Source organism: Melozone crissalis, unplaced genomic scaffold, assembly GCF_028551555.1.
Source record: "Melozone crissalis strain CALT ecotype California unplaced genomic scaffold, PUWL_Pcris_2 ptg000004l_1, whole genome shotgun sequence".
Classification (NCBI taxonomy): domain Eukaryota; kingdom Metazoa; phylum Chordata; class Aves; order Passeriformes; family Passerellidae; genus Melozone; species Melozone crissalis.
Genome location: NW_026535782.1, coordinates 11,859,856 through 11,964,148, shown reverse-complemented (window position 1 = coordinate 11,964,148; position 104,293 = coordinate 11,859,856). Strand labels below are relative to the sequence as shown.

The 104,293-nt window shown below is 39.9% G+C and overlaps 3 protein-coding genes across 7 annotated transcripts; 1 reads left to right on the top strand and 2 right to left on the bottom strand.

Annotated features, from left to right (window-relative positions):
- Window positions 1-15,638: 15,638 nt before the first annotated feature.
- On the bottom strand, window positions 15,639-37,611 carry PANX2 (pannexin 2). 4 transcript variants are annotated; one of them, XM_054271794.1, is made up of 5 exons: window positions 37,173-37,611; window positions 36,493-36,783; window positions 19,310-20,761; window positions 18,270-18,343; window positions 17,344-17,430 (listed from the first exon to the last, which is right to left on the bottom strand). In XM_054271794.1, exons 2-4 carry the CDS (start codon window positions 36,716-36,718, stop codon window positions 18,312-18,314), a joined length of 1,710 nt encoding a protein of 569 aa, XP_054127769.1. In that variant the 5' UTR covers window positions 36,719-36,783; window positions 37,173-37,611; the 3' UTR covers window positions 17,344-17,430; window positions 18,270-18,311. The 4 variants fall into 4 exon arrangements, 3 of the variants coding, with proteins under 3 accessions (XP_054127748.1, XP_054127756.1, XP_054127769.1); XR_008482835.1 differs by having other exon boundaries at window positions 17,408-17,430; window positions 18,270-18,431; XM_054271773.1 differs by lacking the exon at window positions 18,270-18,343 and having other exon boundaries at window positions 15,639-17,430.
- A 16,955-nt stretch (window positions 37,612-54,566) lies between these two features.
- Window positions 54,567-85,393, bottom strand: MOV10L1 (Mov10 like RISC complex RNA helicase 1). Its single transcript, XM_054274492.1, has 29 exons — window positions 85,387-85,393; window positions 84,624-85,123; window positions 84,508-84,565; window positions 83,230-83,414; window positions 81,080-81,236; window positions 80,562-80,674; window positions 79,574-79,764; window positions 77,400-77,540; window positions 76,288-76,514; window positions 75,961-76,156; window positions 73,320-73,514; window positions 71,872-71,986; window positions 70,378-70,555; window positions 69,700-69,770; window positions 69,233-69,324; window positions 68,323-68,483; window positions 67,762-67,877; window positions 66,642-66,672; window positions 65,353-65,531; window positions 64,702-64,848; window positions 63,802-63,923; window positions 62,899-62,998; window positions 62,356-62,520; window positions 60,752-60,925; window positions 59,839-59,988; window positions 57,457-57,564; window positions 56,613-56,750; window positions 55,761-55,852; window positions 54,567-55,241 (listed from the first exon to the last, which is right to left on the bottom strand). The coding sequence occupies exons 1-29, from the start codon at window positions 85,391-85,393 to the stop codon at window positions 55,232-55,234; spliced, it is 4,119 nt and encodes a 1,372-aa protein (XP_054130467.1). The 3' UTR covers window positions 54,567-55,231.
- A 3,928-nt stretch (window positions 85,394-89,321) lies between these two features.
- MLC1 (modulator of VRAC current 1) lies at window positions 89,322-103,361 on the top strand. Of its 2 annotated transcripts, XM_054275942.1 has the most exons (12): window positions 89,322-89,413; window positions 90,091-90,274; window positions 92,364-92,453; window positions 94,452-94,505; window positions 94,655-94,756; window positions 96,397-96,498; window positions 97,390-97,461; window positions 97,931-98,047; window positions 98,769-98,825; window positions 99,944-100,066; window positions 101,470-101,637; window positions 102,792-103,361. In XM_054275942.1, exons 2-12 carry the CDS (start codon window positions 90,095-90,097, stop codon window positions 102,864-102,866), a joined length of 1,140 nt encoding a protein of 379 aa, XP_054131917.1. In that variant the 5' UTR covers window positions 89,322-89,413; window positions 90,091-90,094; the 3' UTR covers window positions 102,867-103,361. The 2 variants fall into 2 exon arrangements, with proteins under 2 accessions (XP_054131917.1, XP_054131926.1); XM_054275951.1 differs by lacking the exon at window positions 94,452-94,505 and having other exon boundaries at window positions 94,670-94,756.
- Window positions 103,362-104,293: the final 932 nt, after the last annotated feature.

Genomic DNA, 104,293 nt, shown 5'->3' with positions numbered 1-104,293 from the left:
CTTTCTAGAAAGCAGATATCATGTCAGGAGGTACCCTTAGGCACTCTGTACCCTCAGTACACTGCATGCTGGGACAGTGCTTTTTGGGAAATAGGAGTTTTACAGGCACAGCAGGAAGCTTTCCTTTCAGTGAAATCCTTTGTGCCAGTGCAGGTTGCAAGCAAATTCAGGGAGTAACAATGTTGAACATGTGGACTTCAACTGTTCTGGACTATAGAGAAGGTGCTGAGAATGCTAGAGGGAATGGTTTGGCTGTTCTGGGCCACAGATCTCCTTGGGGAGAGATGAAGAGATTACTGGAATTTAGAGTTGTTTTGATACTTTTTTCTGTTGATGACATGTATCCTGACACAGGACCTGAAAATTGGGGATGCTCCAAAACTGGGGATGCTCCAGATCAAAGCCACCATATTCCCAATTCCTTTAGTGTCTGACAGCGCCCTGCATTCACTGGGCATGAATAAATCTGAACTGTGGAATCCAGGCAGCACTTTTTTTGGTATAAAATAAGAGGCAGGAGAAGATAAATGCTTAAGCTGACTATTTAAAATTTGGATCAAATAGAGTAATTCAATAGGTAAATGAAACATCTCTCTGAAAACGCTGTTATAGAACACCCAAGAAAACATCAATATCAATGTCATGTAACTTAAGTTTATCTTACCAATGCCAGAAAACTTTTCATAATACCCTTATGTAAGGATTTCCTGGTCTATTGCTTGTATTTTAAACAAGCACCTGCAATTAAAACATGCGATTTCTAGCTTCAAAATCCTCTAATTTTACTTTTTTAATAAGTAGAGCACATAAAGTGCCTTACGTAAAGAACAGACAAGAAGGCAGTTGTTCACCTTGCTGCCAGGCATCTCATTTCCAGACAGATTATTTTAAGTGTTTTAGAAAGTTTGATGTAAGAAAATGTTTGCACTTCAACAGGGCAGGTATTAACACCATTTCTGGCAAAAAGGACTGTACTATACAGTTTCATGTTAAGTTTCTTTTTATTTCTCCTGCAAATCTCTGCTTTGTACCCTGGGCTAATAGCAAGACTTTGGCCCCAAATACCAAGCAGGTGTGGCAGGTTGGAGAAATCACTGCTTGCAATGCTGCTTGTCATTCAGATTAAAATGGTGCATGGACACATTTTCCTAGAGGGCCCTTCACATGTGATAAAAAGTCAGTGCTTGACATAATTGTATTAGACACTGGAAAGCTGACATGAATTTTTTTCTTGATGCAAACATCAGTCATCTGCATTTTTTGTGTTCAAAAAGTAATTCTTGTCTTCCTTTTTAGAGACTATCAGGCTGAGAAATTTTTAGTCTCTTAGTGGCTGCACAACCGTTCCTATTCATCACATGAGCAAGTTTGGGCTGGTAAATTCTGGTGCTGTTATATTGATTGTTGTTATATTGATTATTGATATCAATATAACTGATGTTGTTATATTGATTTTCTGAGAATGTATTAATGTCATTAAAAAGCCAGTAATGCATGTACAGCTGGAGAAACTCCAGGAAGCTTTTGACAATGCAATGGACATATCCAAAGGCTAGTGTCTATCAAGGTAGCAGGGGACAGATCAGGCAACTGGATTCCATGTCACATTGTGTGGGATTTCTGGAAAGCCCCTCCAAAGTCATCTATAACAGAGGCAGACTGCAACTCACTCATGTGGACCCTCACCCACTGCATCACCAAATCTAGATGGTTCCAGCTTTGGGTGGCAGCAGACTTGTATGGCACCAAAACCTCACAGTAAACAGTCTCAGACTACATACTGAGGGGGAGGCTCAGAAGATAACCTCTGTGACCACAGCTGTGGAAAGAGACAATTCCTCACAGGCTGTTTCCCCCTCACAGTGTCTCAGAGGACTCAAATTCTTGCCAAAACCTGGCAACAGACAGATCCTTGCAGATACCACAGTGCTGTTTTTGATGCACCCTATAAGCTGCCCTAATCACTATGTTACAGTTTTAGTTCCTTAAAGATTTTAAGATATAGCACATCTCTAGGATTATTTTTGTTTCCTTTTTTTGTATCTTGCTCTCTGATGTAAAACAAAACAAAATAAAACAGGCTGAAACCACCACCACTTTTCAGTTTCACTGGACTCAAGCTCTACTTGTAATTTTTAAATATTTTTAGTTCAGGTGTTTATTCCACCTACCAACAATTTCTTCAGTCTAGCTAGGATTTTCTGAGCAGATCTACCTTTGGGAAACCTGGGCTGTCCCGAGTGAATACCAAACATGCCCTTTAATTTCACAGGTCACTGATGTTCAGATGCAGCGTGACGTGATCCAGTGCCCATCTTTGCAGAGACTGACCTTGCCCATCAGAAAATGTACAAATAAAAGTGTTTAATCCTTGTTGCAGACAAGAGAGACAGGGCCCTGAGGGACAGACTGGCTCCAGCAGCAGTGTGGCTGCTGCACACTGTGGCTGCATTCTGCACATGGGCTGTGCTGCCAGCTGTGCTCCATTATCCTACCTGGAGCCACAGAATGCCAGCTGTGGAACTGCCCTCCCAGCACAATGGTATAAATTCTGCCTATGCAAAACCAGTATTTTCCAAAAAGGAGTTTAACTTTAGTTTCCACAAAGCCTGCCTAGAAAGAGTTGTTTCATTTCCCTGGGGACTTTTGAGATCCCTGGATATTTATGAATGTACTTGTTCAGATAATTTAGAGGATGTGACAGATGGTGTACAGAGATGTGGAAACTCCTGAGTAAGTGCTTGCTTGGGCTGATGTGGACAAACAAGGACCCACGGGGCTTCACAGAGATGGGCTTGGGCTTCCCAACAGCCCAACCCAAAACTGCAGGATCGTGCCTCAGTGGGTTGTTACCCTGCTCAGCAGTTTGGGGGTAGCTTACCCAGAGCCAGCCCCACTCTCTGTGTGGTGATGCTCAAATCCTTTACATAATCTCTGTCTCTTCCACAGATTGGCTCTTATCTCTCTGTTCTGCCTCATCTGCTCCCATCCTGTGATGAGAATTCTCTGCTGCCTTCTGTCCCTGAAGCAATCCCATGAGACTAAAAAAGAAGTGTTCTATTAGCCTTCAGTCCTGGGTAATTTTCACCAGGTGTAATTACAGCCTGACTTCTCTCCATTGCCCCTGAAATTTTGCTTTGAAATTGTCTGACACTGCTTCCTATTACAAAAGCCATTTTACTTCACTTGGGGTGACTGCACTTCAGAAATGAGTAAAGTGATTTCTAAATGCAGCCTGAAAATGCTTTCAGCTAAGGGTTACTCTGCGTTCTTTCTTTATTTTCTTCCAGAAAGAATTCAGTAAATTTGTCAGCCAACAAAAGAGATAGAAATTTAGGCTTTATATGTACACTTCAGAAAGGAGTCTGGCTCATGAAGAGAAAGGTGAAATTATTCCTTCTCCTTTGAAAGCTGACCTTTCCTCTGGCAAGGTACATCAAATTACTGATTTCATTGCAGTACTACTGGGAGCATTCTAATTCCATAAAATAAATTAGCATAAACACAAAGCACATGTGACAGGTATATGAGAAAATGTTCCAAGTTCTTTCTGTGCAATATTAATATGTTATTCATCAGAGCTGTGAGTGAAGTGAGGGATTAATGTTTTTAGCTACATATGATTTATGATAGTGAAAGAACAAACATTGCTGCTTACTGTTAGGAGGGCGTTCTTTCCAGACAACTTAGTAAAAAGAATTTCTACTCCCTGTCTATCATTGAGATTAATTCAGATCATATTACATAAGCTTTTTGGAAACATGTTTTCTCTATTTCTGTCACCTGCACTTGCGACAGTTTTAGCTTTGATGTTGCACTATAAAAATTTTAGTTTCTTCCAGAAACTGATTATAAAACTCTTGATAGAGAAGACTGTACAACACATGCAAAGATGTGTAGTTACCTTGGTTGATAACAAATGGTAAGAAAAAAAAGTATGAAAAAATCAGATAAAGGCCTGTGTCTGCAAGTTACATGCAAGACCAATGCTATGATTATTTCTCAATAAGAAATTACATAAAAGGTGATTTTAGCTTTAAATTGTTAAAAATTTGCTGATTCTTAAGTCTAGCTTCAGGCAAGGCTTGAACTTTCATTGTTGCCACTGGGTGAATGCATAATTCATGCAATATGCAGGATTAATTTCTCTTATATGTCATTTAGGAAATCTGTTATTAAACCTAGTTACCAGGATAAGGGCTGAGACTGTTACAAATACTTATCATTCTAAATCATTCCAAATGATAGAATGACACATAACGGCAACAAATTAAAACATTTCATTTCTTTGAATGATGCTAATAATGGATATGTGTGAATATTCACCAGAAAAACTGGACATTCACTGAGTGTCGTGGTTTGACCGGAAATGGGACATCTGGGATATGTTGTTTTGCTGTGATTACCAATGGGTAATTGGAATTTAAGATGGGCACTTAGTTTGACCAGTGGGACATTTGGATCCGCCTCTTGAGACTACGAACCCAAGGGGTTAAAAGCAGGGCTCTTGGCCTTCGGAGCTCACTTGGGATTTCCGGCGTGAAGAAGTCTCTCCTCCGGCCCAGTTGCTGGCTGGGCTGGGGGAGGGGAAAGCCACGTGGCCCATCTACGGTAGGCCCGGGTTCGGAGGAAGGGTGGCGGACCCTTGAGCGACCTGTTTATTCCCCCCCCCCCCCCCAGAGAATGCAGCCCGTGCTCGAACTGTATATCTTGAAACTTGATATCATGTGCCGGCAGGCAGCACGGCTGGGAGTAGAAAGGGGGGGGGGGGGCAGCGGGCAGTCCGGCCGCCTGGGAGAACTTTTAACCCTTTGGGGAATGAAGGCTTCGCAGAACATTGCCTTTCCTGGGAAAGGGACAGGAGTGGAAGATGAAGGAAGAAAATCAGGCCAGTAAGGAGGGTCTGGCAAAGGGAGAAGAGAGATGTTGAAGGAATGGAGGAAGATGGAGTGGCAGTTTTTGCTGGACTCTTTTTTGTTGTATTTCCATGGACTGTTTCCTGGTGAGGCAGAGGCTGTATTGCAGGGGGAAGCGGAGGCTCGGCGTCAAGAGAGTTTGGTTTTGAGACCCCTCGGCCCCAGGGGGTATAGAAGACATGGGGGGGGGGACAGAGGTCCCAGGGATGTGACTGTACTCTGCTTGGAACGAGACGAGGCATTCTTAAAAGGCCCTGAAGGCAGGCCCCTGCCCCATCCCATGCCTGGTGGTGAGAGCACCTCGGCATGGAAAGGAGATGTCACGAGATAGCAAGATACCGGGCGGATTGCTGATTGTGACAAGAAGTCCGTGGCACAAGGAAGGACTCCGTCTATCCCTTATGAGCTGAAGATTTGATTTTTTCCCAAAGGGTGGTGCCAGACCGAGTGTGGATAATTTTTGGGAAATGTAAATGTGTTTGGGAATTTGGTGGGAGGAGGATAAGGAAGTGTTTCTGTGTAGTTTTCATTCTCCTTGTTTTTTTCCCTGTGTGTGTGTAGTTTAGTAATTGTGTGTGTAGTTTAGTTAATAAACTTCTCTTTATGTTTAAGTTGGAGCCTGCTTTGCTTATTTCCTGGCCACATCTCACAGCAGATATCAGGTAAAAGGTATATTTATGGGGGCCTTGGCTTTGCCAGGCCTAAACCATAACACTGAGTCTATACAGAACTGGTTTAATGACATACAAAATGTCACCTTTTGAATTAATTTAATAGAAAGAATAGAAACTTAGAAATAGAAGGTTCCTTTTTGAACTTTTCATTTCCACATGAAATGATTGTGATCAATGCCAATGTTGAAGTTGAATGGAAAAATTTCCATGTATGTACCAAAGGCAGCTCCTGCCAACAAATTAAAAGTGTTTAGGTCAGTCTCCTGGTGAGAGGGGAGAGGAGCAGGAGCAGCTGGCAGGAGCTGTTCAGGAATGCTGGCTGTGTGCTGTGTGTGGCAATGCTGTTTCCTGCACACAGCGTTGGGCATTCAGCGCTGTCAGCTCCCAGCAGGGAACAAATGAGCCCTGGGCAGCAGCACCTTGCAGCTCAAGGTTCACACACAGGCTGGTCCTCTGCCTGTCTCTCGTGTAGTCTCACTGTGTCAGACTCACTGGCTAGAGAGAATCTTTCTTACTGCAAGATTCTTAATGAACAGGACAGTTTTAACAGTAAAGGAGTGCTGGTGCTGAGACAAAGGACTGCATCCCACTTCAGAACACTGAAGGAAAAGGGGAGAAAATCTGTCTGCTTCAAAGTTCTTACCCACTGACCCAAAATTCTTAAGTAGATTTTGATTGGATATTTTCTAGGAAGTGTAAGAACTGAGCTGAATTCCTCACTTCATAACACCATGGAAAGGCAGTGGAATTGCTGCAACTGGTGAATAAATCAGTGTACCCACCTGTACTCATATTGTCCACCTTGAAAGTGCCAGAGTTGGAGAACTGTGGGTTTTTTACTGTGGCCTCAGACAGCGCAGGAATGGTTCCTGCAGGTGAGACAGGTGTGGCATCCTGAAGCAGCCTGGCTGGAGCCTGCTGTCTTGTAAGCTGGCAGGCTTGTATGAGCCATTAGCTGAAGAAGAAACCTCAAGAATCAGGATAGAGAGTATAGCTATGCTCAGCCTGTATTGCTACCTTTGCATTAAAAAATGTGAAACCCCTCAGAGAAGGAGAGGTTATGCTTGCCCAAAGGAATTTCTTTGTGTATGGTGACTCAGTGGCAAGAGACATATTAATAATAAAGTCAGACAAGTTACAATCTTAATATCCCAACAAAAGACACTGGGGCTTCTATACCCAAATCCTGTTCCCCAAAGCAGCATCTGTTATCCACAGTGTTTATCACTGTGCTGAAAGCAGCATGGTAAAGAGGTGGGGCAGGAAGGTCAGTGAAAACTCATTTCACAGAGGAGAGCTGCACTGTGGCATTTGACCTTGACATTTAGCTTAGGTATGGCACATAGAACACCTTTATTTTACCTGTACAATCTTGGGTAAATATATAACTTGGTGCAGGCTGCTTGCTTGTACAAAATTGCAAAGCTGTTTTTGTTATATTGTCTCTGAGTTTTAATTTACTAATTTCATATATATATCCTCTGTCATCTCTATTTTCATCTTGTACATCCCCTTTCCTGTATATGTCAGGTATTTTCATCCCAACATTTTTGCAGGAGACAGAAAAAGCAATACTTCAGAAAATATTTTACAACTCTATTTATATTTTTTTTCCTCACATGTACTAAAGTAATGAGCTGACAGAACTCTCTGGCTAACCTTAATAACTAAATAATGAAAATAATTCAGAAAATAATATAATAATAATTTTATAATAATTACAAAAAAAAAAAGGTCCTGTGCCTGAATAAAGCAGTCCATATTAAATTCCCCCTGCATTTCTATGGCCTGTGATTGGTGTTTTGGTTATGCCTCTGAAGTAGAGGCTCCAGCTGGCCAAGTTTGCTGTGGTGGAGGACACTCAGCAGGAAGGTGGCCCTTCAGTCACAGCCCTTCTGAGGACAAGGGCCATCCTGACAGCCCAGCAGGACTCCTGCCAGCAGGAGCAGCTCCTCGTCCAGCCCGAGTGATAGCAAAATAAATGGCCCTGGCTAATATAGAGGAGGGTTGACTGCATTTCATTTGTAAAGCTTTTGCCTTTGAACTCTCTAATTAAAAGAAAAGTATTTAATATATTGACACAAGGGTAGATACATATTAACATTTCAGAAGGTGATTAAGGGAGCTATCAGGAAGAAGATATTTTAACAGAAACATTTGGAGGTAATGTGTCATTGGAATAACAGTTCTGCTAAATACTAGGCATTATTCTCCAGGAGTAAGACATAATTGGACCAGCACATACAAATTACCTAGTGCACATAGAAAGTTAGTTAGGTGATTGCTAACAGAAACAATGTTATCTTATTCATACATTTGCTGCTTTTATTAGCATTGAGCCGGAAGAAAATGGAAATGGTACCATAAAATCCTCAGTTTTTATTCAGGTGTACCAACTTCTATGCCATAAAGTGTGTATCAGACATCCATGCTAAACAGGTCTTGTCTGTGCTGCTTGGGAGCCAAATGCTTTGGGGCTTTATTTCTGCCATAAATCTGCAGAGGAAACATCATTAAAGCTAGCTGTTTGTGTAGTCATTTATTACTCTAACCTGATGGATTGCTCAGCACAATCATGGTTTATTTGGACACATTTGGTATCACTTATCACATGGTCTCTGGCTTCCTAAGCAGAAACAACAAATGAACACTTAAAATTTCAACATTACAATGAAGACATTAGTATTCCTGTCTCTAAGGAGTTTCCTAATGGAGTCAATTCCAGAGAATACAAGAAACTGGTGGGAGAGGCTAGAAAGTGGATTTGGGAGGTGACAGGTACTCTGGGGCAGGCAGTCTTGTATTTGTGTCCATCCTGTGATAAAGCAAAGCTTGCTCTTCAGTGAAAATAAGGGATTTATTTAACATTTAGCATGGAGCAAGAGTAACACACCACATAATTTTCACACAGAGGTAGTAAATAGACTGTAAATTTTAGTCTAATTTTACCTCACAGAAGCTGAATGTTAGCACATTCATTGGGCAAAGCTGGTAAACCCCACTCAGTTTGGCTCTCCAGAGCTGGTGAACAGGATTGGCACCTGCTGGCTCTCCTGTTTTCCTCCCTGCTGGAAGGGTTCTGCAGCCTCTCCTAAGGCAGCTGTGGGGATGAGCTGCAGCCAGGCAGATGCTTGGGTGAGGCAGAGCAAGGTGCTTCCTGTCACCATCTTATTTTCTGAAAAATCCCTTTGCCAGGATTTCTTCTCCTGGGAGGCTGAGAAGCCTCAGAGAAAAATGAAAACAATAATTATCTGATTGCTTCTCCTGTGTTTTGCTGCTTTGGAATGTGGTTGGAGATTGTTTATCCAACAGGTGGTTGTGTGATTGGTTTCATGTGAATTGTTTTTACATAATGACCAATCACAGCCAGCTGTGTTGGGACTCTGGAAGAAGTCATGAGGTTTTCATTAGTATCTTGTTAAACCTTCTGTCTGTATCCTTTCTCTATTCTTTAGTATAGTTTTAGTATAGCATTCTTTAATATAATACCATAAAATAATAAGTTAGCCTTCTAAGAACATGGAGTCAGGTTCATCAATTCCTTCTTTGTCCTAGCAAATACCACAGCTTCCCACAGGAGCTCTGTGACAGCAGCTCCCAGCACTGCTGCTGTCCAAACACTAGGGAGTAACATGTGCTAAATTAGCAAGTTATCTCATCAGAAGGCTTCTGCTTTGATTTTGCACATGAAATCTGTCACCAAGTATCTTGCAATTTACTATTAGCCCAAACATGAAGCATTTATAAAACCCTTAGAGATTTACAGATTTTAATTCACTACATAACTTATAAAACTTAATTATACTACTTAAACTTGAAGAAATTAGATACAATTTTATGGATTTGTTTCAATGCTTAGGATAAAAATCAAAAATTCAATTCCCATTTGTAGTGAAAATGACATCCCCATTTTAACATGCATTTGCCAAGGAAGCAGTACAACAGAATACCGTAAAGTTTTGATTATAATTGTTTAAAGTCCAGGGCCAGAATCTCCAAAGGAGACACTTGGTCTGCTAGGAAAAATGAGGAGCATGCCTGCAGGGGAAATTTCTATTGTCAGCCCACATTTCTTCTGTTGTTACCCAGAAATTCAGTGTAACATAAACCTGCATCTAGGTGGTAAAAGGAAAATATGAAAAGAAATAGCTCTAGCTTTAGGTCCAAGTGTCTCTTTCCAAGACTTTATTCTTGGATCTGCCCTAGATCCTCATCTTGCCATTACTTTAATATGAAACTCTGTTTAAACAAAGACTTATGGCAGGAGACCAGGCATCCCCAGCAGCTGAGTAGAAGCTGAGGATTTAGAGTAAATTAGGCCAAGCCAGCAACACTTATAAGTAAAGACAGACTTGCAGAGAAACACTTTGACTGCTGCTGGGGGACATCCTGACAAACCCATGGTGAAAAGAGTAAAAAGACTTTTGAAAAGATCTTAAACATAGAGGGAGAGTTACCTCTCTGTATATATACTGGCTGATGTTCTCTTTCCATGACAGGGAATTCCTTGATTTCACATGGTCCCATGGAGAGGTTTTGAGGGAGCTTGGTGCCAGGGGAATGCATGGGGACAGAGGCATTAGGCATGTTCAATGCCATTCCTTCTACAGCCACTGCCTGTCCAGCTGAAAGGCTTTATTCATTGTCCCAGCTCTCTCTGCTGCTCCTAATAGGAGAGATACTCCAGTACCTCCATCACCTTTGGGACCCTTCATGCCTTCTTCCCAAGCACTAAAATATTCTCTGTCATTGCTTTGGAGTAATTCTCATGATACTTAAGCTTCTCACAGGAGCTCCTTTGACTCTTCTGCCACTTCTTTTATCATGTGAAGCATCCTATGAGGAAACCTGGGATACCAGGTTTCTCAGACTCTTAGCTTTGTTATTCTGGACCATTTACTCTTTATAGCTAGTCTGAATCTAGATATATCCTCTTCTAGTTCAAACTCTCTTTTAAACCCTCTTCTAGTTTAAAACCATTATGCCTTGTCATATTGCTACAGACCCTATTAAAAAGTCTGTCTCCATCTTTCTTATAGTCCCCTTTAAGTATTGAAAGGCCACAATAAGATCTCCCTGGAGCCTTCCCTTCTCCTGACTATTAATTTATTCTGGACATCTAGTCACTCCTTTATATTGTCCAAGCCTTTCCAATAACAGGATAAATCAGTCAATGTGAACTCTGCAGGACTGTACATAGAGGACAAACAGTACAGAGTTTTCTTAGCCCCCATTGTGGCACATCCTTTTTCCAAGTTTGCATGGATGAACACATCCATCACTTTGCAAAAGAAGTTCCTGAACTGCTCTCAGAAACTCTTTTCCTCAGCAACAAAATGTACCCATCTGTCTCCTCCGCTGTGCGCCTCGGGGTCTGGGCACAGGCTTGTTATTCCAGAGCAGGAGCTGGTAAACTGCCATGGGGTTATTGCCATGCTGTCAAAGCTCTAAGAGCAAAAAAAAATGGTATAATCTTCTAAATGTGTAATTTTTCTTTACAGGCACCCATCTGCAGTGGGGTGGTTTTCTGTCTCATTTCATCCAAGATGTCAGATTTTGCTGGTGAATCATCATTCCTCTTTCAGGGATTTATTGTAGTCTTTGCTGTCCCTGGATGTGTTTGTGGAAATCTAGGCTGGTGACTGCTATGAGCCCTGTGATTATAAAGCAAAATGAGTTGAGCAAGAGTCAGTAAACTTCTTTGCTCTCGAGAGCAGCAGGAGGCCCAACAACTTCTTTCAGCTGAAGCTGGCACTGACACCAGGCAAATCCATTCTGTGAACAAACAACAAATCAGTGAAGCATCAGAAGACAGAAACATCCAAAACCACTGAGGACAGCAGGACTGAGGCCAGCATTTCCTTGACTCTGACCTGCAGAGCCCTGAGATCCTCAATGTTGTGGCAGTCATTCATAATTATTTTTGCTTATACAATGTTATAAACCAGTTAAAAATGCTAACATCTGGGGGAATATCAAAAGCTGAAGATTTGTTTCTTGTAAATAAAGAACACAGAATGTTTTGCTATTAGCTACTGTCTGTTTACAGACAGAGTGAAATATTCGTCATTAAAAGCCAGAAAATATTAGAAGATGTCTCAAAAATTATTGTTAAAAACTCCCAATATGCTCTGTGGCATGTATTTTAGCAGAATGATTTTAATGAGAAAAGATGTCGAGTCTTTACAATGAAACATTCCTTGATCAATATTCCACAATGATTCTGCCAGAATTAAAAAAATATTTTTTTTCTAGTAGGAGGAAAGTGCAGAGAGCTTTCCTGCAGAGCCAAAAACCATCCTGACCTGGTTTTGCTGGCAGGTACTGCTCTACCTGTGGCATATTGTCAGCTTTAGATTAGATAGTTTAGACACAGCTGGAGTAGCTTTGGGACAAAGTGTTTTACTTTCTTGTGCTTCAGTGTGTGTAACTGTAAGCCAGGGATAATAAGGATGAGCTCTTCTGGAGCTTCTTGAACCCTCTGACTGAAAGGTTAAAGATGGTTTTCATTGTTCCTATTAATACTCTTCTGTGATGGTGATATAAAGGCAAGAATCTTCCCCTATGCAGTGCTAGGTCAAGTGTGTTTGAGGCTGTCTTAAGTTCTCCTTCAGTCAGTGGCTTTAGCAGCCTGGGCTCGTGCTCTAGGCTTAGCTTTTCATCAGTGCTCGCTTTGATGTAAGCCTGAGAGGGCAGTGCCAAGCTTGCCTCAAGCTGGAGATGCCATTCCCTCGGTGCAGCCTCTCCTGCAGCCTGCCAGCTCCAGCCTTGCTGCACTTCACATGGAGATGATAACCTGGGCTGGGACAGTGACAGAGCTTCACTCTGCTTTGCTTCCTCCGGTCCAGTGCTGGCTTTGGGGGCTGGAGACACAAAGGATGTGCACAGTGACCGCCAGCTGTACTAACTGTGCCCCCAGCAGCACAGAGATAAATTCCACCCTGGGCTTTAGTGTCAGGAGTCACCGGAAGGACAATGCAGAGAACAGCTCCCACATCAGGGCCTGACTCGCTGACAGTATCAGCCCAGCAGCACCAGAGCATCCTCACCAGCAGGCTGAGCACTGGAAAATGCCAGTGCAGTCAGCAAGATGTAAGCAGATGGGCTGGCCTAACATGTGATAATGGGAAATGAAGGGAAAAGAAATTACTAAAATTAGCTTATTTACAAAGTGAAGTACAGAAGATGAACATTCCTATGCAAGATGCATATTTACATGTATATATAGAATTTGTAGGTGTGCAGTTGATATATATAAATGTTTATTTGTGTAGCTGTACATTTATTCAGTATAGCTAAATATTAGTAACATCAATACTAAAATCATTATTTCATTAGAAAAGTCCCCACAGAAGCACTTCTCTAGCTGCTGTGAGACAGAAATGGTTGATCTCCTGCTGGGTTTATGCTGCCTAATTATAGCTCAAAAGATGTTTCTGACACACTTGTCTCTCTTTTTGGTTGTCAAATGTACTCTGAGTAAGAGTACCCTGGAGAAAGGGGTTTCTGTGCTCTCAACATGCAGTCCTGTTTCCTGGGAAGTAAAAGGGAAAGCAGCCTTGAAGAATGTGAGTCATCAGATCTGTCAAGCTGAAACCACTAGGCAGAGGCAAGGCAGATGGAGATGTAAATGCAATCCAGGCTGAACACACATTTTAAAAATGCAGCATTTATCTCATCCTTCTCCTCTTTGGTCATTCAGTTTAAATAAGTCCCCTTTGGTGGTCAGGACACTAAAATTTTCCTTTCAGTTCAGCAGAGCAGTGTTTGCTATTTGCCTGCATCCATTGTTTACCCCTACATCAGGCAAGATGCACTTGCTGTCTGCTGCTTTGGTCAGTGACACACCAGGTGTGGGCCACCCCCTGCCCCCAGCAAGCAGGGCTGGGGTAACACTCTGAGCTGGGTGCCCAGCATCAGCAGCTTGTGAAAGGCATTGGTGCAAACCTGCTGGAACACAGCATGTAGAGGTGAGTAAAGTGGCTGTTCTCTGAGTTCAGCTTATCCCAGGGATGAGGGAAGGTATATGGTTTCCTTTCTTTCTTTAAATAGGTCAAGTCTGATATTGATTTCTACGAGTGCAGCAACAGCTGCTATATCAATAGGAACCAGCAGTGTCACAGAGAAGGACACTGTCCACACAGACTTGAGTCCTGCTCTTGAATGAAAATGCAACATGTGAACCTTTGTGGGCAACTCTTCCTAGGAAACACCACCCTCATCAAATGAGTAAGGGCACATGCCTGAGAATCTGGCCCTGCATTTTCTTCATAATGAAATTCTCTCCAGTTATTGAATTTTGCTGCTTTCAAAACACTTCACAAAGTGCAGATCCTTAGTTTTGAGAAAATCTGCTTTGGCTGACACGGGTACTTCCATATATTGGTATATATCACACCAGACCAGTACTGACCTATGTAGCTGTACCAAGTGGAGAGTCAATGGGCAGCCTCAGGGATTCCCCCACAATTTCCGCTGTGAAATTGTCAGCTGAGCTGCTGCAGCCAGCAAGAAATTCAGCGCACTGCCTACTGACAATTGAGAGCACAGTGGCATAAGGAAGTTACATCTCTTTAAAGCTGGCCTTAGGGTCCTATTCTTTCACCTTTCTTTTAGTAACCAGTCTTACGGCAAATTTCTGTTTTCTTTTTTTCTAATTCTTTATTGGTCTAACAAGTTCTGGACTATAATGGTTTTAAACAATCTAAAAAATTGCAGTGGGGCATTTGACTCATCTCCAGAAGCTAAGAGCCATTGCTTCCAGGTGAGTCTGAGTGACTGGCAGTAATCCACCAGGCCAGGCCCTGACCTTGCCTGCAATCCTGTCACAGGTGATGCTCCACTCCTGTACCTTGAGTGGCATGAGACCCAGGCTATGCAGGGGCAGATTTGTTATTTAAAGTCACTGCAGTGCCTTTGCCCAGGGCTGGAAGGACACAAGCCAGCAGGAGCATTGCAGTCCCATCTCCCAGCAGCCCAGGACCACGCTCCATGTCCCCCCTCAGCTCCGAGAGCTCAGGGTGTTCCAGCCAGCTCCTCCAGCTGTCCCCAGCCCTCTGCCCTGCTGGCAGCACCTGTGCCCTGCTGCCTTTATGGGATTGGGCTGTTCAGGCCAAAGAGGCCGTGCAGTGGGCACAACTGAAGTAATTAATGTAAGGGGAATGGTGGTTTTCCATTACGTAAATCACAGGCCCTGCATACTGCTTATCATAAAATGTAATGATGTGGGATGGACTGAACTTTGCTTGGATGGGCTGGTTGAGCTTGGCTGCTGTTTCCCTCATAACATGGGAATGATGTCTTCAACAAAGCATTTTTATGCCAGATAAGGTAAAAGGTTGTTAAGCCCATCCTGCAGAGATGAGGCAATGCTTTTCATCATACCAATTTCCTCTCCCCCAGAAAGGCTGACAGCATAAAACTCCCTCCCAGGGCAGGTGTTGGGCACTCATACAGGGGCCTGAAGCTATTCCTCCCTAAGGAGGCACAGCGGGCACAGTCAGGAACAGGACCAAAGAAGCAACCATGTCATTGTAAGGGGCCACAAGCCATCAAAAGACCCCCAAAGAAAACACCTCCCCCGGGGAAGTACTGGGGCATTCCCACATAAACCTGAATGCATATAGGCTGTCAAACTCTTTGTTGGGTGGGTGCTGGCCCCAACAGATCAAGACTGCCAGGATGACTCCAAGCATGGACATCAAAATTGCAACAATCAAGTCTTTTTGCAGATCCACGGGCAGTGACATCTTTCCTCCCCACTATCTACTCTTGTCCTTCCCATCTCTTTCTTTCTTCTCCTCATATACTTTCTTTGTCATATTTTTGTAATTGTATGGAGGAGAAACAAAATGGCTCCTTTCCAGTGCAACCAATTTGTTTTAAAATAAACTTGCCTCAAAAATGTACACTGGTAATTCAGTGTCATTTTACTCTAATCCACCCCAAGGGATCTATTGACGAGAACTTCAGTTTCTCTGCTTAAGGGGTTGGTTGTAACACTAAGCTAGGAAGTAGTACACATTAAAATATTCAGAATAATAGGCATTTATTTTCAGTACTATTTTCATTAAATATTGGTATAATATATCCATGTCTGAGGTAATAAATTAAAAATAAACTCAAGATTTCAGTCCCATATTTGTGCTGCATATTTTTTTCTACCATTATACATAATTTTGAAGCGAACACACACAGTCTGTAATTCTGAATGCAGCTAGGAATATTGTTTTACACAGTCACTTTTTGTTTCACTATAATTTTGCTGAGAATGGTTATTGCATGATACACTTTTATAGACGTTTTAGTTATACTAGAGTTTTCTATTAGATCACACATATCGTAATTATAGGAAGATGGGCATGAAGATGTGCTTTGAGCCAAGGATGGCAAATACTGAATCAGTGATAGCACATACTGCAGCATTATTGTCTGCTTTCACTAGAGCCCAGATCCAGCAAAGCCATTTCAGTGTGTGCTTAGTTTTAGACATGAGTCATTTCAGTGTCATCCATGGCCTTAATTTTTGCTGAATCAAGGACTAGCCAAATCTGTAGAACTGAATTAATAGACTTCTTTAACTGTGTGTTATTTGAAAACAGGTTTGCTGGTTTCATATTTTGTAAGATATTTTGTAATGACCCCTGTAAGGTTGTTCGTATCAGTGAAGCACCCATGAAAGTTTCTAACCTGGTTCATAAATACACTATGAAAAAATAAGCAGCTACAATGACTCTCTTCTACACATTTTGTTAAAAGTAACACCTGGTTTGAAAAGTTATTAAAGCAATTTTTTCCATGGTAAAATATATTTAAAAAAATAAACTCTTAATTTAATCATCTTCCATCAAACATATAAGCATGTTAAAGGGCGGGGCATAATTCAGGTATTTTCATTTATAAATGCAAGAGATTGAGTGTGTCAATCTTTTGCACTTAAATGCTGGTGGTAGTAAGGCCCTTTCAGCTAAGTCTTCATCAAGCCCAACATCAGTGAGCTAAATAAACAAACAAACACAAATTTTGCTTGCATATAACTTTTTCATAATCCTGAATTAAAAAAAAAAATCCTCCCTGCTTAGAAAAGAACTCTTATTTAACTGCTGCCATTAAAAAGTATACCTCACTTCCATGTTAAGTTTAATCAGTGATTCTGAATGCAAAGGATTTAAACACTCACTAAAATTGCTGTGGCATGCCATTAGACTCTTAACGTTCATAAATTGTGCTAATTCCCATTTCAATCAGGAAGCTATAGTTTAGAGTTAGAGCTAATGGTTTGTCTTAGTGTTAAAGGTCTATTTCCACCAGATTTCCTTTATTCTATTTTGCAAATGACTGCCAGTGCTTATGATGTGATCCTGAAAGACCGTTTGGTGTTATTACCAGAAGCGATAGTCCGTGAGAAAACTCTCCATGCTCATGCAGTGAGTTGCATTGCTGGGGGAGGGAGCGTGGCCAGCGCTCCTGGGCCTGCCCTCAGTACTCCACCGAGCTCACCATGGCCATGGGCTCGTCAAACGTCGCCAGCCGGATCTGCTTGGGCGTGGGGATGGAGAGCATCTCCCCGGGCTCCGCCGGAGAGTGAATGCCATTGTCCATCATGCTGGACACCTCCTCCTCGTGGTCCTCGTACAGCGTGTTGATGTGCAGCAAGGGGTGGGCTGGGTTGCAGCTCAGAGCAGGAGCGGGCTCTGGCTGGACCTGGTTCAGAGCCACGCTGGTGGCAGCAGCAGTGGTGGCTATGTGGTTGTGGTTGCACGTGACAAAAGCCGCAGCCGCGGGCACAGTTCTGCATGCCTCGGATGAGTACAGGATCTCTTTTGCAGGGTGAGGGGCGTCTACAAGAGAACAAAACACACAGATGAAGGACAGGTAGTCTCCCACCATTCCAGTCCATCAGCGAGGAGTGTCCTGAACCACTAAAAGGCATTGGCAGCCTCGCCACTGATTTCAGTGGGATAAGAAGAGGATCCCAAGCGGAATTTTCTTGGGACCCTTTGAGAAATCCAAACAGGACTGTTTCAATACAACAGGGTTGTAAGCTCAGGGAAACAGGACAAACAAGAAGTGGGGTTTCTAAATCTCACTCTTTTTTATGCATGCTCATGCTTCCTTATGTGAATGGTATTTTCGTAAAATGAAAGAAAAAAAAACCAACTGAAAAGTATATTTATTCCCCTCCTAGCCTGGTCAGTGTCTTTTAAACCGTATGATTTAATGTTTTGACAAATGCAATGACTATTGAAATCCACAGGATGCAATACAAAAGGCATTGATATTTTCAATGGGAAAAACCAGTGGTTACACATTGTAAGCCACTTGTCTTTAGAAAGAACTCAGCAATTTGTCATAAACTGAAGTCTCTTTCCAGAATTTATAAGTCTGTCTTACCTGATGGACTGCAATGTAGGTCTAACTCAAAAACAAAGTTGAAAATTTTTAATGTGAATAGGGAGTCACAGAGCCTCAAAACTCCAGTAATTATTTTTTGCCCTTAAAATATTCAAGCGCTAATTTAGATTAAGGTAATTGAACCAGAAAACCCCAGCAGTTTTGAGGAGTTGAAATCAGAGCAGGTGACTGGATAAAGAATGCTGTAGAATAGCTCACATGCACATTGGGGAGTTGGAGGACTCTAAGGAGCATAGGGATTTGGAAGTGACAGAAACTTTTATACCTCAAATCACTTCTTTGCTGGGCAGTGGGGTGACGGTAGAGGTCAGTCTGTCGAAGCCCAGAGGGAGGTCTTAGCTTGTAATGAGATGAGAGCCATTGCTTTAAGTACGTACAGATTTTTCTGTAACTTCAACTGCATTGTGCTTCTTTCTTATGTCAGTAGCTTACAAAAATAAACAAGAAGATATCTCTCTATCAGTTTATTTACTGATCTATCACTTTTCTTAATGTTCAAATGGCTTTCCTCATCATCCTAGCTCATAGCAATTACTGATATATTTGAAACACTCCCTTGAGTTAGGAAAGGGACAGGCTTTACAGGACCCACAGGGAACTGAGGCACAGAAAGAGCATCTCCTGTGAGGCCACATGGGAAGGAAATGGCAGAAATCCTGAATCCCTGACCAGCACCCACACTTCAGAACATCCATCCTCTGGTCCACATAGGACACAGGGCAATTTAAAGTGTGCGTGAAGAACAATGTCAACAAGCTGAGTTTTGATTTTTCTAGGTGACGAATATATGACAACCCCTGAGAGTTGGTAGTCTAAGAGATCTTTTTTCTACAGGCAGCTTTAACAGCCATTAATAATCTCCCACACACCACTAAAGGGTTGTTACTGCTCAGGGTACTGGTCATCTACCATGGCAGTTTCTGTATGACTTGAAAATAAGGCAGGTTTGAAACGTGCCAGGTGCTGGTGGAGCAGGAAGGGTGTCATGGAAGCCAAATGCTCCTCATTTCCTTGGCAGAGCATGCCCACATTTGTAGTTGTGAAAACCTGCTTACATTTGAAACGTTACCCACACCAACAGCCTGCAACCTGTTTTGTACAGCTCTACTTGTAATAATCCTTACCCTCCATACAGTTGTTTAAGAGAGAGAACCTCTATTTCTGAGACCTGCAAACCTTGAGATTACTAGCTATCCCCAAATCTAGCAAGGTAGGTCAAACAGTTTCAATAAACTCTGAGTTCCTTAAGATTGCTATGTAAATTATGGCCTGTGGAGGTGGTATGGGCATTATGGCATACTGTACCTTTGAGAGAGGAGGTAACATGCACTACAACATTCTCTTCCTGGTTTAAAAATCCACCCTCTTGGCTTTTTGACGTAGGCATCGAGGGCATGGCTTGAACCTCTGGCTTGGGTTTTTTGCTACTGAGTATATATGGATGAACATCCAAGGAAAAGTGCCGTGTGTGCTTTTTTTCACTGCTTGTGCTTGGGATGGCGTTTGGCTCGCTCTTGTGAGCGGATGATTGCTGTGAGGTCTTTGCAGCAGACTCCAACAGAGGAGCTATAAGGCTGTCTGTCGCTGTTTTTCTCCGCACGGGCTTGGGCTTATCGGGCTTGTGGTTCTCCACCTTCATGATGGCTAACTGCTCCTTGAATGGCTGGGGAAGGGGGTTGGTGGTCGGGATCCATTTCATCTTCTTCCTTGGCCTCTTAATGATGAGCTGTTCATTGGCATCAATGTCAGCTGGATCGACGCTTGGGTCTATGGTCTGGATCCCTGAATCCCGCATGGTTGGAGTGGCGTCGTGGTTGGACTGGGCCAGCGCCGCGAGCAGCTGCCGCACCACGTTGTCGTACATCAGATCGCTCTCATTTGTAATGAAATCCAGACGGTTCAATGACTTTATGTGGTCCCTATTTTCATTACAAAACATGGCCAAAATATTAATATCACAAAACTGGGACTTCTGCCACTGTTTCTTGGTTTTTATTCCGACTTTGTTCAGTTTATCAAATATGAAGTTAGACTTGCGGAATATGAAGAGGTGAATCAAGTTGATGAGGATTATCAAGTTCATGAAGCAAAGGAGAACGATATCCACACCAGCGATAATCCGCTGGAGCTGGACAGATGGCAGTTTACAGTTCACTCTGATGTGCAATTTGGAGCTGCTCGTTTTGTCTGGAGTCTCACCTAGTGCACACGTAAATTCATTTTGCTTCTGTGTAGCATAGTAGGTGGATAAGTATGTGATTGGTATGATGCTTAAAAAGATGATGAACAGATGTCTTGCAAGATAAAGCTTAGCTAAAAAGTTACTTCGTCCTCTTCTTTCCAGATATTTCTCAAACAAGTTCTGCTCGGGGCTTTTTTCCTTTTCTGCATTCTCAATGATTTCTCTTTTCTCTCTCTCGGTTATCCCTGGGCCTTTGGACTGAATCTGTTTCTCTATTTTTGGTGCCCGTCCTTCAGCTGCACGGTGGTAGCAGTTATCGATCTCCTGAAGCAAAAAATTAAGCTCCGAAGTCAGTCGAGTGGAGGCCAGAAATTCCCAGCCCAGAGCTGGAATGTACATTATCCCAGCAAAAGCCAGCAGTGCATAAGGTAGGAACTTATGCTCAAACAAGGAGGGCCAGTGGCTGGCATCAACTCCTGGCAAGGCATCTTTTAATTCTGTCCAACAATATCCTCTGGCATACAAGGCTTGATCGCGGGTGAAGTTGTGTGGTGTGTAACAGTATATTGGCTCCTCTGTATAACAGAGAGAAAAGTCACTGCTGTGCATTTAACCTACAAAAGGGGCTCTGGAAAATAAACATTTCAAATTATATCAATTTTATTTTACTGTATCTTCACGTGACCATTAAGCCCTCCACATCCATTAGCCAGCTTAGACTGCACACATCCTCACAAACCCTACGGCAAAATTATTTACCTGAAAGTTTTAAAATGACCCTGAGTTAGAAATGTCCAGCAAGAAATACATATTGTGGTTTAATGACTTCTCTGAAAACAATATCCTGAGCAACTGTGACGTGAACTCTGTAAAGCTAAAAGACTTGATATTCACTACAAAGCCAGTAGCTGAGGATGTTCCATGCAAATGCTGAAAATTATATGAAATTTAAGGTTCATCCCAGCTAAGAATTCTTCTATATAGAAATAAGTTAGATGTAGCTTAAGGCAATGTTTTTAATAATTATTAACAAAGTCAACTCATTTGATATGATAGAAAAAAAATGAAACTCGAGACATACAAAGATTTAGTCAACTGTATCCCTCTCAGCTAATATTCTTGAATAAAAATGTGACTGACCAGGACAGAATCTGGTGTGTTAACTATTCATTGGTATGAAAATTAAAGTCTACATTTGAAACTGTAGCTTTGGGGTTTTTACACAATGTGTAATTAAATGCAACTCGCCCTCAGACCGTATTACGGAAGAAACAGATACTGGGGATCAAGAAAGAAATCAGACAAAGTAATAGGAGAGAAAATATAGCAAGGATTAGTAAATTCACAATTTTTCTCTCAGGAAATACTTCAGTCATAGTCTGCTGGAGGGCAGAAAGGGTTTGTCAAAAGAAATTACACCACCTACTTGTCTATTTTAACAGTCCTTCTAAACATTTGTATTTTACCATCATCATCAGAATGATGATGAGATAAAGTTCCTGACCCAGTAGATAAATTATGTTCTTACATGATTTTTTCTAGCAATACATGAAAGAGAGAAAAAACTTGTGAAAGTTAAAGCAGCATTAGTTCCTCAAAGAACAACGACCATTATGAAGACATCCTATTCAAAGAGGAAGACCATGTTTTCATGTTTTGACAGGTAGAACAAAGAGAATATATTTTACAGTGTTCTGGTACACCTTTAAAAAACTTCCCAGAATGAGGCCCATAGGAAGAGGCACGCTCTCTTGACTTGAGAATTGCTCAAGAACACCAAGCCTGCTCTGGCTCTGAATGTACTCTACAATTCAGAATAAAAACACCTCTGGAAGAGCATGGTGGCACTGTTCTCGTAATAATAATAAAGAAAAAAAAATCATATTGATAACAATAAATAGAATATTAAAAATTAATAGACAGGCATCTCCCACTAATCTTTCTGGTTTAACAAATGACTCCTACTTGACCAGTTCCTTTTCACATGTGAGCACAGCAAAAGTTATCTCTTTGGTGTCGAGATACAAATCTCTTCTGTGACCTAGAGAGAATTAATACTACCAAATTAGAGTTGACAGAATAAATGCTGCTACTCAAGACAGCATGTAAAGTGAGCATGCCCAGCAAATACTTTAATATAGTTTTTGAAGACTATTTTAAAATGAGCTAACTTCAGTCTCAGAGGATGGATTAAAGCCCCTCCATTTAGACTATTTTTGTGTACTTACAGACATATGTAACATGAAAAATGCTCATTGACTCCCTTGGTTTCATAATTATGCAGCCTCCCAACCCTACCCATGAAGGGATGCATACAAAAAAATGCATCTCCTACTATCAAAGACTTATTGTAGAATTCCCCAGGAGACCAAACAGATTCCTGTGTAAAAATGTTCCCATGGGGTAAAAAAAGGCAAAGCAGAATGCTTTTTTAATTGGGTATCCCTAAGCCCAGTAGAACTTTCCAATTTGACACCAAGTTTTCTGTGGCAGACATGAGTACATTTCTCCCAGGTCTCAACCTCACAAATACTTGGGAAAACAGCAGCAATTATTCCTACAAATCAGCCACAAGCATTATTTTTTGATTCCTGCATAATATTTTACTACTATAAAATAACTTGATTAGTTCTTTCACTGGTGACCTTTGCCAAAACTGTATATATATACAACAACAATCCAATATATTTTTCCTTCAAAAATAAAAAAAAGAAAAAAATGAAAATGTCTTAACATTTTACATTTACATTGGACAGATCACTGATAGACTAACTGCACTCCATCCACTGCCACTGCTTTGGTGAAAAAAGCCTAAAGAGCTTCAGAATTCCAGTATGGACTGACCAGCTGCATTACAGGCTACAAAGTGAAGCTGTCCCAAACAGTAGGAAAAGCAAACGACACTTGAGAGGAATTTGTTCTCTTTTCCTCTGTTTAACTTGTTTTTATCTGACCTAATTGTCTGTGAGGTTGTAAAAGATCTCTAATTTATTCGGCCAGCTGAGCATGGTGTCCCACTCTTACTCAATGTTTTGTACCTTGTTGCTACTAGTCTAGTATTTTCTTTGCATATTTGCAAAGTTGGCATGATTTTCATTGTATAACATGTAAATCCTAAGACTTCAGACAAAAACAAATCTTCTGTAGAGCCAGTGGGACTTCTGTTAACTGATTGAAGTGAGAGCAGTGGGGTTCCAACACTATTTTATTCAAATGGTATTTTCTAATATAGAATCATAGAATCACAGACTGGTTTGGGCTGGAAGGGATCTTAAAGATCATTTAGTCCCAGCCATGGGCAGGGAGGACACCTTCCACTAGACCAGGCTTGCCTTGAACACTTCCAGGGATGGAGCTGCCAAAACCTCTCTTAGCATTATCTTTGAGCTATAATTACTGTCAGAGAATGTAATAAATTTTGGTAAAGTTATTCCACAGGGATATTTAGCTTAACCCTCTCATCACAGGACTTGACTCACAAAGCATTGCATCAAACCTAGAAGCTCATTCCCCTAGAAAATGGTCCAGACAACTGAGAAGAGAGGAATTCCCTTCCGAAGTGATTCAAAGCAAAATCATTTAACTGTTGCCTGGGCAAAGAACCTGTCTCTCTGCACCTGTCTCCTGCCAAGCAGGACCCACACCAGGTTTTGAGTTAGTTTTTGTGAACGTTCCTTCTTAGACAGTGGCACCATTTAGCCTGGCATTTAGCAAACACCCTGAAGGTGTTTGATCCAGGTACAGCAGGGTATGGGACTGTTTCTTCTCTACTGCAGCCTGTGTCCATCATTAATTAATGAAAAAGAAAACACCATGTCAGTAGCTGATTTTGTTATGAAAGGCAGTGATGTATAGCTGGATATTGACATGCAGATCTGATGAGGACAGCAGAGGAACACGTTGTTCTCACACATATAACTCACTTAGCTGGGAGACCTCTGCTTAACGCACTTGCAAGAAGACACAGCAGATTTTACAATGTTCTCCTGATAGGCAAGTAGCATTAAAAAAAGATTGCAATGGTGTTAAAATCACAGCTCTGGTGTTGGATCATGCAATATACAAAATACATTTTCTTTTAACTTTATATTCATAAATATAGAAAGTTTCTACTGATACTCTTCTTTCATGGTGAAAATTACACAGTTTGTGAAGGTCCTTTTTCATATAGCCATTCCAGCCACCATGAAACACAGCTTTTTCCAGAGATGCCACAGTTTAACTGTGTACAGCAATGAAGTAAAGTGTTGTAAAGAAAATTTTTAAAAGCTTTGGGAGCATTATTATGGCTGAGTGGATTGGTCATCCTCTCAATGTAGTCTAGTTTAAAGCCCATAAAAATAATCTGTCTCTCTGCTCCTTGAAAGATATATTCCTAGTAATTACTACATTGAAAAAAAAAAGGCTTTGATGATAATATGTGATGATTTTTTCATGCTAACTTAAGCCTAAACAGGCACACTAAGAAGCTTCATTTCCCTTTTTTCAATATGTCAGATGTTTTCAACAATTGTACATAAATACCTTTTATCCTGCTCACTATGCACCTAAGTAGTTTCTAGAAATCTGCAGAACTGTCCTCTAGGATAAGGTATGAGAGAGATCTGACTGCATTTTTCAGACATGCAATCAAGATGAAATAAACAACACAGAATTACTTAGTTGTGTAATACAACTGATTGTGTTATGCCACTTGAGAAATTAAAATCCCTTGGCAGGTAAGTTTTTTCACATGCTTCATTCTGCAACATCTCACCCCATCCCATCATATTCAGCATCTCTGAAAGGGAGAGAAGTGACTTGAGGGAGGTGCTGTGGCACAGAACTCTTATCTCTGGGGAATGAAAGTGCATGGCTGCAGAAGACACTCAGGGTAGGGAGAGGGATAATGGAAGGGGCTGTGCTCAAAAACACCTCTTTAGAAAGAATCCAGACAGTATGGAAAGGAGTGAAGTGTCAGAGTACTGAAGCTAGGAGCTGTCAAGTCTGCTGCTTTTAGAAAAGGCTTGGAGAAATGCCTGTGGGCTTCCTGCAGGCACACACTGCCACCCCTACTGCTCCCAACCCAAGGTCAGCCACCTCCTTTCAGTGGTCCCCCAACCTCCACATACTTTAATATACATTCAACTGTGCTCTTTGAGAAGCCCTGAATTAAACACTATTTCTTCAGGCTGCAAAATACACATTTGCAGTGCTTTTGTAGGCATTACAAAAAAAATATTAATAATAAACAGTATATGCTCCTACATAACAAGGCAAATGATTTTTTTATACCTAATGCATTCCCAGTGGAATAAAGTATATTTGTCAAAATATAAACCACGATAAAAAATTGCATATGCCTCCTGTGACCTCCAGCTTTTAGAATTCACTCTAGAAAAAGAAATCACTCTTCATTAATCTTCCCACTGAAATGCATTATTTAGCATTCCAACGCAATAACTGCGTAAAGCAAAAGAAACAGTAAAATTTTCCAACAGCAGACAGAAAAATGAAACAGTTTTGAGAAAATATAATACAAAAATATAAAAAGAAAATTCTTGCAAGGCAAGAATTCAAGTCAAGGCAGAGGTAAGTATGCTCTTGTGTGAAGATTTCTTCAAGGATCTAGTTAACATTCAGCGTGACTGCCAGTACCCCACCCAGGGCGTGGGCAGCAGAGCTGGTGATCAGGTGCTGTGAACAGGCTGCACCTCCAGCCTCTGGACAAGGGCCGGAACACTCGAGCTGGAGACCCCAGCCAACTATCAGGGAAGGATATTGATAACTACAGCTCCTGAGGTAAATACACCGCACACTCATGCTAGCCTAGTGCCTCCTAGCAACTGGCACTCTGCCCTCCTGGAGAGAGCTCCAAACCATCCCCATCCCTGTGCCCAACCTGCCTCTGCAGGTAAGCTGGCAATCCAGCCAGGATCTCTGAAGCACTCCTTGTGCAGTCCTCTCCTCTTGTCTCCAAGGAGAAATCCAACATTTAGGTAGAATCTCTGATTCTCCTTGACCATCACTTCCCAGCACCCACATTTCTAATAGACAAAACAAATTAGAAACTCCCTGAATTCAGCAATAAATGCCAATGTTTAACAAGGATATTCCTTATCATATTGCTCTGTGGCACATACATGGACGCTATCTGCATACATGCCTCATTCATCTTGAGTACTAAAAGGATTGCACAAGAAAGCAGGAGGCAAACTGTTTATTTTTAGAAACAGAAATACTTTATTTAGTACTTTTTCAGCATTTTTTAAATGGAAAAGAAGAAATGTCCTGGATCCTCTTCTCTCTGAAAAAAAATGAATAAAGAACATTTATGTTACTGAGGTTGAAAATGTAGTTTAAGAAAGTAAAATATTATCTAAACAGTATATCTGTCTTCCCTCACAGTCACACAGTCCACAAGGAATATGTAATTCTGCTTCAAATTATTTTAACAAATGCTAGCTAATACCCAAATTAACTGTCAGCAAAAGGAAAAACTCACTTATTTTAACTACTTTACTTCAACTACTTTATTTAAAGGATATTTAAAGGTTAGAAATTAGTACAAGGTAAGGATGGACCCCTGATATTAATTTTGTGTGTCATACAGTCCTATTGAACTCACTGAGTTTACTCATATGAATGAGAAAACATCCATCAAACTAAGCCTTAACTCAGCAAGCTAATTATTAAGAATTAGTAGTTTTACTGAAATAAAGAGACAATACCTTTACTTTTCTTAGGGAATATTCTTTCCAGTCTGAATAGAGGTTCCATGTCCATGACGTCTTCCTAAGGTACAAATTTCTCCATGATCAGCAAAGCCTTTTTTGCCCAATCTCTGAAACCACTTGTCCTGTTTAAGAAAAAAATCTTGAAAAGAAAGTCCCTAAAAAAACGAGACAGGAAACCACTGCTGCTATTGGGTTTTATTTGCCTATACTCTGTAAGGATTAGTCATAAAGAGTGAGCTGCAGATAAGCAATTTCAAAGATTGATTGGCAATGGCTCACCCACAAGGGTAACTGAAGTGCAAGGGTAGCAGCAGGTCTCCCTGTATTTCCAATTTGGGTCTTTTTGCCTTGCAGAACTGCTGCTTGAACTGCAAATATTTTGGATCTGTAGAATCAATGAATTAACAATGCACTTTCCTGGTGTATTTATAAATTCACAGAACCATATTCCCTATATGTAATAGACTCTGGCTCTTCTAAAAGCAGATGATGTGCTCACCCTTACAGGAAATCTGAGACTTAAAGCTTTGTACACCTGCCCAGGTTACTAAGGAAAACCAGACACCTACTCCTGCTTGTCTGGTGTATATTGGAAATAGCAGCTGTTTTGAGGAAGGTGCAGAAACACTTAAATGAAATCCCTCAGGCTGCTCCTACAGAGGAATGTGTCCTCAGTCATGAACTGCCCTCTACCATGTAGTGGCCATGCAGCGTGGTAAAGTCACTGAAAAGAGAGCTTATTTATAGTGGCTGACTACTGGTGCCAAGATTTAAGGGAAGGTTAGATCTGAATTTAAAGGAATGTATTAATCTAAATATAATTAACGAAATTCAGCCATGCAGTCAGTCCTACAAAAGAGATCTGAATAACGTTCACTTCTAAATTTAGGACTTGCATGAGGAGGTGAGTGGAATTTCAGTGATGTACAGATCTTCTGCATAGGAGAACTAGTAAGGTGTGAAAATAATATTTTAATGTTTTGCAGAGGTCAAAAATTGCCCTCTAGAGATGGAACCCCAATTACATGCACTCAGAGAGGATGATAATGTGGACTGCAGTAACACCTGAAGGAACTGCAAGAATAAATGCTGACATGAAATGAATCATGAAAATCCAGTGAAACTGATGAGACATGAACCATGGTGGCTTCTTAAATCAAGGGTCGAGTACAAAATACAATCACAGAAAGCAAGAGGAAACAGCATGTTCTTTCTATTGCATTATTATTATTATTTAATGACTAGAAATTAAAAAGATGGCTTGTATTAAGTACCTCTTGGCATAAACACAGCACCCGGAAAAATTCATATTGAAAAAGAAGAAAAGGACCAACAGTTAGCTCATTAGGTAATAACATTATGTTAATAACATAGTATTTAGAGGCCAGAGATGGCTGCTCTGCTGCTTTTGGAAAACTGGCTCCTCCATGTGTAGAGAAATTGGGTTTTGTGAAGCATCAGAACTGTCTTGATTCATCACAGAAGAGACAGAGCAATCCACCACCCGAGGCTCCCAAGGGCTCTGCCATTCCAGTGTGGAGGGCTCCTGACTCCCGAGGAAAACATCAATCTCACACAAGGTAAGGTACCTCAACCTCAAAATCTGAAATAATTACATCATCATAAAGCTAAAATTAAACTGAAACTCCAGAAATGGTCACTGAGCTGTCTGCTGCAAAAACCCCACCGCACATCTCAGCACCTGGCTGCAGCACTGCTCCATGAACTCTGCATGACAGGCTTGGCGCCACTGAAGAAAGGCAAACAAACCCCCAAAGCTTGCTAACTGTGCCTGCTATCACAGTGAACAGCTGCATCCATTCAAATGCAAGAGTGTAATACAAGCCTGAGATACAATCCCCAATGATGGAAATGTGTTTCCTGATTTCAATGTTTTTCTTAGAATAAATCCTGTATCATGTGGAAAAGAAGGAATCTACAAGAATTGTGCCGGTTTACTGTGAAATTATTCAGCTTTTGTAAACATATACATGTACTGAGGGTGTCCACTGCAGCTATTTTTAATACTGAGAGGACCCAAGGAATTCAGTGATGATGCAGATTCTTCCTGAAGACTTTCATAGATGTAAGAAACCACACAAGCTGAAATTTCCTCTACATCATGGATGCATGATTTCTATCTAGTTTACAGACAACAAAGAGCCTCAAATACTTCAGGGTAGCTTTGAAAAACAGTCTTGACCTTACTCTTTATTTATTCACAAGGCTTCCTTTTGTCAAAGGTGAATAAATTAGGTAGCTCTTAAACAGAAATATTTTTTGCCATCTGTTTAAATCTGCTGGTTAACTGAAAGCATGTAGTAAGCTAAAATCATCTGTATTTTGGACCTCTTCCCACATATGACACTTGAAAAAATGAAGGGGTTAATAATGCAAACAGGTCATTAAAAACATGATTAAAAAATGATAATGCATGTGTGTTGATGAGGTCTGAGAAATGGAATTTATGACAGAAAAAATATCTGCAGTCCCTAGGAACTGCAGTGGAGTGATGTATGGCTCATGCATTTCCTCAAGAATACCTTTCTATTCACCCTTCACCTGTGGAACTGCAAATCTTTAAACAATCAAAGCTCACAGAGTCCCAGCTAGGGTATCCTGTGCACAGCTCGAGTTTGTGTGTGTGTAAAGGGCCCTTATCCTTTGGGAAAAGTTCCATCAGCAATGCAAACAGCCAGCAGCCAAACTGCAGCCAGCCTGTGGGTGCTGGCATCATTGTATTCCTTTAAAAAACATGCGCTAAGAAAGCACTTAAGTGGTACTGCCTAAATCCTCTTTTCTCTGCTAATATCACCTCAGAACAATTTCTGCAGTGGTGTCATCACTTTGTCATACACTGAACAATCCAGCTCTGTACTCTTAGCACTAACAAAGTCACTTGGGAAAATGCCATCTTCACTTTCTTCAAGCGCAGTTGGAGAGAAAAAATGGAAAGTAAGATCAAAAGCCATCTATTAGGTAAGTCACCTAAATAAGCATATGTAATTATCCTGACTCAATTTGAAACAAATAGAAATAGAAAAGTGACCAGAAATACAAAATAAAACTCCATCTCACAATATAAAAATATGACATATACTATTTCAAACATATTGTAGGGTGAAAAGTGAAAAAGACACTGAACTCATGCATATACTGTATTACACAGTAATGCAAGCATTGCTTATGCAAATGATTACAAATCAGAAAATATAACATAAAATCTTGAACTGATACTTCAGCCATTAAACACTGTTTCCTTCCATTGTTTTCTATGAAAACTTTCCAGCAGAAGGATGGTAGAGGGCTGAACTACACCACTGCTAAGAGACACAGAAATACAGTATTTTTGAGCAACCTCCTTTGTATTTTGTAGGCAGTGTTTTAACAACCTACCATGAAAACCAACGCCAAAGCTTGGCTTTTGACTAAAGTAGAAAAATCAACTGGATGAATGCTTTGCTTTATTTTAATAAAATACCAGCATTTAACAGCTCGGGTGGGAAAAGCAAACATGACTGCAATATGGAAAGAATAATTCCCTGTGAACAGAAAGTGTGAGGCACTGTACAAGAGGGATATGACTTATCCGTACCATTACAACATCTGTTTGGAAACCAAAATACTTCAATATTGTGAAGATAACACAACAAACCCAGCAATGTAATGTCCTTTGGAACCCACCACTCTCCGGTCCCTTACAGAGAGAACTTCCCACAGACATTACTGATGGGGCTGCTTCTCAACCCAGCACAACACTGGAATGTTTAAACCACTCACTGAAAACATTAAGTGATACAAAAGAACTAAGCAGCACATCATAAGAGCCAAGAGTCTCTCAATCTACTGGATTACAGAACAGTGTCCTGGAGGTGCAGCAAACGCCAGGAGACACTCAACACCAAAGGCTGCTGCCACCTGCTGCTGTAGCACCATTGCCAGCCAGGGAGGAGGGGACACAGCACAGGCTGACCCAGCAGCATCCCACTCGTGGCTGCAGCTGGTGTGCACTGGGGCCACGGCAAAACCAGGGAGAGTGAAGGACAAAAAACACATGGAACATCAAACAGACCCACCTCAAACTGGCAGTCTAACACTCCACATCCTGTGCATTTTGGAAAGGAAGTGAAAATGGAAAGGCTGATGGACTGATCTTGTTTATCTATATCCATACTGACCATGCCTTGACAAGAGATACTGAAAAACTTAAAACCAGTTCTGAAAATCAACACAGACTACAGCTGGACTAAGACCATGTACCTTAAATCTTTACCCTCTAAAATGTAATTAAATTTGGTGTATTACCATTTCTTTCACTAAATATTAACCTAAGGCTGAATAAGGTTAACAAAGAAACACTTCCAATTAAAAGAATCCCAAAACCTTTATCATAGGAAAGGAAACAATCCAGGAGCTTCATTGAAGCTAAAATGGAAATACAAAAGTAACAAGCAACAAAATTTGCTTTGTTTTAATACCAGGCAGTACCAGTATGAATAGTCATCTATTCCTACACTGGGACAGTGCAGTACTATCAAATCTGAACTCTCTGTTCATACTGGTTGTATTTTACTTCTAGTTTGCACGGGAATAACTAACTGCTAGGAAATAAAAAGTTTGGTATGAGAAATCAAACCTCCAGAGAGTCAAATACAAATGGATCTCTGCAAAGCACTGCATACACATCTGCATGAGTGCTCCAGAAGATGGCTAAGACTATATAGGGTGTGATGGGGGTTATGCCATGTGTTCTTTAAAACACATTTGCTCTCATATTTAAATAAAAAAATAGTTATCTTTAAATCAGTAATTTTCAAACAAAAACAGAGCAAACCAAAGTTCCCTTGGGACCACCCACTGTATGCACTGTTACCTCAACAAGGACACTGCTATTGGAGAGATATCCTTTAGCCTATGCTGGCTCCTGTTACCCCCCTCACTCCAGGAAACCAGAAAACTCATAGTTAAAAACAGATTCCATCCACTAGGTGAGAGAAAAATGCCTCAAAAACTTGCTTTATTATCCTCAAGGTCATCATACATTGGCCTCTAAACAGAGGATATTCTAGTTTTATATGAAGTCCATTCATGGTTGAGTTTTAGAAAGGGAAATAATATTCATTCTTTTTTTGTGAGTGCTTATGTGGGCTTTCTTTGTATTGGGTAGCTGAATATCGCTCCTAGATGACTTTATGATGATCTTATACTCAGTAAAATGGAAAGATTTATAGATTCATAGATTTATTTTAATTAACTTTCTAGGGGTGTCCTTTCTGGAATCACACTGGTTTGCTTGAAAACCAAAGGAGATTAAGGAGACTCAGAAATGACACTGTAGGAGGTTAGCTACATGACTTTCTTTCCTCCTGTGAAAAGCTTTAGGAAGTGGGGGCCAGAGCAAGAATCATATCTTACTACAGCCATCAGAGTGAACTCTTGTCCCCACTGAAATCAATGGTCGAGCTCTTACTGCCTCCTTTGCAGCCTGAATTTAACTTTCAGGAGCATATCCATTGCAGTGTGTCTGCCCTTTGCCTTCCTCCTGCAGAGAGCTCAATTTCACCACAAATGCACCCCAAATACTTCACTACTAGATGGCAATCTAGTATGCAAACAAAACCTTGTCTCCCAATATATTTTAAATATGTTACAGATTCATTTATAGAGCCAAAGCCCACCAGGGATGACAACCCCTTTTTCCACCCTGAGCACACTGTAAGGACACCAAGCACCCAGGGCTGCACAACATGGTTTGGTTGAGAGCCCTCCCCTCTGTCCTCATGAGACTCCATGTGCAGGACTGGAACTCTCTGCACAGGAAACATCTGCCCCAGTGAGACCAGAGGGACCATGAAACTCATCAGAGGGATGGAGAACTTCTATGACAGGCTGAGAGAACTGGGGCTGTCCAGCCTGGAAAAGAGAAGGTTCCAGGAAGACCCTACTGAAGCCTTTCAGTACTGAAAGGAGGCCTTGAGAATGATGGGGACAGATTTTTAGCAAGGCCTGTTTCTCAGGACAATGGTTTTAAACTGGAAAAGGGTAGCTTTAGATTGAACACAAGGAAGAAATTCTTTACTGTGAGGGTGGTGAGGCACCAGAACAGATTGTCCAGAGAAGTTGTGGATCTCCCATCTCTTCAAGGAACTGTTCAAGGCCAGGCTGGACGGGGCTTTGAGTAGCCTGGTCTAATGGGAGGCATCCAGGTCCATGGCAGGGAGTTGGAATATATGATCTTTGAATATATGATCATAATAAGTACCTTATGACCCAAATAGTTCTATGACTTTATGATAGCAGAAAAGCACAGTATCTAATTTTAAGTCTTTTGTAACACATTAAGCTCAGATGAACTGTGATTTTTTCACAATATTGGCACAGTATTTGCTAAACAATTAGGTCTTGCCTTTTATGCTACCAAAACAGTAATTTGTCATTAAATTTCTCAAAAGAAATGTAAAGATCAGAACACTCCAAGTCAAGGGCAAGCAAATCACTTACATGAAGAGCACATGTGTTTACCTAAACAATGACTTTGCCCGTGGCACTATAACACCATAATTAACTAGGCAGCACAAGCAAAACAGAGTATACAATATATTATACTACAGGCATAATGATTTTTAAGGTTGTCAATTACAATCTTTTAAATAAACACCATGCTCTTTCTTCGTCCTCTGATGTAGGGCTGAACTTTGCTTTAATTCATGCTTCCTTGCAGCCTCTGTCCCCAACAGAGCTATTGCTGCCTGGGGACTCCCAGCTTTCCATGATGATGGGGACCCCAGGGCAGGACACCCATCCTGCCTCACCAATTCTCACCAGCCTTGACATTGCACAGACTGTACAGCTGGTCTTGACTTTCAGCTACACTTTGCACTCACACAAACTAGATAAGAGGCTCTGATCTCCTCTATCCACTGATCATGAGGGTTCTTCCAATCCTCAGCAAAAAAGTGTTGAGAAATCACTGCTTTTAGACAACTACCTTTTCATGTCTCCAGTGCACACTTGTTGTTCCAAAAACTTTACCAATATTGATTAAGTAAGATGGAATAGACCCAAGAAAAGGGGGTTGGTTTCAGTCTAGTGGCATGATGGTATCTTCACATAGCTTGCACTGGGTATCATAAACAAAATGAGAAATAATGGCAAGTATCAGATAAGCACACAAGGGCCCAAAGCAAAGTTTGGGAAGTTATTATGATATTCACAACCAAAAGGCAGTAGGTACCTTACTCAATTTCATCAGCAAAGGTTGTACTTGCATAGCTACTATTTAAATTGCAGAGAGAAGCAGCATCCAAAGCAAAAAAAGTTAGATTTTTTTCAAGATTGGTGACAGTGATTGGTGAAACAACACAAACTGTAGAATCAGTAGGAAGCATGAATCCAGCTGAACTATTGTTATTACCAGGGTCAGTATCTCTGGACATGCATGACTTAGCAAAGAAGTCTGAGTAAATATTGTTTCATTAAAAGAGCAACATTAAAATTAATGTAAGTTTTGCTCTTGAACTCTATGGAAGCAGAAATGAATTCATTAATCTGGAACTCTTTGACTTAAGCTTAAAAATTATCTATTTAGTATTATTAGATCCTTAGACCTTTTCTATTACATTCTCTTGCATAACATTTTCCTTTTCCCATATCATTTTTCTAACTGAGACCATCTGAACAAACATGACATCATATGAGAGAAGAATGTTATCCCATGTTTTCCCAGAGATGTAAAGGTGTTTTCTGTGTTATCTTATAAGTTTTGTCTTGGCAGGACACAGTAGGCTACTGCTTATTATCTATATATCTATCTAGATAGATAATTTGTCTATCTGACTGGGTCAAATCAGCACACGCAGCCCATAAGCAGACATAAGTGACATTGCCTTTAGTCCTTCTGAAAAATAAATCTGGAACACAGCTGTGAGCCTAGATAACAGTCTTCCACAGCACAAAATAAACTCAACAGCAGAAGTACAGGCAGATGTGAGCAAATTCAACAGGCCCTCTTTCTTCTGCATGTGTGCGGACTACAGTTTACACAGGGACATCCACTGTATAAATCTGAGTCTCAGACTGGACACTTCCCTACGATCTGCAGCCTCAGATGATTTCCTCACACGGAGCAAGCTGCTGCCGTCTGACCAAGCAGTGAGGCACCAAGGGGCTTCTGCCAGCAATCCTGCCCTATCTCAAGAACACACAGGAAGGGGGCAAGACCTTGCCTGCATCCAAGGCTGTCTTTAGGTGTACTCAAATCTGTGCATCTCAAACAGTATGAAAGCATATATGTAAGCATGCACTCCTGTCAGCTGCTGTAGGATTGCCTTTTTATTAGCTTAGTTCTCTGCAGAGGAAGCGATCACAAAAGTTTTGCATCCCACAGATGACCTTGAAACCTGTCTTTCAGTTGCTATGAAGAGCCAGTTTTCTTGTACCCTGTAAACATGGTTTCTCCAAGATACCTCCAGAAGAGCATCCAAAAGATAAGGTTCTTACTAACTGTGGCTGAAGATCTTGAGCTATAAAACTAATTTTTTAAAAAAATGAGGTAGATTAAAAAAGTTTTAACTATAATTAAGAAAAATCTCCAGACTCCACTTGTAAGCAGTTATACTGCTAGGTGATTTAATTCACCTCATAATGAAAACAAGTATTAAGGACTGGAAGTCAATCCCAAAGCAGCATGCAAAGCAAGAGCCTGATTCTGGTATGTTTAAACAGGTTGACTACAGCCAACTCTCACCTCACAAGCTACAGACTGCCAGATCTGCCAGGTCAGTCCTGCATATTAAAGCACTAATAATTTCCCATGGATTTTCAGTATGGAGCTTCAAGAGACATTAAAAGCAGTCATGCACTGGCACCTGCACTCATCAAGCCTACAATCCACACAGCAAAACAATGTTTACACATGTGCTAGTGGCCCAAAAGGTGCCATAACAGTTCACCGGATCCGTAATTTTCAAGGCTCACCAAAATGTGACCTTCTGAGGCTGGTGGTGATGGGCATTCAAACGAGGCTTTTTAAACTGTTACCAATCTATGCAAGATGACCCTCAGCAGAAGAGATACCAGTGATTTCTTTCCACTGTCACAATCCGGCAAAGCACACTGCATGGGGCTCCATATATAGTATCAGTCTCCATGAAAGCATCAGCCTCTCCCAGCTAGGCTGTGTTAACACTCACGCTGTAGAAGTAACGTCAGGACAATGCCTGACATCAGCCAGGGTCCACCTCAAGCATTATTAACCTGCTCTGTCACCCACGCCAGCTCTCACCTGCTGCTGGGCAGCACCGGCACCTCCCCACCCCTCGCCTGCCGGCCAGGGCAAGAGGCAGCAGCTGCCCCCGTTGGGGACCGGCCTGGACGGCGACAGCACCACCCTGCCCAGCGAGGCAACACCGCTGTCCTGCCCCCACGGCGAGGGGCAGCGACGCCTTCCGAGCACAGGTGGCTCTGGGGCAGCGGCACTGCCGCCCTGCAGCTGTCCCCACCGCCACGGCGAGGCTGGCTGACATCTCCCAGCACCAGGGTCTCGTTCAGCATGCACTGGCACACGACCCTGCCCGTCCTGCCGCCCTTACCGGCAAAGTTCTTGGTGAAGACGAGGGTGACGAGGAGGATGGGGATGAGGACGGTCCCGATGGTGACCACGCGGTCGAAGGGCAGCTCCAGCTTCAGCTGGAGCAGCAGAGCCGCCAGCGCGCCCGCCTTGTCATCCTGCTGCCCCGGCAGGATGAGCTCCTTCAGCTTCTCGCCCGCCAGCAGCGCCGTGGCCATGTCGGGGTGGTTATCGATGATGTGTTGCATAAGCGGCGGCGGCGGGCGGCCTCACGCCGCCGGGCTTCCCCGGGGACGGGCGGCGCCCGCCCGGCCTGCGGGGACAACACCGACAGCGGTGACGGCGGGGCCGCGGCCGGGCCGCGCTGCCGCAGCGGCCCCGTGCGCTCCCCCGGCCCCGCGGGCCCGGCGCGCAGCCCCCGCCGGCCCGGGCAGCGCGGGGCGGGCGGGGCGGCCGCGGCGGCCGCGACCCCGGCGGCAGCGGCAGCAGCGGCTGTGCGGCGCAAGGCAGCCCCGCTCCCCGCAGCCTGCGGAGCCAAATCACGAGAGGCGGGCGGCGACACGAGATGCCCGGTGACAGCTGTGCCATAAGCGCTGCCTCCGCTTCGCAACCCGTGCCGTACAACAGCGGCGCAGCAGCCATGCAAGCAGGCAGACCGGAGCCGCCTCCCCAAGTGCTGCAGACAAGGAAGGGGGCATTTACCTGGCAGCTTCGGTTCCCTCGGCTCCCGGGGGATGCTGAACAAAACCGACGGCCGTACAGAAGAGCGGAAGCCGAAAATAAACTTACACTGGACCTTCCTGCCGAAAAATGGTCCCTGCACCACGACAAGTAATGAAATCGCTCCGGGCTCGGAGCGGGAGGTGGCTGATGTGCTGATGCACGTTACAGCAGCGGGCGCCTGGCGCTCGCATGGAAATGCCCGCCTGCACCGAGCAGCGATAGCGTGCGGAGCAGTTCAAGAAGGGGCTCGCTCGCAGCCGTGGGGAGGAGGAGGAGGCAAGAGCAGCCCGAAATGAACTGCGGGAAGGCAGAGGTCCTTTAAGGCATCCCAGCGAACAGCTGGAGCCTGCGGAGCCGGGCGCGGCCGCAGCAGGGCGGCCGGGAGCGGCGCGGCCGCAGCAGCCGGTGCGGCACAGCCCATGCGGGCTCCGAGCGCAACACGTCGCGGCCGCCCCGGCGCCCGCGTCCCCGCAGGAGCCACCGCGCGGCCGCAGCACCGCGCATGCGCCGGGCGGCCCAGGAGCACGGCGGGCAGCGGCGGCCGCGGGAGGGTCCCGGGCACGGCCCGGGGGGACACGGGCGGCACCGGGAACGGTGATCCCGGCAGGACGGGGCGCGGGCTCCCTCCCTTCTCCTGCCCGGAGCCCGCACACGGCAGCTCAGGCCCGGGTACGCGGGAGCTCCCGCGGCTGAGGGATAGAGAGGGTAACGATGAGGGAAAGGGAAACCCTCACCCAAGCGGGCCCTGAAGGTCTTGATCTGCGGGCACGGCAGGGATTTAAGTGCTGCCAATAGAAAGCCCTTCCAGATGCTGTCCTTTAAAAGAAGGTTTCGGCCACACCTGCTAAAACAGCCTAGGAGCAGGGGGCAGCTTTCACCCACAGCCTCTGATGATGTCCAGACCTGTGTATTCACAGATGGCCACACCTTGCTGTCCTTCCCTGGAACAGGCTGAGAACGGAGCACGCATTCACACTCTGGGAATAAAGCTACACCACACAGCATCAAAGGAGGCCATATGTACTGCATCATAGCCTGCAGCCATGGTGTCAAAAGCTCCAGGTCACAGAGCCTGCTTCTTGTTTATGGATTTTATATTTAGCAGTACTTAGATAAAAACCAGAAATAAACTTAAATATTGCTGATATTTCTGTCAAAGATTTGCAGTTGTCATCTGCAACTCACATGAGCAAGGCAGGGATTTTTATCTTTGCGTTGACATTTTCATTTCCCTGGTCACTGTGAACAGTATGATGGTCCTGTTTATTATTCAAGTTTAAATATTGGGTGCAAGCTTTAAATAATACTTCTTGGCAGGGGTCCTTTGCTCCGGGCAGGGAGATAATGAACTAGGCAAGAGGGATGTCCTGATGGTGACTGAGCAAGGATCCCAGGCAGCAGACACAAAGCCGTTGGTGCCACATGCTCCTGAAGAGTACTGAAGGCAATAGAGCCTAAACCTGAACCTGTAACCATCACTCGTTTCATTTTTCCTGCATCTAATCCTCCATGGGCTCTGCCTCTGTTGGTTTTCTGTAAGGACATGCAGTATCTGCCTCACAGGCAGAAGGCAGGGAGGAGAGGTCCCATTTTCTCACCCCCTTGTGCAGGTACAGTGGTTACTTGTCATGTAGTACAGAGTCACCAGCTGTACCCTGGGCAGGGCAAGGTAGGAGGCAGAGCAGTGAGGATCCTGGTGTGGTGAACTTGGGAACAGTGTACAGCCTGGTTTGCTCCCACAGCTGAGGGAAAGTGGGGACAGTTTCTGGCTCAGGCTGCAAACCTCAATAATCCTAGCTATCTGTGATGAGAGATAGATGCATCAATTTCTCTTGCTCTAGCTGCATTTGGAGTAATTTGTATTTTATCAGCCTCTAATAAAGAGCTTTCCATTCCAACAAAAAAGAACCAAAATACCTTATGTACTTGTTACTGCTGCTGCCAGAGGGATGATGCTGAGCATGGCACTGACAGCCTGAGGCAGCACAGCTGCTGTGCAAAACTTTTGCTCAGACTTTCAACACTGTAATTGTCTCCCCATGATTTGTCTGCTGTTGACAATCTCGTCCTGCTCCTTGAGACTGCAAGCTGAAAGACCACTTTTCTAATTCTCACTATGTCATCTTCTTTTTGAATCCTCCTTCACCCATCCACTTACTTAATTCAAAACAATCAGCTCGCTTTTTGTTTTCAGAAACTGCCTGTGGTATTTCTCCTCTCTTCCCCTTCCTCAGCCCTTAGCATTCATCTGCTATCTAGATGCTGACTCTAGATGCTTGCTCATGTTTTTCCATGAAGAAATAATGCCAGCTCTAGTAACCATTTCTGAGGAACCTTGGTCTAAATATCTACAAACTTTACAAACTTAGGAGCAGCCATCTAGTCCCCTACATCTCCAAATGTGGCTGCAACTGGTCAGTTAAGGAAGTGTTAAAATGAGGTAGCCTGTGTTGATTCCTTTCCCTAACTGTTCCAGCTTCCAACAATGTTGAGGGAATTTCCTGAGCTTGTGATGGTTTGATAACCCCCAAAAGATCGCAGGGTATTTTTTCTGGTCTCCTGTTGGGATTGTGTAAATTTCTGGTATCCACAGCCTCTTTATTAAGGAATTCCAAAGGCTTACAACCTGTTGTATCCAACCTACCTTGTTCTGTTTGCTCCAAAGGTAATCTAATCATCAAATTAGGCAGGCCCCTATGGGAGCATATCTGAAACCCTGCCCATGTTTTCCGTGACGCATATACTTCTGTAGACATCTACTACATCTTCCCCTTAAATTATATCTAGTTCCACATTTAATATCCAGGGCATAGAAGACTAACCATAAATCAGACACTCTGCTTTTAACATAAATGTGACATCCACGAGTGATTAAAATTTCTCCTATGAAGCTTACTTCATTATAATGCCATTATTTGATTTAATCATATTGATTTTGTAATCCTGCTTTGCAAGATGATGTCTGTACAGCAAGCCAAAGAGAGAGGCAAGATGGAATGGTATGTCAGACCAGAACATGGGTAAAAAGAAACCTGTAGCAAGGCAGAGTGTGGGACATGGAAAATTACTGTCACAATTTACAGATAAACACCACAGTCAAGTTTCTCAGTAATAACATCCTGGCATGTATGCTGCTGGGTGATCTAGACAATAATCAGCCTGTGATAATATTCCTGTGCTGATAAATATTTCACAAGTTGCTGGTAGGGTCAGAAATTGATTTACAGATCAAAGTGGAAAGTCATGTGAAGGAATTCTAATTAGTTCTAACAAAAGATCAAAAAAGAAGTATTATTTTTTTAGTTTGAATAAATCACTTGTTATCACATAGAAAATACTGATTATTGAAGGTAAAGTGTGGGTCTTTTCTAAGTCTTGTTTTCTCCAGTTCTGAAGGCTCAGAAATTCAAAAGCAAATGAGAAAAACTGAGATTGATTTCAAATTCTGATAGGGACACTTGTAGCACCCAGAATTTACCTTCTAAGCAGAGGGATACTCCCTTTAGATGTGGCATGAGATTTCTCTATCCAAACACGAAGGTGCCTGAGTGAGATGTTGCAGAGCACTATTCCTGAACCATGTAGGAGGAGAACCAGCTAAATGTAACAGTGCAGTTCATGTGACCAAACGTAGATGTTCTCTTCCAAATGAGATGAATCATTTACACATTGTAGGTGTCCAGAGTTTACACATGAATCCCACTGACTGTCTCTTATATTGCAGCTTGTCTTAGCTTAGCCATTTCCCCAAGGGTGACTGTGTGCTGTCCTTGTCCTTAGAATTGCTGCCTTTTAATCTGAAGGCTTTAAAATTGGTCATGCTGCCATGAATCTTTCATGCAGTTCCTCACACCGAATTTATGGAAAGGATGCAGTTTCCCTGTTAACACTGTCAAGGAGCAGGACTAGGAAGCACTTGTGGGGCTTTTCTTACCTTCAGCCAGGGCTGTGGCTCAAATCCACGTGGTCTTTACCCCACCAGCCACCCTGGGAATCACATCTCTCCTCCTGGGGGTGGTGTGGCCCTGCACAGCCCAGCTACTCCCGTGCTGGCAGGGATGCTCTCCCCAGGGCAGGTCTGCAGTCAGTGCTGCCATGGCTGTGCAGGTGCTGTCTGTCTGTCTGTGTGAGCAGCAGGCACAGCTTTGGTGAGTGCAGCCTCTGCAGAATGCTCCCAGTGAGACAGGACTGTGTAGGGTTGGAAATGGCAGCTGGCAGATGGCAGGGAGCTGTGACTGGGTCTTAGCTCAGAGGTGATGGTTTTGGTGGTAAAGTGAAGTGAGATGCCAGGTGATAGTGAAAAGGAGCAACTGGCAATGCAGCCTGGCATTTTGGCAGTAGCAGGAGGTTCTGTGTTCCCTGGGAAGAAAAAGTGACTCTTAAGAAGAAGATGTGATATGGTTGCTGACATCAATGAAGTATTTTTTGCTGCAATGCACATCTCCTTGCTAGTGGGTCTCTTCTGGGGTTGTTTAGAGCAGAATAGACCATTTCAGATTCAGTGAACATCTAGTCTAACTACCTGACCAAAAGTTCTGCTGATCAAAAGTTAAAGCAGATTGTTAATTAACACCCCTAAAACTGACAGGCTGGGGGCATCCATCACCTCTCTGGGAAGCCTGTGCCAGTGTTTTCTCACCCTCTCAGTAAAGAAATGCTTCCCAATGTCCAGTCAAAACCTCCCCTGGGGCAGCTCTGAACCATTCCCATGGGACTTTATCACTGGATACCATGGAGAAGGGATCAGAGTCTCCTCCTCCACCTACCCTCCTCAGTAGCAATGAGGTCACCTTTCAGCCTTTTCTCCAAAGCAGACAGGCCTGAAGTACTCAACTGCTCCTCAAAGGACATTCCTTACATGCTTACTCTGAGCCAGAGACTCAAACATTGGGCTTCAAAACCAGCTAATGCCACCATGGGAACCTGGAGGGTACCTGAAGCTGCTCAAGGGCAAAGAGATTGTATAAGCACAAAATGGGTTATTCTGTTGCTCTGGTATGCAAGCTGTCTCTGCATAAATCTAGAAACTGCTTGGCTTAAATAGCTAGTAGGGAAGTCAAGGCTGAAGTAAGATAACATATTTCTGTTCAAAAAGCATATGGTATAGAGGAAATGTAACCAGCTTGAATGAGGGCCTAAAGGGAGTTTTGGGACTATCTAGATAGCATAGCAGTGTAAGCAATACCATATTGGATCAAAGGTGCCTGGATAACAGTGTTAGAAACACCAAATTTAGGTGTGGATATAGCAGAACTGGGACCACTAAGGAAAAAATAATCAGAAGCATGTCATTAAATAGGTCCTATTTGTCTGGGAGGACCCTAGGCAGAGAAAAAAAGGTGCAGGGTTGGTGACAAATTAGGTTCAGGAAAATAACCACTAGGAATTAATTAAAGAGGAAAAAATGCCCAGGAAATAATAATAATAAAAAAAAAAAAAACAAACAGGCACTAGGAATATTCCTGTGGAGAACAAAGAGGGATGAGATATTCTGGTTCTAGAAGTGTGAACACCTCCAGTGGTAAAGCTATTCTGTGACCCAGCTCCCCCAGGATGGCAGACAACACCCCTGAGACAACAACCTCCTGCACTCTCATCAGGTCTGTGTCCAAAAGACTTGTGTGCAAGGGTGGGGTGAGGAGGGAAAGGCTTGTGCCCAAAAGTAAGTAAGTGGAAAAGGGAAGGGAATTGTGGCATGATGGAGCTTGCAGAGCAGTTGTGAATTAGCTGTACTAGTAACAGGCCACAGAATTGTAACTCAGAATTGCTGTCTTGTAGTGATACAGTTGTGAGTCCTGCTCATATCAGACATTTCTTCATTAGCCAGTTAAGGTGCTCTCAGTCTCTTACAGGTGTGCACACTAATCAATAGACATTTTTAGTATTAGTTACATTATCAGGTCTCCAGTCTAAAGGAGCAGAGTCAGACACATAAGACACCACAATCATTATTTTAAAAGCTATTTTATATGCAAAAATCTAAAACCATTTCATTTTCCCCAGACTTTCTGATTATCCCCAACAATGAAGAAGATTAAATGGGCAGTACTTTCTGTCCTGTCATGTGGGGCTTTTTGAGCATTGGCTTAATGCTTTTTTCCCAGCGTCATTATAACTTTGATCATTGAACCAAGACAGTTTGCAGTGGTGCAAGCCCAAAGTTTTGAGTGGGCTCAATACTGCAGCTGAAGACACAGGGCTGAAACACTTCAGTAGCAGAGACTGCAGCTGCATACAGACTGCTCATGGCCAGAAATGTGCACAGTGTTAGAAAGGCTGGCATGGTAGTGCATGGGACCTGGAGATGGAATCACCAATGGGAGACTGAAGAGACATTCAGGCAGAGCCCACTGAAAGTACAGAAATTAAAAAATACCAAGGAAAAAAAACCCCAAGAAAACAGCATCTTAAAAATTTATTTGAATTTAATTTTGGCAATTTGTATTACATCAAAGGAGACTAAAGACACAATATATTGTGTATTTTTGCTGGTTTTAGCTCAGATAGAGTGAATTATCTTCACAGTAGCTAGTATGGTTCTCTGATTTGGATCTGTGCTGAAAACACTGGGAAATTTCAGCTCTTGCTGAGCAGTGCTTACACAGACAAGGCCTTATCCCCTTCTCACACTGCCCCACCAGTGAGGAGGCTGGGGGTGCACAAGGAGTTGGGAGGGGACACAGCTGGGGCAGCTGACCCAAACTGACCCAAAGGAGCTGACCACGAGGCATGATGCTCAGTGTCTAGAGCTGGGGGAAGGAGCAGGAAGGGGAGGTCACTCAGAGTGATGGAGTGTTTGTCTTCCCAAGGCACTGCTATATGTGATGAGGGCCTGCCCTCCTGGGGATGCCTGAACACCTGCCTGCCCACGGGAAGTGGTGAATTACTTCCTTGCTTTGCTTTCCTTGTGTGCATGGCTTTTGCTTTACCTTTTAAACTGTCTTTATCTCAACCCGTGAGTTTTCTCACTGTGACTGTTCCAACTGTCCCCCTCATCCCACTGGGGGAGTGAGTGAGTGGCTGTGGGGGGATTAGCTGCCACCTGGGGTTAAACCATGACAATATTGAATTAAGGGTGGTCTTTATACTTGTATCTTTCTGCTGACAGAAAAGAGCTTGTTTCTTGTTTTAGTCTGTTGCTTCAAAATTTTAAATTCTGACCAAAGAAAGCAAAGCACACACTGAACGCTTTGCTCTCAATACAGACTGCAATCAGCAACATTCTTTGAAATTCCACTCTGAAGCTTGCAAAGGGAAGGCTTCATTCTGCCAGACGGTGGTATTAAGTATCACATGGAAGGCAGTCATAATTCCAGTTCACTGTAGCAAGGAGTGTTTAAAGTTGAACTAAACTTGTAATGCAAATGAAGAAGGAAGCACAGATGAGATGATGATGGTTCTTTTTGTTAAGCCTTAAGTGAAGGGATAAGAGCCCTCATATCTGCTCTAAGTCCTGCTTGTTTGAGCATCACAAGCTAAAATACAGGAATGTAATTTGGAGCCAAGGAACTCATAAACTGCTGGGAGTCCTCATCTTGCTGTACTACACATAGGTCCCCTATAGCTTGTCCCCTCTCCCTGGTCCCATTAACCTTGCACTGTGCTGCACTCTGGTTCTGCTTCAGCAAGGCAGACAGAGAACATTGCTGTAGCCTATTTCATAGCATGATAAGGCATTTTATCGAGAACTACATATTCAAATTCTTCAGGCTGAAGAAAGCTCAGATTTTTCACTTCCAAGGATAAGTGAAAAATCCCTAGGATATCACACTGTCTCCTCTGCTACTGGATTTCAGAATTTTCAATGAAAAATAAAGGAAAATGCTAATGCAATTTTATAGTTGCTCAGAGCGTTCTGTTATGATCAATTATTACCCTGTTATTTCTGTTCTTTGACATTCAAATAAATGGTATATTAAGAGGAAGGAAGGTTTTAACTCTACATCTTGACATACAGAAGTATTACTGGAAGGATTTCTTCTCTTGCATGTTTATTAAGGAATTCTAGCGTGGTGGCTTCTGGAGGGAGCTCTCAGATCTGCACGAAGAGCTGTGCTGCCAGAAGGCTGAGCATCCTGCTGCTACCCTGTGTGGGCTTAGGAGGAGAGCTGTGGAACATTCTGCCGCAGAGGCAGAGAGAGAGGCTGTGTTCCAGGAAGGAGAGACAAGCAGGACTAACAGAAGAGAACTTAACACAGGTTTGTGGAGTCAGGAGAGTTTTCTTGTGGGTCTGTGATCCTGTTATGAGGATCTCATAGACAGGGTGATGAGTACACAGTCCCCTCTCCCTGCAGTGGGGATCTGAAGTCTCTGCCTCATTCTGGAGAGAGGCAGATGCTTTTCACTGCAAACATTCCTGTGCAGATGCTTAACAGGGAGGTAATCTGGCCTTTACATTTTTGCTACTGCAGTATGAAGGCAACTCTAGGGAGGACAGCTCAAGCAAATGAAGGGGAGAAACAAGTCTCATCCAGGTAGCCTCTAACTATCCCTGCATCACATAGTAAAGATGTAAAATGGAAAGGAAATGAGAAGGGATGAGAAAGTAAGTGAAGCTCCTCCATTTTTCATCCCTTTTTGTTCATTATTTTAACCCTCTTTGCATAAACTGATAAAATGCATATGAGTCATTACTTGTTTTTAACACTTAGCATTGTCCATTTAATTGTAAGGAATTAAGAAGGAGTGGCTGTGCCAACACATTATTATTAATGTACTTGAAAACAGTGAATAATCTACACAGCTCAATTATAGGGATCCCCATGTCCCAAAGAAGGCAATTGTAAAGATTTACACTTTAATTGATATCTTACTCTGTAAAGAAAAATAAAAGCCCTCAGCTACCTAAGTCCTTACAATTAATTAAGCACAAAATACTCCATAAAGATTAACAGTGCCCTCATCCCAGGAGTGCTCAAATAAAAAAATGCCAAAAGGCAGAAGAACATTAAAAAATCTGTAAGTTATCTGTAAACACGTCTAGTTTTGCAGTTACAGACTGTGACAAAGCCAAGTCATAGCTGTACGTACAATCTTAACATCCAGGTGATTTTCAAGCCAGTACCATTTTGCTTTTGTGTTCCACATGCACAGGCCAGCCCCACTCTGCATCTTCTGAGTATACTGGATTGCAAAGTAAAATAGCTGAGAGCTGTTTCAGTACTTGAATGGACTTTGTCAGTGATGTTCCATGGCCCTGAAAGGCTGGAGTACCTCCCTTGCAGCCACACCATCCTCCAGACTCTGTGGAGCCTTTACTGGCCATCCCATGTCAGCAAGGCAGCACCATCCCACCTACCAGGCTGTGTTTTGTTCCACTGTTCCCCAAGTGTTGATGGATGAGAATGCAGCATTTGCCTTGTTTGCCAGATTTATTGTATGCTCTGTGTTCAGTCTCCATACTCAGTGAATTCACATCATGATGAACTGTCCCTCTGATCCACTGTCCCAAGCCACAGCTGCCAGCAAACACAAGCAGTGTGCAGGCCCTGCAAAGCCACATGCCTTGGCAGCCCAACAAACTTCTGCCCTCGAGCCTGCTACAAAAAACCAGTCTCACAATGCACCACAGGGATGTGTGCCCCTGGGAGCAGTGTGCCCCCTGCTTTCCCATGGAGGAGGGTGGATTTGCTCCTTGCAACTCCCACAACACTGTCACAGGCACAGCAGGACCATGAGAGCTGCAGCCTGGAGCCTGTCAGGCATGACAGCAGGCATGGTGCCAAGGTAATGTACTTGTCTCAAGCTTGGCACGCACATGTGCAGATGTGTGGGTACTTGCCAACATCTACCTACCTCGTACGGTCAATTATTTCTTGTATATTGAATTGTGGGGTCAGGCAGCCTTTGTCACATCTTTTTGCAGATGCTGCCTGCACATGAATTCAGCCATTGGTCTACCCACAAGACATGTTCCATGATATTGGAAGGACTTAGTGTCCAGGAACTTCAGCTGGTGACATTCCTCATTTCATATCCCAGAAAAGGTAATGCAGAACCAAAATACAATCTTCAGTGGCTTCTGCTGCCTAATGTTTGCAAATGGGCACGTACAAATGGAGATTTCCTGGCATTAATTTCCAGATGTTGGCCTATTTTCTCACAGATGCCAAAATACAAATGTCCAACAAGATTGGACAAAAACTCCCAATAAAACCAGTGCTTTGACAAGTTTACAATACAGCAGTTTTGAGTAATAATACAGCAACAACAAGAAAGAGTTAAAATATTTGGTTTTACAATTCAACAACTCATAATCTTTTCCCCCTTGACTATTGCTTACACAAGAATATTTTGGCTTAGTTTCAGCTCAGAGATTAAGAAGTGACTGAAGTAAAGAACTGAGAAAGGAAAAATTCTTGCAGCATTTCTCAAAAAAATTAGAACTCAAATATATGAGAGAAAGAGTAAATTCTTAAAAGCAATAAGCAATATCAGAACTACTAAAAATCCAACTGTACATGGCCCTGAGCAACCAGACCCTGTTGGGACAGGCTCAGAACATGGGGGATGGACTAGGTGATCTCCAGAGGTCTCTTCCACACTAAACCTCTTCTATGCCTTTATGCTACACAGGTAGCATTTCATGTCTGTCTTACACCTGGAAAGATGCCCAAACCCAGAAAGAAAATATACTTTGGGGATGTAGTGTTTGTTAAGTGCCGTACAGTAGCTACAAATCATGTCACTCCATTCCTGGCTGCAAACATTGAGCTTTGTAAGGGACGTTCCTCCTAAGAGCTATTAGGGTGAGATTATATGCAACACATGTAATGAAGACCTGGACTCCCATCTATCAACCATAACAGGTTTTTCTTGTAATCCTATGAGTGAAGCCTTGGGCAAAACTTTTTAAATTCATGCAGTGTTTTGTTATATTTGGCAAACCTGCAGGTGCTGTTGGCTACCTCCTTGCTTCTATAACCCAGCACACTTTCTTAACTTTATTGCTCTACACAGCCAGCCACACTTACAGAAGTGGAAATACTCTCATTAGTAAAGCTACAGCACTGCACAAGTGTGTGTAAATGGTCTGCACTTGTGCATGGCTTAGCAAGTGGGCTCTTGCTGGATGCTCTGTAACCTAGGTGTAGTAATGTGGAGATCTCCAGGAGTATCCTGGGTGAACTACTTACCTCTGACTAGTAAATATCAGTGGTTGCATCATTTCTCACTATTCTGAATTTATATTATGAAATACTAATTTGGACACAAGCCCCAATTGCTACAGCATGCCTAAGGCTAGAAGCTGAAGTTATGGATCAAATCCATTTTGTCTGTCCAGACAGAGACAAGAGGTAAAGTTCCTTATACAAATTTGCAACAGATGAAACTCTGAGAGCGGACAGGGTAGACAGTGAGCAGGGATGGTAAAGTTGTCAGTCATGATGCAGAAAATAAAGTTACACTAAATTAGTAAATTAGCATTTTCTTTGGAAAGTAGCAAGAAGATCAAATCAATAGGGAGATACTTTATATCCCATCATTTTCTACTAGAGCTTATGCAAAAATAGTCACATGAAATCCCCCCAAAATAAAGGAAACAGTCTGCAAACTGTTTATTAAGGAGTTAATTAAAAAGTAATCTGAACTATTTTCAACTTAACTGCTTGAACCCTGAAGTTCTATTAAAAATGGAACACACCCCTCTCCCTCATTTTACCTGGGGAACTCTGGGCCATGTGGTCTGGCCTGAAGAGAACCTGCAGAGATCAGACTGTGTAAGTGTCACAGCTAATGCCAACCAAGCAGGCAATGGCAGACACCCCCTGGGATGAAGGCTGGGGAATGCAGTGCCTTCTTCCTAACCCTGCTAGTGTCAGGTCATGTCATGTTTTCTGCTGGCAAGAACTGAAAGCATTCCAGCTCTTCACCATGCTGGACAGCTTCTTGTAACTGATGCGTTTTGGTAGAAACCAGAGAGAAGAGCAGGATTCATACCAGGAACCCAGAAAGCCATATCTGAAGCCAACTGTATCCAATACACTTGGACAAAATGACAAATTTGGTTGATATACTCAGAAATAATTATTTGATGTACTAGATTCTTTTGAAGGATTTTCTAAGATATTAAATATGTATTTGTTAGTTTTTTGATACAGAAAATTACAGCATATGAATAACTTTCATGCTTGTTCACAAGCTGCTAGAAATATGACAATAACAGGAAAGATATTTGATGAAGAAAGGTTAGACACATATGTTATTAAATAAATTATATTATTAAATAAAGCTTCTGCTGGAGCAGAATTAAATTTGGATATAATGACATTTTCACATAAGAAAAATTAAAGTAAAAAGTAACAGTCAAGTCAAGCAGCACAGGTAATATCTGCAGAAAATATAACACTGCCCCTGGGCATTCAGCTGTTTGTGAGCTGTAGCTGTTCATCATGATTCTAAAGCCACAAAGGAAAATTAGTCTTTATGATATTAGATCCCAGTGTATTTTCTTATGTGAATGTAAGACAAATACACAATTTTGATTAGTAAAAGAAATAAAACCAGAAAATAGTGTTAAAGGAATGTCAACTAGTAAAACCTGCAAAAGCCTATTTTCTGAAGAAAGAAACAAGGTGCTGTATAAAACTTACTCTGTATCACACAGTGGAAAGCAGAAGTGACTACCAAAATCTGAAATACACAGCATGGAACTGCTGGCAGCAGGAGCTGGATCAGGCTCCATGGTTTCTTAAACACAACACTTCTGTGGCTCTGCAGAGGCTGTGCAGTAATTCCCTGCTCTGCCAGGGACAGGAAGGTATGTGCCTCCCCAGGCACTGCTGATGCACAAGACGTCAGTGAGGTGGAATAATTGCTGAGGTACCTGTCTCATTCTATCTGTGCTAATGGAACCACTGAGGTGTTAATGGATCAAGACACTGCTTACATGTACCACAAAATAGGCAGCAGCTGCTCAAAAATTCACACTGAAACTGTAATATCATGGTAAAAGGGGAGAAAGAGATTCAATGTGTACCTGACTGAAAGTCATCACTGAAAGGTTTTCAGCCCCATGCATGCAAATATACACTGATGTAGAGACAGTGCACTTTGTGAACATGAAAAAAAAAAAAATCATATTACCTCCTGGGCTTTTAATGGGATTTTTAGCTTTGCAGTCAGTGGAGAGTGGAGAATGTCCTTACACAGAGCCTGTATCTGCACTGCATAAAGCAGCTGCATTTCAAAGTAACAAAAATACTCAATAAGAAAGAAGTTAATTTTCTAGGGGCAAACAGTACACAGATATTTTTTAGAAGCTAATGTTTGGGATAACCTTTAAAGAGAATCTGGGATGGTTTCATTCCTCATGTTCTTAAACATTTTTGCATTTCCCAGTCTTTAACATGAGGTGAGTAAATTCACATCTGCACAGGCCTGGCTGTATGGAAATGGTGAGTTGATTCACACTTTTAACGTACATTAGTTGTCCATGTTTACATAAGGGCACTCAGGGTACTGCATTAACCTCCTCCTCACATGTTGTGGGACTTTCTGCATACATACCTACCTATTACACAAAAAGGAGGCAAGGAAAAAAAAAAAGTTGAAACTCTTAAACAGATCTACAGCCTCAAAAACTCTGTAAAGTCCACAAGGTGGACAAAAACAAAAATTTAAATTACATTCCTCTTTGGGCATGGAGTACTCAGCCCTGTCTAGGAAAACATCTGAATTTCAATGGCATTGCTGAGAAGAGTGAATTTACTTCTTTGTATCTAAGCCCTATCTTCAGACTGCATGAGGTAAGTTCCTGAAGAGTGGATTTATCATTCAGCAGAAGGCTTGCTGATACAAATTTTATCTGTATTTATTCAATACAGGTTTCTGCAACCTCAGGCTTATGAATTGCAAGGTCTGATGTGCTATGGGTTTCCAGCCACAAGCACAATGCAAAAACTCCCGGTATTAAAAAAAAAAAAAAAAAAAAAAAAAAAAGAAAAGAAATGGCAAATTCATTTTACAGTAAGAGCACAAAGAATTACTAAAATAGATATTTTTGGAACAGGTTGCTCCTGGATTGCAAACGTAATTTTATTTTGTAGGAAATAATGAGGAGTTTGATGCACTGGGGACAAACAGAAGTAAAGAGAGAGAATGCAATTTTAAAGCACTTTAGCACTTTACCACATTCAAGAGATATTTTAAAAATGTACCTACAGTGCTATGAGGTAAAAGTTGAATTTTCCACATGGTTCACTGGAAAATTTACTGTTAAAACTCTCTGAAACATCATTTATAGAAGGAACATGTTTGGAACATTAACATGCAGTTCTAACCACTGTCACCAGGCTTGCACTACTGTTTCTTCAGCTGTGGGAGGTGCAAGGCTGATGCTTATCAAGAGTTACTCCTTAGCAGCCTATGACTAAAGGCAGCACTCTGCTCTGGCCTGGATGTACAAAGAGTGACACAAACACTTGGGCATGGGAAACAGAGGGGAAACTATGCTGAACTGTTCCATTTCTCATGGTGAGGAAACAATGGTAACTTGTTTTAGGGTATCTCTACAATCAGGCAGCAGGACAACACAGATTGGCTTTTAAGTCCAGACCAAATCTTGTTAACTTCAATCCCAGGCAGATGTGCAGCTTAATCTGTGTAAAGATTACACAGTAATATAAAACATGGCATTAATCTGCTTGTAATGAATTTATTTTTATTTCTACTATTAATAAATTCAGTAAAAAATTAATTGAGCCTTTTTTTTTGTTACATGTTTCTTTCCATGTGTATCTGTTGTGAGTTCCTTTTTTTCTTTTAAAATCTGTTTTTGAAGTTTTCTCTTGCTAGACTCTTCTGTGGTGGTAGCAATGTCTCCATACACAAATGAGGTTCATGTACAGGACACTACCATAGAGGCCACACATGGTTGCAGGACACAATCATTTTTAAGACTTAAATTCTAGATATAATAAAGTAAAAAGGGATAATATTACTGTTACCATTTTCAGTTCAAACAGGACAGAATGTATCTGGAATGACCTATTCCCTGGCTAGCAGTACCTAGTGTAACACACTTAAAAACCCCCTTGATTGTATTATTCAGATGAAGAAATCTGACAGAAGACTGGTCAAAAAATTGTTTCTAAAAATGGGTGATGGCTTAAGTAAAATAAATGATCATCCTGAGAAAGTTAACTGCAGCTATTTTCTACTCTATTACCAGCAATTCCTTGGCTCTAAAGTTAAAAATCACCACATCTGATAAATGTCAAGTCTTCCAAGATGCAACTCCAGCACAACCTCAAGACTACAGAAATTTGGACAGAAGAAATTGCATCACCTGCCAGAAAAATGACAGTACAGCACATACTGAACTTGACTGGCTCTGACCATGCCAGCACCCGCCCTTTCTGCACAGGCTGTTGGACTGGTGGCAGAGATAGGGAACCTGTTAAAACAAGCATGCTATTTCAAGGATGGAAATACACATCTGGAGTGCTACAGGCACAGTTCTTTTCCACAGCAAGACCTGAACACTCTGCAGAGAGAGCTCTTCCCAAAACAGAATGCCGCAAGGTGAAAATGCCTTTTGGTCACTATTCTGTTCCACACAAAGGATGTCTTCATTTTAGGCAGTCTAAATAAATTGTTTATGTTGGATTTCTTCTTCTACCTCACTTAGGCCATCTGGGCAGTTTGCTCATTAATTTAAAGGAACCCAAAGGGGAGATTTTCACTACCCTTCTGCTCTCACTACCTCATCCTCTTCACTGCCCAGGGCACAGCTCTTAAAAACAGAACAGAAACCACCAAAGGCCCTTGACTTCCCAAAAGCTGTTTTCAGTAAAATGCCAAGAGCTGACAATATGCATATTTTCATGCTTCTGCCCTCCCTGCTCCCTGCTGCCAGGGCATTGTATGGGTTTGGCTCAGCTCTCTGTCCCAGCTGGCCTGGCCACCTGCTCTGTGCCGAGGGCAGGCATTCCAGTGCAGCAGGACCTGCACCTTGCTCCAGCTGGGCTCCTCTGCCAGGTCATGCTGCAGGCCCTGCCACCCTCCCTTGCCCCCGGGCCACTCTGCTGTCAAGGACCAATTAAAATAACAATTTTGCACCATTAGCACTTGTCCTTTGGAGCAGTTTTGTCTTTGTGTCAACAAGGTATGCTGTTGGTTAAAAAGTCTCACTCTGAGGCACAACACTGTGTCCCCTTTCCCCTTAGAGCAGCTTCACTGCTCTTTTGGCAGCTAAACACACACATATATTGTGACAGCCATCACTTTCCAAGCTGTCAGTGACTGGCATCATCTCTCTGGTACTCATTTATCAGATTAAACCCTTTTCTGATCCAGAGATGGGGCAAATGAGAGATGTTTTATAAAACTTTCATTCTATTTTTTTTAGTCTCATGTGAAGAGTGAGACAATACAGATTTCATTTCCCACAGTCATACAGGGACATGTTTTGTTGTTTGACAGACAGAGCCTCACAGAATTATTGGATAGCTTGAGTGGGAAGGGACCTTAAAGATCATCTAGTTCTATGCCCCCTTCTGTGGACAGGAACACCTTCCACTAGACCAGCTTGCTCAGAGCTCCATCCAGCCCGGCCTTGGACACTTCCAGGGATGGGGAAGTGCCATATTGTTAGGAATACATGGATCTCTTATGAAAACTCACACTTCCACTAAGCATCACTGCACTAAAAGGCACATTAATAGAGAGCTCTCTCTGTTCACAAAATAGCACCAAATACCCAACTTTTATTGAAGCAAAATCATCTTGGGGGCTCTAGCTTTACTGTGCTAATAAAGACATGCCCAAGCACACAGGGAATGTCTCATGGACCTCCCTTTGCATTATCACCTGTGTGGTTTTATGAAAGAACTGAGAAGCCACAAAGCACCACCCAGCTCCCTCAGCCACCAGCTACAAGAGCACCTTTAGCACCCATGTGCAGATTCAATACCACCACCTTTCCTTAAGAAGAGTGCAGGTAAATTACAGTAGCTGCACATTGTGCATTGCAAGGGAAAGAAGCACAGTTCATACCAGGAATGCAAGTGACATGAAAGGACTGTAAACAAGGCAAACAGAAGCTTCCCATCTTTTTCCCCTGCTTCCTTTGTTTCTCTGTAGCCTATACTCCTATCTAACACACTCCTGTTTGATACAGAAAGCCATCTTGCTGTACTGGCAATTTTTAAACACAGTGTCTAATTGTCGTGCTACTCCTGAAGTGCTGCCTGGCAAGACTTAACCACCAAGGAAAGGACAAGGAAGAGACAAAAATACTGTTTAATGGGAAAGCACAGTGCCAAATTAAGCCAAGAGCAGAAATACTGCTGATCTGTAGTTTTGTTTTAATTTTGCCAAAATAAACACAATACTTTATTCTATAGCACATTTACAGGAAGGCAAAACAGTTTTAATTTTCTTTTTTTCTTTAACCCACCCCTTAAGGCACTGCTCTGACATGCACCACAGCAGATGGCTAAACTGCAGTGGAAAGCAAGAACACCCTGTGTGATCTCAGCTGTATATACAAAGGCCTTAAAATCTGGAAGTAGGGTTTTGGCTTAAGGTACTCAGTATCAGTTGAGTGGAAATATTTAATGTATCATTCCAGTTCACATCAAACATATATTACTGTAATGCTCCCACAACAATGACACATATTTATGTTCTTGGGACAGTCCAGTTTTAGGTGGCACTACACAAGGCTGAGAAAACTGAGAAGCTGAAACAATTATGGAATATGGGAAAGCTGATGTAGGAGTCCTTCAATACTTTTCTCCTGAAGTCTGGAGGATTCAGGCATACTGTTCTTTGTAGAGGCACATTAATACACACTTTAAACGGAAAAGCTAATAAGGTGCCACTACTACTTTACACTATTAATTTCAATTTTTTCACTTCTTAAAAGAAAAAAAAAAATCTTGTTTGCAGAAACTTCTATCCATTTCAGAACATGTGCCTCTCCCTGAGAACAAAAAGTGCTTGATCTGCTCAGGACTAAATTTCTTATAAGTGCTTTTAGTTTCAAAACAGATGAATACCAAACTCTTGAATGCATCTTGAATACCAAAAAACTAGTCACACCTGCCAATTAAAGAGAGTAACATAAAAATCTTGCTTACTTTTCCCATAAACAACAGTTTTGATTAAAAAATATAGTATAATCTAGGATGATTATATATAATCATTGAACCCTATAATACCCATTGAACACTGTATTCATTACATGTTATCAGATGGAACATATTTAAAATTTCAAGCACTTTGTTTTTAACTACAGAGAAATCCCCTTAAATACTTCTGCTGTACCCTCCACCTTAATGATGATCAAATAAGCCATTATCATTTGGGGATACATAAAATACCAAAGTCAACAACAGCTTGTATTTAATAATTAATGCTCAGACTTTTTTATGGGATGGGAGAAAACAGGGTTACATTACACCATTATGTTTACATAATGTTTACTTAGGAATGCAAAATCCAATCCTACTATGGTAACCCAGGCTGTTGTACTGATCAATCTTCCAAATGACACCAGCTCTAAAAATACTGAAAACTGATCAATATCTGGCAAGGTTAAACTGAAGACCAGACACTTACTTGTGCAGGTGATCCAGCTCTGTGGGCAGGTCACAACCTATATAAACTTTGTTCATTAAACTGTATTCTAACAGTGCACAAAAACAGGGATCCTACAAGAGAAAATTAATATATAATTGTAATCATGGTGCTCTGTAAAGTGAATTTGCAAACAAATTAACATGGCACATGAATGTAAGAGATTTAATAGGATCTCTTCCAGAAACAGAACTCTACAAATGGTGCAAGTATGGTGCAATATGTGAGGAAGGTACCTACAGCTGCTCTCACTTACATAGTTACATGTTAGGTGTGGGGGAATTAAATTTTCATTCAGACCATTTCTGGAACACTGTTTCCCTTGTTGTTTGTCAGACATAAAATGAGATATTAAGACAAGCTGAACTTATTCCTGTGGAAGGACCATGCATGAGTCCAAAAGGAGTCCTCCTCCCTGGCACTTGTTGCATTAATTGGGAACAATCACTTCTGCCACCCTCCACTTAAAGTGATGCAACTACATTTTGTGAAGAACCTAACTGTGTGAGGTCATTCAGGACATGCTTAATGGACTTGCATGCTGCTGGAGAACTTGAGAGGAGGTCAGAGCCTCCAGGCTGGAGACAAAAAGGAGCTAGGAGTCTGTATGCACAGAGCAGGGTTTCCCTTGTACTTGGAAATCTACTGTGTGTGTGCCTGAACTGTCTGTTCGTACTGAACACACGGAGATCAGATATTCCCAAATGCAGACTGAGGACAATGTACAAGTTCCTAACATGTTCTGATGCTTCCTCACATCAGATTAACCACAAAATCATACAACTTCTGTGGCAAATAACATATGCAATTCAAAGATATAAACTCAAAACTTACTTTCACAAGAATGTGAGGATTTCCCACGACAATCAGCAAAGCTTTTGCTCGAGTAATTGCTACGTTAAATCTCTTTGGGTTACAGAGAAAGCCCAGAGAGTGTTTTTCATCATCAATTACCATTTTCTGAGATCGCACCTAAAATTAAGGATAGTTTTAGAAATAAAATGATGAGAATACAACATACCACAGTGTAACTTTAACATAATTTTTCCTTACTGCAAAAATCCACTCAGCTGAATGACGATTCACAATGTGTCTTTCAGTATGCCTTCTTCAGTAGCCTCATCAGTGTGCTTTGTCTTAGCATAGGAAAAACAGCCAAAGCAAGTAGTGTGCTAAAACTATTACTCATTATTTTTTTACCCATTTTTCATCCATACTTGAACCTATCTTTGAAAAAAGAAAATTTTCATTACCTAAATAATGAGGTCTTATAAATAAGAGTGTAGTACATACCTAGAAATACTTTAAGGGAGTTCTAATAGTGGACTGAAAAGCTATGGTATGATGATGATCATCATACCACTTGTGAAACTAAGTACAATACCACTGCCCTCAGGAAGGAAAAAAAAAAAGTGAGAAAATCCTGGACTCTTCCTCCAAGCTGCAAGTATGAAGTACTACTACCATAATTTAAACAGAAAGCAACAGATTTTTAACAATCCATATTTTAAAGAGAAGAGTAACTAAACAAGCATGCACTTAATAAGCTCTGCTACCAAATACTGTGATAGACTGACAAAAATATAGCTTCTAAATTTTTAAAGGCCTATATCAAAAATGAAACACAGAGAATTAGACACATAAAAATTCTCAATAGTACCACAGTAAATTTACGCACTGTTGATAAGATGATAACCATGTACTCCTGCCCTTGAAACTCTTCTACTGTGCCAACCTTTATGTCTTCCAAATCAATACTTCTGAGAAGAAATCTAATTTTTTCCACCTATCAAGAAAAAAAAATGTGGTTGAGGGAATTTAGTGTTACATTTGAATGAACTGCTTTAAAACCAAAACCATACCACATACACCAAGCTTTGCAATCATTCACTAATAAGATTTTCAAATAAAATAGTAACTTTTCTTACAAGAAAGTATCACAGCTAATACACAACTTAGGTAAAGCAGTACTCTCTACCATAAACTGAATAGAAGGCAAGATTTTTAGTAGTCCAGATTTTAAAGATAACTCAGATCCTTAAACCCTCTTTTTCCAGTGTGCATCATATCCAAAATGATGCATACGACAGATCCAAGGACAAGCAGCTTCCATTAGCCCTTCAAGAAGATGACCACAAAGATTCCACCTTTGCTTGCCAGGAGCATCATGCAGAGTGACAGGCAGAAGTGAGGTATGATCTTAAGTACCCACCAAAAGAGAGAGAGAACAAGGAGTCTCAGGCACTGGGATCCTGGTACATATGGGATTACTGCACTGCCATCTGCTAAAAGTTGTTCAGAGATTATAACTGAAGTACTCCAAAAGATTTAAGAAGAAATCCTGCCTGACTAAGCTGAAGATTGCAGTCAAAGACTACTTTCTAATCAGTGTTCCTGCAATACAAAATGACTTTTTTAATGTGGACATTACTATCATATGCCTTGTATTATAGGCAGATGAAGGACAAAGGCGCATTAAATAATATGAAATCATTGTTTATGGAGCGTAAGAAATTCACATCAACGGTATGAATACTTATGAATATTTGAAAAAACAAATAACTGTAAACACAGGCAGGTGCATGCACCTGACCAGCTGGATCAATAAAAGCAAAGCTTTAATTTGCAAGTGAGATTTCTTCACAAGGGCTTGGTCTTTTTCATACACCGCAGTGTTTTCCCCAAGCCACATGTGCAAGGTTATGAATACTGAGATGTGAAAACCAAGAAGAATTATGTGCACTGGCCAAAATCTCCTCTGGAAGTGAAAGGGGATTAAGTTTATTTTTAAAATGAAAGTAAATATCACATACTTAACACAACTGAATATAAATACTTTTAAAAATAAAACACAGCACTTGAAGTTCACGCTTAACATTCTCGAGAGGTTTAAATAGCATTACAAACTTCAAGTCTGACTATAGGACAGCTAAGAAGTCACAATAATTGTTTCCTCTGGTCTCCTCAAGACCACAACAAGGTGTCATGCCATCTACTTCATAATAATTCCCTTTTGATTCAGTCTTCAGTGCAGAGAGTGACAGAATCAGACTGCTGTTCCAGCTGTTGGATAATGAATTCTTAACTTGCACTCATTACTTCCAACAACTGAAAAATCTGCTTTTGTTTCCAAATTGGTCTCCTTAATTGCTTGATTTTTAAAACTGAAAAACTGCTTGATTTTTAAAACTGAAAACGCAGTAGAATGCCACTGTTGCTGTCATTATTTTAGACTTCAATGGCATCATTGCAATGATTGATAATACACTGTGTATCAGGATACACCACACTGGAATTTTAAGATTCGCCCCCCTGCTTTAAGAAACACAGGAGGGCGAATCTATATGGGATGAGATATAAATATATATAAATACATGGGATGAAATACAGTGCGGGAACTCAGCACATCACTCCTGATGTCCAGAGTTACCGAGACAACCCTCGGGGGGCTCGGAAATCCTGGAATGTTGCCAGAAGTGCTTGGTGGTTGGATTTTGACCCTGCACGGGATGTGCCACCTGTATGAGGACAAGAGGATCACTTGGGGATAAGTGGTGAAGGAATTAATTATTCACAGGGTGAAAATACAAGTTTTGGGATTTTGGTACAGGGGGGTTTTTAGGAGACAAGATGGAGGAATTAGGGCGTGCCTTGTCCTTCTTCTCTTCTTCTTGTCATCCATCTTTGGTGGTGATGCTGGCACTTTAAGATTGGTTCACATTAAATGTGCACTTGTTAATAAGGGTAAAAGGTATTGGAAGGTAAAGGTAAATATCTTATATGTAGTTTTTAGTATAAAAATAGACGATCGCCCAGTGGGAGGTCAGTGTGTCCATGGCTGTCTTGCTGGTCAGACCTCTGTCAGGCTGGGAGACAACTTTGTAGATAAGAAATAATACACAATATTGAAGACCGAAAAATCTGAAGAGTGCACTCGTCCTTTGGAGCGCGGGTTGTCCCAAGGCCATTCTATGCCTAACCAGGCAGAGACAACAGGCTGAGAACAGAGAATACAGCAACTCTGAGGCTCTGAAGACATCAGGCCTGTTGAACACTGTACCTGTTTCCGGTATGGTGCAATCACTCCAATGTCTGTCACTGGCACTGCAGAGTATTCACTTCTGGCCAGCTGGCAACAGTACGTCATTACTTGGACTGCCTCAGCTGGATTGAACCACGAAGGACTGCGACCTTCACGGGTTTCACTGCCCTGTGTTGGGGGAAAGGAAATGAGATGATGGAGATCAGGTGCAGAAATGACTATGTACTTATCAACACATTATTCTTATACCTCCTGAATGCAAAAAAAGTGATGGAATATTATATATAATTTCTCTCCCTCTCTATACACCTTTTCGAGAGAACAAGTATTACCTGACATTTTATATATATTTTTATACATTTATAAATATAAGCAATATAACAAAAGTATTTTAAGTATGCAACAAAGGAGTTATATCTCAACTCAGAATAACATGTTAATAAGCTGACATCTTGCTTTTTTCAAGGTGGAAGAGTTCTAAACCAAGCCTCTCTAAGCAGCAAATATTACCACTTCTTACTAACTTCTTGGAAGATTCAAGAATTTTTTTTTCTCAAGGTACTACTTTTTCCCCTGCCAAGTTAAGCTCTAATGATCCTTTAGTTTTAGAGGCTTGTAACCATCTGAATGTAGGAAACTCTCATCAAAAGCAATCTAGAGCAGCTGATGGTAACATCAGTCTGGTCATCTGCTATGAATTTAAACTTCTATGACAATGTCTCCACAGTGCACTTCAAGAGGCAGCTGTTCAAGTTCCTACTAAATATGTGACTTAAGTATTTGTTTTTAAAACCGGATGGTCAGGAAGTCACATTACCTGTGAAAGGCATATTAAGCTTTTTTCGTATCCTTTCTAGAATTTATTCTAAAGAAATCAGCAAGCTGCTAGCAAGCCTATACATTTAGTTCACTGTATGAACATTTCACATACCCTTATTCCATGAAAAATTAATGGAAATCCCTTCCTGGGCAATTTCTCCCAATTCAAGAAAGAAGTCACTACTGAGGTATCTGCACAAACTTCTAGCTCCTTATGATAAAACAATTTAGATGGCAAGGCAAGCAATGCAGAATGTGACCTGTAGTTCTTTGTGAGTTTAGTGATCTGCAAAGACAAAATCCAAAATCTGTAACTGAAACAGGTAATTTATTCATCAGACTTCTCAGAACACAGCTACTACCTTACCATCCACTAGTATTTAGCATTTCTAAGGCTGCCAAAGAACTGTATTCAAGGCAAAAACTGCAGTTGTGGTTTTCTGTAAGTAAGAAGTACACCAAAGCAGTTTTTTGAAGGACCATCTCCCTCCCTTCCAAAGGGGAAACAAAGAGATTTGAATGTACATGACAGACAAATGGGACATTCTCCAGTTTCTTGAAACATTTGATGTATAGACACATTCTCCTTTTTTAAGAGTCAGATTATTTCCATGGGATTTCAATGGATACAATGTCTTTTTTTGAAGAAGTCTTGACAGGCAAACAGGGAGCATTGGAACAGCTGACAGAAGCTGGCCTTAAAACATCTAAAAGGTATTTGTCTTTAAATGAAAAAATAATCTTAAGAAAGCATTCCAGAAAGTAATGACCAGCTCAAAAAACCCCAGTCCTGTGAAAGGGATAACATAGGACATTCCAGTCAAAACCTATCCTTAAAGCTCCACCATTTCCTGATCTCTCACTATGCCAATTCTCCTCAAGCACCACGTAAGGAACACAACAACCAGAGTTTGCCCTAACAGCTTTTAGGAGGAATTGTGAGAGGTTTTTCAGCAGGCCAAACCTGACCTAAAGCCTAGGTCCAAACACCCTCACTTTCACCCTTAAATCAGATTTCCTCCCTTCTCTACATCCATGGTCATTTAGTCATCTTTTGCTCTCAGTTTAGTCCTTTGAAGTATGTTATCATGAGAATAGGAAGGCACCTTAGGAAGCTTAACATCAGCCCTATATTTGGGATTCAGACAGTAATTAAAGCAGCTCAAACATCTGGAATTGTTTAAATGCTATGCTACCTCTGCCACTTAACATAGATTTTAGGTACTTGCCCATACAGAAATCTGGGGAAGCTAACCTTCAAATGAAGACATGATACAGAAATAAGAACAATTTCTCTTCTTTCCTTTGTGAAACATGATGTTTGCAAAATTAATCTTCAAAGAAGATACTCAGTTTGTCTTTTTATGTTAAAAGCAGAAATTGTACTTTTTCATCTGTGGAAAATGAAGTAATGGTAAACCTGGACTATGAATGTGAAAGAGAATTTTAAGCTATTATTTACAACTGTTATTTGTGCACCATATTTGACTTATGATACTTAAGAATAGAGGATCTCTGCAAAGAAAAGTTTTACATGATGGGAGAGTCAGCATCTTTACTATTCAGACTACATATGCAAACTAATCAAACTTTTCTACAGAATTCATGCTCAAGCTAGACTTATCATTAAGCATCAGGGAGCAAAATGGTGGCACGAAACCACAAGTTCTCCTTTTTTGATTGAGTTGAAAAAGACTGATGGAAGGCTTAACTCACCAACAAAGGATTGTATGCTCCACAGGCCCCAAAAGCATCCTCATCTCTGAGATACAGCTCTCTTGATGACAGTCTTTCTAGCAAGGACATACTTAATCCAAAAGACTGTGCAAGTTTAGATTTTATTACTGGCCCTAACTGCTTCGGATCTCCAACGAGAATTATCTGTATATGAAATTTAAAAACATCCATTTTAGATTAAAATAATTGTTACTGAAACTTCATTTTAAAATGACATACATGTTTCAGAATTCAAAGATCAATTCATATCAAGTATTCTGCTTTCCTTCAAACATTTGTTTGCAAAGAACAGAACACATCCTTTATTGTGGTATCTCCCACACAGACCCAGTCCTCCCAGCACAGATTTGCTCTAGAGGTAAAGAAACTTGCTTAAGTGTTGAGAATTGATATTATGCATGAATAATCTCTATTAAAAAACTCATTACCAGAAAATGGCTGCTTGCACTCTACATAATCCACAAAATATGAAAATAATAAACAAGCTTTTTCCCTTTCAGTAAATGATGTTAAGAGAATTACCTGTCCATCAGCTTCTGAAATCAACCCAATAGGAATGAGACTCTCGGGTTCACTTGCTTGACCTGCCTCATCCAGAATCACATGAGTGAAATGTCCAAGCCTATAATTAAGTAACATTAACCTGAAACAGGGCTGTTTTCAGGTTAGTTCATTCTGCCACCCTGTGGTTGACCTCAGAAATTGTGTTAACATCCTTGTCAAGTGTGCCAGGCAACCCAAAGACACAGAGCAAAGATGGGTATTTCCAGAAGGAAATACAGAAAAAACAATCCCCTAACTTTCATTTATCTTCTTTGATTTCACTTACATACTCTGATATACACAACCTTTAATTAAAGCATTGTAGCAACGTTAAGATAGTTAGAAAAGCTTCCCTTATTCTCAGTATTCCTAAGATATTGAATTAAAACAAGGCACTTGGTACAGCAAAAACAATCCCCAAGCTTTGTTTCTGCCAAACAACTTGAGATAGGAAAGCTTTAGACTGTCCTTTTCCAAAATTAAAATCCAAGTCAGAGACAACCTTGGTTAAAAGAACTGGATATGACAGTTGTTTACAGTTATTAAAGGGGACTTGATAAAAACCAAATACATGGTAATTTTTAGTGTGGCAATCATTTTGAGCCAAAGTGATTGTCAAGAGCAATGTAATTCCCACAGAGGGCAGAGGAGACATTATTGTTTCAAAAATCTTAAACATTTCTCAAGATAATTCTTAAATTTACCATGAGTAAAGTTTCTGCTTAAACATTACTAAAACCAAGTGCTTTGCTCTCTAACACAATACAGGTTCATACAATAAACTATTGAAACAGCCCAAGTTACAGGTGAGACAGTCTGTAAAAGCTCTGGGGTTTGTGTCATTCAGCCACTTCAGTGATACTGCTATCTATGGTACTGTACCGTGTATCTGTTTGATAAAACAATCCTGCACTGCTGCATGTTGTAATTACAATCCTGGACCACAATGCCTTCTGAATATCATCACCATCTTTGCAGTAAGGTTTCACCATGTCATCAATTTGCTGCAGAAAAAAAAAAGTAAAAAAAACTTGTAAAAAAACTGAATAAAAAGGTAAAACAACTTGCCAGCCTAAACCAGAAATTTTAAATGTGAATAGAAAAGCTCTCTGAAAACTATTTTAAAAGCTAAGCAAAACACATAGACTAACACCCATTCATACACCAAAATGAATAATTTAATTTTCATAAGAAAACAGTACATATGCAAGACATCTGTGCTTTATTGTAAGGATCAAAATGGAACTTTTGGCTATTTTATGTACTCATCTATATATACACAAACATATATGTGCATATATACATATACACACACATATGTATATACATACAAATGTATATCTTTATATATACACATTTATATGTAAATTCATATACATATGTATAAATATATATGTATCTATATGAAATGAACCCACAAGGTGTGTGTCCTGCATAGAGATCACAATCCTACTTGCTTACTTTGTGTGCAAGCAGTCTTAACCTGGACTGATAACAAAAAAAACCTAAATGAAACCAAAAATCCCCACCAATGCCTATTTGCTGTTGGTAGAGTAATGCATAGCAAGAAAAAAGTGAAGATCTTATGCTCATACAATCAAATTAAGGATTATGATCAACTTTCCAGTTAATCTTCTGGAAAAGCTGAAGAAATGTAATACTCTGGATGCTAAGCAAACCTAAGCAGCCTCATAGCCACTGAGAGTTAAAATACTAAATCAGTGTTTTAAGGTAAAAATATTTAAATGGAAACCTTAAGTGGCAGGCATCTCTAATATTTACCTCTGCTGACCTGAAGGCAGCATTAACTCGAACCATAGTTCCTGGTTTTAAGAGATTGCTTTGATGCAGTCTCAAGCAAATCAGATCTGTTGCAGCATTTGATGGTGCACACACCAAAATCCGACTGTCTGGCAGAGTAAAGTGTATCTACATTAAAGAAGATATTAAAAAAAAGATTATTGAAGAAGCAGCAGTAGTGGAAACGTTCCCATTTTATTTCACTGAATACAGAACCCAGAGGAGTTCTGCACATGTGTGATTTCCATTCATTCTTTTGCAGCTCAGTAACGCTCCTGCCAATAGTCATGACTAAGTAGTCTCAAACTGAGTGTACCCATAACAGAACTAATTAATGATTATCACATTAATGTACACTGTGCTTCATGAATACATTATGCACTACTGGAATCACAAGGTAAATACTGTTCACTGAAGTTTTAAAGACAAAAAGGCTTGAAAATAAGCCATTCAAAATTTTGTTAAATCCATATGAAGATGGATTTTCCTCCTTTTATGGAGCTATAGAAAATTATTTTAAAAGAGTATTTTGAAAAATACCTTTGGAAAAAAATATGCTGGCACTTACAGAAATACTATAAATGTTCCAACATGGAAAAGACTAGAGATGACTGATTTGTTATTTACTACTACCTGTAAAATAGCTTCAATTACTGTGACTGTTTTTCCAGTTCCTGGTGGTCCAAAGAGAAGATAAGGTGTTGGGCGACATTCACCACTCAGTATCCTTTTCACTGCCAGTTTCTGTTGCACATTCAGCACAGGGTTGAAAAATTCACCATCTCTCTGTTTCAGTGCAGCAGTTTCACCAGCTGTAATCGAGACAAGCATATCTCAGAACCTCACATATATTTTTAATGTAAGTAGATTAAAACAATTCCAATTCACAATATGCTTCTGCACATTTTTTGTTTTCCTTTTGTGGTAACAACCAATGAATTTCTCTAAAATTCCATTTTCATTGAATACCAAGTAGAAAATAAGCCATTCATATTTCTAAAGTGTACTGGCTCTTTATTGAAAAGCAGAAAAGGACCCTGATTACATAACCAAACAATCAATAAAAAATCTGTTCAGTAATTTTAGAATCAAGTTCACTTTCTTGTCCTAGAACAGCAAAACTTGAGAAGCTTCCAGTAACTGGCACTTTGAGAATGGTACCAGTATTACATGATCAGCCCTCTGCTACAACTGCTGGAATTTTTTTTCTTAATCCTGTCTGAATTAGTTTAACTTTAGCTTTCTGCAGTAGAATCTTATTAACCTTTGGACAGAAGTGCATTCTAGGTAATTTCTCAGAAATTCTTAAAAATACTTTTGATAAAAAATGGCATGATCACTCTCCTCTCAGGCATTTCACTAAAATGATATTTAAAGTCATACTTTCAAAAAAAAAGCATAGGAATAATCTGGGATACTTGAAAAAGTTTTAGCATCTTTAGCAAAGCTTTTCCAAAGATGAGAAACAGCATCCCAATAACAAATTGAAAACTCTGAATATGATCCAAAAGTCATGAGTAAATGACTGGGAAACAACTATTTATTTATTACAAAATATATCATCAGATGCTTGCTCCCCCTTCCCCCAAAGTAAAGTGTTCAAAGCCAGCCTGGGTGAACTCTGGGCAACTCAGTCTAGTGGGAGCTGCTCTTGACCGTGGCAGAGAGGTTGGAACTCAATGATCTTTAAGGTCCTTTCCAACCCAAATCATTCTAGATTCTGTGAATTAGAGATGCTTAAGTCATGCACCAACAGCCTCCATAGAAACTTCCTGCTAGTATTTCTAGAATTTGTCTTTAAAGGCAGAGCCTGATTTACTGATGTGATACTTATTATTTAAGCACAGAAAATATACCAAGTTGGCTTTTTTGCAGAGTTACTCTCATCACCTCTGTTATGTTCACCTCCCTTGATGTCATACCTTTTGTCTGTTTGTTCTGCTTTTTTCTGACCTGCAAAGAGAAAGTGAAGATTTAACATAAGATTATAACCTTATGAAGACAGGCAACTATCTTCCCTGATACTTTTGAAGTTGCTAAGCTTTAATTTTTTCCCATTAAATAGAATACCTACTGTTAAGACAGAAAGGTAAGAATAGTAGGAGAAGGTGCCAGGAATTTCCATGTTAAGTTTAAGATTTCCAATACTTTGGCTCTGTTAACATTAGACATTTATTTCATAAATACTCTGCAGGCTCAGATGAGGATTCTGAAGCCACAATTACATAACTTGTTTGCTTCCACAACAGCAGTCAAATTCCAGACCACTTTGAAAGATACATGCATCTTCCTTGGTGGACATGTCCCTTTAGATGGCAGCACAGGAGAAAACTGCTTGTAGGGAATGTGGTGTTGGCAAGGTTCTGGACATCATCTTAAAAATACTGATTCCAAACCAGATTGATTGATTACTCCTTGTTGTAAAGCACAAACTCCAGGTGAAATAATTAGGGAATTAGGAAAAAATCTTGAGTGTAAAGGTGGTGAAGTACAGGTTATGCAGACACTGAGAAAATTCTAGACAAAAAAAAGAGAAATGCTGGCACATGCCCCCAAGCTGACTTGATTTAGTGCTGGTGACAGTCTTGCTTCAAAAAGGAAAGAGAATTAGGCAGCCTCCAAAAGTCCTTTCTACATTTTACTAATATATTATAAGTGGCAGCTAAGCCTGGGTAAATCTACTCAGAAAAGGATGATTTTTCTTCTATTACAAAATTATTTCCTGCCACATTGACTGGACTTACATATCTACTCAACAGTAGCTATGAAAACTAGTCTAAGGCAAATCTGACAATTTCCACCACAATCACACATTTTTTTAATATGCACTTTCCATTTGGTAAGCTCTATAGTATCAGCTGTCATAAAATCTCCCATCTCCAGGCAGCAAACAAAAACTTCTGTCATTAGAATGCAGCAGAATACAACTTTGATTCTTTGATACTCCATTATTCAAGTCCCTTCTGGCAATAGCTGTACAGTAAGTATCTGGTACCCATCTGAATGAAGGAACAGTTTAAGGAACATTTACAGAATAGTTACCTTACTTTCCTGCAGTGAAGGTTGTTTAAGGCCATCATCAACAGCACAATACTCTGTAGCATTCTGGGTCTTGATAGCTTGTGGTGATTGTAACACAAGTCTTTCTGGAAATAACACTAAATAAAGCGGAGAAAAAGAAAGTAGAGAAATTTCAAACAAACACTTTGCATGTTTCACTGATTAATTTTACTGTTGATATATCAGGTTAGTCTGAGCTGCCAAAATTGGTTTATAAGAACTAAGGTGCTATAATGTTAAGTTCACATGCATTGTTCAACTCAACCATGGAACAGGAAATCAGTGGTTTTTAATAAACTCTGAGGTAATACAAAGCACGGCCATTTCACTGGCTATCATTATAGCAGTATGCATGATTCCTACATTTCTTGTTGGCTCTAACAGTTCACAAAGTTTGCTTCCTATCCTCCTGCCTGTGACGGCCAACAGATGAAATAATTTTGACAAAACCTTCTACACATTCAGTATTGTTTTTTCTTCTTAAAAACCAAACCAAAACAAAAAGCCCCTAAGGCATGGAAAACTCCTGTAAGAACAAATTACAATGCATTCTTCCCAGTATGGCCTGATGTGAAAGCAATAAAATCCACAGAACTCTGCACAAAGAAACCCCTCTAGACAGCTTAACAGTCAAATGAAATGTACCTTTTTCACCCAGGTACACAGCTTGCTGAATGGCCAACTGGCATCGCCTGCTAGGAATACTGGAACCAGAATACAGATTTGTAATTAAAGTAAAAGCTTACATTTCCATATACTGTGAGAGCACACTCCTAGGAGTTACCTGGTACTTTTTACTGTGCATAAAAATAAAGGTTTTATATAAAAATGTATGTTTTTTAAAAAAAGAATCTACTGAGAAATATGTTGCAGAGGTATAAACAGCTTAGCTATGAAAAATATTGACACATATAGTCTCTGGCTTTTCAGTGATACAAAGATAGCCTGGTGTTCAACACTTTCAAGGAAGTTCTTTGCAAGGCTGAATTTACAGAGAAGATTTATTATATAACTCCAAACAGGTAACAACATCCCATGAATTAAACAAAAGTATAAAAGAATGGGAGATTATCACCAGCTACTTTTACTTCCTGCATAGCCTTGCAGGCATATTAGTACATTAAAAAAACAAAAACAAAACCAAACCACCCAAAACCTAAGAAAAATACCCCCAAACACCCCACCTCATCCCTCCCCATTTTTCTATCTGGCATTGGTGTGGCTATCTAGAAATGATTAAGATAACAACTCTTTGGACACTTGTACAGTTAAAGTCTTTTAACCATGAATATGGTGGCAAAGGTGGGTTGAGGAAAAGAAGTGAAAAACTTGGCAAGATCTTAACTATGTATTTCTCTGTGTCCACCAAAATAAACAGCTGATGGTCATATTTTAAAAGTCATTTTACTAGAGGAATCATTAAACACAGCTTTCTGGAAGCTTATAAAAACACCTGCAATGAACAAATTCCACATCCATGGGCTCCAAGTTGTAAGCACATTCAAAGTCAGCATTAACCTTAAGAGTAACATCATCTTCACATATCTGTTACAAAGATAAAAAAAGTCAGGATACTGATGAAGATTTAGTACTTTAAACATAAAAAAGCACCTCTGAAAGTACTTAACCCCCCACCAACTCCAAAATGTAAATCTAGATTTACCTACTAACAACAAATTACATATCTAGATTATGTTAAAAGTGCTTTCAGAGCAGGCAAAGATTATAACCTCAAAAGAATATGGAAGCCAGAGTTATCAAAAATACAAAAAAATACAAAATCACCATTCCAAATATAGATAGAATAAACCTATCTTCTCAGAAGTCAGGTTAAAATAGTCTCTAATTCCAGGAATTGCAAGCTTCCCCTATAAAACCCATGGACCATGGTTTTTTCAAGAGGAGAAACACTTTGCTTACCTCAGAGACATAGGCAATGTACTCTATTATATGATCTGAGTAGACCTGACTTTTCAGTATCACCTTATCACCTAATTGAAAACAAAGTTAAAAGGCAAAATACTGTTACAAGTAATAGCAACGTTTTCACTGCAGCATGTAATTTCTCCTTCCCTCCTGCATGTTTAAACTAGGAATTTGGAAGAGGCTAACTTCAGCAAAGTTGCTGCATCCATCAGTACTGTTTTGAAATGCCATATGTAGTTGCATAGTATAAAAGGTATCTAGTATTGATGTCATCAGACAACACCTCTTGAAAACACTATCTTGTATATTACTTGAAATTCTAAATTTAATTTTAGCTGCTTTCCCAGTCTTTTTGCTACACTTATTGCTTTTTAAGCTATTACTACATTGCACAGTTTATTTTTGCTGAAAGCCTCACTGATTATTGTAAAAGAAAAATCCTAAAGTGCTGAAACATCTGTAAGAACAGACACATGCAATGCTGCTTCAGATAGCAGCCACTGTAAGACTGAGACACTAACATAGTGTCCTTGAGTCCCCTGTAGCCTAAATGAATAAGTTTGTGCTCAAACATCTGAAAGACTTCTTTAAACAAATGAATAAACAATACAGTTTGCATTGTGAAAACATAGATCAACATGCCATTTGACTTTATCTCACATTCATTTCTACCTGGAATCAGGCGAGGTCTTCCCTCTTCTACTCCTGGCACTTCCAGCACTAACAAGTTCCCATTCCTTTTTAAAGTAACCCCACTCATGTAGTAATCTTTTAAATCCATTTCTGCTTTGATCTCTTCAAGCCATAAAAGAGTAGAAAAGTTTGCTTTATAATTATCTAGATTAAGACGCTGAAAAAAAACCCCAGAAGACATTATTGTTGTACACTAAGATATAGAATCCACTACTGCTAACATTAAACAAAACACTTCTTGAGACAGACTGCACAGCAACTGGGTTGCCACATAGGATACCTAAATACATGCATCCATATACTACATAATATTTTAAACCTCCTTAACAGCCAAAATGAGATTAGTATAGTCCTTGAGCTCAAATACAATAGCCCCTCAGCTAATGAGTTAACCAAGCCTCTCCCTACTACAGCAGCAGTTTCACCATCTGGATTCAGGGGCAGTCTACAGACTGAGTTCTAGGCTCAGTTTATGCCCAGAGAGCAAAAAATCTAAACAGATGGACAGAGACAGCTGAAAAGAGTCATGTCAGTCTTGGCCCTGGCTGATGATCATGCAACTTACGGCGAGCTCAAAGAACCTCAATTTTCTCCCTCAGAGCTTAACGAATCTCACTGCAGAGGTATTCTCCAACAGCACCAACTTCTATCTAAGGTTAGGGTGTGGTTAAAAAAAGTAACCATTAATGGCAGGTCTTCACTGTAAAATTATTATAAACACTACAAAGCTTTATCTTCCTTTTTGAGAGAGGATGTCTAACCTACTAACTTAATACTGTGATCCCAAGTTTAATGTGAGAGGTTTAGTCAGCAGACAATATAGCCTCTTACTTTATAATTAAGTGTCAGCTCCAGTTTATAAGTACTTAAAATTTATAAAAACATGTGAGCTGCAGCCATATTCTGACCAGAAATCAGAGCAAAGTTTTGGAGAAGGAATCATTGTAGTACTCTTGTTAAGACTTTATAGCTTTTTGGGGGGTGTTTTATATGTATTCTGAAACTGCTATACTTGTCGGAAGAATTTGAACAAGATTTAGTGAATTACATCTGAAGATGTTTACAAAAACAATTTTTAACAATCAGAAAAGAATCCTCTGTTATTGCAGTAATTCAAGAGATTGCGATTTTCTGTGAAATAACAACTTTCCTGACATCTCAAAAAACCCCTTCCAGTGATGCCTAAAAAGTGAGAATACAGAGAAATCTTCGTTCAGCTTCTGTGATATCCGCCCCCAATACACTTCAAGTCTCTTTTCAGATTTTCCCATTTATGCTTTTGTAAGCTTGGATTCTGTAACATACTGAAACCCATGGAAGTTATGGGATCCAAACTGAAGTTTAAGTCTACCTGACAAGTGTTATGTCATCTTCTCTTACACTAAGGACTATACATTCTTCCTAAGTTAAAGGTGCTTGAACAAAAACACCCTATCAAAAAATATTTTTTATATAAAACCTACACTTACATACCTCTGCTAGGAGGGGCTGAAAGGTCAGTATGTCTAATTGCTGCTCCACACATTTTCTTAACTCATCTGGTATGGTAAAATGCGGGAGAAAGTTTGAACACCACCTTCTCTTATTTCTAAAATGAAAATGTACAACATAACATTTAGCTTGCTTAAGTAATGTATGTAAAAAACAGCTGATTAACATGCCACATCACTAAGACTATAAACACACACACAACAGACTAGTGACTCCTTCAAAGGGACAACTGAGAAGTTTGTTATACTGGGAAGAAAGGTAAGCGATCTTATGAAAATGCTCCTTGACGCTATAGGGAAAAAATGCACATGGCCAAAGCTCAATTGAAGGTGAAGCTGTCCAGTACTGTGGGAGACAACAAAAATGTTTTAAAAATATGCCAACAGCAAAAAGTACTATTGGCCTATTACAGGATGAGGATGGTCACCTCACACACAGGGACACAGACAAAGTTGAGATGTTTAATGCTTTCTTTGCCTCTGTCCTCAACATCAATGAGGGGCTAAGGGAGTGTCAGTGCCCTTAGCTGGAGAGTCATGACTGAGAACGATAAACTCCAAGTTGAACCTGAACTTCTGCAGGATTTGCTGCTCCTGCTGGATTGCTGTAAGTCTATGGGACCTGATGGTATTCATCTGAATACTCAAAGGCCTGGTTGATGTCATCACAAGACAGTAAAGCTTTAGATACCGTGTCTCAGAGGATCCTTCAGGACAAAATATCCAGCCCACAGCTGGACAAACACATAATGTGACAGTGAGCAGCTGGCTCACAGGTTGGGCATAAAGGGTTACAGTGAAGGGGGTGACATCTGACTGGTGACCTAGTGGGGTTTCACTGGGCTCCACCTTAGGGCTAGTTTTCTTCAGCATCCTCTCAGATGACTTGGAAGCCACATTTGAAGGTATGCTGAGTAAGTCTGCCAATGATACTAAATAGGGAGGAGCTGAGGACTTCCTCAGATGCAGAGCAGTGCTGAAGAGAGACCTACATCAATAAGAAAGATGGACAACCACCAACAAAAGTTTTGAATGAAAGATGGGAGACATTAGTCAGATGTAGACATTAAAGTTGTGTAAAGAATTAAGAAGCTTATTATCTCAGAAAACTATTCTCAGTATCTAATTTTTTCCATAATAACACAATTGTTACTAAGTAGATAAGAAACAGTGCTTTATCTTATTACCACACTACACATTAGAAATTCTGTTTGAAAAACCTACAAAGAAATCAAGCAGTTAATTACTAAACAACCTCTTCTATCAGAAACGTCCACAACCATCTTGTTTACAATATACACGTGCATATGCAAAAACATGTAGAGATTCTCCCAGTTTCACATTTTCTTTCTCAGCATTACAAAACAGATATAACAATACCAAACAGAGCAGTGTTGGGTAAGTATTATTTTATGCTCAAAGTGACAGTACCTTTTTTGTTTAGGGGCAGCCACTGTTGTCTTCCTTAGCTGAGAATCTGGAATATTTTTAGGCTTTCCTGGAGAATAAGGTTGTACAGGTGCTATAAGTAATTCTTCTTCATTTGTTACAGTGGCTTCAACATAGCGGCCAACAGTAAAATCAGAAAAGCCAAGCAGCAGGAGCTCTTTACTGTACCCATGAATCCTTCAAGTAAACAGAAGTTATCTTCTTAAAACCAACATGGTCACACTTCATTTTCCCCAGCCATGAGATAAAATATCATTTCAGTTATATATGAGAATTGCTAATTTAGGGTAATTCGTCAATGCTCCCCCACGTCAAGTTCAATCCAGGTATCCCAAAAAATTAAAAAAACCCACCCACCCCACTCAACCAAAAATACCAACTCAAAACCCCAGCAAAAAATCTCAACCCCACAATTTCATCAAAATCTTGGGTAAAATGCAAAATCCCTCCACTCAACCTACTAGGGCATAGAATTAATACTTCTGTTACAAGGAACATCTTGGAATTACTGCTACTGCAAAAGAAGACCCAAACAAGTCCAACAGAGGAACCTGAAGCAAATCCCTTCACTGTCTGCAGTAACTGCTCTGCAGCACCTTGTGAAAGGCTACTCAGAACTGAACCCTAACTTAAAGACATGAACGGAGAAAGCAGGAAAAATCCTTTAAATCTGGAAAACATACTTTATATGCGCAAGTGTTGCTTGGGCAGTGACACATGGGACAAAAACAGGAGGTTTGTTCAGATTGGTTTTTATGAAACCTAAGCACTGCTACAGTGCAATTCCCTAACTACATGGTCCAACACTGCTACCAAGTGATAGAAACAAATGCATCCAGAAGAATTCCAGCTTACCTTCTCTTTGGTAGGAAAACCACTTTTGCCAACTAAGACCATCTGCTCAGGTTAAAACTATATCCTGGTTTTCTCTGACATAAAAACTCAAAATAGACACCAAACTGTCCAAATTTATGGTCTACATTTGCAGTCTCTCTGGCCTCTTAAGTGGCCAGCAAACCCAGTTAACCCTTGTTAACTTCATGCTGCAGCCTCCCATGAAGCTTTGTGTGGCTTATTCTGTATTCTTAGAAGACTCTAAGACTTTGTGTCTTTTATGGCTTTACAGCGAAATATAAATCATCCTTTCTACATGTCTATCCCCATGAAGGCAAGCCATGCCTGCAGCTCTATCTTTCAAACTAGAGCTAAATCATCCTCCTAAGAAATTTTTTACCCTTTTACTTCACTATTTAAAATGAGAAGTAGTGTGAATATTATTGCAGCATTACTTCAATGAATGAAACCTTATTTTCCTCTGTCCAACTATTCCTTTACCATCCTAGGAATTAATGGCTGTGGAACACAAAGTCTGTAGAGCTACAGCTGGAAGTGAGTGAAAGTTACACAAATGTAATACTCCTACTTGAATGCAGGAGCTCCCACAAAGCCACTTTCCATTCTTAACTAAATGAAGAAGGTATTTTGTGCAGCTGAGTATTTTTTGTTTTTCAGGGGTTTTCTAAGATTTGCAAACCACTTCCTCTGTGAATTACACCTTCAGTGAAGAAAGCATTTTCTTTTCCATTTCAGCATACATAACTTGAATTTCCCATCACAGAACAAGAAAACTTGAGATCAGGGCATGTAGCAATATGAGATACTAAAGACTAGAAGAAATGCATCAGACATAACAGAGGAAATTTGCATTAGCTCTAGTGCTCATGGAGCAATGGATTTACTACTAAGAATATATCCATTTGCAGGCATTATCCTCACCTCACTGTGTCATTTTAGAGATGCAACCTACTCCCACTCATATTGTTTCATTAGCTACTACAATTTTCTTTCAATAAAAATTCAGAATCAAGCAGTGAAATGGTAACTACTTTCAGAGTCACATACATTTCCAGATGCTTTGCTAATATGTATTGGCTTACTTTATACTACACCATGTGCCTGTTTTGACTGTGGTAGTGTTAATTTTCTTCATAGTAGCTAGTATGGGGCTGTGGCTTGGATCTGTGCTCAAGAGTGTTGATAGCACAGGGATGTTTCTACAGTGTTGAAAAAGGCTTGCACAGAGTCAAGGCCTTTTCCCCTTCTCATACTGTCCCACCAGTGAGGAGTCCAGGGGTGCACAAGGAGTTGGAAAGGGACACAGGCAGGACAGCTGACACCAACTGGATATTCCACAGCATAGGGCATCATGCTCAGTACATAAAGCTGGGGGAAGGAAGAAGGGAGGACATTCTGAGTGACAGCATTTGTCTTCCCAAGTCACCATCATGTGTGATGGAGCCGTGCTGTGCTGGGGATGGCTGAACACCTGTCTGCCCATGGAAGTGAATGTATTCCTTGTTTTACTTTGCTTCTGATAGTGGCTTTTGCTTTACCTTATCAATTCTCTTTATATCAACACATGAGTTTTCTCACTTTTACTCTTCCCATCGTCCCCACAGTCCCACTGGAAGAAGTGAGCAAGCAGCTGAATGGGGATCAGCTGCCAGCTGGGGTTAAAGCACAACATGCCAAGAAGAAAACTGCTCAGAAACAGAACTGCTAAGTCTATTTTCATTACTTCCTGGCATTGTATTGGTTAGAAATAATGGAAAGAAATACTTACACAGCTGTGCATATGATCACTATGGATATTTTTTCACCTGGTGCTATCACAATTTCTGGAGTAATATTGCTGTGCTTAGTTGGTTGCTCCACATGGTCTTTTTGTTCACTTTCTCCATTTTGCATATTTTCATCTTTCACCAAGGAATTGTTTTCCTTTGTCCTTGATAAATTTGTATCTTGAAAATTAATTCCTTCTGGAGTAAATGTATAACAATAAACTTTGTTATCACAATTTCTATTGCTAACACAGGCAAATCTTCTCAAACAAACCTACTGGTCTCCTGAGGAGCTAACATTCAGCACTCAAACACTCATTTCACTGTACCTGGAATGACTCCATTCTTCATAATGGATGTATGGTTCAATGACTCACATGTTGTTCCTTCACTGTTGTTAAATGAATTAATTGCAGCTTTTGAGAGGTTTTCTTGATTTATTGGAAAAGATGGACTGTTTTCACAGTTTTGAGGAATCTCAATACTGAATTGCTTGTCTTTCACCCATCCTGCTAATCTGCAGCTGATTAAGGACTGTGGTATGCTCCCTTTATTCCTAGAAGTAGTTATTTGATTAGTTACATAATTAAGTGCAGGGTGAATGTTCTTGAGAAGTTTATTTCTACCTGAAGTCAAATCCAATTGTCTGCAGCAGGTTAGTTCCCCTTATTTCATAACTGCTATCAGAAAGAAATTGCACTGCTGCTTCTAACTAATGAGGACCAGAACCTCTGCTTTATGTTAATATTTCTAGGTTGCATCAACTACCATATAAAGCATCTACAAATACCATGTGTAATATAAACAATGGGAGCCCAAAGTTCATCATTGGGTAACCACCTCTGAGGAAAGAACACAGAATAACAAAGAATGGATATGCAGGTTTGGCTTCATTTAAGCCTTGAGGCCCAGATGTGAAAAAAACCCCACACACAAACAACTCCAACCAACCAACCCCCCCAAAAACCCCCACCACCAAAACAAAACCCTCCTAAGGATACACTGACATAGTTCTTCAGCATCCAAGTTCACAAAAAAAAGAAAAAAAAACAGAAAAAAAAAATCTGTTCTGCTTTTAATACACAAATATGCAACAGTCCTCTTGTTCTAAGATTTTGAAGATGGCAGAGTATCTGCAGCTTAAGTTAAACACACAGTAAAAGCTGTTGCTTCAATCCTTGCTCTAGGAAGGATTTTACTAGGATTGAAAAGAGATACAGAACTGGAGAGTCTCAAAACACTGTCTGCAAGATAAATGCTCAGTATCAAAAAGGCTATCCTACAGACATGAAATTCAGTGTGAATTTAATTCCATAGTATCTGGAGGTTATTAAATAACACAAACCACAAGGCTCAACTAGAAGAGACTTCTGAATGTAAAACAGGTTAACAGATAGAGTGATAGAAATAAAGAAATCTTCAAACAATCAGAAAGGCTTACTCTATCCAGACCATCATTCTTTTAGATTCCCCCTGCTTCAGAGTTCCAAAGTCAGTCATTCTTGATACTTTCAACTCTCCTTTGTCTCTCATTATGTCTTCATAAGGTTCATCCACATTACTTTCATTAGAGTGAGACTGTCTGCAAAAATAATTTTAAGTAGCAGTTTTTAAACACTAATAGCCTCAGGAAATATTTTTGACTCAGCACAAGTTCAGGAAACTATACCAAGGCACAGTCACAATATTTAGAAACAAGCAGGTGAGATAGTTCATTTGTTTTCTCAGCCATTTATACTTCCGAGAAAATTAGATTAAGTAATTTAAGCAGCAACAAGTCTTTTGTCAGCAGCACAGTAAACCAGCATAAAACTTTGGATGCAAGACTAAAATGATTGGAGGAGTTAACAAATCCCTGCTAAAGAACTAAATCAAATGGTGAGTGAAGGAATTTCATTTTCATGGTTCTCTTTGGGAGCTGAACAAAGACACAACAAAGAGCAGCTCCTTAGCAAGAGTCATCATTAGCACTGCAGCTAAGAGATAAAATGACTAGACTGAAGTGTTTCACCCTATGCACTTCTGCTTACTGTTCCTATCTGATATCAGCAAGCTGAGGACAAAACTAACAAACAGCTGAAAACCAAAGATTAGCCTTGAAAACTTTTATTACACATAACTAAGGAAAAAGGCCTATGAAACCATGCATGTGCTCTTTCCTGTCTGAAACACTGAGCACAGGTCTAAACTCTTGGTGTCTTCTACCTGTAAAACAAATTTCCACATAGTTCCTATTCTGTACTTAAGAAACTATCAATTTAGATAAAGTGGCATGGAAATAATTTAGAAATATTTTAATAATCTCACTAATATGTACACACCCTCATTAATCCTGAGTTATCTGACATACTGAAGTAGAAAATGAGTCAACTGCTTTTCATTAGCTGTATCAATTTACTAGTCAAGCCCACTAGATGTCTCCCACTGCAGCCTAAACTGCAGTTTTTGATATGGTAGATGTACACTAAACCTGAGAAATCAACCCTAAGGTCTACTTTTGTAATTTGGCTTCAGTAATAATTTTCTATATAAAATGCATAATTAAAAATAGGTGCAACTGGAAAAAACAAATTATGAACAATTCGTACTGTTTTGCAAAATCATGTAAACACTTCAAGTTTCATTTAGGTGCAACTTACTATATCTGTTATCTCTAGAGAAAACAAAACAGCTTATATCATTCTTTGTAGATCCTTTGAAGACACATATATGGCCATATGGCCTTGGCTAAATTTCCTAGAGATCTCCCAAAGATGATGTCTGAAAGATATCAGAATGTCCTTTTGCTCTCCCCTTGGACTTTCCAACTGACAATTTATTTTTGGCCAGCAGAGTTAAACTATGTAATCCTGCCAAGACCTCAGCATGGAAAGTGATTTTACAGTTAAAATATCAATTTATTCAGGTGGTAACTGTGTGTTTCACAGTACAGACACTTAAACTCCAAAGTCAAATTCCAGATCTTTGCTGAGGTCCGTTATTGACCTGTTGCCCATTTTACTTTTGTGTAGTTATTTTCCTTAAGTTTTATTTCTTCTCCGTACTGAGGCTCACCTACTTTTTTCAACCTCTTCTGCAGTGTATCCAAATCCTCCTCATACCACATTTAACATCTAAAGGCCCTGCAGAACCTCTCAGATCAATACTTGCAGGTTGAATTAATCCATTATTTAGACCATGAAACTTTTCCTTTTAGGACAGATATCTGAACAATCACTGTAACTTGAGACAAATAGATTAAAGAAACATGTATTTTATATGAATTTTGCTGTGATTTGTTTTCAAACAGTGTAGTCCCTACTAGAGGAGCACAATGAACTTGGCATTTTACTAACATACATAAAAAACTCCTTCCCTGCCTAGCAATATCCCTGAGAGCAGCTGCTACTTGTTTTGCTTCTCTAGTAGCACTCATGTTCCCACCTTCTGGAAGGAGATAAAAACCCAAACAAGGGCCAAACCATCTCATGCTCTGATTTTACCAATGGTCTATTATGCCTTCTAGTCACCTAGGGAAATAGTCACAGTATTTCTTGCTGAACAGATGCAATAAAATGTCAAGTACATAGCTACACCAGGTCTCTAACTGCTAAAAAGAGAACAAAGTAATGTTACCCATCCTGGCTGACTGGCACCAAGCAGAGAGCTCTCCAAACGTAACAGGACTGGCTGCTCTCCACCACAATCGTGTTCACTAGATCATGTCTCCGAGGTAGGTAGCCATCAGGAAGTCTCAGTGAATCCAAAGTGAAAAATATACTGTCATCTATTGTCCCAGCTCTGCCACAGATGCTGGAAATGCGAACCTGTAATTGTTTGTATTCACTGTCACTTGATATTATCTGTTTAAACTAACACACATACTATTTTTCACCTGAAGCAGCCCTTCTAGCATCAAGAAAAATGCATTCTGAAATTTCAGTTATTCATAGGAGATAAACACAGAGCCCTAACCCAGAATCACTGTGCCTGCTTTCAGATTTAGAAGAGTAAAGAAACACAAGTGCTTCACATAAGCATTAAGTTCCACTGAAGTGCATGCTACATGACACTAGACTTAACCATGACACCTTTCTTGTGACATGTCAACTTAACTAATTAATACTTCCATACTAGCAGTAATGAAACAATTTTTCCCCTATGCTTGATGTGCAAATATTCAATATATAGAGTTAAGACAAAGACAATAAACCACAAACCTAGCATAGCATATGCATTACCAGAGCAAACAAATGTTTTCATTAAAATAAAAAGAGACGACTGTGGTTGTTTTTAAGCTGAAACACCTGAATAAATTAAACTTAATAAATTGCCAATCATGACACATCCTCATTATAACTAATAGCAAGAATTCAAACCAGCAATTCATAATAGTTAAGTTAGTAACTCTTTCTGTTCAATGAAAGTTATGTATGCATTTTCAAAATTATTATTTTAAACAAAATTATTTTACACACATGCTCTAAACGGATGAATTAATACATTTTATCTTTCAATTAAAGATGTTTTATAGAAGATCTACCAATATTTGTAACTGAAACCAATTTGAAACCCCACTTCACCCAGGATTCCTATTGCCAAAAACAATGTGCAGAACATTTACCTTGTTTACTTGTTTATACCTCAAAGGCCTTACAGCAACTGCCTCAGTCTTCCATGTTGTCGAGTTAATATAATATTTAGCTTGCACCCAGTCCCCTTCACAAGGTTTGAAATCTATACAAAACAGAACATTTCTCAAGGTTAATTACTATTGATACCATTTACACTACTCCACTACAGAATTAGTGCAAGTTAAATAAAAGCCAGAACAATGCATTATTCAGACCCACTGAGTCCAAAGTTTTCTTTGCTGTCCTTTGCTTTGCAGGTTGTGGCAAACTACATAGGAGATGCAAGTTGAAAAATCCACCTGCTAACATGTAACTTATGCTTAAATGCAGGCTGTGCTCAGTGAGAATGCACAGGCAGATTTCTCCATCCATGCCTGGCTGTTTCACTATGTTTCACTGCATATTCCATTAGAATTTATTTGGGATGACAACTGCAAGTTTGTCAGAAGATATTTCTATTGTGTACACAAAATTATTAAGAAAGAGGAAACAAGAAGTCCCTACACACCTTCCCAGACGTTTTGCATTGCAAAGTATGTATTCTGATTAATATAGCCACCATCCACAGAGAGAGAGGTAATACTGCCAATTAATGTTTTCTGATTTAGTTCAGAGGCATCATAAGTAGGACTGGACTCTTCTTGGGTACTCTGGATGGTGTCTACCTATTAATACAAAAATAACCCAAACATTTAAACAGTTGACACTTAGAATTAAATACATATTCCTACAATAAATATACAAAATTTCAATTGCTAATGGAGACAAAGCTTCTTACTACACAATTACTTACTATAGCTGTTACTTTTTGGACACAAAAAGAGTAAATAATAAACAGTAACTTCTCTTTTAAAGAGAAACTCTAAAACTTCTCTTTTAAAGAGCAATGCATACTGCAGTACTGACAACTGCTAAAATTACATGCTGATTTTTCAAACTTTCTCATACCTCCCTTGCTCTAGGTCTACTTAAGATTTTTCAATTGACAGGAACACCATATCCAGCAATCTGTCTGTACAAAACTGGAAGTAGAAAATGACTATTTCAGAAAGCAAAAAATATGTTTTCAAGATGGTATTTATAAACACTACATGTATTTATATACAGACTGACCCTGTCACTTTCTAGTAATTTGATTAAGAAAACCCCTAGAGCAGCTTCTAACAGACTCTTCATATCACCACCTCAGATATAAGTTTACTGAAGTCTGATCCAATCTGAAGCATACTATCATACTAAATTTTATGATTTATTTTGTTGAACATAATGCTTACCATTTGCAATAGTAATGAATAGTGTAAGTCCACCTATACTTCTGAGGTTTGTAAACACTAGTTGATTATAAATAGCTATTTTGTTTTTAGCCAATACTGTTTTATTGCATTAAAAGAGTTACTATTACATAATACTTGACAACATGAAAAGTTACTGTAAAAAAATTAAAGGAAAATCTATACTTTGTTCCAGTCTGACAGATGTATCTTCCCATTCACTAGGAAGATCTAAGAATATCAAACTTTCTCCAAAGTGCTCTTTATGGCTTCATTTGGATAGAACACGAATAAGCAAACTGTTCCTCAGAATATTAGTACATTGACACTTCATGCAAACTACACATGCACTTACACTTGAAAGTAATTTGTAGACCTAAAGAAATGTTTTTAAGACATGATAACACCTTAAAACTCCCAACATACATTTTCTTTTGATACTTCTCAATTTTTCTCTACCAATAAAACTAAAGTTCTTTCTCATACTGGGTTAAAAAGGCCTTCCTGCTACCACTGGTAGCAGCCTGTTTTTAAAGCCTGCTACAAACCTATAATCATTCCATGCAGAGTTTAATTAGGACTGGACCTCAAATAAACTGAGATCCAAACTTTGGAGCCAGGATCTTTCCAAACAGCAGCTGAAACAGCACACTGAGCAGAGAGTTGACCAAGTAACATAAACACACTGACACCACCAAAGTCTGAACTGCACCTTCCAGATTCTGCCCCAAACTGCATTGGCAGTGTCCAGGCTTCAGAGCTTCTGTCTGCAATAGAGGAGTACCTTTTAGATCACTTAAAACCCCAAGTTAAGTGGTAACATCTCAACTATTTGGAAGACAGTACTGGTATTCAAGTATCTTTTTGTATAGTAGTTATTAATTATGCTTGTTAGGAAGCTAAATTTTCTCCTCTAACTAGGGGTTTGAAAAGGGACTTAATTCTCTACCATGCAAAACAACGACAATTCAAATACTGTTGTCTGTTTTTATCAAATGTTCAGAGTATCTCAAGTTTGTGCCACTACATGAAAGGTAAGGCAACACATCACAAAGTACAGAATGGTTTAGGTTTTTATGTTCTTGGAAAAGTTATACAGATCTGGAGTAGCTATGACTAAAATTTTGACCTGATAATCTCAAGTAATAGCTTCTTATTCACTACATCTACACCTGTATTCAGAGAATCAGTATTAAACATAGCTTGAAAGGCAATGGAATGAAACAATAAAATGACCCACAACCCCCAGCTTATCCCCTCTAGGTGAACAGCTTGCAATTTCTCCTATTTTGTAGAATTTGTAAGGCTAAAACTATAGTAACTTCCAAAACAAAGCCTCAAGATACTCATGGAGAAAGTGAGACTACTATTTATCTTCACCTCTTACCCTGACAGCCTTCAGGCCACCTGATGTTTTATCCTCTTCCACAGTGGCAATAACTTCTTGTCCAACAGCCAGCAACATGTTTTTTGTAACAGCATCCTTTGTGAAGACTATTGTGTCATCTATCATCCCATAATCATGGCAAAGTCTTGTCACTACTCCTTGTACTGTTTTCAATGCTTTTTCATCTGCATCAAAAGTCAAAGTGTTGACATAAACCCAAATCATTTGTTTATAGAACTATGCAAAAAGTTATGAAGGCTACTAAAAGGGACATTCTATCAAAAGGCCAACTGGAAATAGTAACAGCTGCCAACTAATTATTTTCACAATTAAGTCTTGAATCTTATGGCAATTTATTGTTTCAACCAATTAAGAAAGCTAGTTAAATACAAACATTTTAAAACCAACATGCTTTAAGCTCTATTTAAAAAAATAGATTAATAGAATATCTCACACTGAAGTGACCCATAAGAATCATGGGGGTCTAACTCTCTGCTCCTCACAGGGTGACCTAAAACTAAACAATATGACTCAGCACATGATCCAGACGCCCCTTAACTCTGACAGACTTGGTGCCTTTCCTGGGAAGCCTGTTCCAGTGACTACCACCCTGCCAGTGAGGAGCCTTTCCCCACTGTCCAATTTAAACTTCCCCTGATGCAGTTTCCTTCCATGTCCTTGCGCCCTGTCACTGGTACTCGGAGATAGGAGACCAGCACCCTCCCGAAGGTGTGGGCTGTGGTGAGGTCCCACCTCAGCTTTCTTTCCTCCAAGCCGACAGAGCCGAGTGACCTCAGCTGCTCCTCCTCAGTCACACCCCCGAGACCTTTCACCGTCTTGCCGAGCCTCCACTAGGCTCACTGTAATGGTTTGATGTAGGTCTTGTATTGAGGCCTCTGAAAGTGCAGAGGATTGTGAGGCTGTCCCAGTGCAGAGCAGAGCAGACAATCCCTCCCTCACGCACCAAGGATGCAGTGCCTGATGCACCCCAGCAGGACATGGCCGGCCCCCATGGCTGCCCGGGCACTGGTCCCACTCCTCACTCCATACTCTCAGCAGCAACAGGAACCTGTCCTACCCAGGAAACGGCAAAAAAAGTACTTCCGAGAAAACTTCCACATGCTCTGGAGTTAAAATGATGCCTTATCATCTCAATCTCCTCCTTACATCCCTTCCTAAGGAAACAGGGCTGCACTCAGCTCCAGCCACGTGGTGGACGAGCACGCTTCACGGCTCATAAGCTGCACCACAAACCCACAACAGGCCCGGAATTCCTACCAGAGGTCGCCCCTCTCTCATCTTCACCATCTGCGCGTCTCCAGAAGTAGGAGACCGCCTTAGAAAGGAGAGAGAGCATCCCGGAGCGCCTTAACGAGGAGCCGGAGCCCCAGGACGGCCTCAGAACCCGCACTGCGGGCGCAGCCGGGGCGCGACGTCTCCCCTCGGCCGCCTCGAGCCCGCGCTGCTGCCGCGGCCAATGGCGACGCTCGCTCCGGGTCACGCGGCAGCGCCACGCGCCTCAGGGGCGCCCGCGGGCCCGCGCAGGGGCGGCTCCGGGCCGGCCTCAGCGCTGCCCTTAGGGAGCGGCCGGGGCGGGGCTGCCCTCTGCTGGGTCTGCCCTCTGCAGGTGCACGGCCGGCTGCGCTTGAGGGCGAGGGAAAGGTGGAGTCGCACGAGGCTACCACGAAGAGCTTAAAGGAAGAGGGTGTGTGCAGCCTGTTGCTTGCTGGTGGTGCTGTCTGAAATGGTGGTCGTAGGGTATGAAGCGTTCCTGCGATGGGGCGCCCGAAGCAGGGAGAACCCAGGGACCGGCTATGACCTCCCCTGGGCTGAGCTCTCCGTAGCTCCGGAATACGCCGGGCACCGCGTCCCTCCAGCGTGGTGAAACACTGGTCTTGGGAGAGTATGCATGTGGAACATTGGTGGATTGTGATGCTCTCAGTAGCAGCCAGTTTCAAAATGATAGAATAAACTCTAGAACATGGTAAACTTGCCAAACAGGGGGAAAAAAAGGTGTTTTTGACTTGATATCATTAATAAAGGAGCTGCTGTAGCGCCTGAGGAAATACGATATTACAGACTTGTTTATTATCTCTGTAGTTCTAGAAAACTATCTCAGTAGTTCTAGAGTTACTGTCTCTGTAGTTCTGTGCTTACTATCCATCTGTGCTTACTATCTGTGTAGTTACCATCTCTGTATCTTTTTACCAGTTGTGAAAAATGCATGTATTTTATGATTGGCTTTTCGCAAATATTAAAATGAATATTATATGTGTTGTGTCAGAAAGTAATTCTGTATTAATTTTCTTAAGTACTGTGTTAAATATAGTTTTAGGTTATGAAAATTGTTAAAAGAGAAACTATGCTATGTAAGATGCTTTGTTTAAAAGAAAGGACTTGCAGCAAGATAGCAGCCACAGGACACCTAAATCTTTCAGAGAAAGGGAATTTGTTGCCTTCTTATCAGAAGAAACGAACTTCTTCCCGCCTCGAAGGTGCTGTTAGGATTATAAGGAAGAAGTTGATGAAGACCAGACGGAATCCTCCGTTTGAATGGAATTTATGCATCATGTATGAAGTGTATGAATATGTATCGGACTATTGTTCTTAAGGGTTAATCCTTTGTTAACAGGGGTCCTTTCTGGAGCTCGTGATGCCCAGAAAAAGGTATCCGGACGTCCGTAACTCTTTGTTTTTGTTGTCTCATATTGTCTTATTTCAATTTGTCCAAATTGTTATTACTCTAATTGTGACACTATTTTTTTAACCATTTTATTACTATTAAACTTTTAAAAAATTTAAAAACAAGTGATTGTCGTTTTTCACACCAGTTCTCTTCACAAAGTGCAGTTCAGGTATCTTGTATAAGGCCTCTTTGCATTTTGTTCAACAAATGCTGTTTCACAAAGCAAAGTTTTTTGAGTTGATGAGCTCAGCATCCAAGCAGTTTGAATAGGAGCTGCCATATAAAGCTGTTCCAGGAGATGCTTTCAGGAGGTTGAGCAGAGCAGTGTGTAATTTTTTATAGAAATCACAAAATACACTGCCTAAATTGTGTGACTAAAGCAGCAGTTGTCTTTGGCAACTTTTTAGGTTCTGGCTGTATGGTTCACTCAGCCTTATTTAGGAAAAGAGGGGCTAGGAATGCATTTCAGATGGTTTAACACTGTTACAGAGTTCTGTACAGTTCCTAGAGCAGAATAAATTCTGGTTGCCAGTAACTGCACACGGGTTCCAGTGTCTCATTCTGAAGTAACTGCGATGATGCCATTGGAAGGAGAAATGTGTCTGTAGTCAGCGCTGGTTTTAGAAAAGTGCTGAGAGAGCCTTAGCCTCTTTTGGATACGTTGATTTAAAGAATTTTAACTACTGTTTTCTTTCACTGAGTTTCCAGTGGGAGTGCTGACAGGGGACTGTTAGCTGGCAAAAATATAATGGATGAAGAGATTGTGTTTCTGGAAAAGATGATGTTTTAAATGAAGGATTAAATCCAAAGTATTATACTGGGGGATTTGAAGCTATTTGAAACTATTTGATCTACATTTTGATCTTGGTTCAGTACATGCCCCAGGACATGAGCTAGGAAACATGGACTGAGGAAACAGCTTCAGAGAAAAAAAACATGTTAAAGAGCTGGTTTTAAAAGAGGTGAAAATACTCAACAAGGAATACAGGTAATGAACTAAAGTAGCATAATTAAACATTGTGTGAAAAAACACAGAAGTGTTTTTCACACTGCAGCTGTTAACTCATCAGAAAATGGAAGAGTTGGTCAGGATGCTAAATGTAAACTTCACCAGAGCTTCAGGTGTGGTGTTCATTTAGATTTTGGAATGTGTGTGTGAATCTTCGTTCAGGGCTAGGGAACATGGCCCAGGACAGAATGCTTTTTCCTTAGTCCTTGTTAGCAAAACTAGGACTCTGGCAAGTTTATGTACCTTTTTGTCACACTGTCCCTTGGCACTTGAATTATAACTGGTAATCTGGTTTTTATCTTTTGTCATTACTGTGGGGGATGCTCACATTGCACACAGCCTGTGGCAAATGACCAAGTATCTGCTATAGCTGCTTCAGGCAGCTGCATTTATTCAGTGGTCAGTCCTGCGGTGGAAGTATGATGTTATTCATAGCTGCTCATTATTTGATTTAATTGTCATCCCTTGACATCTTTTGGCCTAATTTAAAATTAAAACTCTTAATTTGTAAATCCTTTTCAGAAGCTTCTCATGTTGTGTTCCAATTGTTATACTTGCTGCAGTCTTTGTGGAACATTCCTATGCATTCTTTAGAATTAGGAGGAATCTCTTTGTACACCACATTTGTACCTTATCTAGTATTAGAAGGTCTTAGTCAACGACTTGGGTTCTGATCTTGCACAAAAAAGAGACTTTTTCTGCAATCAGGAACATGAGATGAAGGGAACCTAAAATAAAGGCCTCAGAAAATTTTTAGAGTAGAAACTGAACTTTGAAGTTTAAGTGTTTTTTGTTCATGCTGATGCCAAGTGCAGAGGATGCATTAATTATGCAATGAACCTCTGTGCAAAAGGGAAATGGGAAATACTGAGAAGTACACAGGAAAGGGGGTAGGAGGAATTTCACAATAACCTGAGAAAACACTGTATAACCATGCTTGAGAGAGGGAACTTTCAGGTACAATACTGGCTGAAACACTTGGAACTGTAAACAAGTTGTTCTAGGGTTTGAATTCTGCTCTGGTCAGTGGTGCAGGACTTTATAAATTCTTTTTGTTCAAAGAGATTAGATCAACTAAATACCTATCTCACAAATTTTGTGTAAAAAATAAACAATACAAAACAAAACAAAAAAACTCCCCACAAACCTTCTCCCTAAACTGATCAAAAGGGTTAAAATATGATTGTGTTTTGTGTCTATGGTAATTTGTGTCAATCAGTTCCTAGTACTCACTGAAAAAGCTGTCAGATAAACAATACCCATTTTCCATTAAACCATGGTCTTTGGAAAGTTGCAGATAATGGAAATAGTTGTGCAGTGTTTCTTCCATGAGCAGAGGAACAGTAAGGCTTAATTACTTCAGAAAGTTCTGCTTGACTCTGCAATCTTTTTTCCCCTCTTTTCTAGCACAGTTTACAGATGTGTCCATTGCTATGTATGGTGTACTAATTCCTCTGTTTAAATCTATTAAAACAACTGTAACATTTTCATAATCTTTCAGTATTGGCTGACATTATGAAAAAAGGAAAATCTACACTTTGTACAAACTGAGAAGTTGTGCTGTTCAGAAGTTTTTCTAGCATACTTTGAAGGTGATGCCCTTCAGAATACTGAAGATTTAATTGTGTCTTGGTTACAAGAGTGTTTAAAGTTTAGACAAAAGACCCTGTCATTGCTGTAGCTGTCAAGGTGCCAACATCTTCAAGATAAAAACGTCCTTTTTTTCCCTCTTTTCATTGCTTAATAAGCAGGAGGACTGGGTCCAAGGTACGCTGGCCATTGCATGTCACTGCTGCCTGCTGGGCTGAAAATATGTTGTTTGGTCATCTGGGTGCTCTGTGAGTGAGAGTGACGGCACGATTGAAATGTGCCAGCTTTGTCTGAGCACTCCAGAAAACTGGGGTTAGTGGAAAAAGAGGAGTGTTCTACAGTGAAAATAATAATCTTGATAGATTTCTAACCTCTAACTTTTGAGCTTCTCATCTTGTTGTGATACTGTAATAGTTGAACTTTTATCTGTAGTTTTTTTTTCTAGGAGAATATCGCATTGTATGTGCATTTTGCTCTTTTGAAACAAGAGCTCATTTGTTAGATATTGTGATCACTTGGTATTATGACAGCCAAAAGTGGAAAAGTGAGGAAACTTTTATTTAAGATGCTAAGTAAGGGGTAGTACTCAAATAAAAAAGGGACATGAAACTTTTAATTTGTTGGTCTGATTTGGAGGCAGCCCTATGAGATGTAGTACAGTCATTTTCTAGTGTGTTCTCTTAATTAAAATTCAGGAGGCATTTTCCTGTTCCCTGGCTTAACTGAAGTTCTTGCTGTGCTTTTGTTCCATATCTGAATAGATGTTGTTGAAAGCCAAAGTGTAAGGGAGAACTTTTCAAAGCCGGCATGACTCACTGAACGGTGAGAATATCACAAAGTGTACAGGCAGCTGTGTTCACAGGGCTGCTTTAAACTGACAGTTCACTTTTCAGTGGAAGGTAAGCACCAAGGTTTTTAACTGCTGAAAAATCTACAGTACCTTAATTCTAATATAAGATGCTCCTTGTGGTATTTTAAGAGGTTGGGAAGCAGAGAGGTGAGCAAAAAAGGATGAAGTGAACAAGAGAAATGGTTGGTACAGGGTAAATTAGAAACAGTTTGCTGTAGCTGAGTTATTGTGGGTGTGTGTGTTCATGGGACTCATAGGGAAGTCTGTCATTTTAGATAGCTGATAAAAAGTGTTGAAATCAAATGCAATTTATATTGAAACCTGTTTGATTTTCTTTGCTGTCCTAGAGTTGAAAAAGAAAAAAGCTTTGGTTATAGAGGTATGCACTAACTAAACACCTCTAAAACTGGTTCTTAGATCTTGATATAGAAATTTTCTGAGGTATCATAGATACACAAACTTTAAATATGTTGGTACTTTTATTATGTCATTATGAACTGTGGCTGTAGGATGAAATTTAGTTAAGGTGTGCAAGTAAGTTGTTAGAAAGTTTACATATTTTGAGATGTAAATACATACAGTAGCTAAACATTGTGTTTATTCATTTCGTCTTGAATACAAAAAAACCTAGTTGAACACTGATTTTGGTATGTGAAGGGTCTAAATTATATTTTTTTTCTCTTTCTTTGTAACTTGCATTATTATTATTTAATTGCCTTTGTGAAGTGTTATGACCAGGGAAGAAGGTTACAGAGAAGAATTTAGCTATGACAGGATGCCAACTTTGGAGCGGGGAAAACAAGAGAATGGAAATTATATACCAGATATCAAATCCAGTGACCTTCAGCTGTCAAAGAGGCTGCATCCTTGCTTTAGTTACAAAACATGGATATTTTCTTTGCTGATGGGAGTAAGTACTTTAAATTATAGCAAATTTCAAAATAGAGGCCTTAGTGCCCAGTTCTTAGTGCCTAGTGCTCTGTTCTGTTTGACATCATTTGAAGACTAAGAATTTCATCACTGATAGTATTGAAAAAAAATCTTTGTAAAAATAGAAACATATTTAACAAATTTGGAATGTAGACTGCTGGTATTCTTTGACTATTTTTTTACTAATCAGAGGTAGTGTATTATTTTTATCATTGATATTAATCATACAAGTAGAGAATAAGTTTGGTAGTGGTAAATATCAGCCCATGTGTATGTATAAGCAGTGCCTTTTGGTAGAATATATGAAGTATGCAGACCATATGTATTCTTTTAAAAATACTTCTAACTATTGAATGTACTCTGGCTGCCATGACAGCATTTTGGCATTAAAAAGATGTGTGGTACTTGATTGCCACATTAATCTATCAGGGTTCAATAGCCGCATAATTATTTGGTATAATCATTAGTGTGGTGAGGTATATACTTGTGCTTCTTACACAAACAACACAGTGATTTGAATTTTTGTGTTCACTGCTAGAATCACAGGATACTCATCTTGCATGTACATCATATGCTTCTCCATGTTCTGAGCCAAGTTAATTAAACTTCATTATTGCAATTAAAATTTGATCTTTTCTTTTTCTGTCAGCTTGTGTGTTTTGAAGCGTACTTTTATTAAGAACTAAGATTGTCCCACTGTTAATATGGTAATTGCTTGTTTATGCACAGTGAATAAAAGTATTGCCTTATTTTTGTGGAAACAGCTGAGCATTTTTTCTTTTCTGACAAACTGCAAGGCTTGGATTTCCTTTCAGATGTACTGTCACATAAAAAGAAGTGCTGGCTATATTTGCATTAAATTTTCTCACACTTAATTGTCCAAAAGAACAACTGTCTGTAATTTACTGAGTAGTTGTAAATTTTTGGAGATAATAATATTTAATGATCATTTGCTGAAGTCATATTATCAAGGAGAATGAATTTCATGGGAAAATGAAAATAAAATGAAAATGCAATTTTATTAATAAACTCTTAGATTAAGTTCCAATTAGATTTTTCTTCCAAGTGTTTAGTGTCTATCAACCCATCTGAAAGACAGTGTCCAGAAGAGAAAGTCTGCATGCTGAGCACTGAACAGAACCATCTACTTCAGGGAGCAGTTGCCAACTGTACAGTGACATCAAAGTGGCTGATGGGCTGGTTTGGTGCAGAAACCATTTGATGAGCATCAAGCACAATTTCAACTTGTGGTTCCATAGACTGTTCTTCCAGTCTGCCAAAATTCTGTGTGTGTTTGTACATGCACATATGCTTTCCTTATTTTCTGTCTTTTTTTGGCAAGGACTCTTTAAATACCCCCAATAATTTTCTAACATGAAAAAAATTAACCAAATAAAATAAAAGAGCAGTTCTGTCTCTTAGCTTTCCTAGCTCCTTCAAAGAAATGCCTACTCATAGGAATGACAAGGAAAACCAAAATAATGTTAGTAGAAGACACTAATGGCTTATTGCAGTGTGTGTAACTGTGGTAGTTATGAAAAAAACCTTTTAAGGTAAGAGGAGCAGTTGAACATTTTTGGATGTGCCACTGAATGAAGACAGGAAGAGAATTTGGAGGGAGGTAGGAATATAGTGGAAGAAACTTCATTAATGTATCCCAATACTATTTTTACTGCTATGTTCTAGTTGGCAATTGCCCAGCTGCCCATATGCATAATGAATGTTGGTGGACTCAAGCAGGGAATGCAAAGTAGGGACATAGCTGAGGTTTCTGAAACATTTTTACTCATAAACACTGCAGTTACCTTTTGACTTATATTGAGGTATTTGCCAGGTCAGGACAAAATTCTTGATTTAAACATGAACATTGTTCATTATTAGGTCTTGGTAACCAGCAAAATATCTTCAGAAGTCAGCATATTTTGATATTTTTCTTCAAATTTATTCACACAAAAATTGCATTCTTAAAAGTAGCTCAATTTGAAAGGGGTTGATTATTGATTTATGTCTGACTAGTTTTTTTTAAATAGTTTTATTAGTATAAATTTATTTTATTTTTTGCTTTGCAGACTTGCCTCCTTATTACTTCTGGATTTTCACTATATCTGGGAAATATTTTTCCATCTGAAATGGATTATTTACGTTGTGCAGCAGGTTCAGTAAGCATTCTTAATTATTTGCTGTGGTTGTTTGACAGCAAATGCAACAGTAAATGATTTCTGTGGTTTTATGTCTTTTATTCTTTCTTTTTCTACTGCTTTTCTTCATGGAAGATTTAATTATATTCAACAGTTCATTAAATGGATTTTTGTTTCATGGTTAAAGGAATAACTGTTGTCATAAAGACAGCTGGGTTTGTGCTACCATTTTTGTTAATCAGCTCACCACTGGCATGCAAGATTAATCTGCTGAGCAGTTTTTCTGTGCTTGATTTTAAGAAAAATTTTCTTGCTACGTATTTGGAAAGTTTTCTGGCTATATGCTATCAAAATGTATTTATTTTATATCTCAAAGTGTTAATTTTTCAGTTTATTTTGCCATAATATCCATGTACCGAAGCAGACTAAAATTCTCTTGAATATTATTATTTTATTAGTAAAATAATGCATTAAAGTAAAATAATATGCATTAAAGATGGCTGACATTTTCCAGAGCCCAGTATTTTTTTCTGTACTTTGAGGTGTACATATACATGTTTACTGTATTATATATACTTAGTTTGCGCTTTAGATATTAATAAGTCTCATGTACTTGCTTTGTTTATGGCAGTATTCTGTTGTTGTTATTTTCTCAGCTTGACTTATATATTTAAGTTAGGTCCAAGATTACTTGAAACAAACAAGTCCCAGGAGTTGCTCTGTGAATGAGTTATCACTTGGGTTTCCACTAAAGGTGTTAAAGTTGGAGGACTTTAAGTCAGTATCCTCACAGATACCTAACTCCCTGCAACATTGGTTTAGTTACTGAGATGTCTCTTTCTCTGCCCCGATCTTGACTCTTTGAACTTCATGTTTGAAAATTTCCAAAGACCTGGTAGAACTTTGGCTGCAGCAGGTTATCACATTGGGTTTGAAGGTGTGTGTGTTTGGTGTCTGTATGTGAGGAAGGTGTTGGAGCTCCTGCTGCAGATGGTGATGTTGGTGCAGTCAGAAGAGCCTAGAGAGATGTGGAGCCAGCTGGCCACCAAGTGTCTCGTTTAGCCTGACCTGAGTTGCTCTCTAGACTGTCACCATCTGGACTAGTACTTGCATTCAGTTGCCTAAACATAGTCCTGTAGCGTTCTAGGAACTCCTGTGTATCCAGGACATAGAGGAATGTTTTAATTATGTTCAGTAAAGGTCATTTAGGTGTTGAGGAAGTGCTGCCAAGAATTTTACATATCAGTATTAATCTCTTTATAGTGTTCCATTGTTAAGCCATTTATGTTCAGGTGTGTGGGAAGAGAATTAGAAATGTGGCATTTATTGCATGATTAATATAAGAACACTTTTATTATCATTTTAGTAAGCTTTTGTGTAAAACAGAGTTGGATCTGTAATGGAACCATGTCTGTTGTGATGGGGAACAGTGAAAGGATAGAGAAATTAATTTGTGAGACTTTTTATTGGTGCATGACTTTTCCATTTATCTATGTCCTCAAGTAGGGAAACATAGTTCCCAATGAGCCAAAAGGACATCCCAGGCACAATTCTCCAAGTGTGTCTTGACTCAACAGATTTTCACAAGGTTCTTCAGAACTGTTTTGAGATTGGGCAAATTTTAGCATACTCAGTGAGGATGATGTCTGTCTAAAGAATGTGCAGGTCCAGTTTGGGAGTAGCAGTGTTTTCTCCTGCTCAAGGCCTCCTAGAGTTGATTTAAACTAGCAAAGGCATGAAATACCTCATGAAAGACTTTCTTTCTTTTACTCATCACATTTTGCTGGGTAGTTAGTCAAAACTGAGGGATATGGAAGGTATATTTAAACTTCTTGTAATTCTCAGACACCGACTGTGACTAATGAGTTGTCAAGTGAAACTTTTTCTTCAGAGTTTCTGATCTTCTGTTTGTCTAAGTGTACTGAGTATGAATTCAGACAGATAAAATACATCTATAGAAGTATATATAAAATTCATTGTGCAGAAGATCCCACTAGTCTTTTCTTTTAATTTTCCCAGTGTATTCCTTCAGCAGTTGTGAGCTTTGCTATAGCAAGGAATAAAATTAATGTGGTAAGTATGAAACTTTATTGTCAATTTTATGTATCTTTCTATATATGTAGATCTATCTATATAATCTATCTCTATATATCTGTATGTGTGTTCATATTCCCCCTATGTTTAAAATAAGAGAAAAATCCCATTCTGAAACTGTTTTTCAGATACCAAATTTTCAGATTCTCTTTGTCTCCACATTTGCTGTTACAACGACATGTTTAGTTTGGTTTGGATGCAAACTTGTCCTCAATCCATCAGCTATAAATGTAAGTTACTAAAACAATTACTAATTGTGATACATTTATCATTGTTTAAAAACAAGGTGGGGAGGACATTAGATGGCTGGAGATCACATGTCATTACTTTGCTGCCAGTATCCCAGTATTCCTGCTTGATCTGTGAGGAGAGATCATACAGCAGCAACTTTACATTTCTCTTTGCCCAATGTTAGTTACCTGCAATAATATTGACAAGAATATAATTTATTTACTCTTACTTTTTCAATTTTTGTTATTTACTTCTTGTACCTAGGACTAAGTGTGATAGTCCATCAGTTTAGTTACAGTGCTTCTGGACTCAAACTTGTGCATCTACTTGGCACTGCACTGCCAAGTATAACGTGAGGCCTTGCCAGCTCATACCAGTGTTAGTGCTCTGTCAAAACATGTCTAAATCATGGGAATTTTAAATATGGATTAAATTGTTCTGCAGGCCACACATTTAAACTTCTTTTGCCCAACAAGTCCTATATTCTTTATTGTAGCACATTTTCTAGAAATTTACCTCAATGACATTTATCACTCTTTGCAGAGTTAGTACAACTGTACAGTCTGTTGGGTGCAGCAAAGCACATAGTTTCAATTATCATTTCCTAAGCAAAAGTGAATTTCAGTATCCAAAAAAGCCTCCTAAATCTGCCGCTTACTACATTTTTCAAAAAACATGTGGTGCAAGATATGTGTCAGAGAAAGATGGAGATTTCATCATCAACGAAGCAGGTCTAACATGAGGAAACAATATAATTCTGTTCTAAGTTGTTGAATAATGGTTTGCTGAAATTGTATAGGTTTGGAATGGTGTCAGTTCTTGCTAGACTTTTGGTACTTTGCCCCAATGGCCTGACTGACTACCAGATGTTTTTTTGAGCAGCTGATGGAAAAACATGGTGCTTTTGAAGACAAGATAGGGAGATCCACTCTTCCTAACTTGTGTGCCTCTAGGAAATGATTCAGTCCATGCAGTGTAGGTGTCTACCTCTTTTCATGAGAATAATAAGGAACAAAAAAGCAACATTAAGTATTGCATTCACTTATTTGTCTCTTGAATATGAGCAATGGCAGCATCCATATTTTTGCAATGTAGTCTGCAAGCATCGTGAACCCATGAAGAGTGTTTTTGAATGCTTTACCAGCACTGAGCAGGGAACAGAACTGGGATCCTTGATGAAGTTCTTTGGTTTGTGTTTTCATTCAGTGTCCAATATGGTAGCACACTGTTTGAGATTGCAGCCTAGGAGTTGTGACCTGTGGCCCTCCTTTCCCTGAGAATGTTCCATTAGTTGCTGCAGTGTTCTGGGTTCACATAGAAGGAGCTGCAAAAAGCAAACGTACCCAGCAAACACTCCCTTCTCATAAGCTCCTCTGCTGGAACACAGTGATAGAATCTTCAGGCAAAATATTTCCATAAATGAAGTAAATTTTTCTTTCTTAGGTTAGGCATTCTGAGTATTATGTTGTTGTTGAAGTTTGTCAAGAGCCAAGAAAATAGATAACAAAGTATGTTATCAGTAGATGTGTCTAAATCTGACAGAAACTAGACAACCTGCCTAATCATGCTAGACTCAGCCCCTTCCTTTATTTTTCATATGGAAGACATAACTCATTTATGTCTGGGATTTTACTGACAGATAAATTTCAACTTGATTCTACTTATTCTGCTGGAAATCTTCATGGCAACTACTGTGATCATTTCAGCTAGGTCTACTGAAGACTGCTGTACAAGAAAGAAAGTAGGTACCCTTAAGGATTGTGCATGGTAAAAAATTCCCCATTTTCCTGTATTACATGTGCCAAAAATTTGTTGGCAACACCAGTATATAACTTTGCATGCTAAAGCTATATTTGCACTACAAATAAAAGTACAATACTAAACAGTTATTTCTTCTTTTAGCTTTTAAAAGTGCAATGACCCCACTCAAAATTACCCATTGAAAATTATATAGCACAGAGTTCTTTGAATATCCCATGAATGGGCATGGCAAATGTTTTATTTCTGTTTTGTAGAATGAAACTTGATGTTTGAAACATTAAAGTACTACAACTTGTATGTATGCAAACAATACCTTTTTGAAGCCTGATGTAGAGAAAGTATTTGTCTTGTATGCTGGTTTGGTGGTATCTGCACAATGACTCTTGGCTTCAGGATTTGGGGCTATTGATAAAATTTTCTTTATTCACTAGTGCTTTCCCAAACCCACCCTCATTTTTCTACAACAGTACTTCTTTTAGAATGAAGCAAACACAATGTGACACTGGAAATACTGGTTGATAAAGTTGTGTAGTGCCCTGTCCTCCTTTGTCTCGTGCTAATCCACATCTGTAAAATCTGAAGGCTCAGGAAGAAAGTATGTTCTTTGAAGATGGAAAAGGGAGACAAGATGAAAATATTTCGTTATTTAATGGTGGCTGTAGAACAGCTAAACTGGTACTAAATAATTTGGTTTTAATGTAATTGCTGTTGTCTGACCCTGGAAAAGACCATGATGTGTCACTGTCACCTCTTCTGGGCCAAACAGATATTAAATACCACTGTTAGGACCTGTAAGAGGTTGTGTAAGGTACTAGAAATAAATGTATTGCTTTGTATATTTTTTATAATGATTTTTTTAATTCCCCTCTAGAATGCTGCACACGACAGTGCCATTGTTTTGAGCAATGTCAGCTTTCCTGCTCGAATTCTGAAGTCATACTCAGTAAGAAAAGCATTGTTTCATTGAGTCAATTTATTATTTCACCTTTGTCAGTGCTAAGGTTCTTTAAAGCCAGGAAGAGATCACTGTAGCTAAGAACTGAAAGAATAAAGACAAAAATGAGAGATATATGGTAAAATGTTTCCTTTTAGAAGATTGCAAGATAAATCACAACTACTCTTTATTATGAGAAGGAGACTATATAATGACTTAAGGATAAACAGTGTAAACTGAACTATTGTTCGGTGGAGCTAATAAATGAAAGCATAAATATGTATAAAGAAGCTGATCTTGTTTTCACTTAAGCTAGTTAGTGTTTTGCCATATTTTAGATATGGAAAACATGGACTTTATGCCTAGCTAGTAGCATAAATGCATTTTATTCTTTCCACTGAGGTCCTTTCTATATGCAAGTAGGAAATTTCATGTTCAAATATGTTATTAATAATTTGTGTGCTCTTACTTGTTTTAGGTAATTGAGGTGATTATTGGAATTTCCTCAGTATTTGGTGGAATAATTGCTTTGAATATGGATGTTCTAGTCTCAGGTCCATACCTCTCAGTAACATTCTTTTGGATCTTAGTTGCTGTAAGTAGTGCAAATAGAAGCTACTCTTTTAAAACAATGGCTTTTATTAAATTTTTTTTTTCACTTTTCTCCTCCCCACTGGAGTATTTATTTGGCTCTAATGCTGTTTGGGAATTGCTGCTTAGCAAATTAATTCAAACATCAATTACTTAATACATTTATGCAATATTTTTCATCTGTTTTGGTTTGCAATATTTCAGTAAATTGTTCTGATACATTCTCAGTCCTCAATTCAGTAAAACAGAAATGAGTATTAAAACAAGTGTATTTGAAGTGAGGTGTTCTGTCAAAAAAAGTCATAGGTTTTAGAATATTTCAGGCTGCAAAAGGAAAAGTTTAGTTTAGTTTTAGCATGGTAAAATCCTTAGAATATCTTATTTAATCTCTCAGTTTTACCTGTTTTAAAAGTCTGAGACTATGATTGGTAACCCTTATCCCTAACAGCAGCCTGTACCCAGGAGCAGTGGATTCAGAAAGGATGTTGTGCCACCCTGCTTGCCACAAAGGAACTGATTGGGAAAGAAGACAATGACCACTAGGTTTATACATGTGTCTGTAAAATCCCTTTGCATGAAGTGGAAAAAGTTCATAAACAAGCTTTTCAGCATTCAAAATTCACAAAAGAAAAAAGCTGTGAATAGTGGGAATTACTGTAACTCAATTATAATTTTTGTAATTTTCAAGTTAATAAATACTTATTTTGTTGCACTCTTTTCTTTAGTGCTTTCCAAGTGCTATTGCAAGTCATGTAGCTGCTGAATATCCAAGTAAATGTCTGGTAAGGGTGTAAAATTCTTGGACGTTTTAATTAGAGTGGAATAATGCTAAGAAACTCTGCCTGATAGTGGGCACGAATCAAGTTTGCTCACTTGTTTTTAGTTGCTTCCACAAAATGTAACAAATAAATACATAGCAGGAGTGTTAGCTGGTATCCCTTAAAAGAACTCCAGCAGGTCCTTTGGAGGCCTCATTTAATCAGTTCTAGAAAAGAATTTGAAGAGTTTGGTTGGTTGTTTGGTTTTTTTGTTTGTTTTGTTTTGGTTTTTGGATATTTTGTAGCAATTCTGTGGGAAAAGATACTACTATAGAAAAATGACATGCCTCATATGGTATGGCAAGAACTGCTTTCAAGCTCCTGAGATGAAGTTCCCTTTTTCTTTCATTATCTGTTGTGGTTTCTGAAAGAAGAAAATTAGGTGTGCAGGCTGTGCTGGACCTAGAACCTATTTTAAACAAATTCTTCATCTTTGTGATTAGCAGCAATAACTAATAATATTCAGTAGAGTGCATTTATTCCTTAAATGTTCTAGATGTGTAGTTAAGGCTCCCTAAAATATCTGTTCTAATTAACAGTCATGTGACCATATTTAAGTGAGTAATGAGGCATAACCACAACTGAAGTCAGAATACAATCCTGTAGGGGTGATATTTGAGTGAAGCTCAGCTGCTGTTTTGTGGCAGTAAATTTGCCTCAGGACACTCAAATTTATTTGCGTAAGGTATTTTAGGTTGCAAGTCTGCAATATCTGTTTTTAATTCTCATTGCTTCATATAAATTGAGGAATAAATGGTGGCTTCTATACTGGCTCTCCAGATTGGGTATTACTTCCTCTAGGTGTGTATCAAAGGCTCTTATAAAATAAAGCAAAAATGTCATCATCTGTATTGAATGAAATATGAATTACAAGCCAGCAGTGTTTTGGCTAGGAAATTTAGGTTATACAAATCTTGCTTCTGTATCTTCATGAAATGTGGATAGCTCTTAGTATTTGTCTTTTGTGTATAATCTTACACTGTTTTACACACTTCTGTTATGCTTGCTTCAAGGAGACATAGGTCACAAACCAGAGTTAATTTTTTAGATTATTATTTAACATTTATTATCTTATTTTTTAGGTTGAGGTCCTGATTGCCATTAGCAGTGTTACCTCTCCTTTGTTGTTCACTGCTTCTGCATACTTATCCTTCAGTATCATGCAAGTTGTTGACATCTTTAAAAGTTATCCACCTGCTGTTAAAGTATGTGTTTTTATGCAATTGAAAAATGAACTTCTATATGTTACAGTAGCAAGGCAGTAGCAAATCAGGGAATATATGAAGACAAGGTACTGCATTATAAAGATTGAATGAAATGTTATTGAAATTATTTAAAAACTCTTGTTTGACTTATTATATAATTGAAATTATGTTACATCTATTGGCACCCTGAAATTGTAGTTTTAAAAAGATAGGATTTTATTCTAAAGACACAGTAAAAATAATATATAGTATGCTAGACTCCTTGAGACTTTTATAATTTGTAGTATTTAAATTAAAGATTCTAGGAGTCTTTGAAGAGTACATTTTTCTGTTTCTTAGGATGCTTACCAATCGTTGGGATTGTAAGCTTACACCTGTATTTATTCAAAGTCAGGATTTGGACAGAGAAGAAAAAGTTTTCAAAGTTTAAAGCATTTCAGTATGAAATGTTACCTGTGCATTGCTGAAGAGCTTTCTTGTGCTCTACTGGCAAAGTGTTTGCCAGTCCCTGATGTTGTTCAAAGAACCACTTAGGGGCATTAGACCAATGTCATTAAGAGTCTCCACTGGTCATTAGGTAGTATTGTAACTTGAGAAGAAAAGAGGGAAAATGTTTATTAAATTGGTATCTCAGGGACTGGAAAATCAACTTCTGAGTATGTGATCCTGTTCTTATTCTGGAGGAGTGTACTGTGTTGTTGAACCTCAGGAATGGTGACATTTCACATCCCCTCTTCAAGTAGCTTCGGTCACCCATGTTGGAGACAGATGACTGCACTGTCTAGACAATTGGTGTGGCCCTGCAGAGCATTTCTTACATTCTCACTCTGCTTTGTGTGTGGTTACAAGAATGGGCTGCTCAGCACAGGGTGATGAACTCTGGAGCAGGAGGTAACGGCAAGACAGAGAAAGAATGGTGACTTCATTGGAAGGTCCTACAGCACCCCAAAAAATAGTAAAGAAAGGCAGGTCCAGCCATAGTAGCCAGGTGCAGTGATTGCCAGGCAAGTCCACAGTACTGAGGCAGATCCAAGGTCATCCAGGAACTCAGGTCAGCAGGGCAAGGTCAGAGCCAGCAAGGCACAGGGCCAGGCCCAAGCACAGCTGTGACATTGCTTAGGTCAGAACCAGCAGTAAGACACTATTTTAGAAGATAGCTTCCTCAATTCTGTTCTGTTTACAAAGGAAAAGATAATTTGATAAATTAACATTTTCTTAGAAGCTATAGATCTCTTCTACTTTCAACGAACTCAGGCACTTAAATTTTGGTTGAAACTTTATGCTGAAATAAACTGTAAATTATAATTTGATAAAAAAGTCTAGATAGGAATTTTTAAAGTATAGAGATGGGAACATTATCAAATATTTTATTCAAGTAATTAACAACATATGTCTATTTTCAGCAATCTTATGATGTACTCCTGTTGCTTCTGATGTTGATGCTGCTAATTCAGGCATGCCTTACTATTGGAACTGTAATACAGTGTGTGAATTACAAGACAAAAATGAAACTACAAGATTCAGCATGGACACCATCACAGGTTAAGAAACAGGAATACAGAACAACAGAGGTTTGTATTTATACCCACTAGAAAATTTGAAAATGGCTATTTTAAAATAATTTTTTTGATAATGTTTTGTGGTCTTAAATTCTGATCTTAATTCAGACCACAATTAAAAGCTGTTCTATGAAACTTACTTTTGTAATCAAGAGATAATAGTTTCCTGGTTAGATGATGACTGGGCATGACATGGGACACAGAACTGTACCCCTTAGGCTTTCCTCCACTGTACAGAGCTAAACCCTGTATCCTTAAAGACTCTCAGAGAGTAACTCATGCTTACTTCACTAGAAGGAGAGTGCTGGGTTCAGTCTAGCACTGGATAGAAAGCACAGGGAGCAGAGACTGAAATCAGTCAAGTCAGTAAACATCTGCTAATGGAAACGGAAAGCTTTGGAATTATGTCCCTTCAGGCTGCTGAGGATATTTGGTGTAGGTTGTTTATTTGCTGGATCTGTGTCCTGGGCCTTAGGTTCTGTATAAAAGATGAAGCACAGCAGCACTTCCACTGCTGCAAGTCATGTCTTGGAGCATGGGTCATGGCATGGCTAGACAGATCTCTGCTGGAGATTATTGACAAAAGTGTTCCTGGTTTGTGAGTCACTGAGAACTTAGGTGTTAAATGCTAAAAGGAGCACTTTCTCTGCAAAAGCAACACTTTTTTGCCTACCTTTTAGTATTTAAACACATGAGTAATGTTATAGGTGAGGTTGCAAGTCCCTTTGGCTTCTCAGAAGTCTGTGTTCTTAGGCAAGACCTTACTTTCCTTGCATGTCTGTAGGTAAATCTTGCTTCAGTTGCACCATGGGGGCTGCTTCTGGCTTTGGGGTTAAAGGTTCAGGTGTGAAGGCTTTCAGTCATATTTTAGAAAAAGTCTTGAAAAAATGTCTTAAGTAACGTGTTTAAAATAGAAATTTGGCCAAGTTCCTTAGACCCATATATTTCAAGTATTATACAATTTACACTGTTATATCCTAAGTAGAAACTCTGTAATATCCAAAAGGATACAATTTACAAATGTATAGAATATTTTAATAGCTCTGGCTGTACCTATTCACATTTGCATTCTGCTAGATTTTCTCAGGTGTTTATTTGCTTGAACTTCAGTTTTAATCAAAACATTTTTTCATGTTTACATTTGTCTGAAATTTGTTTGCTTTTAGGTTTCCAATAATACCTTAAAGGATTTTGACAAAGATAAAGCTTGGAAAGCAGTTGTGGTGCAGATGGCTCAGTAGTTTGGATCCTTCAAATGCAGCCAACACAGCACAATCCAATAAAATAAATCAACTGTTTGAATGAAGGTTTAAAACTTCAGTTTTTAAACAGCAATATAGTTGCAGCAGTAGGAGCCATGGAATAACACCGTAAATGATGTATCTTTCTAATAATTTTAAAATTTGTTGATAATATTTTTAACACACTGTCTTTTCTGTTGGTATCTGTAGTCTAGTGTTTAGAAGATACCTTTAGAAAAAGTTAATGAGTCACATGGATTTATGCTGATGGCAAAGTGAAATATTGCAATATGTAGTAGGCTTCATATATTTGCAAGAGATTGTTGTAACTGCAGTTATGCAGTCAGTGTGACTGATAAATGCTTTTGTAAAGTTATGAGTACAAGTCATAATTGATGTTTTTGCTTATACTTCACTTTTGTAGGAGTTGTAAAGTGTTCTGCATCTTATTGCTTTTATATAAATAAAAGTCTTTATTATGTGGAAACTTGAGAATGTGGATTGACATTCTTATCTGAAGGGTGAAAACAGAATATTCTTTCCCATTAAACTTCAGTTTCTGGGCTCTTAAAAGGGGGGAGAGGCTTTTTCTGAGTGCTGGGACACATAAGCTGCTAGCCAGAACTAAAACATCCAACAAACAGAAAGAAACTGGCCAAATAACAGTAGATACTACTGATTTTGAAAGAGGTTTTTTTTTATTTTTTATTTTTAGATATATTGCTTCTCATTTATTTCTTTTCCTAACTACTTTTAAAACCTATTTAACTTAGCTGCCCTGAAACAAGGAACATCCCCCATACAGGTGACCTTTTCTTGTAGCTGAACTGTGGGTACGATCGGGTGGATTTCAAACTCTATTAGAATTTCCAAGTTAATAGGAATTCTGGGGTAACCAGGGTGATAGCTGCTGACAAGGTGGTGAGGTTATTTTGTTCCTGTTTTTGTTGTTTTATTGTTGGGTTTTGAGAGGTTATAGACTTTGAAGTTCATTCCTTTTAAGGTGAAATAATTCTGTTTGTTCAGAGCATGCTGCAAAGCTTCGCTCTTTGCATTTGAGAAGGGGAAAGAAAGAGAGAAGGGTGTGTAGTGTGTGGAGCCTTTCAGCCACAGGAACATGTTTATTTTCATTTTGGGAAAGCTGACATTTATTCTGGAATTAAATACATAGAGGGTACTCTTTCAAGTTTAGAGCAGTGCTTTTTAAGAGCATGTATACAGCAACCTCCCTGCCCACCTGAAAACAATAGGGTGTGCTTTTGGGCCAGTCTGCTACATCAACAACCACAGGCTGCAGCTGCTGTTTCTTAAATATTGCAAAATTTCATGCCTGTATTGGTGGTACTTGTGAGACCATTCTTTCAATGTAACAGGTAATTAATTGTATATCTGCTACAATCCTACCAATTTTACAAGTAGGAAAAGTT

Excerpts from the sequence above, each read along its gene's own strand:
- PANX2 (XM_054271773.1), bottom strand. The coding sequence starts at position 36,718 with ATGCAACACATCATCGATAACCACCCCGACATGGCCACGGCGCTGCTG. Across the intron at positions 20,762-36,492 it reads CTTCACCAAGAACTTTGCCG|AGGAGCCAATATACTGTTAC; the intron begins GTAAGGGCGGCA and ends TCTGTTATACAG. Across the intron at positions 17,431-19,309 it reads TGTTACCTCCTCTCTCAAAG|ACGCCCCTCACCCTGCAAAA; the intron begins GTACAGTATGCC and ends GTTCTCTTGTAG.
- MOV10L1 (XM_054274492.1), bottom strand. Across the intron at positions 67,878-68,322 it reads CATACTGGGAAGAATGCATT|TGTTATTTCCAGAAAGACTT; the intron begins GTAATTTGTTCT and ends CGCTTTATTTAG. Across the intron at positions 64,849-65,352 it reads TAATTGAAGCTATTTTACAG|ATACACTTTACTCTGCCAGA; the intron begins GTAGTAGTAAAT and ends TCTTTAATGTAG.
- MLC1 (XM_054275942.1), top strand. The coding sequence starts at position 90,095 with ATGACCAGGGAAGAAGGTTACAGAGAAGAATTTAGCTATGACAGGATG. Across the intron at positions 98,826-99,943 it reads AATATCCAAGTAAATGTCTG|GTTGAGGTCCTGATTGCCAT; the intron begins GTAAGGGTGTAA and ends CTTATTTTTTAG. Across the intron at positions 100,067-101,469 it reads GTTATCCACCTGCTGTTAAA|CAATCTTATGATGTACTCCT; the intron begins GTATGTGTTTTT and ends GTCTATTTTCAG.